The 140,178-nt window shown below is 41.1% G+C and overlaps 16 protein-coding genes, 2 long non-coding RNA genes and 1 pseudogene across 28 annotated transcripts in view; 4 read left to right on the top strand and 15 right to left on the bottom strand.

The window, feature by feature from the left end:
• Window positions 1-5,376: 5,376 nt before the first annotated feature.
• Window positions 5,377-6,856, top strand: LOC4335720 (ethylene-responsive transcription factor LEP). The gene has a single exon (XM_015779799.3). It carries the CDS (start codon window positions 5,492-5,494, stop codon window positions 6,368-6,370), a length of 879 nt encoding a protein of 292 aa, XP_015635285.1. The 5' UTR covers window positions 5,377-5,491; the 3' UTR covers window positions 6,371-6,856.
• A 4,492-nt stretch (window positions 6,857-11,348) lies between these two features.
• On the bottom strand, window positions 11,349-13,556 carry LOC4335721 (protein PYRICULARIA ORYZAE RESISTANCE 21). Its single transcript, XM_015779564.3, has 3 exons — window positions 13,423-13,556; window positions 12,826-12,913; window positions 11,349-12,259 (listed from the first exon to the last, which is right to left on the bottom strand). The coding sequence occupies exons 2-3, from the start codon at window positions 12,911-12,913 to the stop codon at window positions 11,700-11,702; spliced, it is 648 nt and encodes a 215-aa protein (XP_015635050.1). The 5' UTR covers window positions 13,423-13,556; the 3' UTR covers window positions 11,349-11,699.
• A 5,775-nt stretch (window positions 13,557-19,331) lies between these two features.
• LOC136356317 (uncharacterized) lies at window positions 19,332-20,429 on the bottom strand. The gene is made up of 2 exons (XR_010741032.1): window positions 19,867-20,429; window positions 19,332-19,541 (listed from the first exon to the last, which is right to left on the bottom strand). It is a non-coding gene; the product is annotated as an uncharacterized lncRNA (long non-coding RNA).
• Window positions 20,430-26,784: 6,355 nt separating this feature from the next.
• LOC4335722 (protein PYRICULARIA ORYZAE RESISTANCE 21-like) lies at window positions 26,785-29,380 on the bottom strand. The gene is made up of 3 exons (XM_015779859.3): window positions 29,314-29,380; window positions 28,580-28,667; window positions 26,785-27,525 (listed from the first exon to the last, which is right to left on the bottom strand). The coding sequence occupies exons 2-3, from the start codon at window positions 28,665-28,667 to the stop codon at window positions 26,990-26,992; spliced, it is 624 nt and encodes a 207-aa protein (XP_015635345.1). The 5' UTR covers window positions 29,314-29,380; the 3' UTR covers window positions 26,785-26,989.
• A 4,677-nt stretch (window positions 29,381-34,057) lies between these two features.
• On the bottom strand, window positions 34,058-35,194 carry LOC4335723 (protein PYRICULARIA ORYZAE RESISTANCE 21). The gene is made up of 2 exons (XM_015779342.3): window positions 35,017-35,194; window positions 34,058-34,874 (listed from the first exon to the last, which is right to left on the bottom strand). Exons 1-2 carry the CDS (start codon window positions 35,096-35,098, stop codon window positions 34,279-34,281), a joined length of 678 nt encoding a protein of 225 aa, XP_015634828.1. The 5' UTR covers window positions 35,099-35,194; the 3' UTR covers window positions 34,058-34,278.
• Window positions 35,195-36,022: 828 nt separating this feature from the next.
• On the bottom strand, window positions 36,023-37,824 carry LOC107278200 (protein PYRICULARIA ORYZAE RESISTANCE 21). 2 transcript variants are annotated; one of them, XM_066310133.1, is made up of 3 exons: window positions 37,768-37,824; window positions 37,532-37,652; window positions 36,023-37,381 (listed from the first exon to the last, which is right to left on the bottom strand). In XM_066310133.1, the coding sequence occupies exons 2-3, from the start codon at window positions 37,611-37,613 to the stop codon at window positions 36,753-36,755; spliced, it is 711 nt and encodes a 236-aa protein (XP_066166230.1). In that variant the 5' UTR covers window positions 37,614-37,652; window positions 37,768-37,824; the 3' UTR covers window positions 36,023-36,752. The 2 variants fall into 2 exon arrangements, with proteins under 2 accessions (XP_066166230.1, XP_025880409.2); XM_026024624.2 differs by lacking the exon at window positions 37,768-37,824 and having other exon boundaries at window positions 37,532-37,739.
• A 3,234-nt stretch (window positions 37,825-41,058) lies between these two features.
• Window positions 41,059-42,601, bottom strand: LOC4335724 (protein PYRICULARIA ORYZAE RESISTANCE 21). Its single transcript, XM_015779578.3, has 2 exons — window positions 42,443-42,601; window positions 41,059-42,156 (listed from the first exon to the last, which is right to left on the bottom strand). The coding sequence occupies exons 1-2, from the start codon at window positions 42,522-42,524 to the stop codon at window positions 41,390-41,392; spliced, it is 849 nt and encodes a 282-aa protein (XP_015635064.1). The 5' UTR covers window positions 42,525-42,601; the 3' UTR covers window positions 41,059-41,389.
• A 7,193-nt stretch (window positions 42,602-49,794) lies between these two features.
• LOC4335725 (protein PYRICULARIA ORYZAE RESISTANCE 21-like) lies at window positions 49,795-51,556 on the bottom strand. Its single transcript, NM_001402363.1, has 3 exons — window positions 51,470-51,556; window positions 51,020-51,101; window positions 49,795-50,883 (listed from the first exon to the last, which is right to left on the bottom strand). The coding sequence occupies exons 2-3, from the start codon at window positions 51,099-51,101 to the stop codon at window positions 50,165-50,167; spliced, it is 801 nt and encodes a 266-aa protein (NP_001389292.1). The 5' UTR covers window positions 51,470-51,556; the 3' UTR covers window positions 49,795-50,164.
• Window positions 51,557-56,225: 4,669 nt separating this feature from the next.
• On the bottom strand, window positions 56,226-58,939 carry LOC4335726 (protein PYRICULARIA ORYZAE RESISTANCE 21). 2 transcript variants are annotated; one of them, XM_015779823.3, is made up of 4 exons: window positions 58,787-58,923; window positions 58,509-58,575; window positions 57,252-57,333; window positions 56,226-56,923 (listed from the first exon to the last, which is right to left on the bottom strand). In XM_015779823.3, the coding sequence occupies exons 3-4, from the start codon at window positions 57,331-57,333 to the stop codon at window positions 56,460-56,462; spliced, it is 546 nt and encodes a 181-aa protein (XP_015635309.1). In that variant the 5' UTR covers window positions 58,509-58,575; window positions 58,787-58,923; the 3' UTR covers window positions 56,226-56,459. The 2 variants fall into 2 exon arrangements, with proteins under 2 accessions (XP_015635309.1, XP_025880466.1); XM_026024681.2 differs by lacking the exon at window positions 58,509-58,575 and having other exon boundaries at window positions 58,787-58,939.
• A 4,841-nt stretch (window positions 58,940-63,780) lies between these two features.
• LOC107276698 (pentatricopeptide repeat-containing protein At5g61800) lies at window positions 63,781-65,241 on the top strand. Its single transcript, XM_015779344.2, has one exon. It carries the CDS (start codon window positions 63,781-63,783, stop codon window positions 65,239-65,241), a length of 1,461 nt encoding a protein of 486 aa, XP_015634830.2.
• Window positions 65,242-65,633: 392 nt separating this feature from the next.
• On the bottom strand, window positions 65,634-73,616 carry LOC4335727 (sucrose nonfermenting 4-like protein). Of its 7 annotated transcripts, none has more exons than XM_066309870.1 (14): window positions 73,262-73,616; window positions 73,015-73,090; window positions 70,547-70,717; window positions 70,333-70,449; window positions 70,199-70,258; window positions 69,722-69,811; window positions 69,519-69,650; window positions 68,911-69,052; window positions 68,637-68,810; window positions 67,450-67,513; window positions 67,207-67,276; window positions 66,354-66,453; window positions 66,112-66,238; window positions 65,634-65,995 (listed from the first exon to the last, which is right to left on the bottom strand). In XM_066309870.1, the coding sequence occupies exons 1-13, from the start codon at window positions 73,327-73,329 to the stop codon at window positions 66,147-66,149; spliced, it is 1,356 nt and encodes a 451-aa protein (XP_066165967.1). In that variant the 5' UTR covers window positions 73,330-73,616; the 3' UTR covers window positions 65,634-65,995; window positions 66,112-66,146. The 7 variants fall into 7 exon arrangements, with proteins under 7 accessions (XP_066165967.1, XP_015636727.1, XP_066165968.1 ...); XM_015781241.2 differs by having other exon boundaries at window positions 70,333-70,452; XM_015781244.2 differs by lacking the exon at window positions 65,634-65,995 and having other exon boundaries at window positions 66,062-66,238; window positions 70,580-70,717.
• A 5,038-nt stretch (window positions 73,617-78,654) lies between these two features.
• LOC107280801 (uncharacterized) lies at window positions 78,655-79,686 on the bottom strand. The gene is made up of 2 exons (XM_026024708.2): window positions 79,348-79,686; window positions 78,655-79,268 (listed from the first exon to the last, which is right to left on the bottom strand). The coding sequence occupies exons 1-2, from the start codon at window positions 79,681-79,683 to the stop codon at window positions 78,759-78,761; spliced, it is 846 nt and encodes a 281-aa protein (XP_025880493.1). The 5' UTR covers window positions 79,684-79,686; the 3' UTR covers window positions 78,655-78,758.
• A 400-nt stretch (window positions 79,687-80,086) lies between these two features.
• LOC4335728 (protein ALP1-like) lies at window positions 80,087-81,554 on the bottom strand (annotated as a pseudogene).
• Window positions 81,555-101,339: 19,785 nt separating this feature from the next.
• LOC4335729 (potassium transporter 1-like) lies at window positions 101,340-107,138 on the top strand. Of its 2 annotated transcripts, none has more exons than NM_001402364.1 (9): window positions 101,340-101,567; window positions 102,857-103,279; window positions 103,374-103,622; window positions 103,959-104,009; window positions 104,116-104,376; window positions 104,536-104,588; window positions 104,855-104,969; window positions 105,081-105,335; window positions 105,725-107,138. In NM_001402364.1, the coding sequence occupies exons 2-9, from the start codon at window positions 102,910-102,912 to the stop codon at window positions 106,747-106,749; spliced, it is 2,379 nt and encodes a 792-aa protein (NP_001389293.1). In that variant the 5' UTR covers window positions 101,340-101,567; window positions 102,857-102,909; the 3' UTR covers window positions 106,750-107,138. The 2 variants fall into 2 exon arrangements, with proteins under 2 accessions (NP_001389293.1, NP_001389294.1); NM_001402365.1 differs by having other exon boundaries at window positions 101,342-101,567; window positions 102,777-103,279.
• A 929-nt stretch (window positions 107,139-108,067) lies between these two features.
• Window positions 108,068-111,381, bottom strand: LOC4335730 (DNA cross-link repair protein SNM1). Of its 2 annotated transcripts, none has more exons than XM_015778709.3 (10): window positions 110,897-111,381; window positions 110,422-110,602; window positions 110,097-110,336; window positions 109,882-110,026; window positions 109,561-109,695; window positions 109,418-109,475; window positions 109,258-109,335; window positions 108,732-108,784; window positions 108,493-108,649; window positions 108,068-108,394 (listed from the first exon to the last, which is right to left on the bottom strand). In XM_015778709.3, exons 1-9 carry the CDS (start codon window positions 111,339-111,341, stop codon window positions 108,548-108,550), a joined length of 1,437 nt encoding a protein of 478 aa, XP_015634195.3. In that variant the 5' UTR covers window positions 111,342-111,381; the 3' UTR covers window positions 108,068-108,394; window positions 108,493-108,547. The 2 variants fall into 2 exon arrangements, with proteins under 2 accessions (XP_015634195.3, XP_015634194.3); XM_015778708.3 differs by having other exon boundaries at window positions 109,418-109,484.
• A 3,158-nt stretch (window positions 111,382-114,539) lies between these two features.
• Window positions 114,540-124,257, bottom strand: LOC4335731 (putative disease resistance protein At4g19050). The gene is made up of 3 exons (XM_015778810.3): window positions 124,115-124,257; window positions 122,452-122,551; window positions 114,540-118,552 (listed from the first exon to the last, which is right to left on the bottom strand). Exons 2-3 carry the CDS (start codon window positions 122,505-122,507, stop codon window positions 115,237-115,239), a joined length of 3,372 nt encoding a protein of 1,123 aa, XP_015634296.1. The 5' UTR covers window positions 122,508-122,551; window positions 124,115-124,257; the 3' UTR covers window positions 114,540-115,236.
• Window positions 122,096-124,271, top strand: LOC107280549 (uncharacterized). Its single transcript, XR_001545100.3, has 3 exons — window positions 122,096-122,214; window positions 122,988-123,167; window positions 124,137-124,271. It is a non-coding gene; the product is annotated as an uncharacterized lncRNA (long non-coding RNA).
• Window positions 124,272-127,976: 3,705 nt separating this feature from the next.
• On the bottom strand, window positions 127,977-131,327 carry LOC4335732 (calnexin homolog). Its single transcript, XM_015779952.3, has 6 exons — window positions 131,234-131,327; window positions 131,048-131,117; window positions 128,973-130,102; window positions 128,790-128,861; window positions 128,557-128,673; window positions 127,977-128,466 (listed from the first exon to the last, which is right to left on the bottom strand). Exons 1-6 carry the CDS (start codon window positions 131,306-131,308, stop codon window positions 128,317-128,319), a joined length of 1,614 nt encoding a protein of 537 aa, XP_015635438.1. The 5' UTR covers window positions 131,309-131,327; the 3' UTR covers window positions 127,977-128,316.
• A 4,129-nt stretch (window positions 131,328-135,456) lies between these two features.
• Window positions 135,457-140,178, bottom strand: part of LOC9269825 (ribonuclease TUDOR 1) — a 9,160-nt gene continuing 4,438 nt past the window's right edge. Inside the window, exons 10-16 of the mRNA XM_015779951.3 lie at window positions 139,764-140,129; window positions 138,871-139,098; window positions 137,403-137,588; window positions 137,229-137,297; window positions 136,795-137,148; window positions 136,318-136,689; window positions 135,457-135,907 (exon numbers count right to left, since the gene is read on the bottom strand). Of these exons, the coding sequence (XP_015635437.1) occupies window positions 135,671-135,907; window positions 136,318-136,689; window positions 136,795-137,148; window positions 137,229-137,297; window positions 137,403-137,588; window positions 138,871-139,098; window positions 139,764-140,129 (1,812 nt within the window). The 3' untranslated portion in view covers window positions 135,457-135,670. The remainder of the gene's footprint in view (window positions 135,908-136,317; window positions 136,690-136,794; window positions 137,149-137,228; window positions 137,298-137,402; window positions 137,589-138,870; window positions 139,099-139,763; window positions 140,130-140,178) is intronic.

Below are 140,178 nucleotides of genomic sequence, written 5' to 3' on the forward strand. Positions count from 1 at the left end.
ATTATTTTATTCAAAAGAAAAACAAAAACAATGCAAAAATATATATGAACAGTCAGCCACAAAAACATGTCGTTCTGAACATTGGCATGATTTCTCGAGTACAATCTATCACCACAATATTTCTAATGCCATTTATTTTTCAGAATTGAATAAAACTATAGAATTATTTTAATTCTCAATATAAATATACAAAATCGATTTTCATGTATCCAATATTTTTCTTTTAAAAAAAAAGACATGGATGCTTCAATTTTAAAAGCATGATCAAATGTGAAGCCCTGTTTGTTTTTGGAGAGTGGAATGGCAGCATGCTTCCCAAACTCTTAAGGGGTCTTAAACAGTATCTATACATAAATATCTTATTAATATATTGTTTTAACTTTGTAATAGTTAATTCATTCGCCTGTAACATCGAATAATTATCGCAAAATCATTTGTCTATTCAGTATTTCATTTCATTCGGCACGACAACTTTTCGTGGTAGGATAAACATACATGTGGAAAAAGAAACCTGAGCCGATTTGACCAGCTAAAACAAAAGGAGCGAGAAGAAAATATGCTTGATTTTTCATCAGGTCGATCGTAGAGAAGAAATCTGATTCTTTTAAGTATCAGATCATAACAGTGCCATTGCAACTGCATTTGTCGGACAAACAATTATTTTATACAAAATAAAAATAAATATATTAGTTATGTGTATATATATGATCAATCGGTCAAGAAAACATGTCGTTTTGTCCATCGGCACGATTTATCGAGTACAACCTATGACCACATTGTTTCTAATATATGTGATTTATTTTCAAAACTGATTAAACTATATAGCTATTTTAATTTTAAATATAAAATATACCAATTTGATTGTCATGACATTGATACTTCAAATTTTCCATTTAACTATATCCATATTCCATACTCGTTTTGATTGCAACTTTTACAATAATAATCGACGTACTCTAGCTTCTTCGAAGCAAAAACCAGAACGATTCCTTTATTATTATTACAAAAACTTCAAATTAAAACACCATTGTTCAATACGATCGACAACTTTTCGTGAGGGGGAGAAGACATACATGTGGAGGAGATCACCAGACACAAGGACAAGGGAAGAAGCAGCAGAATTAAGGGACGGAGAGGGCGATCGAGAGGATCACTGACAAGGCGACATGGCATTTGTACTGCAAATTTTTATTAATCAATCAATAAATACAGTGGGCGCCTGGGCAAGCAAAGCATGATGGCTGTTGCTCCATCCATGATCGATCCATCGATCCATCCATCGATCGATCGATCTTGCTGAAGAACCTGATGATATGCAACCAGAAAAATTAAAAGCCATATGCATGCGTAGGGTAGGGAGAGGCAGCCCAGGCCAGGCTCCATGTACCGGAAAAAACGATATGGATCGCATCGCACCTGCTTCGTAACGAGAATTAATGGCGGCAGTTGCAACGGTTGGACCAAGCTGCTGCTGCTGCTGCTGTATTGGCAGAAGGAGATGGGGAAAGCACACATGGACAAGTCCTCTCTCTCCCATCTCCTCCTGATTGAGCCCCACTTGGATAATCGATGGAGATGATGGATGGATCAATGGCCCTACCTGCGCTCGCTGCATTAACCCTTTCTGTCTCTCGCAGCGAAATTGTTAGTAGTAGTATGGAGTATATAACAGTAATTTGACTCTGGTTTTAATGTTGTGAGTGTTTCCAGCAGTAGCAGGTAGCAAATATTTGGAGTTAAGATTAATAACTCGCTAACTCGCTAGATTTTTGAAATGGATATTTGGAGTTAAGGTTCTTTACAGCTAACTCGCTAGATTTTTGAAATGGATTATTTGCTCCATGCTTCGAAAAATAAGAGGCTCATAGGTTACCCATATTCCCTAATAAATTAAAACGGCTTATTAGGGATAAAAAATAATTTATAGATAAAATTTTTATTTATTTGTTCGTAACGTTTTAAAAATCCATGCTAAAAAAATACGTTAAAAATATCTTAAAATCAAATTCAAAATCAAGTTAGAACATTCAAATTTTGGCTTTTGCTTTAGCTTATTAGGCCAACCAATGAGGCTCTAAGCTTAGATAAATTATACGGAGCAATTTGTTAAATTTATTTAATTATTAAAATATGTAATTCATCCATATAAATATATATAATCGACTGCAAAAAAAAATCTGTACAATAGTCCTAATGAAAAGGGGCCTAAATGTGGGGATTGCTACCAAACGTAGTGTGCCGTACCTGGCTTAATTATCCCCCTGATAGTACATAAATGTGCATGTATAGCAGTAAAGTATATAGTACTGAGTGTGGTGTAGTAATGCATGTTCGATTGTAGTATACTGTTTGGGAAAATAATTGGATGTACCGTAGAGGCGATCGATCGAATTAAACCCGAGCTAACTCACATGTACACTGCAGACGTTGATCGACCGGCCACGTGCTCGTATACTATACGTACGGGGAGAGAACGGGCGGTTAATTAATTTTCAGGTCGGTTCCTGCCTACTCCCTCCGTCATCCAACAGTGTATCATGTCTCGTGCTATATTTATTTATTCTGAGACGAAGAGAGCAGTCACTGTTTAAGAAAACTACCGTAATTAAGTTATTCTAATGAAATATACTTTCAAATCTTGCAATAATATAAGTTGTAATATAATTCTACAATAGCTATATACTATAAGTATAATATGTATAACTTATATCTAAGTATTAATTTAAAAATATACACTTTCATATCTAAGTTATATATTTATATAGAGATTGTAACGTACTCCTCTATTTCAAAATTATAATTAGTTTTGACTTTGGTCAAAGTCAAACCACGTACTTTAAATTTGACTAAATTTGTAAATAAATATAGTAATATTTGTAACACCAAATTAGTTTCATTAAATTTATAATTGAATATATTTTCATAATATATTTGTCTTTAGTTGAAAATACTACTCTGAAACGGATCGGATGGAGTAGTTATACTATAACTTACAACTCAACATAATTACATTACAAACTATACTATAATCATATCCGAAAGTTTTTTATTGAAAAAAAACTTGGACAGTTTTTAAACGAATCCCTAGATTTTATCCCCACGGAGAGAGACGAATATTTCACGTGTGTACGTACGTACTGCCGGCCCTAGCTTTGATACATACTGCTCAGCAACAACGACCGAGCCTATAGTTTGTCCTGTCGACGTCGCGCCCACGCACGTTCTTCTCGCTCGCGGTCGGTTTCGCTGGACATGGAGGCCGGGCCCCGCCGGCGATCGGCCGGCGGCCGCCCTCGATCGGCGAGCGAATTGAAGCGAAACGATCCCGTTGGCTGCGGCGGCGGCCATGCATGCATGCGTCCACACAGAGCTCGCCGGCCAGGCGCTGCATGCACGCGCGCGTACGTACGTCGTGTTGCTGTGGTTGGTCGGTGAAGCGCGTTAACGCGCACTACTGGTACTACGTGCCTCCTGCCTGCTTCGCGCCTTCGCGCCCCCTGTCTGTCTCTCGATCATGCATGCATGCGCGCGACCGACACACTACCTGCCTGCCGTCGTGGGCTGCCTGCCCGGGCAACGGTCGCCGCCCGGCGGGGGTACGTGGTCCACGTACGCGCGCACGGCGGCGTGGACGCCATGCACCGCCGCCGTCAAGGAGCTAGGAGGAGTACACTGTACTGGGCAACTTGGCCGGCCGGCCGGCCTGCCTGCCTGCCTGCCTTGCCGGGGAAGGAGGAAGTTTCCGGCATGCATGTAATGCAAGGATCGCTGAAAGGATTAATTTTGGAACTTTTGTTGTAATTTCAGTAGTTTTTATACTAGGGCTATTTTGGTTATCTGGAAAAAAAATTCTACAGTCCTAATGGAGGTTAATCGGGATTCGGACGGCAATAATAAATCGTATAAATTAAGTAAAAAAATCGATGGTATATTGTAAAACGTGACAAAGTCATTGGCAAATTATAAATCGATTGTAATTTCAGTGAAATATAATGGATTCTCTCTTAATTGTTTGTCTAGTTGAGCTATGGCATAAATGTGTTATGTCACTTGGATGTGGGGTCAGCATCTAGGCCATGTTCTTTTCTTATTAAAATAGAGATTTTATCTCGGTCTTCGTTAGTACGTTTTTCAAACTGTTAAATTTTTCTACATGAAAGTTGTTTTAGAATATTAAATTAAATCTATTTTTTAGTTTGTAACAGCTAAAACTCAATTAATAACATATGCTAATGGCTTTATTACGTGCGCTGACTTCGTCTTCGTCTTCATCTTCATATATCTCAAACAATCCCATGTGGTATACTCGCATGCATCTGGTGTTTGTTGTTTGCGTGGGAGTAACTTGATGTGTTTATTTCAGTGTGTGGAAATTTAGCTAGGATGTTTCAGTGACAGAGTGTGTGTCCTACATGATGTGCAAACGAACTACATCGAGGGTAACACATATCTTATCATGTTCTTCGCCGAGGCGACAATGCCATTTATAGCTAGACGAGTAGGTAAAGCAACTCAGTGATGCGAGCGTCCCTATCCTAATCTCTGTGTTTCACTATAGCATTGACAAACACACCCATTCATGATCACTCTCTTCTCCTGAGAACCAAAAACAGAGGAGCATAGATCAAATTGACATGTTTGTGGTAATAAGATCGACATGTAAATTGAGAATTTGCAGAGTGACAGATACCAGTGTACTCTGCATGATCAAAAGTTTCTAGAATTTTTCATAACTATTTATATTTTTTTTACTTTTTTTCATAACTATTAGCATTGATTTTTTTAAAAAAAACAGAGAAGACATTTCCTCGAGAGATTATAACCCACTTCCACCCAAATAACATGTTGTGGTAATAATAAGAAGGCATGTAATTGAGGTGTTTATTTTACTCAAACTTCCTAATATTTAACCTGTTAGTAGTACATATTATTGACAACATTAATCCCATATGGCCATATACAATCATGCACCCTCCTTCCATCCACCAGTCCAAATCATTGGGTTGACCACCCCCTCTCCCTTTGGTTACCTCTGTCCCCACACAGAATCGAAACCCAAACCCAAAGTGCCATCCATGCATGCATCATCCTATCTACTTAGCTACACATCACTTCACTGCTAATTCACTTCACATACATTGCATGGATCGAATTAATCATCATCATCATCATGCATGGCACAAAGTTATATATCCCCCATATAGGGATTAAGTTAATAATAGGTGTATTAGCACATAATCTCCCCCTTCTCTTTGCTGCTTTTGGCCAACCTCCTCCCCACTATAACTAAAATTAAATTAAAACTCTCCCTCTTCTTCCCTCCACTTTTCGCTTTTCCCGCGCTTATATATACTCCCATGCAGCCTCCCCCATGCAGCATCAGCATCGCTCGCCATCGCCGTCGATCCCAACCACCATTGCTACAGCTTCTCTCTCTTCTCTCTCTCCTCTCGTCAACGACCAATAGATTCTCTCTCTCTCTCTCTCCGAGATGATGAACTTCTCCTCGTACTTCTACTCGTCGTCGGCGGCGGCGGCGGGTGGTGGTGGTGGTGGTGGGGAGAAGAAGTCGTCGTCGTCGTCGGCGTCGAAGAAGAAGCAGCAGCAGGCGGCGGCGGCGGAGGGAGGGAATAACCAGACGAGGTACCTTGGGGTGAGGAGGAGGCCGTGGGGGAGGTACGCGGCGGAGATCAGGGACCCGGCGACGAAGGAGAGGCACTGGCTGGGGACGTTCGACACGGCGGAGGAGGCCGCCGTCGCCTACGACCGCGCCGCGAGGTCGCTCCGCGGCGCCCGCGCGCGCACCAACTTCGCCTACCCGGACCTCCCCCCGGGCTCCTCCGTCACCCCCTACCTCTCCCCCGACCTCTCCGCCGACGCCTCCGATCAGCTGCTCCAGCCGTTCTACGCCAATCCCTCCGCCGCCGCCGCGCTGCCCACTCCGGCGGCGGTGATGGCCGGAGGAGGAGGAGTCGAATTCGGCGGCGAGTACATGTACGGCGGCGGCGTCGACATGTCGTCGCTGATGGACGACATTGCGGCCATGCCCGACGACCTCCCGCCCAGCGTGACGGGCGGCGGCGGCGGCTTCGCCAGCAGCGACGAATACTCCAGCGGCGGCGGCGGGATGGTCGACGACGTCTCCATGTACTGCGGCGGCAATGGCGGAGGGTCGTCGTGGTGCGACGCCTCCGACTTCGCCTCGTACTCGTCCTCCTCGCCGGCGGCGGCGGCGGCGGCAGGCTCGCACGGGATGTACTTCGAGGAGGGGTACGTGCACAGCCCGCTCTTCTCGCCGATGCCGGCCGTCGACGACGCCGGCGCCGACGGGTTCCAGCTCGGCGGCTCGTCGTCGTCCTACTACTACTGAAACCGATCGAAACGGGGTCGTCATCACCGACCATGGCGTTGTCCGTGTCGCCGCCGCCGCCGGCGACCGACCGCCGTGATCGACCTCCTGCGCCCGCCGCCGGTGGGGGACAGCGGCGTGGTGAGTTGCTGGGGTGCACTTAGCAGTTTACTACTCACTTTGATTATTATTATTACTTCGCATGTGTTTGTGAGATATAATAATGCGTATTTCGATTATTATTATTTTTTATTAATCTCCTATTTCTTAGTTGGGCCTGAATCCTCAGCGATGGGGGTTTATGGGCCCTGTTTAGTTTGGGCCTTGAGCCCTCGAGATGCATTCCGTTTTTATCATTTTTTTAGTGATATTCTTTTGGGGTTTGATGGAGTATGTATGTATGTATAAATATGATCAGTCGGCATGCACTCGTCACTCGTGTGTTGCTGGCGCTTCAGTGTAATATTTTCCCAGTTCTTACTCATATATATGATATATATTTATGTATCTACCTTTGTTTGATCGTTTATTTATTTATTACCTGTGACTACTGCAACACTGGATGTGTCATTGATGGTTTAATTAATTCCAATGTTTAATATATGAGAGGGCCTAATTAAATATAGAAATATAGTTGGACAAGTGGGCTAACACCTGCAAGCCTGTGACTGATCTCAGTAGGGTACATGCATGGAGTGTGCATAGAAAAAGGCCCACGTTTTCATGGGCCGATGTTCCCTCCATATATAAGGCCCATGTGTTTTTGGCCCACCACACACCCAAACCCAAAAAATATAGAAGCTTATTATGGGCACATTTCATTTTCTACATCACCTTTTTCATTCTCTTCGATCACTTGGCATATTATTAACTGAATGAATTACAAAATTATTAGGTATCACTGTCCTAAAAGCTTTATGAATAGTATTGTCGGTTATAAAAGTAATTCTTGTGGTGTTTCGAGGCAGTTTTGTCGATGTTATCCTATCGATTGATCGACGAAATGGACACGTACGTGTCGAATTGCTCCTTTAATTTCCTCACTGGGTCCACGTGTCAACATGTAATCTGTTCCTCATTTCTTGTCGGCTCGTTTTACCCTTGCGGATAATTGTTTTCTTTTCATTGCATCCAATATATGCAAACATTAATTATTGCACAGGTACACGTACGTACACCTGAGCCCTCGTTAAATAGATGGAGGCAAGTGACAAGTCATATATGCTCCCTATGTGCTAAAATATAAGGGTTTTTTATTTGATGTTACATATTATACTGTCTAGATTTGTATTATTAAAATGTGAATCCATTATATTTTGGAACAGAGGGTGTATATCTCTTCAACATACATGGCTTGCATTTCTCATCCAATTAAATAATTTCTCGTGTAATGTTAATACACAATCTTTTCTGTGTTACAAATAAACATTTTAAGTTATGTTGAGTAAAACTTATGTAAATTTGGTCGACCAAGTTTAGAAAAACATAGCATATCTATAGAACATTTTGGGTTTGTTTTAATAACACTAAATTAATTAGTTTCATTAAATTCATGATTGAATATATTTTTATAGTGTATTTGTTTTATTCTAAAATGTTGCTACTCGGAGGAAGAAGCTATATTTATAGCACCATATTTTAAAAAAAATCAAATCGTTTTATGTTGCAAATTAACTATACTTACATTGTAATTACTTTAAATTTCGAAATCAATTACATTATGAGTTTCAATATACATTGTCATTTTTCATAAGGCAATACTGAAGAATACCATCGCAAAGATTTCAAAGATGAAAAGTACTATTTCATATGTCAATGACTCATAGTGATTAAAAAAGTAAATTAGAAGGGTGGAGCGAGGTTCTCGGTTCGCTCCATATATACATAGCTCCACTGCTGACTACATTTTTCGAGGAATACTTAGAGCCCAACCAAACATGCCCATATTTCATACCGGAGCATATCCTAGTTAAAAGAAAAAGTGAGCCACAAAGTCACTATCACATAGCTTTCACAAGTGAACAAACTTCCACCCTAGAGCACACGCAAAAGTACAACACCCACCCTAGATCACACGCATGTAGAAGTTCTCTACTAGGGTCCATTGAGCTTATCAGTAGAAGCCAAAAATTTAAATTTCAAATCTTAGTTTTATAGTTGATTTGATTTTTTTTATTATAGTTTATTTTTTATCATTGACTTTTAAGTAGCTAACAACATACACATAATAGTCTTATTAGTAAATAATTCTTTTATCGTTAAGAAACATTACGATTATAATCAGCTGTATAGGTGAAACGGTTAGACTGGCACGCACGATAACACAACAATCGTTGGTCACTCCCCTGTATTATACGTCCTCCGTTTTATAATGTAAGTCTTTCTAGTATTGTCCACATTCATATAAATGTTAATGAATCTAGACATATATGTGTATCTAGATTCATTAACATCTATATGAATATGAGCAATGCTAGAAAGTCTTACATTATGAAACGGAGGGAGTATGTCAGAGAGAACGAAATGTTTGGCAAATTGCGGCCGGCCGAGGAGGTTGACTGCCAATAATGTGGGAGCTAGTACGAATTATTCGTTATTTCAACCTGCAGAAGACAAGATAATACAGAGAGTAGATATAGAAGTTTACGAAGACAAGATATAGAGAGGACATATTAGATATAGAAGTTTACGCAGGGATGGACAAGAACATCAACAGCCACCATATAGGAATCATTGGTCGTTCCTTCGCTGTCGGTTGTAGAGACCTGTCACAGCGTTCGACGGCGATCGATCGATCGACAATCGTCCTGAGTTTGGTGGTGAGTCCACATCGGGTTGAAGGTAACCAAAGCGAGAAACTGACTAGTTTTGCAAAACGTGGGATGTATAGATATATAGTATATGTACTGCTCCATTCGTTCTAAAATATATACTGCCTCTATCCTATAATATAAGACACGGTCAAAGTTGACATGTCTCTAAAACTAATCTTTAACTTATAACTTCTCATATACTATAAGATTTGTAGCAATAATATTATAACCATATCATATGAAAGTAAATTTAAATGTCAGTCTAATGATATAATTTTTAACAAATAAAATTCATTTCATATATATTATACTAAGTGTTGGTCAAATGTTGAAAAGTTGAATCTTGACATACGTGCACGCCTTATATTATGGGACAAAGGGAGTAAGATATTTTGCACATACTTACTCCGTTTTATAATATATGACGCCATCAACTTTTTAAGGTATGTTTGACTATTCGTCTTATTAAAAAATATATGTAATTATTATTTATTTTATTATGACTTGATTTATTGTCAAATGTTTTTTTAAGCATGATTTATTTTTTTATTTATATAAAAATTTTGAATAAGACGAATGGTCAAACGTTTGTCAAAAAATTAACGGAGTCATATATTAAAAAAGGGAGGTAGTATATTATATGGGTGAAATCACTTATATATTTTAGAACGGATGTAGTAGATGATACTCATTGCTCACTGTCAAATGGGAGACTGTCAGGATTACTGTAGGAAGAAAAGATGAATAATTAAAGCCAGGACATGATTGCTCGCTCTCTTACTAACTACTCCATCCACTACTACAAAATTGGGCTATCTATGTGAGACCCACTTTAAATTGCAGGCGAAGTATAACTTCTCCCACATACAAAAATCAATCCCCGAACACAGTTCGATAATCACGTACGAAAATAAGGGAGAGGTCCGTAGGTGAGCCTCTTAACAAGCCAGCATGTGCGGACGTCTTAAGAAACCTGCGTACGAATATACCCCTCTCGTTTTTTCCCACTAAGTCCTCACGTCCCCCATCCCCCCACTCCCACTCCTCCCTCCCCCTGCACTCTCACTCCTCTCTATCCTCGCACTTCCACTCCTCTCCCGCCACTCCTCCCCTCTCCTCTACTCCCGACGAGAGAATGGCGGGCGAGGGTGAGGACGTTAGTGGGCAATGGGAAGGGCAGATCCGGCGGCCCCTCCCCCTCCCGCGCGAATGGCGCCACTTCTACACACCCCACGCGCGCGGGTCCACTAGTGGCGGTGACGGGAGGGGCGGATCCGACTCCAACGCCCCCTCCTCATCGTCACAGGTATAGCAAATCAAAACGTCATGATTAATCATTCTGAACCGCGTGAAGAAAAATTTTTTTGTCATTATGATGCTTCTACACAATGTCTTGATGTCATATCAAGAGATTGGTAGAAAGTTTTTGGTATGCTTCAGTTCTCGTGCATGGGATTAGGTAAAAAAAAAGGTGATGTGGCTACATCTAGCTCCTAGAAAGAAACTAATTGTTCAGATTTGTTGAAATCCACCCGGTGGATTTGGCACCAACTGCGGGGGATCTGCATCCGTGCAAGGGGGTGTCTTAGATTCAAATCCCACCGTGACAATCGGATAAAACCTCATCAATCATAGTTTTGAAACCGGCATTAATGATGACCTCCCATCAGTGCCGGAATATTAGTACCGAAGAATGTGTCTTGCGTACAGTGGCATCGATGATTTGAATGGGGAAAACATAAAAGATCTTTGATATCCCCATGCAAATGCAAATCTAATGGCCAAATATTAATTCTAGGTAACATGCGCTTCTTGTGGTAACAAAGAATTATCGCTAATATTAATTATTAGTTAGTGTGGATCAATTATATTTTTGGGTATATAGGATTTGTGTGCATAAGCAATACAGTACATTTATAGTTATGGTTTAAGAATGAAAATGATCAAACGGTCTTTTTTTTTTAGAATTACGCAGTACAACACAGACACTCACAACGCACGCGCACTCACCCCTATAAACACACGCACACAAACCTTTTTTTTCTTTAATGACGTGGCTCGATCCAAGTTAATTCAGTAATTCGGAGATGAGGAAGTATATGTTTGGTCTTCTATATCAAAGTGCACATAATCAAAACCACATGCAACAACAGATATGCAGATATATTACTTACGTAAAAGCAGTATAAGCAATAGGTGCATTATTTATTGGTTCAAAGCAAAAGGAAAAATTACATATATACACAAACTAATAACCATATATTCGAAATAACACGGTCACTTATAGACATGACCATATTGGAAATCGTTCTTGTTTTGTACTATATATAGTGTATATATATATGTATAGTAGGGACTTTTTTTTAGAACTGTATATAGCAGGGACTAGTACTGAATTTTACATACATAACAACAATTACAGGTACAGCAATACGTACGTACTACGTATATACACAGATGACGTCATTATCCCGACTTCCGAGGCAAAGAACGAAGCACCGTCGACGTCAAATTAAGCAACAGCTTAATTAATTTGGTCACATGATGACGCACACGTCGGAGTTCTCCTCGCAGGCGAACTTGTAGCCCCCACACGGCGGCGGCGGGTAGTAGTAGAAGCTAGGCTGCGGCGGCCAGATCGCCGCCGGCGGCGGCGGCGGCTTGCAGCTGGCGCCACAGGCGCCGCCGTCGCTGATCGAACACCCGCCGCCGCACGGCGAGACTGCAGGTTTATTGCAGCCGCCGCCATGGCCGCCGCAGTGGTGGGTGCACTCGCACGGCTTCGGCTTCGGCTTCGGCGGCGCGGGGCAGCAGTGGTAGCACTGATGGGTACTGGGCGGGCAGCACGCCGGCGGCGGCGGCGGCGCTGGGTACGGCACCGGGAACGGCACCAGCTTGCACACCGGTTTCTCGTCCTTCTTCTTCTTCTCCGGCTCCTTGGGCGGCGGCCAAGCGTCGACGGTCTTGATGTCCTTGACGACCTTGCCGCCGGCCTTGCAGCAGATCTTGTTGCGGAGGCTGCCGGCGTCGAACTTGCCGCGCACGATCACCTTGTCGTCCTTCTCCTCGAACTCCGTCTTCTCGATGCAGTACTCCTCTGCATCGATCGCACACGTTTTCAGAAATGATCGAGGGTCATTTTATCATCCTAAGTTATCTATATTTTAGGAAATACTATAGGACGGTATTTCGTTTGAACGGTGCATGATACCTTATCTGATAGGTATCAGTTAATACCCTGTTCGAACGGGATGATACCTCTAAGGTTTGCCTGATACTTGGTAGGTATTGGTTGATACCCAGTAAGTATCATCCCGTACGATTGTCCTGTATTCCTCTCCTTTTTTTATTGTAAAATTTGATACCTTTAAATACTTAAGTATCACAAGGTAAAAAAATTTAGTGTAAAATTTACATACCTTAATATACTTTTTCAAGTATTGTAAAATTTCTCATTGAGAATTTTTTTCCCCTCAAAATTACTGATTAGTTCGTAATATAATTTCATGTACGATGAGAAACAATCAAATGAATTAAACCACTAATCAACCTGGCCGGTATGCTATTATATTTTGGAACCTGAAAATATTCGCAATATTCTTGGGTTTCAACTTATATTAAGGTCGATCGGTTTCATGCAGAAATTAGCTAGTTTATATATACCTTTGAGGCAGTCCAGGACCTTGGTGATTTTCGCCCTGCAGCGGCAGCATTTCAGGTCTACCGTGATGACCAGTATAGAAGCCCCCATCTGCAGATTATTAACACACATGTACAACATCAGAATTAAGATCATTAGATAAGTAGACAACATATATACTCCATATGCTAATATGCAGATAGACAAATTAAGCTGACAAATCTTACCTGGTTTTACTCGAGCCTTGCTATATTAAGCACGTCTAGAACACGCGAGTTTTGCAGGATTAATTAACTTTACAACAAGAAGTTCATTTCTTTTTTTCAGAAAATTCAAAAAACAAATCACTTCTAGATCGATGGAAATTAAATTTATGCGCTGATCATGCATGCATGAAATTCTTAGTTATTTTTCGTCTAATATATCGATGCGCAAGCCTGTTGGAAAACAAAAATCTAAGCTATTGGATTGCAAAATAGTGCGTGCCTATACAATTCTAGCTAGGAAAACTTGATCAGTGTCAGCGCACAAGGATTAATTACCATATATACCAAGTACTATATATGGCAACTATAGTATTATAAGTTAAATGAAAAGTCTGGGACTTGTGTTAATCTCACCTTAATTATTTGAATGCTGAAACGGAAGATGAGTATGGGGAGATCGAAATGGATCGAGGAGATGAAGCAGAAGAGAGGTGAACACTAGGGGTACTTATACGCTGAATCCTTCCGAATTAATGGTGATGCAGAGAGTTTTGTCCGTCAGCATCTCTAGGGTTTATGACTTCCTGACTTCCTGTTTCAACGATGGGTATTGAAAGGTACACGTAAGAGACAGAAAACGATTGTTTACTGTGTAGAGGATAGCTTGGTCTTCATCGTATCTTCTTGTCCCTTGGTCTTCCTCGTATCTTCCTGTCCTCTATAATAAGTTTCTTTGATGTTATACTATTTCATATATTACTACCTTCATCCCAAAAAGACCGTGGTTTTACACGGTTTACGTTCAACGTTTGATCATCTGTCTTATTAAAAAAAATATATGATTACTATTTTTGTTGTTATTAGATGATAAAACATGGATAGTACTTTATGTGTGACTATTTTTTTAATTTTTTTTCATAAAATTTTTAAATAAGATGAATAGTTAAACGTTAGACATGGAAACATACAACTGTAGTTAAAGTGGGACAGAGGTAGTATGATTTTTCTTTCATGAACATTGTCGTATGTACATGCTGCAAAACTTAATTAAGATTTAATTCCTCAGGAAAAAGAAAGGGTCGTTTTGGATATATTTAAGTTAAACTTTATGAAATTCTAGCATGCGATTTTCAGATAATTATTCAGCTCGAAACGTGCATCTCGAACGGTTTTACTACAAATTTGTCAAAAATCCATTCAAATTTAGCAAAAAGGGAAAAAATCAATGTCTTCTAGGGCTTGAAATCCGCTAGCCAATCGAGATTGTAAACCATGAAGGTTGGTGACGTAAAACATTTCTATTATAAATAAAAAGTTAATTTCACTTTTAGCCGTATTTTACTACTAAAGTTTTACTTTGGACCACCATATATCCAATCTTTTCACTTTAATTTAGATTAATAAAATTACCTTTATGGCACAATAGACTACCCCAAACCACATCTTCAGCACTGCAATGACTTTGAGCAAATCGTTAACGATACGCCGGTGAATTTTCATACCTATACGCATACCATACTTTTGTCGAAGGAGACGTTAGACATAGCTAGGGAAAAGTTAGGGTGATCCATTATGCAACAAAGGTAAGGTTACCTAATCCAAAATAGAAAAAAATTAGGTATAGCATGATTCAAAGTAAAACTTTAGTAATAAAACATGACCCAAATTGTAATTCATTCTAAAATTAAAACACAACATTAGGACCGGCTACAACAAGCTCACCACTCTAATAGAAACAAAGGGATAAATAATGACTTGTGAAAGTTGCTACACTTTGCTTCTGTGAAATAACTGGGCTCCACCCCCTAAAACTGTCGCCACCGGCGACGACGCTGGATAAGAGCTCGACATCCCACCGGGCTCTCTCTCCCAGCTGGGCTTCTTTTGAGACGTACAGATCCGAGTCCACGATGTAGCAGCAGGCTTACTCAGACCAGTTAATGCAGCTGTTCAAAGGCCATCGAGCATTCTGAGTTATGGGCTGAAACAAATATCGATAGGAATAAGTTCATCTGCCATACCTCAACTTTACACCGAGTTTGTTTCACATCCTTATCCTCAATACCATAAATCTCACCCCCTAAACTATACAAAACTGTGCATTTTAGGTCCCATAGCATTACGGATATATTGTTTCGCTGACATGGCATCCTAGTCAGCAAAAAAAAAAAAGTATGTGGAGCCCACATGTAAGTGAGAGAAAATGTGGGGCCCACCTTTCTTTTTTCTTCTCTTTTTTTTTTACTTTCTTCTCTTCTGATAGCGGTGGCAGATGGGAGAGCCAGCCGCCGATGCCTCCACGCCGCTCGGCCTCGTCGGTGGCAGTGGCGTCGTTGCCCTCCACCATCGGTGCCCTCCTCACGATCTCGGCGCGGCGCGCATGGAGACAAAGCTCGTCGTAAGTGAGGGAGTTGCTCATCGGGGAAGTCCTTGGAGAGGTGCCGCCGCACATCGACGCACGCACCACGCCTGCTCTCAGAGGCGCCGCCGCTCGCCCCTCATGTCCCCCGCCCCTGCTCTGCATGCGCCCAGAGCCGCCACCGCCAATGCCACCGCGCTCGCCTGCCGCTCGACCTCCGTGCCCCCCACCTGCGCATCCCACGCCCCTCCGCTTTGCCCATGCCAGGAGCCGCCACTCGCCTGCGCTCGCTCCCCGCGTCGCCCACTTTGCCCGCTCCCCGGGGCCGCCACTCGCCCACCGCCGCCTCCACCGTTCTGCCGCCGCTCTCGCCCGCCGTTGTCATCGCCGCGCCTCCCGCGCCCGGAGCCACCCCTCCACCTCCACCTCCCGCGGAGGGTGAGGTCACCTCCGCCTCTGCGCTATCCAAGATGACGCGCTTCCTCACACGGAGGCGAGCGAGCTCGAGCTTGGACAGGATCGACGGCCTCTCCTGTCTCTGCCTTCGTTGATAGGAGGTCGGGCGCCCGAGCGGGGTCGGTGGCTGCCTCCCTCGCCGCCACTCGACGAACGTGTGCTTGGTTAGGGAAAAAAGAGACAGAATGAAGTGGGGCTGACATGTGGGCCCAATGTTTTTATTTACTTTTTTTTTGCTGACTAGGATGTCACGCCAGCAAAAACCAGTGCTCCATACTGTCTGGGACCTAAATTAGACGGTTTTGTTAAGATATGGGGTAAAGATTTCTGTCTTTTCTGGTATTATGGTTTAGGGATGCCAATTAAACTCGATGTAAAGATGAGGGGCGGCGAGTGTACTTATTCCATATCGATATATCTGGCCTGATCCTGTAATGGGCCGGGACTATGACGGCACTGAATGGGAATAAGAGTATATTTTGCCTCCCTTACCTTTTGCCCTTGATCTAACTGTGTCCCTTAACCATAAAACCGGAACTGTACAGCTTATTACTGTGTGTTTGAGATAACCATAATAAGGATCGTTTTGCAGGTACATTTTCCGAACCAACAAATGCTTTTATAAAAGAAATTATATAAAAAGTTGTTTAAAAGATCATATTAATTCATATTTAAGTTTGAAATAATTAATACTTAATTAATTATACATATATACACTAATGGCTCGTTTCCTTTTGGGTATATTTTCAATATTGTCCATTCCAATCTAACACATCAGATCCTAGGGTAGATGGGAACACGAGGTTGTATTATACAAAATTTAATTACTAGGGATACTTTAATTTACGAGTTGTTTGTTTTATATGATACTAACAGTACAGCTATATCAAAATAGTTTTCATGATTAAAATTTACCAATGCCATTTTTACATATGTAATATTCATATACATTTTTCACATAATTGCGAGTTAAGATTTTTGTAGTTTTTGTGCTTAATTGCTTTCTGAGACATCGTCTATTTGAGAAACCGGGAGTACTATTCGTATTTGAAACATCAATTAGTATAGATGATATATTTTTTTTGGTACGTGGTACCCAAAGTTAGTAGTTTGGACCATTAGTTACACCTTTTGTGTTGGCAAGACAAGATATCCAACAATTAGTTACACCTTTTGTGTTGGCAAGACAAGATATCCAACAAAAAACAAGACACTTTGTGTGGTTGCTGGTTTGTAACTTGGAAAGTTGGAAGTGTTAAGGCTAGTAGTCCCTTAAGATTAAAGAATTTTTAATTACTGAGTGCAGTTGTGGTGGCAATGTTTATTTATCTCTAAACTATTTAATTACTTGATATTTTTTTTTGGTTCTCACATTAAACATATCATTTGATTTTAAATGTAAAGGTAGATGTTTTTCTTTGCTATCCTACTTGTCAGTTGCTGCTGCGCAACCATAGTCGCAGGCACAGTGCTCATCGATCGCTCCACCAAGCTCTCTCTCCGTTCGTATATATATCTTGAAGAAATGTGCAAAATCTGTAACTAACATAGCTTAGTAGCTAAGATTTATTATGCTAGTGTTTTGGTTGACTGGATCCATAACTCCGATTGATCGAGATGATTTTGTTAAGACATGAAGATATACTTTTTTTTTAAAAAAAAAAACTGTAACCTTCAGGCACTAACCTGTTGCATGTGAAATAATGTTCTTTGTCCGAGGTTGTCCACAGATGCTGTGTTAATTAACCTTAACGCAAGTGCAACGTCACCCACTTGAACATAAGTATAGGTAATATTAATTAGTATATATATATAGTCGAATCCCTGTCACCATTCTATCTTTAGTTAGAGAAAAAAAGGCTGTATAACCACTAGCTACCAGAAAAACAAATTTTCATTTCATGGTGTCACACTATAATTTTCACTGGCGGTTATATGCTAAAGCCGCCAGCAAAAACATAAGGAGGGTGGGGGTACATGACCGCCAGTTTTCGCTGGTGGCCATGTTAAGACGCCCGCCATAAAAAATACTCTATTTTTCGAGGCAGATCTCTTAAATGTCCGCCAGCGAAAATCAACGAATGTCCGCCAGCGAAAATCAGCGTTTAAAATTTTTGAAAACAAAATAGAGCCGCCAGTGAAAAGACAGAGCAACGCTAAAAATTTTTGACAGCATTTAAAATCACGCGCACGAGATATTTTCCTTTCACCCACCCACCCACCTACCCACTGCCTCTCTCCTTCTCCTCTCCACCCACCCAGCCACCGCCTGTCACGCCCGGAAATTCACTAGTAATTTCCGAACTAATTTGTGCATAAAATCCTCGTCCAGGAATCAGCCGAGGTACACAAACTGACAATTTAATATACAAATCCATCTTAATAATAACGTTACATACTTACAAAGAAAAGAAAACAGCAGCGGAATTAACGGTCTAGCGATGGCTTCAGCTCCACTCCCACAGGCAGCTCAACTGGGGTATAAGCCAAACGTCTTCTCCTTCTGGATCCTTTATCTTCAACTGAGGTTTGATGATTATTGCAAGAATGAGCATATGACATACTTAACAAGCCACACAGCAAATATGCAAGTACACAAGGATTCCAAAGGATGGCATAATATAGGCTCATTTGCAAAAGCAGCATTTAGCAAAACATTTAAGAGAAGTAAAACAGTGAAGTAATTAATCAGAAATTTTAATCAACACTGAACAGCACACCCATGCTGCACAGGCCCAACCATCCTGAACAACCATACCCGGCTGTACAGATCTAACTCCAAACCAGGAGCTAAGCAAATTATTACCAGTTATAGCATCCATAATTATTGTGAGAGGTGTGAGACTAATCACGAAAAACATTGCTCAACTCGCCCATAACCGCGGGCACGGCTATTGGAATAGTTTTACTCTGGCCAGAGGTGTACCACTGTACCCCCACAAGACACGATTCCACACATGTTGCCATGCCCCGAAATACCACCACGGCATTGCAAAGGGGGAAATCGTGACAATATCCTTTGCACAACACAACTCAAAACAGTGCACCGTTCCTGGATCATAATCACCCCCTTATAAAACAAGGCATGGACTCCCCAGCGACCCCCACGGACTTCTCGCCGCTTCTCAGTCTGGCACACTATAATGAACCATGCTATACAAAAGGTAAAGCCGTTGCCCATGCTGGCTTGTGGTTGGCACGGTAAATGTCTCACAACAGTAGCTCGCGAACCGGTCCTTAATTGCCATGAGCACAACCATCAAAACCATATGCTCACAACCCACCTTAACCAGATTTTAATTATCAATTAATTAACATCACACGATTAATCATCGTGAGCTACCATTAAATATAACCATAATTAATAAGAATAATATAATATAATTTATATTTAATCCCCTTTAATTAGCTAATGTTTCTAAGCATGGCTAAGCAAACATACATATAACATTTAGCTGAACCAAACCAATATATAAGGTTCATGCTAATCAAATTATAATCCATAGGAAAATAAGATCATCTTCGGCCATTAATTAACGGGGAAAGGTTCACCACCCGATGACATTCGAAAACAATGCATAGTTGAAATAAAATAATAGCTTTAAATGGGTTCAACATGCTCAAATGGTTGTTTGGGATCTGTGTGACTTGCCTTGGACTTCAGCAAACGCTTCGGAACCTTCCTCAACGGAAACACTCTCCTCCGGAACGTCGGAAACTAAAGCAAAGGAATAAAAATCAACAAAACAATACAAAAACAAGCATAAACAGTATATGTGGATATTTTTAACATGTAGATCTTGATTTTAGAAAAATTTAGCAACTTGAACCACTCGAATCGGAGCTACGATTATTTAGTTATGATTTTCCGAAGATTTAATCTATTAGAAAAAAGGGAAAAAGAAAGGATGATGATGTCACGATGACGTCATCGACGGCAGCCACGACATGGGTGGCGACCTCGCCGGAGCTAGAGAGGTCGGCCGGGCTATCTAAGGGCATCTACACGTAGAGGACGACGACGCGATCTCAACGATACTCACCAACGCGACGAACGACGACGGATGACGGCCGGCGGCGAGCTTGTGCGGCGGTGGCGACTCGGTCGTCAGCGGCGGCGACTCTCCGGTGACCGGCGACGGCGGGGAGGGGACGGCCGAGCTTTCCCTCTTCCACGCGCACCCGACGGCGGCGAGAGGAGGCAGCGGCGACGGCCAAAACGACGGCGCGAGGCGGCTGTTCGTCGGCCGGCGACGGCGGCGGCTAAGACGACGTGGCGGCGGCTCTACGGTTGACGAGAGAGCTCGGGAGATGGGGCAAAAGAAAGAGCAGAACTAGGGGATTCTTTATATAGGCTTGGACTAGAGAGATCGGACTCCAAACGAGAGGAATCGAAGCCGGAAAATCTTCGGGTTAGTTTGGAGAGATAAACTCAAAACGAATTTTATTTGGATAAAATACAAGGAATTAGGTTCCGATTCTTGGGGGAAACGAAAGAGGAAGATAAAGGAAATATTTCCCCTCAACTAATTTTAGAAAAACACAAGAGAAAAGGTCGGATTTGGAGGGGAAAAACCGAGCCCACTCGGTCTCAGTTCGGCTGCTAGAGGTAGAAGATGAACAGTGCCGAGGGAGGCAAATTAGACTTTTTCGGTTGGCTGAGAACAGAACAGAGCACTTGACTTGGGCCGGCTTGGGCTGCACAGCACGCGCGCGAGGGAGAGAGAAGAGGAAGGAATGGGCCGAAAAGGGCCCAAGCTGAGGAGGAGGATTTAAAAACTTTTTTCCAATTAAAATAATCACTTAAATGATCTTTCAATTGTTAAAAATACTTCCAATGCTCAAATAATTCCAAGAAAAATCTTGAACATACTTGGACACTCAAAGTATTTAATATAATAATATCCAGATCATTTAATGATTAATTTATTATTTAAATAATTGCTAAACTGTTCTTTGTATTATTAACATTAGGAATTGAGCTCCGAAAATTCCGAGAATATTCCAGAGAGTATAATTAACCATGGAGAATTTAATAAATAATTAAATCCATCCATGCTTTATATTTAGGAAATTTTATTTCCCACAATTAACTTCACTTGTAAATTATTGAACATTTCATATAAATTCTATTAATAATTTATTAAATAATTTATAAATCCTAAGACGAAAATCAGGGTGTGACACCGCCTCCCTTACCTCCTCCTCCCCCACCTCTCTCCCCTCCTTCCCTGCGCCTCCAGCCTCCTCATCTAGTTACGACCAGGATCTGGGAGGGGCGTGGCCCCGACGACGGCGACCACGATAGGCGGGAGGGGCGCGACGTGGATGTGCATGGCAACGACAACGACAGCGACTAGCGACTGCGACGACGGCGACCACGATGGGCGGGAGGGGCGCGGTGCGGCCGGAGGGCCATGGGCGGCGGATGTGCACGCCGCCGACGGCGGTGACGGTGACCACGACGGGCGGGATGGACGACGACCGGGTTCGGTGGCGGGGATGGTGCAAGCGACGCTAGAGGAGGCCGGTGGCGGCGGCGTGAGTCAGCAGAGGAAGGAAGAGGTGGGGCTGCGCCCTCCCATCCCCTCCTCTCCCTTCTCCCAGATCTATTCGAGGGGAGGAGGCCGCCGGCGGTGGCGCAACTGAGGCGGCGGCGGGGACGGGTGCGCCGCGGGGAGCATGGATCCGCCCGACGGAGGTGCGGGGAGCTCGACCGCAGGGCCTCGGGCGGTGGAGTGCGACCATCGGCCTCGGCCTCGTCACGACCGTCGCTGCCGGGCCGTGGGCTGTGGTGCTCGGTTGACGTCGGCGACAACGAGCGGTAGATTTTTTTTTCTTAAAATTTATGTGGATTTGTGTAGATTTCTGTGGATTGTGAATGTAAAATTGTGACTGTGAATGGAAATTTTTTATTGTAAATTGTTGATGTCAATTTCTATGAATTTGTGAATCGAGGAGTGGATTTGGGAATAATTTGAACTGATGTTGATGGAGGCGAATGGAGCGGTGTCGCTCCGTCATTTTTTTTTAACCTGGGCCACTATTTTCACAGGCGCTGGTATAACACAACCGCGAGCGAAAATCATTTATCGCTGGTGGCCGACATAACACAACCACCAGCGAAAATCGATTATCGCTAACGGCCAATAACCGCTAGCGAAGTTCTTGATCTTCACTGGCCTTTATTTTGTGGCGGTACCAAATACCGCCAGCGAAAACCTAAAATGGCCGCCACGAAAGATGGTTTTCATAGTAGTGACTGATCTCCTGATGTAATGGTTAATGCATGCAAGCATCACAGACTACAGCACTCCTAATTAGCTACCCTTCATATTATAAGTTGTTTGATATTTTCTCTAGTCAAATTTTATTAAGTTTGGCTAAGTTTGTAGAAAAATTTAACCATTATCTAAAATATGAAATTTGTTTCATTAAATCTAACATTGAATATATAGTTTGATAATATGTTTGTTTTGTGTTGAAAATAATACTATATTTTTCTATAAATTTGGTCAAACATAAAAATATTTAACTATGAAAAAAAATCAAACGACTTATAATATAGAACGAAGAGAGTACTAATAATGGTTAATTAGTGGTAGCATGCATGATGGGAGGCATGCATGTCCTTCCTTTCCAAAGTTCATTTATTCCCTAAAAAAGGTAACAACATGCTGTGTCTTGGTTGATATGATCCCCAGCCAAGAAATCAGACAAGAGGCAAGGACGATAGATAGCCTCAAAAAGTACTAGCTAACACACTAACCTAATTCATTCATCCTTCATGAACAGAATGATTCTAATCGACTGTAATGAGTCAATATACATTGTCATTTTTCATAAGGCAATACTGAAGAATACCATCGCAAAGATTTCAAAGATGAAAAGTACTATTTCATATGTCAATGACTCATAGTGATTAAAAAAGTAAATTAGAAGGGTGGAGCGAGGTTCTCGGTTCGCTCCATATATACATAGCTCCACTGCTGACTACATTTTTCGAGGAATACTTAGAGCCCAACCAAACATGCCCATATTTCATACCGGAGCATATCCTAGTTAAAAGAAAAAGTGAGCCACAAAGTCACTATCACATAGCTTTCACAAGTGAACAAACTTCCACCCTAGAGCACACGCAAAAGTACAACACCCACCCTAGATCACACGCATGTAGAAGTTCTCTACTAGGGTCCATTGAGCTTATCAGTAGAAGCCAAAAATTTAAATTTCAAATCTTAGTTTTATAGTTGATTTGATTTTTTTTTATTATAGTTTATTTTTTATCATTGACTTTTAAGTAGCTAACAACATACACATAATAGTCTTATTAGTAAATAATTCTTTTATCGTTAAGAAACATTACGATTATAATCAGCTGTATAGGTGAAACGGTTAGACTGGCACGCACGATAACACAACAATCGTTGGTCACTCCCCTGTATTATACGTCCTCCGTTTTATAATGTAAGTCTTTCTAGTATTGTCCACATTCATATAAATGTTAATGAATCTAGACATATATGTGTATCTAGATTCATTAACATCTATATGAATATGAGCAATGCTAGAAAGTCTTACATTATGAAACGGAGGGAGTATGTCAGAGAGAACGAAATGTTTGGCAAATTGCGGCCGGCCGAGGAGGTTGACTGCCAATAATGTGGGAGCTAGTACGAATTATTCGTTATTTCAACCTGCAGAAGACAAGATAATACAGAGAGTAGATATAGAAGTTTACGAAGACAAGATATAGAGAGGACATATTAGATATAGAAGTTTACGCAGGGACGGACAAGAACATCAACAGCCACCATATAGGAATCATTGGTCGTTCCTTCGCTGTCGGTTGTAGATCGAGACCTGTCGCAACGTTCGACGGCGATCGATCGATCGACAATCGTCCTGAGTTTGGTGGTGAATCCACATCGGGTTTGAAGGTAACCAAAGTGAGAAAATGACTAGTTTTGCAAAACGTGGGATGTACAGATTTACCGTGTATACTACTCCCTCCATTTCAGGTTATTTTAGGTTATAAGACGTTCTGACTCTGGTCAAAATCAAACTCTGTTTTAAGTTTAACTAAGTTTATAGACAAATATAGTAATATTTATAATACCAAATTAGTTTCATAAAATCAATAATTGAATATATTTTCATAATAAATTTTTCTTGGGGTTAATAATGTTACTACTTTTTTCTATAAATTTGGTCAAACTTAAAGCAGTTTGACTTTGACTAAAGTCAAAACATCTTATAACTTGAAACGGGGGTACTCTTTTTGCTCTGAAATATATATAAGATATGTTACACATACTCTCTCTCCGGTTTTAATATATAACGTCGTTGACTTTTTAAGATATATTTGACCATTCGTCTTATTAAAAAAATATATGTAATTATTATTTATTTTATTATGACTTGATTTATTGTTAAATGTTCTTTAAGCATGACTTAATTTTTTTTATATTTTGAATAAGACGAATGATCAAACGTTTATTAAAAAAGTTAACGAAGTTAAATATTAAAAAACAGAGGTAGTATATTATATAGGTAAAATCTATTATATATTTTAGAACACACGTAGTAGATGATACTCAATACTCACTGTCAAATGGGTACTAGGATTACTGTAGGAAGAAAGATGAATAATTAAAGCCAGGACATGATTGCTCGCTCTCTTACTAATTACTCCATCCACTGCTACAGAATTGATTTATCTAAGTGAGACCCCTTTTAAATTACAGGTGGACTATAACTGATCCCGTATGCAAAAATCAATCCCCTGAACACAGTTCAATAACCACATAAGAAAATCAGGGAGAGGTCCCCAGGTGAGCCTTTTAACAAGCCAGCATGCAAAAATAGATGCGGACCTAGATCTCTTAAGAAACCAGCGTGTGAATATACCCCTCTCCTTGGTTTTTTCTCCACTAAGTCCTCACGTCCCCCCTCCTCACTTCTACTCCTCCCTCTCCTCGCACTCCTCTCCCAGTACTCCTCCCCTCTCCTCCACTCCCAATGAGAGAATGGTGGGCGAGAGCGAGGACATTAGTGGGCAATGGTAGCGACAATGGGAAGGGCAGATCCGGCGGCCGCTCCCCCTCCCGCACAGATCCTGCCACTTCTACGCCCTAGTGTAAAAATCCGGACCGGACCGGCGATTCAACCGGAAAAAACCGGAACCAGAGATTGGCACGGTTCGGTTGAATAGAAAGAAAAAATTAGAACAAGAGGTTGGCACGGTTCGGTTGAATAGAAAGACTCTCGCGGACATGCAATTGAACCGCTTCAGACCGCTTGAACCGGCCGGTTTTGCGATGAACCGGTCAATAAACCGCCTTCGGTCGGACCAAACTAAAACAAGTCAGTGAATGAATGGGCCACACGACGGCCTAGGTAGCGTGGCCTAGGTAGTGTGTTTTGGGCCATACTTGTCCGCGGGCTTGATTTTTTCAGCAAAAATTGATGGAAATGCGCGCGCTTGTGGGGAGTCGACCCATCCTACCATCCAGATCTATGTGATTTTATTGAAACATATATGCTACATGTAGTTAGTGAACCGCGGTTCGACCGGCCGGTTCACAGTTAGACCGTTAAACCGGTGAACCAGCAGGGTGACCGGGTCGTCTAGCGGTCCGGTTTTTTCCACTATGTTCTACGCACCACACGAACGCGGAACTGCCGGTGGCAGTGACGGGAGGGGCGGATCCTACGCTCCCTCCTCCTCCCGTGCAGATTCTGCCGCCTCTCCGCCCCCACCCACATGCGCGAAGATCTGCCGGTGCCGGTGCCGGGAGGGACGGATCCGACGCCCCCTCCCCTTCCTGCAAGATCCAACTGCCTCTCTGCCCCTCCCCTCCCCCCGCGCATGCGACTATCCGTTGATGGCTTCATGCGATGACAACAATGATGGCGGAGGCGGCGGCAGCAGCTTTGAGTGAGGATGAGGACGATGATGACGAGGATCCACCGGTGGCTTCGAGCGACGACAATGATGATGGTGATGGAGGCCTCGAACGACGATGACAACAGCATTAACTTCTGGATTCTTGGGTTGTTTTGATTTTTGGACTTTTTTTTGTGATTTTTTCTTTTCACAATTGGATGACTTAAACACCCGTAAGCAAAAAATCGGATTTTCGCATGTGGTTGCTCCAACTATATGTGAAAATCTGATTTTCGCATACACCTGGATACATGCGGTCCACCCACCCGAATGCAAAAATTGGTTTTGATCATAAGGAAAAAAAAGTCTTTCCTCCTTCCATTTATATATTAGATTGACTGAACTAACATACCAACGTTATACATACTAGATTGACTGAACGTCATCGATCAGCTCGATGGTATATTTTTGGAAGCTGTGTGCATGGCTCACTGCAAATAGCGTGTAATTGATTGGTGAAAGCAAAATGGATTATAGATTGCAGTAAGCTAGGCATTCAGAAGGGCTCGACTTGGCATACAGACCGACGACGCCATCGCTTCACTATCCTTATACTTTTTGATACTACTTATTTGTAACAAAATTAATTTATACTGTATGTTAGATATTCGGTTTTCTACATCAAAGTGCACATAATAAAAAACACAACCACAGATATGCAAGAGATACATTACGTACGTAAAAGTAGTATAAGCACTAGGTGCATCATTTATTGGTTCAAAGCAAAAGGAAAATTACATATATATATATATATACACAAACTAATAACACAATCACACGGTCACTTGTAGACATGACCATATTGGAAATCGTTCTTGTTTTGTACATATACTCCCTCCGTTTCACAATATAAGTCATTCTAGCATTTCCCACATTTATATTGATGTTAACGAATCTAGATCTCTATATTCATTAACATCAATATAAATATTTATCTAGATTCATTAACATCAATATAAATATGGAAAATGCTAAAATGACTTACATTGTGAAACGAAGGAAGTAGCATATATATGTATAGTACGTAGGGTCTTTCTTTTTAGAACTGTATATAGCATATGGACTAGTACTGAATTTTACATAACAACAATTATAGGTATAGCAATACGCACGTAAGTATATACACAGATGACGTCATTATTATCCCGACTTCCGAGGCAAAGAGCGAAGCACCGTACGTCGACGTCAAACCAAACAGCAGCTCAATTAATTTCGTCTCACATGATGGCGCACACGTCGGAGTTCTCCTCGCAGGCGAACTTGTAGCCCCCACACGGCGGCGGCGGGTAGTAGTAGAAGCTAGGCTGCGGCGGCCAGATCGCCGGCGGCGGCGGCGGCGGCGGTTTGCAGCTGGCGCCACAGGCGCCGCCATCGCTGATCGAACACCCGCCGGCGCACGGCGGGACTGCAGGTTTGTTGCAGCCGCCGCCGTGGCCGCCGCAGTAGGTGCATTCGCACGGCTTCGGCTTCGGCGGCGGCGGCGGCGGCTCGGGGCAGCAGTGGTAGCACTGCTGGGTACTGGGCGGGCAGCACGACGGCGGTGGCGGCGCTGGGTACGGCACCGGGAACGGCACCAGCTTGCACACCTGCTCCTTGGGCGGCGGCCAAGCGTCGACGGTCTTGATGTCCTTGACGACCTTGCCGCCGGCCTTGCAGCAGATCTTGTTGCGGAGGCAGCCGGCGTCGAACTTGCCGCGCACGATCACCTTGTCGTCCTTTTCCTCGAACTCCGTCTTCTCGATGCAGTACTCCGCTGCATCGATCGCACACATTTTCAAAAATAAATACTCCCTTGCTATTTTAATGTATAACGCATACACTTTTACGATCAATGTTTGATTATTCGTCTTATTTATTTTTTTTTCAAATGTAAAAATATTTATATCATGCTTAAATAACATTTGATGATAAATCAAAGTCACAATAAAATAAATGATAATTGCATATTTTTTAATAAGATAAATGGTTAAACGTTGATCAAAAAATTAACGGCGTTATACATTAAAATGTGTAGGAAGTTTAATGATTAAGGATCATTTTATTATTCTTAAGAATCTATACCTAGAAGTATGGGCGGAAGCATGGGCGGAAGTAGAACAAAATGAAGGGGGTTATACTCGCTTGCTTTACTCAGGTTTGGATCGAATTTAGCTTGATAGGGGTGTCTAGGTTTGGATTGATGGGATAGATATATGATGAAAATAGATAAATTGTAGCTACAAAAATTTCTGATCCGGGTCCTGGTACCCCTAAATATATGTAGCTATGCCCCTTACCTTGAGGTATTTTATTTTCTAGTGTAAAATTTAGGTACATCAAAGTGCTATCTCGAGAACTGTAAAATTTAACATTGATCGACTCCCCTCAGAATTATTGATCAGTTCGTAATACAATTTCATGCACGATGAGAAACAATCAAATGAATTAAACCACTCGTCCACGCCACAAAATCAACCTGGCTGGTATATACTCCCTCCGTTTCAAAATGTTTGACGCCGTTGACTGTTTTAAACATATTTTATCGTTCGTCTTATTCAAAAAATTTAAGTAATTATTAATTATTTTCCTATCATTTGATTCATTATTAAATATATTTTTATGTAGGCATGTAATTTTACATATTTCATAAAAGTTTTTGAATAAAACGAACGGTCAAATATGTGCTAAAAAGTCAACGGTGTCAAACATTTCGAAACGGAGGGAGTATGCTATTATAGTTTGGAACCTGAAAATATTCTCAATATTGGTTTCGACTTATATTAAGGTCAGTTTCACTTTCATGCAGAAATTAGCTAGTTTATATATACCTTTGAGGCAGTCCAGGACCTTGGTGATCTTCGCCCTGCAGCGGCAGCATTTCAGGTCTACCGTGATGACCAGTATAGACGCCCCCATCTGCAGATTACACACGTACAACATGCAGAATTAAGATCTTTAGATAATAGACAACATATATGCTAGTAATATTTGCTTCAAAAAAATATATGCTAGTAATATATGCAGGTTTTACTCCAGCCGAGTTATTAAGCACGTCTAGAACACGCGAGTTTTGCAGGATTAATTAACTTTACAACAAGAAGATCACTTTTTTTTTCAGAAAATTCAAGAAACAAATCACTTCTAGATTCATGGAAACAGGGGTGGAGGTAGAGTATGGGAGAGGGTGCCCAGAAACCCGGTTAAGAAAAAATTTTAGCTATACCTCATCGATTTTCACCATGTATGCAAATACAAACTTAGACACCCGTATCAGTTTAAACTTGATCTAAAATAGAGTAAATTAAGCAAGAGGCACGTTGATCATGCACGCATGAAATTAATTCTTAGTTATTTTTCGTCTAATATATCGAAAACAAAATTCTAATTAAGTTATTGGATTGCAAACTAGTGCATGCCTATACAGTTCTAGGAAAACTTGATCAGTGTCGACGTTGATCAGGTCAGCACAAGGATTAATTACTATATATACCATGTACTATGGCAACTATAGTAGTATTACTACAAGTTAAAAAAAAGTCTGGGACTATGTTAATAATCTCACCTTAATTTGAATGCTGAAACGGAAGATGAGTATGGGGAGATCGAGATGAAGCAGAAGAGAGGTGAACACTTGGGGTACTTATATTATGTTTGGATACGCTGAATCCTTCCGAATTATTGGTGATGCAGAGAGTTTTGTCAGTCAGCAGCTCTAGGGTTCATGACTTCCTGACTTCCTGTTTCAACGATGGGTAGGTACACGTAAGAGACAGAAAACGATTGTTTACTGTGCCCTTGTTTTAGTCCTAAACATTTTATTCAAACTACCAATTTTTCTATCACATCAAAACTTTCCTACACACAAAAACTTTTAACTTTTACATCACACCGTTCCAATTTCAACAAAACTGCTAATTTTGGTGTGACCTAAATATAGCTTGGTCTTCCTCGTATCTTCTTGTCCTCTGTAATAAGTTTCTTTGATGTATGTTATACTCTGTTTTACTTTTGTCATTTCATATATTACTACCTTCGTCCTAAAAAGATCATAGTTTTACACTGTTTATGTTGAACGTTTTAACGTCCGTCTTATTTAAAAAAAATTATAATTACTACTTTTGTTGTTATTAGATGATAAAACATGGATAGTACTTTATGCGTGACTATTTTTTAAAAAAAATTCATATTTTTTAAAAATAAGACGGATAGTTAAACGACGTTAGACATGGAAACATATAACAGTTAAAGTGGGACAAAGGTAGTATGATTTTCTTTCATGAACATTGTCGTATGGACATGCTGCAACTTAATTTAGATTTAATTCCTCAGGAAAAAGAAAGGGTCGTTTTGGATATATTTAAGTTAAACTTTATGAAATTTTAGCATGCGATTTTCAGATAATTATTCAGCTCGAAACGTGCATCTCGAACAGTTTTACTAGAATTTTGTCAAAAACCCATTCGAATTTAGCAAAAAGGAAAAAAAACAATGTCTTCTAGGGCTCGAAATCCGCTAGCCAATCGAGATTGTAAACTATGAAGGTTGGTGATGTAAAAATATTTCTATTATAGATAAAAAGTTAATTTCACTTTGGGCCATATTAATTTTATTACTAAAGTTTTACTTTGGACCACCATATATCCAATCTTTTCACTTTAATATGGATTATATTGAGCTAATCCATATGCTCCGTGTATTTTGGAACTGACATGGAGAGAGAAAAAGAAGGAAACAATAGTAATAAGTAAAATAGTAATTTTTAGGTTAATGATGAGAGTCCTTGTCGTCTTAATTACCTAATGTAGGAGAATAGTCTCTAAATAAAAAAATGTATTATTTAAGAGTTCATATCATCGGACTCTACATCTGAAGATGAGGTAACGTATATACAACTATACAAAATAACTAACTCATATAAAACTATACAAATTATATGTTATAGATGAACATATATAGGTTTCAAAGTTTCGGACAAAATTTCCAAAATTTTAGAAATTTCGGGTCCATCGGACCCTTGATATGAAATTATTTTGCCCTAATTTTTTATTTTTGCAAGTTTTTGTGATATTGGCCAAATTTTGTTAAAAATTCAAATGATTTTAGACCAAAATAACCAAAAAAAAATTCCAAAATTTCGGTCGTATGGTACCCCAAAATAATTATCAAAACTGAAAAATTGAACCCTAGATGAATAGCATGGACTATAAACAAAAGCGCGCCAACTGGCGTGTTTAGATCCATGTAAAGTTTTGGCGTGTCACATCGAATATTATATAGGATGAATCCGTCAGTAAACTACGAGACGAATTTATTAAGCCTAATTAATTCGACATTAGCCAACGTTTACTGTAGCACTACATTGTCAAATCATGTAGCAATTAGGCTTAAAAGATTCGTCTCGCAAATTGGTCGTAATCTGTGCAATTAATTATTTTTTAACCTATATTTAATACTTTATATAGGTGATAAACGCTTGATGTAACGGGATGAAAAATTTTGGGTGATCTAAATAGGGCCTGAATCAATATTGTTAGCACACGTTCCTATAATTTTTATTAATGACAAGCTGTGGCAAAGCTTTGGAGGTTGAGCCCTTGACCACGCCATGTTTTTGGGTTACAACGCTTTGTATATTGTCGTGTGCGACGTGTGTATGGGCCTCGATTCATGCGTTACATGTTCTAAAAAAAAGAGACTCGTGCGTTAGAACAGTGTAAGTGGAAAATAACGTGACAACTTGTTCAAAATTACGGACTTGTACGAAATAACGTGACAATGTGTACCAAAAATAACTTGTACAAAACTGACATATTTATGAATGTCAATCTGATACAATTTATAAATCGAACGTGACAACTTATACAAGATGGCAGGACATTAGGTGTGAGATCCAACATGTGTGAAACCTCAGGTGTGAAACCCGATGTGTCAGCCATATGACTTGAACTCGTGTGACACCGTACCCGATCGATGTGTCAACCGTATGACTTGAACTCATTCTATGGGTACAACCTTAGGTGTGATACCCGACGTGTTAACCATATGACTTGAATTCGTTTGATGGGTACAACTTTTGGTTCACATTGAATATATATTATTTGATTTCAAATGTAAAGGTAGATGTTTTTTTTTTGGCTATCCTACTTGTCATTTGCTGCCACAACCATATACGAAGTATATCGCAGGCACATGCTCATTGCTTCACCAAGCTCTCTCTCCGTTCGTATATATCTTGAAGAAATGTGCAAAATTTGCAACATTGCTTACTTCAGTAGCTAAGATTTTCTTATGGTAGTGTTTTGGGTGCACTGGATCCATAACTCCGATCGACCGAGCTGATTTTTGTTAAGACATCAAAATACTTTTTTTAAAAAAAAAATCTGTAACCTTCAGAGGCACTAACCCGTTGCATGTGAGTAAAATGTTCTTTAATTTGTCCGAGGTTGCTCACAGATGCTGTGTTGATTAACCTTAACGCAAGTGCAACGTCACCCACTTGAACACGTACGGTATAGGTATATTAATTAGTACTATATATAATCGCATCCCTGTCACCATTGCATATTTATTAGAGAAAAAGACTGAATAGCTGATCACCAACTATAATGGTTAATGTGGCGTAGCTAGCTATAGGTGGCACTGTGGGTCATGAACCACCTAAAATTTTAATCAAGATTAAAACTAAGTATATATGCTAGTTAATATAATAAAAATTATATAATGTATCATCCTTTTAATTGACCTATTATATATAGATGTGCCACCTTTATTATAAATCCTAGCTAAGCAACTGATTAACGCATGCAAGCATCACATACCATACAGGACTCCTAATCAGCTACTACTAATAATGATTAGTGCTAGCATGATTGGCGGCAGGCGTCCTTCCTTTTTTTTCACAGTTTATAAATTCCCTAAAAAAGGTGACAAGTGACAACATGCGCTGTGTGTTGGTTGATATGTTCCCCAGCCAAGAAGTCAGACAAGAGGCAAGGACGAGACAGCCTCCTATACTAGCTACCGACCTAATTCATCCATCCTTCATGAACAGAATGTTTCTAATTGACTGTAAAATGAGTCATGGAAGTCATAATTTAATCTAGCTAGCTAGGCTCAACAAAAAGGTAGGTGGTTTTGATCACTGACAATTGGCTAGCCTGGTATGTAATCCATTTCTTGTTTCAGGGATCGATGGCCTTTCTAAATCCGCCCCTGGTTTATTCATGTCAATAGTGCATGTGAGGTTAACAACAACACTATGCCGGCCACTGCCAGCCTTCCCCTATAGTTAAATGAAATGGCTATATATATGTTGAGTGGAAATTGAGTGGAGTTTGGAGCGTGTACGTGTTGGCTCTCTGTACGTATAGCCAAACCTCTTCAGTTTGAAAATATATAAGAGTTGGGGGAAATTAATTAAACACGTTTAACGAGTGGGTTCAGTTCAAAATTGCTCCAAATACAATTATAAATCAAAATAATGAGAAGTCCTAGTTAGGAAGTAGTAGATATTATTATTATTATTATTATTATTATTATTATTATTATTATTATTATTATTATTATTATTATTATTATTATTATTATTATTATTATTATTATTATTATTATTATTATTATTATTATTATTATTATTATTATTATTATTATTATTATTATTATTGGGATGAGTAGTGGAGTAGGGAAAACACTAGAGTCGGGATTGAATTCTCGGTTGCAGCACAAGCAACATCGCAACTGACCAATCGAGCGGGTTCACTGTAGACCCCTATCGGTAGATATGACGTAGTCCAATATAATGGGTGTAATTGTATTAAAACACAATTCATACTGACATATATACATTAAAAATGAATGCTATATACTGGGCGTGTTCGGCTGCCATTCTTGCGGCAGCGCTGCGGCTGCAGCGCTTGGTTGTGCGGCTGCAGCTGTGCTGCTTGCTGCTGCAGTTAGCTGCCATGCAGCTGCGAAAAATGACAGCCGAACAGGCCGACTAACATGAAAAACAATTTTCAAAGACCCCCATCCTAAACTATACAGGCTGGTGATTCTTTTAGGTCGAAACCCCTTCTATAGAATTGTAAACCTTCGAAACCCTTATAAAAAGTGGCGGTGGGAGAGCCTGGGGAGGTGATCGAGCATAAGCTTGCCCTCCCCTGATTTTATTTCTATTGCAACTATTGTAGTTTGAGTAAAATTTAAGTAAATTTAGCACTGTTTCCCGCTTTAGCAAATAAATTTTAGGGTTGTTGGCTTCAAAATAACCCCCATGCAGTAGTTGCACTCATCAGCACTCTTGCCTCTTAGCTGGAACTGGTTGAGCAAAATATATATACATGTCAAATATATAGACAACAAATTACATACATGTATATACTGTATACACACAACAAATTACATGTGTAGTAATATAGACAATTAATAAAATTACATGATTTAATTAAGAAAAAAATACCACACCAGACATAAGTAATTAACGCGTTTAATTATTCCGATTTCCGAGGCACGTACGGCAGCTGTTCGATCACATGACAGAGCATCCCTCCGGCTGCTCATAGACGACGTAGCCGCCGCCGCCGCACGGCGGCGGCGGGCAGACGGGCTGCCACGGGCACGGCGGCGGCGAACAGCAGGGCTTCTTGCAGCCGCCGCCGCCGCCCCCGCATTCCCCGCCGTGTCCTCCTGAACAGCCGCCGCCGCAGCCGTCGACGCCGCACTTGCACCGCGGCGGCGGAGGCACGCAGCCGCCGCAGCACGGCTTAGGCTTGTCCGTCGCCGTCTTGTTGCACGGCACCGGGTAGGGCACCGGGTACGGGAACGGCACCATCTTGCACGCCGGCGGCTGCTTGTTGCAGTGCTCCCTCTCCACCATGATGAAGGCCTCCGCGGTGGCCTTCGCCGCCGCCTCCGCCGCGGCGACGGCCGTGGCGGTGACGTCGGCCTTGACATTGACGGTGACCGCCGGCGGCGGCGGCGGCCACACCTCGACGATGACGATGCTGACGATGATCTTGCAGCCGGCCTTGCGCCAGATGCACGTGCGGAGCTCCTCCGCGCAGAAGCTTCCCCGGACGATCACCTTCTCGCCCTCGTACTCGATCTTCTCGATGCAATGCTTGCCTGCATCGATCAGACAGACAGACAAATCAACACAGGTACATTCAGAAAAAGAATTCAGAAACTCTTGATCTTAGTTTGCAGAGATGCAGTTTCAGAAACAGAAATTAAAAGGAGATCGAATCAAGTTGGGTGTGTAGTATACATCTGAGGCAGTTGAGGATCTTGTCGATCTTCTCCTTGCAGCGGCAGCATTGCATGTTCACCGTGATCACAAGTATAGCCATCGTTGCTTGATCGAGATGGTGGTTAGAATTATGGAGGAGATATGATGGAGCAGCAGAGCTGAACCCTATCGAGTTACTTATTGAGGCTGAAGGCCTCGCGTTTGGTCCGTCCGATCGATCGTGCCTCTACGGTGCCGACAGCAAAGAGAGATGGAAAAGGGACTGCAGTTGGTACATAGGACAGTTTGATCCTTTTCACGCCCTGTCCTCTTTAATTTCTTATATCTCCATTCTCATAGTTGGCTGATGGTTTTCTTTATTATTGCATATATTTTATTCACAATTGATCCTTTTTGTTGAGAACTTTCTTTTAGTGCAAATCATGCAAGATAGCTTTCACTGTAAAAAAAATAAATCATGAAATCGACCTCCCAGGTATGTTGTTACGTATATCGGCCTACGTAATCAGAGTATGTAATCAACCGTGAAACTCACACAATCGTGAAAATTGATCTCCCAGATATATGTACAGTTACATATATCGGCCTATGCAATCAAAAGCAAGTGGAACTCACATGATCGTGAAATTGACCTCCCAGATATATATGTAGTTACATATCACCTACGTAATCTGCCAATGTAATCAGCAGTGGAACTCATGCAATGTTGAATCGGGCATGTTATTGTCTAATCGTACTCTTTATTTTCTTTAATTTTCTTAAGGATTGTAATCCTTCGAAATTCTTTTAAACAATGGCGAAGGGAAGGGGAGGAGAGCATATATAGGCTTGCCTGATTTTGTGGATTTTCAATGTGATTATTGTAGCACGAGTAAAATTCAAGTAAATTAGCACTGTTGACAACTTAACAAATAAATTTTATGGTTTTTGACTTCCAAATAATCCCCATGGCATGAGGAAGTTAAAGTACTCTTGCCTCTTATTGATGCATTGGTTGATAATTCATCACATTGGACAAAATACATGTCAAATTTACACAGCCAATTGCATGCATATGTAATATATATAGACAAGAAATTACAAGATTTAACACAAAGATTCTTGTACACAGTTTTGGCTAGCTGGCACTGTATGATTTTGTGACCATATTCCACGCAGTATACAGAGCACACCACCAGTCCACACAAACAATGCCAGAATAAACATGGTAAAATTTACTACAGTACATGCATCATAGATTTGTGGCCATTTACCTTAGGACACTCCAGAAACATTGTCTTTTGCCATTGGACACTCCGGTTTGGTGATAATTTGCTAAAAACACTATAACCATTATTTTATCATTTTTGGCTTCAACTGCTAGAGAATTTAATTTCAAAAAAGGATGCTTTTACACTCATTTCAAATTGCAAAAAGGATGCTTTTACACTCATTTCAAATTGCATGCTCAATCCAGCTTTATTGAAGATTTTTTTTTAGACGATTGAGATAGAATGGAAATTTCAATAAAAAAACTGGAAAAAAAAGCTGAATTCAAACAAATTTGTTGAGTTCAAACTGGCTTATTTTTTAGAAAATTACCACCAAATCCAGAATGTGCTATGGCAAAACCACATTTCTAAAGCGCCCTACATCAGATACCACAAATCAATCTAGGATGCATGTCTCGTACCAAATTTCGCCAAATATAAACATCGGCGTGTGGCGTTTATTCCGATTTCAATTCAGACTGTACTGTCCGATCGATCGATCGATCACATGACGGAGCATGGACCAACCTCCTGCTCGCACACCATGACGTTCACGTTGCAGTTGCAGCTGCCGCCCCACTGCGACGAGCAGTGCCGCTGCTGGCAGAAATGCTGCGGCGGCGGCGGGCACGGCGGCCGCGGACACGGCGGCGGCGAGCAGGGCCGCGGGCACGGCGGCGGCGAGCAGGACCGCTGCGGGCATGGAGGCGGCGGCCGGGGGCACGGCGGCGGCGAGCAGGGCCGCTGCGGGCATGGCGGCGGCGGCGGTGGCGGGCAGCACTTGCAGGGCACGGGGTATGGCACCGGGTACGGGAACGGCACCATCTTGCACCCCGGCGGCTTGCCGCCGCAGTGCTGCTGCAGCCCCCTCTCCTTGATGACGACGGCGACGGCGGCCCTGGCGGCCGCCTCGGCGGCGGCCTTGGCCTCCGCGGTGACCTCGGTCTTGACGCTGACGTTGACCTCCACCGGCTTCGGCTTCGGCGGCGGCCACAACTCGACGATGACGATGCTGACGATGACCTTGCATCCGGCCTTGCGCCAGATGCACTTGCGGAGCTCCTCCGCGCAGAAGCCTCCCCGGACGATCACCTTCTCGCCCTCGTACTCGATCTTCTCGATGCAATGCTTACCTGCATCGAATCATCCATCGATCAGACAGACAAATCAACACATGTACGTACATTCAGAAAAAGAATTCAGAAACTCTTGCTCTTAGTTTGCAGAGTTGCAGTTTCAGAAACCGAAATTAAAAAGAAGAATCAAGTTAGGTGCATATATACATCTCAGGCAGTTGAGGATCTTGTCGATCTTCTCTTTGCAGCGGCAGCATTGCATGTTAACCGTGATCACGAGTATAGCCATTGTGATCAGTCACTGCCAGTGATCGAGCAGGGGAGCAAGCTAGGAAGAGAGAAAGCTGGTTAGTTAGAAATGGAGGAGATGGAGCAGCAGAACTGAACCCTATTGCCGTTACTTATGCTGTTTTTGGGGGTAATATTCGTATGAGGGCTCTCACAAGGCTGAAGTCGTGTTTCTCTCGACCGTCCGATCGCGTCTCTGCGGTGCCGACAGCAAAGAGATGGAAAAGGGACTGCAGGTTGCTATATAGGACAGTTTGGTCCTTGTCACGCCTTGTCCTCTTTGGGTTCTTAATCTTCTAGTTGGCTAATGGTTTTCTTGTAGTTATATGTATTTTTCTCAAGATTGATTTTTTCTTGATAACTTTGTTTGGTGCGAATCATGCAAGATAGCTTTTCGCTGCGAGAAATCGTAAAATCGACCTTCCCAGATATCTAGCTACGTATATCGGCTTACGCAGTCGATTTACGTTATCAGTAGTGGAACTCACACAACATTGAACGTGGCATGTTATTGGCTATCATGAATTCGCTAATAAAATAAGTGTTTCTATGAAAATAGTTAGCAATCATGCATTCAACTATTCTTTTTCATAATATATTTGCTAACTACTGTATTTTTCTTGAACGTAAACCACTTTTCGATAGCTTGGGTTGCTCTAATTAATGGTCATGTAGCTCTATAGACTCTAACCCTACACTAGCCTTCCCACTCTCCTCCATGACCCTTCAGCCATCGTTGTCCAAGGCTCCCATGCACCACCTCCCTCTACCGCGCATTGGCACTATGAATCGCCCACTTACTTTTTTTTTTGTTATCTTCCTTCCCTTTTCCCTTGTTTAGATTCCCTAGTCTCTAGTTAGCTCATGCCACCGAGTATACGTCCTTTGTATTAATTGCTTCATACTTGGTGGAACTCATTAGGTGTTTTAGGGCACCACATATATCGGAATAGCGATAGATTGGAGTTAGAGGTGGTGATGGTGGTACTAATTAACAACCAAGCACAAGCTTGGAGGAGGGCAGAACAATGACAAGGATAAAATGGTTAGCTTATTGACACACTAGGAATGTGTAGTAAGGCAAGCCACCCTGGCTTTAGAATGTGATAATATGATTATCGAAGGTTGCAATATTGACATAAATATTAACTATTTTTGTTGAATTTTGTGAATGGCTAATGTTTTCGAGCTTCGATGCATAGTGTAGTCTTTCCTAGATCATTTTCCTCTTTTCAAAAAGCTCTGGGTATGTCATGTTGAAAGAGAGCATCGACCATTAAGGCGCAGACTAGCAGCCAACCCTTCAAGGAGATGTCCCTTCGTGTACTTTTTTTTAATTCAACGCAAATAGTTATAAATTATTTTGAAAAACATTGACAATATAGAGTGCAGCGATATCTATCACTCCACCGAAAATCGTGTTCAATTTTGACCTATATATTGAGAGAAAAAAAGATAAATTCAGGTATAATAGTATCACTACTATTCATATGCTAAATTTATCATTTTTTATATATCTTAATGTGTAAGTTGAATTTGCACCTATAATTTTATACATTGCTATATAGATATGTTGTCAATTTTTTAAATGTTGTTTCTAACTATTTGAATGGTTTTTAAACAAACAAGGAGACATTTTCTCGAGAGATCAAAACAGTTTCCCAGCCAAAGGCATTTCGGACTTGGCGAGGATTGCATCACTATAAAAACAATTTTCTCTTGTAGCTAGGCCTCCCCTTCTTTCTATATAGCTCATGCAGCTTCCTTTCTTCCTGCAGTCCATGTGCTCAATATAGTTGGATCAAATTAATAGCCTTCATCAGTTAGTTAGCAAAGTTGAAATAAAATTCGGTTCGACTTTGTTGCTTAGGTCTCACAAATTGCAGCATGCGCGTTAGTATCTTAGATCTCTGTTGTTGGTAGTGCTTCTGGTGCACCCAATCCATACATATATAACTCAAACATGAATTAATTTGTTAAGACATCAAGATAGATGTGCTTTCGAAAATTTCTAACCCAGACGCCAACCTGTAGCATGTCAGAAAGTTGTTTGTCCTAGGTTGTTTCATAGATGCTATGCACTAACCCTTCCATTGGACCATCACCCACTCGGACTTTCCTACATATATATAGTTGCATCCCGGTCAGTATTCCATCTGTACAGTTAGAGAAAGACTGAATAATATAATTAGTCTAAAAAATATAATTGTCAATCCAAGCATGCATCACACCGAAGAACTCTTACTTACCTACTAATCATTCATACATATAGTGCTCGCATGATTGGAGTTGAGGCATATATCAGCAACTAAAAGTAGTGTGGATCCAAAATAAACACTAGTTACCCTCAAAATGACGACACTATGCAGTGTGTTTAATTTGGTTTGATCTTAGCTTGCCCGCTACTGATCGACCTGGCCACCACTAACCTACACAATGTAGAGATTATCTGTCCATCGGTCCTAGCATAATTAGGCATTTTCTAATTGATCCTCATGACTGATGATCAGTCCTAATCTAGGTTTAAACATAAAGTAGGATGGACAACCATTTGGTGATCCACTTGTTGTTTCAGACTGATCTTTTCTCTGAATCTGCCCTTGTTTTGTTCAGATCAATGTGACATTGTGATGTTATCAACCACTCTATGCATGCCTTACCTACTGTTAAACAAAGCTGCTATCTGTTAGTGGAGATTGGGTGGAGTTTGGAGAGTATGCATTGCTGTACGGCTAAATTAAATCTCTGTAGTTTTTGATAAGGGATATATAAAGCTCATTTAGTGGGAGCAGTTCAAAATTGCTCGGAATGCGCCAGTTGTTTTTACTCAAAATGAATTCATATCTAGCAAGTTGATTTTTGTACAATTCGTTAGCCTTTTCTAGAATCGATTTTATTATAATTTAATTAAAATAAAAAGGACACACAGATATAGTATATATGTAGTTGCACTGGTAAATATATGTGCCAATGAGAAATGGTTGACCAGTAGTAAGGCGATGTTTAAGAGACTGTAGCAACTACAACTTCTACAATTTTGGGCTCTCCAAAGAATTTAGATTCTTAGGTTTATTTGATAAGGCTGCAATTCTTAAATTTAACTCCAAGAACAAAGTCTAGAGTGAAATTATGAAGAGACCCGAACACAGCTCCACTCTTCTAGTTCGTTTTTTCAGATCATTTTACCCAGCTTCATTCTCATTTTAGGTCGAGCTGAAAGTGTTTGATTCAGCTCTGGAATTAAGAAATATGGTATTGAAAGCTAGAGCCCTGCCAAACAGATCCAAATTATAAGAATATATAGTGACGTAAGAAAAAAACAGAATATAGGAAACACAACCTTTTCATATTCCAAATAGTTGCTTTTTAAGATCTCAAGCTCCTCAAAGTCTAAATATAACGTAGCATAAGGGCTGATGTTTAGAGTCCAAAAGAAGAAATAGAGAAAAGAGATAATTATATTCGACTTTAATTACATATGAAATATGTCAATTATAGACAAAACAAATTACATATACGTGCCAAACATACACAACAAACTAATTACACATGTCAAATATAGACAAGAAACTACATGGTTTTAATTTTTAAGCACAAACATTATTCTTGTAGGCAGTTGGCTGCCACAATACTAATAATGAATGTGTTGTAATGATATTCAACTCACTTAGATTTACACACCACAGAGCGCCACGGACACAACGCCGGATTAACATCAACGTCGTGCGTTAATTTATTCATTCCGATTTCCGAGGCAAATTAATTACCGCTCAAAAATCACATGACGGAGCACGCGTTCTCGTCGTACTGACAGCCTCCGCCCCACGGCTGCTGCTGGCAGCACGGCGGCGGCGGCGCCGGGCAGTTGATCGGCGGCCTGTGGCCGCCGCACCAGCCGCCACAGTCGCCGTGGCCACAGCCGCCGCACCGGCTCGGCGGCGGCGGCGGCGGGCAGTTGATCGGCGGCTGGCCGCCGCACCAGCCGCCACAGTCCGCGTGGTCACAGCCGCCGCATCGGCTCGGCGGCGGCGGCGGCGGGGTGATCTTGCAGCCGCCGTGGCAGTGGTCGCGCGAGCAGTACTCGCACGCCTTCGTCTTCGTCTCCGGCGGCGGCGGCTTGGGGCAGCAGTGGCACTGCGTCGGGCAGCTCCCCGTCCACGTAGTGGAGGAGGTCTGGCAATGCTGCATCGGGGGGTAGTAGCACGGCGGCCACGGGTACGGCAGCGGCACCGGCGGCGGCGGCGGTGGCGTCGTCGTCTTCGGCTGCTTCTCCCCCTTATTACCGGCGCCATCAACTTTGGGCGGCGTAGCGGCGACCGTTGCGGCGGGCGGAGGATTCGCAACGGCGGGAGCAGGAGTAGTGCCACCAGCTGTCTCCGGCTTCTTCGGCGGCGGCCATACGTCAACGACGGCGATGTCCCGGATGAGCTTGCGGCCGGCCTTGCACCAGATGACGCTGCGGAGCTTGTCGGTGGGGAAGTTGCCGCGGACGATCACCCTGTCGTCCTTGTCCTCGTACTCCGTCTTCTCGATGCCATACTTGTCTGCACGCGCAACAGATCACACATCAAACAAAACAAGAAAACAACATTATTTACATCATAATTTTACAATACTTAAAAAAAGTATAATGAGCTATCATGTTTTCTATGTAAAACTTTATACCTATACTCTTTCGCTCTTTCGAGTACCACAAAATTTCTCTTATTTACAATGCATTGGGGGAGACAGAAAACATAATTAAGCTAGCAAGCTAGCTATGGATCATAGTCCATATATATTTGCAGTTGAATTCGGAAATAAAAGCAGAATTTATAAATTTGCACTTACCTCTCAGGCTACAGAGGATTTTGGAGAGCTTCTCCTTGCAGCGGCAGCATTTCAGGTCGGCCGAGATGACCAGTATACCCATCGTCGATCTGCCACCGGAGGCGAAAGAGAATGGGGGCGCGATGGGGAGCAGCGGATGTGAGTAAAGCTTTATGTATTGGGTCCGCGCGTGCGGAGACGAAGAGGAAAGGTAAAAAATGCTGAGGTGTCATGCTCTGTTCATGATATTCGTTGTCGGAGGACCATTGTTAGACTTTACTAGGCAGAGTGTGAGTATGTGGTGTTCTGTTGGGCCGGTTGTGGGGCCATGTATATATTTGAAAAATAATGTGGAAAGAAGTCTGGTTGGACTCCCTCGATTATATGTCCAATCTGATTCCTATCACTCGATCGCAATACTGAATATATTGACTGCTTTAACTATGAAAACTGGTAGTACTGCCTCCATCTCTAAATATTTGACGCCGTTGACTTTTCAAATATGTTTAACCGTTTGTCTTATTAAAAAAATTAAGTAATTATTAATTTCTTTTCTATCATTTGATTCATTGTTAAATATACTTTTATGTATATATATAGTTTTACATATTTCACAAAAATTTTCGAATAAGATGAATGATCAAACATATTTAAAAAAGTCAACAGTGTCAAACGGAAGGAGGGAGTATAATTTAACTCCCGAGAACTACAAAGATCCCCATAACCCTCTGCTTCTCTCTGTTCTTCCCCAATCTTAAGCGATTCTACCCCTAATCCTCTCAAATTGTTCCGAACCAAACTGGCGCAAGCTGTCACAGCCGTGACCTGAGGTCGTAGCTTTTCTTCCGTCAGTACGCGTATCTATGGCCGCGACAGCAAGACGTAAAAGGCATTCTTGCATGTCAAATATATTATCAAAATATATACTCCCTCCCCATTTCGTATTATAAGTCATTTGATTTTTTTCCTAATCGAACTTTATTTAAATTTGACCAAATTTTTTAAAAAAAATACTAACATTTCCAATAAAAAATCATATTGAAAATATATTCGATGAAACTAATTTAGTGTTTTAAATGCTGCTATTTTTTTTATAAATTTAGTCAAATCTAAAGGAATTTAACTAAGAAAAAAATCAAACGTCTTATAATATAAATCGGAGTGAGTACGATGCATGGCAGAGCAAGCAAGTTGGCAACATGATAGGCGAAAGGACTTATAGCCTAATGGTTACAAGAGTCTCAGTAGCACTATATATCCTGGGTTTAACTCCCCATGTGAGCGAATTTTTCAGGATTTAATGGCTATGTGCTTTCAGTGGTAGGCGACGTACCTGTCGATAGCGATGCGTCTATGGTGACTTCGTCAATCTCCAGAATGGCCGGCCCAATCTTCATAAGGGTAGAGTTCGCGTGCGTGCGTGCCTTCATATAGGGGTGAGTGTACATGCCAGGATGGCCGGCCCAGTCTTCATAGGGGTAGGGTTCGCATGCGTGTCTTCATAGAGATAAGTGTACATACGTTGTGAGTGTCTACGTTGTAATGTGTAATTAAAAAAAAATGGCAACATGATAGCATTCCTAGCTCGCACGAAATCGCTTGAGGGGGAAAGCGAACTCTCGCGCAGTCGCGAGTTCGCTGTCTCGTTTGGTGACGAATTTTTTGTTAGTTCTTTTTTCAAAGTTGGATGACATTCGGCTTCATCTCCGGTGTCTTCTCCACGAAGTACAACAATCTCAAGTGGTTGAATCGTTGTATTTGCACTACAAGTTCCAAAATAATTACATTAATTATATTGTACTTATATTTGATTTTTTTTAAAAAAAATCTGTAGCAAAATCGTTGGTGACATAAACATCATACATGCGTTTTTGTTTAGTTCGGGTCTAGTGTTTTATAGCCCAATTCTAACTTTTGCTAACTGACAATCTATATTGGGCCTAATTGACTGTGGCCCACCCAATCTAGCATCGTCATCGCAGACCGCGAGCTGAGCTGCTGCATGCTCGCTTTGGGCTGATGCGCCAAGGTTCGGCCCATCTCGGGTTTTCTGTTCCTTGGGCCTCTGTAAAAGAAAACAAGGCGAAGTAAATTACTCCCTCCGTTCTAAAATAATCGCAGTCATGAGTTTCCGTGTCCAACTTTAATCGTTCGTCTTATTTAATATTTTTTTAAAAAAATGCAAAAACATATGTATTCATGTTTTATAATCTAATAACAATAAAAATACTAATCATAAAAAAATTTCAAATAAGACGGAAGATAAAAATTGGACACGGAAACTCATGGTTGCGCTTATTTTGGGACTGAGAGAGTACTAATAACCCAGTAAAAAACAAAATTCCGTGAATGACTGAGAATAATAACAGTTATTAAAATCTGTCGAGTGTTGCAAACGCAAGCGTTCAGTTCTGGTGTTTGAAGCCCTAGGCGCCACGCTAGTGCAAGACTTTACCTGATTGATCCTCCAAAATAGAGTTTGGACTTTGGATAGATTAGCAATCAGAGGCTAGCCGAACGGCACGAAATTGCATGTTGGACGGCCTGCGACCATCTAAGGCCTTCACTTAATTTGGAAACCAGCCTCGATGATATATGAGTGGTGCGAGGCTACAGTAAACATGAGAGGAGTGTCAGGCACTGCGCCCTCTAACCTTACTGGTGGCCTGGGAAATATTAAATGGGAGAAACAGGAGGAATTTCCAACACAAGGAGGTGACGGCCTTAAATTTACTCTCTAAGATAAAGGAGAAAGTAAAAATGTGAAGCCTAGCGGGCGTGAGGCATCTTGCTGCCTGGCTGACAGTGCAATTGTTATTTGGTTGCTAGGGCCGTGGCCTCAAAACTTATAAATGCTTACTTTTTTTCATGGTTTACCTCTTCTCTATTCAATGAAAATTGGCGACTTACCGATTGTATTAAAAAAATAAAATCTTATATTCGGATCCAGACAATCAAGCAGCTGTCGTAGCCTCTTTGGGCTCGTGGCCGTGGCAGCTACTGATCCGATCATCTCCATTCGTGGACAAGAAAAAAAAACTTTCATTTTTTCATAGTCAAATTTAAACTAAATTATAGAAAAATTCAGCAATATCTATAAAATCAAATTAATTTATTAAATTTAACATTGAATATATTTTCATAATATATTTGTTTTGTATTGAAATTATTATTATATTTTTTTTCTATAAATCTGATCAAACCTGAAAATATTTGACTAGAGAAAAATATCTAAGCGACTGAGGAGGGAGTAGAAGAAAATTTTAGGGATGCAAGTGGATAGTCCCGCTACTCGCATAAAAACCCGATTGCTAGTTCATTTCTCATTTTTTTTAGAGAAGGGTATTTTTTACTTGGCCTCTACATCCAACCGGATATATACAGCCATTGAAATAGGGAACACTGGTGGAGAAGTGCTTTTTAGTCCCGGTTCGTAACCCCCTTTAGTCCCGGTTGTTCAACCGGGACTACGAATCCGGGACTAAAGATCGCTATCTTTAGTCCCGGGTGAAATAACCGGGACTAAAGATCGATCTTTAGTCCTGGTTGGTAACACCAACCAGGACTAAATATAGGGATCTTTAGTCCCGGTTGGAGTTACCAACCGGGACTAAAGACGGAGTAACAGCAGTACAGATGGTCCTCTTTCTTTTTTTTTCTCCTGAATCAAGTGGCATGCATATCCCCAAATCCCAAATCAAAGTAACATCCAAATCTTTAAGTTACTTATACACATAAATCAAATACATCGCAAATCCTAAAAAAAATTACACAAATCAAATTACATCACAAGTTCTACAAAATTCATCGCAAATACATCACAAGTTCACATCGCACACAAATCAAATACATCACAGGATCATGCAATAAATCACAAATTCTTAAAGAAAAAAAAAGAAACCACAGAGGCGCCGCTCGGCTGGCCGCTGCTGCCTCCTCTCCGCGCCAGCCGGCCCGCCGTCGCGCGGCCCTGCGCGCCGCCACCCGCTGCCATGCAGGCCGCCGCCCCACGGCCCTCCGCGCCGGCCGCCGCCCCGCCGCGCGGCCCTGCGCGCCGCCGCCGTGCGGCCGCACCGCCCGGCCGGCCCGCTCGATCCAAAAAGAAGAGAGGAAGGAAGGGTGCGGCGGCCGGCCCGCTCGATCAAAAAGAAGAGAGGAAGGAAGAGTAGTCCTGGTCGACCGATCAAAGATGGTAAGGAGATCAAAGATGATTTCTCCACCAGTGGAACTTAGCCCCGCAAATAACCAAATCTGAAATTCGCTCCATAGGAGATTTGAACTCAAGACTTTGGGGTACTACTCAGGTCACTATAACCACTAGGCTACATGCCCTTTCGTACAAAATTTAAAAATTTAAAAGAGAAAAATAAACTAGAAGTAAGATAAGCCGGTAAAAAACCCACTTGTCCGTCCCGCTTGCATCCCTAGAAAATTTCAGCACGATCGATCGAATCGTGCTAAAAAGTTTCAGCACGGAGAGCTCGCGAGAGATTCCCAGACAAATTAATCGAGTAGGCATGCCTATCAAATAGCTGTCCTCTTGTGCATTTGCCAAGCTAGCTAGAGAGATGCAATAACATGCAAAATCCAAAAAACCAGCAGGTTCCCATCGATGCAGAGGGCGAGTTGCATTGGTCCTCTCGCGTCCCTGTGCGCTCGACGTCAACCCCAGATAGCCGCGCCTTCTCCTCCGGCGGATGCATCCATCTTGATCGCCGGAGTACTGCTGCTCGAGTTGGTAGCGAGTCGAGATCGGATTGGGCGAGGGCTGAAAACGAGGTGACAGAAGGAGCAAAGGAAGGAAAGCTCAGCGAATACTGACTGTCAGCGATGTTGGTCCAGCTAGCCCATGTGTGTGTACTGTGCTGCAGCATACATGTATGCTAGCTAGAGCAATATCAACAATTAGTAGTTATACTTTTCTTTTTTTTTTAAAAAAAAGTTATTCTGTAAGAGAAAAGAAATACTCCTTTTGTCTTCTCGCTACAATCCCGACACATTTTATGAATATAAAAACCGACGCTTCTCTTTCTACTGGTGTGGCTGTTTTTTTTAAGTCAACATGGTTAACCGTTAAAGTTGGTTGTTTTTCTTGTGTGACATCTCGGGTGTCATGTGATGTTTACGTGATTTTCAGTCCCATCAAGAATGCAGTGGATGTACCGATGCAGGTAGTTTCTAACTCAAGGAAGGTAAAGCTAAGATAGGGACTGTCCGTGCCGCTCTAGAAAATCTAATATACTTATGTTACTATCATGTATTTCCTCTGTTATAAAAAATATAGCTACTTTTCCAGTTAGTCTGAACTAAAAAGTTAGCTATTTTTGTTAGAAATTTCTTGCCGGGCTAATTGAATCCTTCAATATTCCTTCATTTCTCATTTTGTAAACTCCAAATCAGCCGGTGCTCTTTAGCCAACCAAAGAAAAGCATTCCTTCATTTTTCTCTTTAAATTAGGTGTTTTCTAGCTTCTAACTACCAACTGAAGTACTCGTGCAATCGCAAAAGGGAGTAGAGTTATTGTACATCCCTGTACGGAAATTGCGAGAGCTACCTACTCCACAGATAGGATTAGTTAGGATGTAGCTGTTATTCAGCCAACTGTGCTTCGGTTATGACACAATTAGATCGTTCATTGCAATTTCCAAGCAAGAACCGCACAAGATGACGATAAAGATGATAGGGCTCAGGATCCTTGTATAGTACTAGTACATGGTGGATTGGTTTGTGCCTCAACTCAACAGTGTCCAAATTAAAATCCAACACCACTTGTCAAACTGACCATACATACCATCATTGGCTTGATATATATGCACATGGATTAAATGGATACATATGATGGAAATATTGTGTATGGTCCTGAATAAGTTCAGGATATTGTCTTAGGACCACATCACCACACTGATCTGAAGTCTGAAACATAGCAAGCTCTTCTCTTCCATCTCTCTCTCTCTCTCTCAGCCTGCTTGCCAACCACAACCACTAGCCTACATAGCCTATCCATCCATACATCGATCCTTAATAAATCAATAATTGTGCTCTCATCGAGCATGATGATTTTTCATGAGTCATGATCATGAACCTGGGCATGTTTTTGTTAAGGATGGACACAGATTGGTAATCACTTGCTTTCTTTTTATATATATAATATTGCTCTTTCGAACCTACCCATAGATAGGTAACCTACGTTATGACTGTCTACTGCTAAGAGAAAAAAAAACAGGGTATCTTTGAACCACAGTAGTGTTGGAGGTAGAGAATTTATTTATTTTATTTATTTCGAAAATAGGTCTAGAAGAAACATTGCACTCATGTGGGAAATGGTATTTCACGAATAGGGAAAAGTGCGAAATGCATGAATGAGAGAAAACACAATATATATATGCCCCTTAGATTTTTTTTAGATAATGATAGAAAAACAGTCTCCGTATCAACCATATGTCCCTAAGGATGAAAGAAATCAGTAGTGTGCAATGAAGATGAGAGATAAAGGTGGTTCCTTGAATTCGTTAATGGAAATTAAAAAATCACAAAGTTTGATTATTAAGTTTGTGAACTCCAAAAACAATAAAGGAAGAATATTTATAGCAAATATAAAAGCAAATACTAGGACACTATCTAAATGGTCCATAGGATGGTTTTCTATTGGTTGTAGGAATGTGACTCTCAAACCAAATAACTCTGCTAATCCGGAATCTCGACATTGTCGACCACCTTATGTTCGAATGCCTGGTTTCGAAGTAAATCTGGTTTGGAGTTCTCAATTGGCTTATTCTGAAATGGAATGACAGTAGAAACCTCTTGCATTGGTGGACACAAGGAACAAGCGACTTGGAAGTAACTAAACAAAAAGGGCTCAGATCTCTTTTCTTGCTCATCGCCTAGGAAATTTGGAAGGAATGGAACGTAAGAATCTTCAGAGGGAAAAGGAGGCGACAATACACCAAATGACCAGTCACATCCAAGACGAGGTTGGTGGGGTATTTTCGATGCTAAACACATTGGGAGAATGTTGCCATGAGGAGTGAGGAGAGCTTCGTGCAATCTTGTTTGCACGTAGGCATGTACAGTTTTTTTTCTCTTTTCTCGGCCTGTTGGATATTTGTACTTTGTATTTTTTTTCCCTCCTATTAATATAACGCTAGTCAAATGACTCAAATCTATCTGGTCGTTCGAAAAAAAAACATATGCAAGGGTGCCCCTAGGTAGTCCTAGTTAGTAGTAATTAAGACAAATATACCACGGTAATCATGTTTGATGGTGTTAGCAGACATCCATAAGAGCAGTTACAATAAAACTAGGTCAGCGCGCTATAATTTGATCTAGGTCAGCACACAATTAATCTCATAAAGAAGGGGAGAAACGAAGAGAAAAGACGGCCAAAAACTATTTGTAGCCAATGCTAACACAAGAAAAAGATAAATTGCCACACTTTTACAGCCAAGATACTCTACAGTTTATGAGTTTAGTGAGCCTCTCCACGATTAATTATTGTACATAATTATACATATCGAACAACATAAACAAACAAACAAACAAATTTACATGAACATACTGTAATTAATTATTATACAGCCCACACAGCACACAACACAAACACCATGGATTAATTACAAACACATCGATCAGCCTCGTGTTTAATTTATTCCGATTTCCGAGGCAAGGAAAGGAGCAGAGGTAGTAGCAAGCAAGGAAATTAAGCAGCAGAGATGATCGTGATCGACGCCGACCGCCGGCCGGCCATCACATGATGGAGCAGGCGTTGGCGTTGTCCTCGGTGTAGCACCACGGCGGCGGCGGGCAGACGGGCGGCGGCGGCCACACCTGCGGCGGCCACGGCCTGATGCCGCAGCCGCAGTTCCCGTGGCCCCCCGAGCACCCGCACGGCGGCGGCGGCGGCGGCGCCGGCTTGCAGACGCACACGAAGGCGTGCGAGCACCCGCACGGCTTCGGCGGCTCCGGCTCCTTCGGTGGCTCCGGCGGCGGCTTCGGCGGCTCAGGCTTTGGGCAGCACCACTGCCCGGCGTACGGGTACGGCACCGGGTAAGGGTACGGCACCAGCTTGCACTCCGGCTTCGGCGGCGGCTTCTCCGGCGGCGGCTTCGGCGGCTCCTCCGGCTTGCACGGCGGCGGCTTCTCGCATGGCTTGGGCTTCTCGCAGTGACAGGGCTTGGGCTTCTCGCAGTGGCAGGGCTTGGGCTTGGGCTTGGGCTTCTCGCAGCTGCAGCAATGGCAGGGCTTGGGCTTGCAGTCCTCCGGAGGCTTCTCGCACGGCGGCGGCTTGCACGGCGGCGGCGGCTGCGGCAGCGGCGGCGGCCAGACGTCGACGATGAGGATCTCCTTGATGATCTTGCCGGCCTTGCACCAGATCTTCTTGCACAGCTTCTCCGGGTCGAACTTCCCGCGCACGATCACCCTGTTGTTCTTCACGTCGTACTCCACCTTCTCGATGCAGTACTCCTCTGCGTTCATATTCAATTATATTCATTCAAACACACCCTTTTTAACAGAGGTTTTGCTCCCAATTGAGCAGGAACACTGCTGATTAGCCTTGAAAATTCAATCAAACATGGACGATTCGGGCAGAATTTATTATACCTTCAAGGCAGCCCAGGACCTTCCTGATCTTGGCATCGCAGCGGCAGCATTGCAGGTCCACCAAGATGACCAATATACCCATCTGCACACAAGAAAAACAAAAAACAAAAAAAAATGCAGATAGACAGGCTTTGGTCAGTTAACAGAAAAAAAAAAAGAGGTGCTTATTGAGCATCTTATATAGTTCTCTTTTCTCATAACAGAGTTAGGGGCCCCTTGCAATTAACAGGCATGCTCTTTACAAATTTCTCAGGAAAAAGTGCAATTCCCGTGGAATTCAGAAAGAAGATATATATCATGCCTTAATTATAAAAAAAAGTATTATGGAAGTTGAAGTCCTGTAACGAAAATTCTCTTTTCAAAATAGCAAAGAAACCAGAATTCTCTTTTGAACAGAGCAAAGATTAGCACACCAAAGTACTACATTAAGATTTAAAATACTGAGCTCACCTGTCAAATTTGCCGAATGTTACCAATGAGCAGTAGAGGAAAGCATGGAGAATCGAAGCATGAATAATGGAGGCGATGCATGGATGGAGCAGAGCTGAACCTTATGTTACTTATTTATGTTTGGATATGCCAGAGCCTGAAATATTCTGCCATTGGTTTTTTTCGTCCGTCGGATCGCATCTGGACGGTCCATGTTTCAGGAGGGGTCTTGATAACCTATTGCAAGAGATGGAAAATGACCACATGTATATAGGACAGTTTGGTCCTTCTCACGCCTTGTCATCTCTCAATTAGCTTTCAGAATGGTACCACTGTACATTTTCCTCTGAAAAATAAGAATACCTTTCAGAATTCGATTTCAGGCACACCTTGTGCTTCAATAAAAAAAAATATCATTGTTATCTTAAGAAAAGCTAATTTCAGATATCAATTTCTGTTTGGACCCTTGTAGTAGTACGCAATGCGACTCATTTAGCACTCATTTAGCTTTCTCTGTGGAAAATTCCTGAAATTAACTAATCTGCCCAAATATAGGTGAGCATTTATATATAGCACATTTCTCGCGGCACCGTCGAATCAATTACTGTATTTGGTAATTCCTCTTTAATGAAAAGTGTGTTTAACGAGATGATTGTGACCGTATAAACCTATCATCCAATCAGTCTCCCAGTATTCCTGATTTTACAGAGATATTTTACACACAGCATCCGTCAGTATCAGTTCGTCCTCTCCTATAGTTGTATATCATCACTGCACTGTACAGTTCCTTGCTTCGTGATTACACGAGAACTCTGATGTGTCGGCAATATCCTAGTCTGAAATGATTTCTGAGCTAACAATCTTCTGAATTATGCCACAAACTGTTTTGGGGATCTTCGGGCACATTTGCCAAAAGTACTAGCTTCTACAATACTCAGTGTTGGTCTTTTCCATTTTTGTTGTGATATAAGTTTTTTTTTTTGCGGGGAAATAGGGAATATATTACTCATGAGAAGCTTCCTCACACACCATATGTGAGATAAAGTTACAAGAATTTTCAGGCCAGAGCTCAGACACAGAATCGCATTGAGCCTTATTCGCTAAAATATGGCTAATACAGTTTTGGCTCATATGGCTACATGTTGTGATATAAGTATTAAATGAAAGGAGCAATTATATTTTTATTAGGAAAAATATAAGAACATTCAGTTATCTAGTTTCAATTTTAGCCTCTTACCTCCATAGAGGTAAGTTGGAGTAGTATAGAAGGGAATTAAAAATGTATATATATTCTGAACATGTGCTCGGAATTTTAGAGCTCTGGTTTGTGGTCCTGAAACCATGTTAGGGCATGTCTATTGCAGGTAATATTAAGTTTGCAACATTACGGTAATAAATATGGGTTTAGCTTTCGCTTTCTTGTCTAGCGCTATAGATTGGGTAGGACTGTTGGAAAAAAAAAACTCTTTCAGAAACCATCTCTTTCCTTACGCTAGTAACATGTCCGTACGTTGTAACGGGTCAAACCCATATAATTGGGAATAGACTAGAAGGACGATTGAGAATAAAGTATTGAATCCGGTGGCTACTTAGGATTACTTAGGAGTATACCACAACTGTTTGTTTCGGTTACTTTTTCATCCATGCTAGCAAGCACATTTCGTGGAGTAGATAGGTAACGGAGCAAACTTTGGATGGTGTTAAAGTACACCACAAACGCTGATGGTATAAAGCAAAACACAGGAACTTTTGATGGTATGAAACAAATTTTCCATATTCTTTTTTGTTGGCATCTCCTCTTCTACTGTATTGCATCCATGCTAACTCCTAAAATATTAATGTGCTTGCTTTTTATTTTAAGATGCTAAAATGTGCTTGCTAGCATCATACTTACACTAGACATATGGCCTTACATGTCTTATAAAAGCTCATCTCAATTTTACATTTTTTTTTTCTAAAAGAGAAGCAGTCCCTCCCCATTTCGATCCATTACGTACTAGAAATGGGACTTCACTACGATGTTTAAAAAATACATTATATTACACTTAATTATCATTTATTGCCTTCACATAAAGCATCATCTAGAAACCGAGATTTAATTATAATTTCATTTATAGATGGCCATAAGGCCCGAGGCCCGATGGCCCGGCCCAAGTACGGCACGAGTTGGGCACAGTGGGCCGGCCTGGCACAGCACGGTCGGAAAAAAATAGTTGAGGGACCCAAAATAGACTTAATCAACCATATAGGACAAGGCCCAAAGAGAAGAGGAATACAAAATAGACTTACTTCCAGCTATATAAGACACAGCACAAAGAATTGAGGGGGGAAAATAGACTTATTCTTTGGGATAGTCATCAATGGTGCAGAACAATAGACTCATCAATGGTACAAAACAATAGAACTTGTAGTTTGAAATTCTCCTGACCATGCGCATCCCAACTTTCTACACCTTCTTTCAAGAGAATCTCAAGATCATCGATAACAGGCTCCAAGCTAGAATACATCAATATCATTGCCAGGTTGTTTTGATTCTTGGATTACCAAGCACATCAAAATATGTGTGTGTATATATCATCTAATCAGTCCCTAAATATTCTCATGAGCATGATTTTAACACAAGACATAGGAGTTTACACACAGCATCCATCAATAACACCTGGTTGTCCTATCCTGCGGATATAATGGATATATATAGTATCATCATTGTACTACGAAACAGTTCTTAGCTGCTTTATTGCAAGAGAATACTTATGCGGTCGGCGGTATCCTAACTGAAAATTTTCGACCTAACAATCTTGTGAGTTATCCCTCGAACTGTTTTTGACATTGACACTTGATAGGCACAGTTGCCAAGTACTTGTAATATGTACTCTTCCTGTCAACAAACACTATTAGTATTTCTAGATATTAATATTTATTTACAAACATAAGTGTTTCTAGAGTATTACCTTAATTTACTATCCAAAATCATCACTTATATATCCATGCATTTATTGTAAGGGCATGAGCAAATGGACCGGGGACTCAGGTCGCATGGTCCAAAGAAAGGTTGGGCCAACTATGACCAAGTCTGCCACACAAAGGCCGAGCGGTCTAAAATGTGGGGGAAGAGAAAATTGTGGGCGAGTCGTCAAGCAACAAGTGCTGCATATCACGGTTACTCGAAGCATGACTTTAATTTGTTGTTGCGCTTAAAATTGCGCCAGGGTCATTGTGACCCGTGGGAGCTACCCGCGGCTTGCTCAAATCCCTACGCGAGGCTGCGCTGGGGACCCCGCTCAGATACATGTTGGTGCATTGGGCATGCTATTATGTCAATAGGCGTGATATTTCCAATAAAGTAAACCTTTAGTAGGGGTAGATATATTGAGCTGGCTCGGCTCAGCTCGATCTGGCTCGTTAGGATAACGAGCTTTATCCTAACGAGCTAGAAACCAAGCTCAGCTCAGCTCGTCTGTAAGCTCGAGCTAGCTCGTTTAATTAGCTCGTGAGCTTTGGAGAGAGAAAGGGAACATTAGCTCGTGAGCTTTAGAGACAAGAGAGAAAGGGAACAAGGGGAGGAGCCGAGGAGGGGCGCCGGGAGGAGCGGCGCGGCCGGTGGCTTCCACGGCCGCGTGGCCGCCAGGGAGGAGCGGCACGGGCGGCGGCGTCCACGGCCGCGTGGGCACCGGGGAGGAGCGGCGCGGGCGGCGGCGTCCACAGCTGGCCGCGTCGGCGCCGGGAGGAGAGGCGCGGGCGGCGGTGTCCACGGCAGCGGCCTCCACGGCCGCGTGGGCGCCGGGGAGGAGCGGCGTCCACGGCCGGCCGCATCGGCGTCGGGGAGGAGAGGCGCAAGCGGCGGCGGCGACGCTGGGGAGGAGAGGCGCGAGCGTTAAGGGCTGGCGGCGGCTTGGGTGGGGATTGGGGATAGGGAGTAGAGCTAGGGTTTTGGGAGTAGAGCTAGGGTCACAAATGGGCCTTCAAGCCACATATGGGCCTTCAAACACATATGGGCCACAAATCCACAACAGCTTGTGCTAGCTACCCCAGCTCGTTAAGGCTCGCGAGCCAGCTCGAGCTGGCTCGTTATCTCTAACAAGCTAAAATGCCATCTCGGCTCGTTAGGAAAATGAAATGAGCTGAGCCGAGCCGAGCGAGCTAACGAGCCACGAGTTTTCCATCCAGCCCTAACCTTTAGGGACATCAAAATAACTTTACCTCAAATTTAATTGCTGCAAAAACTCTTAAAAATGCTTATTTATATTTGGGGAGTGGATTCTAATCCCTCAAGGGGATATCCCCTCGTATACCTTTTTCTTTCAAATTTGATGCAAATAGCTGTGAAAAATTCTGAAAAAATTGACAATATAGAGTATAATGATACCTACAAGTCCACCAAAATTCATGTTCAAATTCGATCTACACATCGAGAAACAAAAAAGACAAATTTAGATATAAACAGTATACTATTTATACGCTGAATTTGTCTTTTTTATATCTCGACGTGTGAGTTGAGTTTGGACTTAAGATTTTGTGGAGTTGCATATATGTGTTGTATGGATGTTGTCAAATTTTTCCAAAATTTTTTTATAACTGTTTAGATGGTTTTTAAGCAAACGAAAGAACATCCCTCAAGGGATTAGAATAGTTTCCCTTATACTTGTGGACGGAAAGAGTATATACTCAACATGAGCGGTAAATTTTAGGCCTCCAGCTCTATACCTGAGGTATGTTTCACAGTTCAGTACTTCAGGATAATACTACACCCAATTATTTATTGCCTTCACATAAAGCATTGTCTTAATACTACTAAGCTCAATTATTTATTTCCTTAACATTATCACATAAAAGCATTCTCTAAATACATGGAGTAATATTAATTTCCATCATCTTAAAAAACATAAGCAATCCTCCCACACCCAATCAAAGCCCAAAGTGATGAACTTCATAATAACAAACGTCCGGTGAGACTTTCAAGAACACATTCATGGACGGATATATGAACGGGGAAGGAGATGACCAGCGCTGGCTACATGACGGCGCAGGCGCCGTACTGCGGGCCCTCGTCGCAGACGAGCACCGGCGGGTACGGCGGCATGGCCGGCGGCGGGTAGCAGTGGCACGGCGACGACCAAGCCGGGCAGCCGCACGCTGGCTTCGCTGGCGCCGGCGCCGGCGGAGGTGGCTTGGGGTGGCAGTCGCAGCAGTGCGGGGTGGCGCAGCCGCCGCACGGCGGCGGCGGCGGGTACACGTAAGGGTACGGGAATGGTATGAGCTTGCATGGGTCGGGCTTGGGCTTGGGATCGGGCTTCTTCTCATCGGGCTTGGGTTCGGGCTTCTTCTTCTCTTCCGGCGGCTTGATCTTGATGTCCTTGATGATCTTGCCGGCCTTGCACCACAGCTTGCAGGAGAGCTTCTCGGCGTCGAAGGGGCCGGACACCACCACCGTGTCCTTCTCGTACACGATCTTCTCGATCTCCAACTCGCCTCGCTCTGCGCAATTATAATTTCAGCTGGGTACATGATAGCCATAGCTATGAGAGAAATGATATATGATCGATCGGAGACAGGGTTGCAAATTTCGGACCGAAATTTCCGAAAACGTTCATATCGGACCCTCCAATACGATATTATTTCGGTCAAAAAAATTTAATTTTTTTTGTGAATTTAGCAATATTTGTTTAACTTTGACTTATATTTTGTTCAAAATTTCGGAACCAAATTTTCTAAATTTCGAAAATATCGTCGTATCAGCACCCTCCAATACAAATACCGAAAACAAAAGGTTGAACCCTGATCGATCGGAGAAGAAGAGGGTGACCTTGCATGCAGCAGAGGACTTTCTGGATCTTGATGTTGCAGCGGCAGCACTGCAGGTCCACGGTGATGATCAGCGTTGGCATCTGAGAAGATGAAGCATGCGAATATAAACTATACCTTACAAATTAAAAAATTCGAATTCACCAAAGCCATCAAATCTATGTGTATGTAATTAATTAATTATTAAGCTGTGTTTGAGAGGAGAGGAAATAACAAGACTGAAAAGATACGCAACGTATGATCAATGAGTATCAATTATTTTAAACTTAAAAAATATATTAATATTATTTTTAAGCAACTTTTCAATATATATTTTTTAAAAAAAAATTATTTAGTAGTACGAAAAACTTGCGCGTGAAACACTATATATTTTCTCATCCTATCTTTTTCAAAGGAACACACTCTTACTCTCTAACCTCAATCAATGCATCTCTCCCTCATTATCACTATGTTTCATATTGTAAGCTGTTCTATGTTTGTTATATGTTAAATTTATTCTAAGTTTAAATATTTAAATTTATAAAAAAAATTATAGCAGCATTTCTAAAAAAAAGTATAAAGTAATTTAGTGTTGTACTTAATTGTTGATATGTTTTTTCTTACAAACTCGATGAAAAGTTTAGTGAAATAAGATAGCAAAATGAGTATATGTATAACTCTAAGCTTCTAGTTAATTGGTATCACATTTTTTTGTCTAAAATTGTAGTTGGTGACATATTAATTTAACAAAAGGGCTGTCTATTTATTACCATGTGAACAAAATCTTTTCAGCCACCTTTTCTTATCATTTGAATGAAAATCTAACTGCTCATGTGAAAATGTCTGTCTACATTAGATAAATTAACTTAAAAGAATTGTGCTAACATAGACAAAAAAAATATTTGATGATACTTCAGAAGACAGGAAAATATTCAAACTTAGGGATGAATGGAATTTTGGCAAAAAAAAAGCACATATCTACATACTAGAGGTGAAATTTTCTGGTTAGCATTTTGCATGTCATTTAGATGACTAGATAAGAAAATTTTAGACTACTGATGAATGAAAAGTAGAAAAAATCTCTAAGGGTAAAAAAAAAAGATCGATGTTTTTTTGCAAGAAATGAATTTCTGCTTTCTCAGGAAAAAGGCGAAGTCTCGGAAATGCAGATCATAGTTTGTGAAACTCGAACCGACTCCTCTATCTCTATTTTCTTTTGAGAATACCTCTATTTCTATTAGTCTACATTTTATAGCTAGCCTGTTCGAAATTAACTTACTTTTCTTCATATCATATTCTTTACCGTCTGGATACCAATTAGCTAGAGACGATCAGAGCCGAGAGAGCTACAGCAAAATAAAACTCCATTCAAAAATCAAAGATCCGCCAAGCTATTTTTTGAAGAAAAACACGAGTACAATATATCAAAAAAAAAAGCGACATTAACCGAGCCAGGTAACTAAACAAAGATATGATGGTGATATATATTGATGATCTATATATATAATCCGATCGAAAGCTAGCTAGCTAGCATCAAGGGAAACAGTAGAAATTAACCTTTGTATATATATGCAGCTTTCTGAAGTGAAGCTAGTCAGGATGAACTGCGACACGGCGATCGAGTGAGGAGCGAGCTCGCCTTGGAGAGAAATGGAGATAGATAGTCCCGGAGAGATCGAATTAATTAAAGATGATGATGAAGTAGTGCATACGTTTATAACGTTTTGACGTGCTGATTAAGGTGGGATTAATTTGGTGCAGGGATCACGTCTGCACGGTTCGGGATCGTCGACTTAATTCAATGCCCCGTTTGAAAGATGAAACCCGGCGCCATGACAGCCTTTCTCTCTCTCTCTCTCGGCTTTCGTCGTCGTCCCTGGCATGGTTCGTTGCCGGATCACATCCTCACGGTTCAGAGTCACGGCGCTCGTTTTGAATGCTGAGGGGGAAAAAACAGAGAATTTGAAAAGTGCATGCTATTCGATTTGTAGGAAACTATGAATATTAGTGTAGAAAAACCAATGGAACTTTTCCTTTCCTATAAGCTGTTAGAAAAAAAAAAGAGAAAATTTTCTGTCCACTCAAATCTCTTGGAATATTTTAAAATATGTAAGCATTCCTAGTTTTTCTATTCCTATATGTTAAAATTTCTCCAAAATAAGCCCTAAGAACTGAGTTTGAACTAAAAAACTTTCTATATAAAAATTCCTTTTTAAAATTGAATAAATTTGTTTTAAAATTTATGTAATTAATACTCAATTAACTATACACTAATATATTTTCTCGATTTATAGAATGCCCAATCAAACAAAGACTAAGACCATATTTTTTGTCTAGCTACTCTCTCTGTTCTTAGATGTAAATATTCTTACTCCCTCCGTCCCAAAATATAACAACTTTTAACACTTAGTATTTGTTCCAAAATATAACTTCTCCACCAACATTCTCTTCCGAACAAATTACAACCCTCCACCATTTACTTTTTCCATCTACCTCCACTACTCATTCAATTACAATCCTCCACCACTCATTTCTATCTACTTTCTTAATAACCATGTCCAATTCTAAAAAGGGAGTAATTAGGATTCAAACTCTATACATAACACACGAGAATCAGAACATTTCCAAACAATCAGCTCCTTAGGACAAGAAACCAAGCCAATGAAGCGACTGGAAAAGAGACTATTTCCCCTTATCCTTGATGTTCACTAAATAACAGAGGGAGCATGAGTAGATTATCGTAGGTACATTTCTTAAGCGGCGCGTTAAATGATGCAATTTTTTTTGCAAAAACTTTCTTTCTATAATATTTTTCTACAAAAATCAAATAAACCCGATCGATCCATGCGATAATTATTATTGAGTATCGTCTTCTCCTATAAGCCCAAGCGGCTAAGGGCGTCCATAATGTGCTCCCAAACTAGGTAATAGATAATATTTTAATCTTCATACCAGATAGTAACTACAACCCAGTAGTAAAGAGTAAAAAAAAACATTGATTCTTTTGGCATGTATTGATCCTCATCTCTCTCTTCATGCTATTGGCTTGGGACCCACCTTATTACTAGTTATATATTGTGGAACTTTTAACAACAAATACCTACTTTTAGTAGGTCCCACCTTATTTACTAGTTGTAAATATGCATTGGTGATGCCCTAAACGTCAAAAAAGCAAAAAAAAAACAAGAAACTAGAAGCGAATATAAGTATAAGTTCACTATTTAGGGCCCCTTTGAATCACAGGAATAAAAAAACGGAGGAATAGGAAAAACATAGAATTCTGACAGGAATGTAAGTGTAAAACAGAGGATTGCAAAACACAGAAAAAATATTGGAATGACTGTTTGATTGGACCACAGGAAAAACACAAAAATTTGAGAAGAGATAAAGACTCAAAGGATTTTTTCCATGAGGTTCTACCTCTTGTTAAAATTCCTCCAAAACTTATATCGGAAGAGGCATTCTATAGGAATTTCATATGATTCCATAGGGTTCATTTCTTTGATTCAAAGGGTTTTGTAGGAAAAATTTCTATAGGAATAAAATCCTCTAAAATTCCTATATATTTCATTTGAATCAAAGGGGCCTTAGATCGCAAGGACGAACGGAATGGTCGAGTCACGCGCAGTGTCACGTCGTTATCTCCCGTGTCCGTCCCTGTGCGTACGAAAATATGTACGATGCATATATGCTATCTCTCTTCTACGGCAAGACACATTGAGTTTCGGTTTAATCCTGCTACAGGATGTGTACATGTACATCTTTTGATTGGACATATGTACATTTGCACGCCTGGTGTTGGTGCGAATTAAAAACCGTGCTGATCAGTGCTTCCTTCCGTTCTAAAATAAGTTTATTTTTCACTCATCTCTTACATATATTAAAAGCACTAAAATATCTCAGCTTTATCAAATCTTAATGCAATTATTAATTTATCTACCCCTAATATATTTATCTTCTGCTTTTTACAAACTTTTGATATAGCGATTACTAAAAATGTATTTATTTTAGGGTAATATAAGGAGAAAAATTGAATCTATTTTGAGAGGAAGGAATTAGTAATTTGGTACTAGGAGGGCATTTGTTGGTTGCTTTTGTTGAAGTTGTTGGATGATTGATTCCGTCTCTGTCATTGTTGATGGATCCTGGTCGTACGATATGCGTGGTGCCACACTTCCATAGGGCATCCGTAAAGTGGGAATAAAAGAGGTTTGTCTAAAGCTCAGCTCCTTTATATTGTAATCCGGAGTGATTTAAAATTTTGAAATAATTTTAGGAAGATTTCTTAATTTGTCAAAGATAACTTTTTCGGTGAGATTTCACCGATATTTCACTAATTTTTTTTATCTCAGATCCTCGCGAGATAGTTTTATACCGTCCAAAAATTTGGGATTCAATCATATTTCGTTACATTTGGATCAAAATTGGGTTAGAATTAAATAAAATCTGTTAAAATTTCAATTTCTCTTGGCGAGATTTCACGTGAGATCACGCTATCTTAATTCCGACAAAGCTTGCCTCGTATGTATTGATACAATAGAGTCTGACGATATTGATGCTTGCTCGGCTGCTCCTTAGCAATCATATACTTCCTCCATTCCAAAATATTGCTATCTAGGATGGGATTTGACCAATCCTATGATAACGAATCTGAACAAAGGCATGTCGAGATTTGTTGTCATAGGATGGGTCAAATCCTATCCTAAATAGCAACATTTTAGGACAGAGGAAAGAAGTCGGGCAACAAAATTGACAAAAAAAATCCATAAAACTAATCCTAAATTTAAAGTCTAAAATTCAACATCAGCTTTGAATTAGAATTTTAAATGAGTGCCAAGTACGCCGTTAGGTTCTTTGAATTGGCCTCTGACAAAGCTTGGATCGACCAAGCTTTAGGCCATCTCCACTGTAGTTCATTATTCGAATCAAGAGAAGAGAGAGAATAGATTACTAAAAGGTTCATTTGTTCGAACTAACTTTTTTCATAAACTCAGCAATGCGTACCTGCAACCATAAATTAGCTAAAAGTCCTATGCTCTATGCATGGAATCGATCCTAGTGAAGAAAGAAGAGGAACGGATACTCAATATAAATGAGTAAATTGAATTCCATGCTTGATCTCACATATCTCAAATTCCCAATAGAACTCTATTGAAAGTTGTAATATATAAAAATAACTGCAAAATATAATCTATTTTTCACAATCGAATAATTATTAATATGGCGGTTTACCGTATTACGAAGGTTCGTCAAACTCAAAGCTTTTTTTTTCTTGTTTTTTCAATTGTGCTAGTCCCTGCGCAAATGGTTTCTCCAGACAGCACAACACATACTGAACCGAACCAAATTGATCCATACTGCAAAACACTGACTGAACTGAACCCAAATTAATCCATATGCTGGACTGTGGCCCAGTACATCTGTTGCATTGATTTAGGATTGGACATGCCCTTAGCTTGGCCAAACCACTCCCAAGTCATAGAAGCAAGAAAATCACAGGAATAGGATATCATGTTATAACCAATCTTACAGGAAATAAATCCACAAAATTTTACAAATAGTATTTTTTTTCTAGCACCAAACAAACAAAGGAACTTTGTGTTACAAGGAAGAGAAAACATGAATATTCTAGCTTGATGTCAGTTTTTCTCAAATATTCCTATAAAAAAATTCCAAGGGATTTCAATCCCTCCAAAATTCCTCTACATTTTTCTTTGTTCCAAATGTGCCCTTAAACTTGATGCTTTACCACCACACGAAAAGAGAGAGGAAGATGTAAACGAAAGAGAGAGGAAGATGTAAGGCTAACCTCTTATCTACTTCATCTGTCCTAAAATATAATCATTTTTAGCATAGTGATAAATCAAACATTTTCAACTTTAACTATTAATAGAAAAAAGTTAAAAAAGATCAATCATGTAAAATTGATGTTACTAGATTTATCATTAAACAAACTATCATAATATGTAACTTTTTATTTAAAACATCCTACTTTTATAAATATTATTGATCAAAATAGCATCTCGAATACCATGTCAGAGTTCAAAAATACTTATCTTTTAGTACGGATGGAGTAGTTGACTGAGTCGCGGAAGTTTTTTCACACTTTCATCTAAATAAGACCCAAATAAAATGCGAGTTACACGGCCAACAAACCCCCATTCGATGACCGCTTCCATTAAAATGCTAGAAAACAATCATTACCTTCTGGCTGTAAATTCGCGTTCTGATCGTTGTCGCCTCATAAATTCGTATGATGGAAAAAAAATATTACATATCATAGAGGAGGAGATTGATATTGATGTATTAGGAAAAGAAAAAGGTAAATGCATCGGGACATCACTCCTCTATGCAGGCTATGTCAGGTGTACTTTTTTTTTTTACTTCGACCATCCCTTTCTCAACCGTTGATATCTGAAAATCTGACATAAACTATTCTATTCGATTAGTTCAAAAAAATCAAATGAATCTTGATAATAACCCATTTTGGGCGACAACCACATTCAAACGCTCATCATCACCTCTTCCCTCCAAAAAAAAAAAAACGAAAAATGGCGCCAACTCCCAACCCACCCCTCCCCCTCCCTCCGCCGTACGACTCCCTCCCCCGCCTCCTCCTCCACCACCACCGCCGCCTCCCTCGCCGCCGCCTCGTCCTCGCCGCGCACGCGCTCGCCGCCGTCGCCGGCCACCTCACCGTCCCCGCCCCGCCGCACCACCCGCACGCCCTCCTCATCCTCGCCTACGCCCGCCACCTCGCGTCGTGGCCGCGCGCGCCCATCCACCTCCTCCTCCTCTTCCGCTCCTCCCTCCGCCTCTCCGTGCCGCCCACCCGCCACACCCTCCCCCTCGCCGTCTCCGCCGCCGCCGCCGCGTCAGCCGGACGCCACCTCCCGCTCGCGCTCTCGCTGCACGCCGTCGCCGTCACCCGCAACCTCCTCCCGTTCCCGCACGTCTCCAACGCGCTCATCTCCCTCTACGCCAGGAGCGCGCTCCCGGACTCCGCGCGCAGGGTGTTCGACGGAATGCGCGCCCCCGACGTCGTCTCGCACAACGCGCTGGTGCACGGGTACGTCAAGGCCGGGCGGCTGGGGCTCGCCGTGAGGGTGTTCGAGGGGATGCCCGAGCGGGACGCCGTGTCGTGGGGCACGGTGGTCGCCGGGTGCGCCAAGGCCGGGCGGCTGGAGAAGGCGGTGCGGCTGTTCGACAGGATGAGGCGGGAAGGGTACCGGCCCGACGACGTCGCGCTCGCCGCCGTGCTCTCGTGCTGCGCGCAGCTCGGCGCGCTGGACAAGGGCCAGGAGGTGCACGAGTACGTGAGGCGGACCAGGCCCCGCCCCAACGTGTACCTGTGCACAGGGATCGTCGATCTCTACGCCAAGTGCGGGCGCGTCGAGGTTGCGCGCGAGGTGTTCGACGCGTGCCCGGAGAAGAACGTGTTCACCTGGAACGCGCTCATCGTCGGGCTGGCGATGCACGGCCATGGCACGGTGGCGCTGGACTACTTCGACCGGATGCTCGTCGAAGGGTTCCGGCCAGACGGGACCACGTTCCTCGGCGTGCTGATCGGCTGCAGCCACGCCGGCCTCGTGGACACGGCGAGGAGGATCTTCTACGAGATGCAGCACAACCATGGCGTTCCTCGAGAGCTGAAGCACTACGGATGCATGGCTGACCTCCTTGGCCGAGCCGGGCTGATCGACGAGGCAATGGAGATGATCTCGAGCATGCCAATGGAGGCGGACACGTATGTCTGGGGAGGCATACTCGCTGGCTGCAGAATGCACGGGAACAACGTGGAGTTCGCCGAGGTTGCTGCCCGGCGTTTGCTGGAGCTGAACCCTGACGACGGTGGGGTGTACTCCGCCATGGCTGGCATCTACGCTGATGCTGGTAGATGGGAGGATGTCGCGAGGGTTCGGAGATCGATGGATGAAATGGTTGGCATGAGGAATGTTGGTCGGAGTTCGATTGCAATGGAGCTCAAAGATGGTATCAAGATGCTGAGCTGATTGTCTCTGAAGATTGGCAGGATTGCAATGGCAAGCCTACCGAGGTATCAACCAACCTCTCACTTTGACAATTTCAATCAACCAAAGTTGCTGCTGCCCATATAGCTTGATCTCATTGAGAATAGTAATGGCAAATTCTCGCTCTGTTCTGCTGGGCACAGCATTTGTGCATGCTGAAAGCATGGGGATATGAGCAGCAAGACAGCAACTGATGGTAGCAGAGTCGCTGTAGTTCCAGGCAAAATCTGATGACTGTTTATCCGTAGCCAGTCTATCAATCTCTAAACAAGCATCCTGGCCTAGACATACTTTTCTGAAAGTCCTGCAGCTCTTAGATAAGACAGAGAGCCAGAAGTTACATCCTCCATCCCAAAATGCATGACACCACTAACTTTTTACATAATATTTGATCAATTATTTTATTATGACTTGTTTTATCATAAAAAACTATAACCTTAACTTATATTTTTACATATTTATACTAGATTTTTGAATAAAACGAATTTTTGAATAAAACGAATGGTGAAACATTATGCTATTTTTACATATTTATACTAGATTTTTGAATAAAACGAACGGTGGAACATTATGCGAAAAGCCATCGGCATCATACATTTTAAAACGGAGGAAGTAATACTTTCAGGCAATATCTAATCACTTTGAGCTTTGAACACTGAGGCACCCTTGGAGAGAAGGTAGTGGATTCAGACCTGGTCCAGCTTTCTTTTTCCTCCTGAGGCACTGTCTGTTGTTTCTGTAAAGATAATTCAATTTCGCATAGTTCATGGCATTTTAAATTGCAACCTACTCACACACATGCTGAAATAACTTTTTTTTTCCTTTTATTTTGTTCCAATCAAATACAACTACCTTTTTCATGTATGGAATGGCTGGCTACACAAATGTTATCCAATGAGAAATGTAAATGCGTCCCTCAATGAGATTATTCCTTGCACAAATCTGCTCCTTGGTTCAATAACGACGACTCGCCGCACCCCTGCAAAGACACAAAGATTGTCACAACTCAAATTCAAATTAGATTACAAATATATGATTTATCAGTTTCCTGTAATGATGCACAGCGGATTCACATGTATTGCATAAAGAAGTACCTGGAGCTGACAATTGCTCCAAAACCTCCAGGAAGGTACTAGTGCTCAAGCAGGTATGACAGTGTCTTCGGCCATTCACCTGGTATTGCAGCTCCAAGGCCTAAAGTGTGAAAGATTGGGTGGAATTATAGTATCTAAAAAAGGATCCAAATAAGTTATGTCTAAATGCAAACACTAAATGCATGTCATACAGAAATGAAAACATACAAAGTGAATTGGAATGGACACAAAATTGGAAAGCGCTAAAGAGAATTGGAATATTGTAGCTTGCTTGTTTTGTTTTTCCTTCAGATTTGATAAACAGCACATCTCTAAACAGAAAAGCCTTTTGCTAGCTATTTATCTAACACACAGCCAGGGTCAGAGCACCAGCAACCAGATAGAAAGACTGAAACTGGTCAGGTTTCCAAACCTCAGAATTTGGATTATAAGACTGTTTGACTTTTTGAAAGTCAAACTTCTATAAGTATGATCAAGTTATAGAAAAATGTAGCAACTCTTACAACACCAAATTAGTTTCATTAAATATAACACTGAATATATTTTGATAGTATGTTTGTTTGGAGTCGAAAATTTTGCTATATTTTTTCTGTAAACTTGGTTAAACTTGAAGAAGCTTGACTTAGAAAAAAGTCAAAGTGTCTTACAATATGAAATGGAGGGAGTACCTATTTGGGGCAAAAACAGACCCGCTTCCGCCTGAAGCACAGTTACATTTTTCGCCCCAAAAAGGTTTCCACTTTCCAAAACTCTCCACACATTTTTATGATCATCAAAATTAATATGCAGGTCTCCTTATTTACATACATGTTAGATAAGGTAGTGAGTACAATTGAAAAGAGTAGGGACTTACATGCTCCACCGTCACCTGTTCAAGCTCAATACGAGTGTAGACATCATTCTTGCCTAGAGCCATGATATCACTGTGGAAACAAATAGACTCGAAATTCAATTCCAGTGAGCAACCAAAAATGATAGTTCAAACTAATGGCATCATGTGAACCGCACCACTGAACAAAAGGTAAATTGGTTCTATCGATTTGAAAGAATAAAACAGCATACCAGCATGGCAAAAGAAAATGGTTATGTATCAAACCTGAGCGAGTAGACATCAAGGAGAGCGCCATTATCGTCAACTATAGGAATTGAGCTTACTCTATCTGCAGGTGGGAAAATAAGCAAGTCAAGCAACACAATAGTTAAAATGGTGTAAAACATTATTTCTAAATATTACTGGACCAAGTTAAGCAATAGCATATGCAGTTCAAAACAAAACAAGGTTAAAGCCTTAAACGGGCATTAACAAACTAGGAACAAAGTGTTAATGCACATTCTCGTGTGCGTATGCTTAGTAAGAGTTTATCTCAAATCAAAGCTTAATATTAGTCAATAACTTTTGAGTTACAAGTCCTTTCAACGGCCTTCAAATGTAAAGTAATGTTGCCACCGCAAGCACTAAATTATCCAACTTAACTGTGCCATTTTCTAAATTAGGCAGTGAAGTAACAATGATAGAACTAATCATATCAGAACAGGAATATTATTTGCGTAGAATTAGGTTGTCCCATAATCTTATATTCCTTCAAAATGCAGACTTCAGTGTGCAAATGCCAAATAAGTCAGCTGCTATACTGCTGCCACATTAAATATGACGACAAACATCTCTGACATGACATTTGGTATATCAGACAGTATAGAGGTAGTACAGTTTAAGCTACTAAGTAGTACAACAAGAATTTCAGACTCTGGAGGTGTAGGTTTACTCCAAATTCTTTGTAGTATGTTATCAATGAAGGAAGCATAGATATTTCAAGGGGATATAATTTAGAGATAATCTGTAGAAAAAATAGGCATTCAAGAAAGTGTTCTTGCTCATCACAACAAAAGGTTCTCTTGTGTGTGTATCAAGCATTCCTAATTCCATATGCATCAGTTTTCTATCTTTATGATATGCTGACTTTAGAAATCTGATTATTACAAGCAAAGCTTCAAGATTTCTCGGTTTGGATTGTAAAAGATGAAAACTAATGGTACTGCCATAGGGCAGTCCATAACTGATAACCTTACCTAGCATTTGCATGTCAAGTAAGATAATTTATTTCATGTCTTTAATGTGGAATTAAAAAATGTAATCCTAGAAAGAACTAACTGATTGATTGTGGCCAACAATTACAATGTCACTGATATGTTCTTAAAAATCGGTAGGGAGAATAGTATAATTCTATGCATTTTAAATATTATTCAAGAAAAAACAATGCATTTTAAATATCAATTACATGTTACCTTCAAGCAGCAAATCCAGGCATGAATTTAGAGGAGTGCTTGGTCGCGAAGTTCTAAGCTGTCTATTGCTTGCCTTGCCAGTATGTGGTGACCATGTACCAATAGGCATACTGACAATCTGGTTTTGCAGAAATGAGTACCCTTCAGGCTGTTCTTGCAGCTTTGAGCAAATAACTAAATACAGCATCAAGATAAAAGTGAGCTTAATTTGAGGCTCGGATCAATTTAGCTGTCAGAATGAACAGTTGTAGTATTATTAAAAATGATTCCGTACATTTCACAATCCCTGGAAGGGTTGCAAGACCAAGCAAAGGCATCCCTGATGAATCCGTTGAGGGCTTAAAGATAGGAACTGAAGATATTTCATTTCTAATTATAGCCAATGCCACATCCCTTAAATTATCTGAATCCTTAACCTGAAGAAACATAAGAGGAAAATAATGGATCAATTACTAGAAAATAGAAATGTTCAAATAAATGAAATGAATAGGTAATCCCATCAATGTTGAACTTATATCAATACAGAAGATTAAAACACACTGCTATGGTCTTATTAGACATAGGGATTTGATCTTGAATAACCAAAGGCTCAACCCCTCATATCCAAAGTGGCCTTTATTTTAGCTGAATGAATCTCAACAATGAAATGTACAATCACATATCATACGTAAAACACAGGAGTTATCCGTATGTCAGCCTTGATGCACAACAGCATATCACTATCACTATGACATACAATTTGAGGAAATGATGAAGGAAATATTTATTAAGGTCATTGTAAACCTGATTTTATAATATCCACCGTTTTTTCTGTAATATCCATGAGTAATATTTAGACAGCAAATCAAATGAACGATATCTGGGAAATAGATGCAGATATACATGAATTAATGGCCTTCTCTGAATGGCAGCAACATCAGGTCCCCCATAAAACTGCAATTTTGCTTCTTTCCAAGCAGACACTGAATGCATTTCAAGTTCCTCATGGCCAAGAGTTCGAATGTTTCTCTGCAGCTGCAGACCCAAGAATTGATAAACAATGTAAAAGTGCTTATCGAAGGAGAAACACAACAATTTAGTCTCACCTTTCTCAAAATTAATACAAAATCGGATGCGGTTAGCATGCCTGTTACGGTTTGCTGCTGATCATCCCAAAGAGGAACCAAAGAAAGACCCTAAAACAAGAGAAGTGAAATTACGATGAATTCTTACAGTATTTGATCACACAAGGAGCAATCAAAATTTTTGGACTACCTACATACATGAATATGCAAGGACAAATGATAATTTACCAGAAAATTTTGCTTATTTAGCAGTGTTTTTCTTTGATGGAAACAATGGTGTTAGTTATTAGTCAACAAAAAATAAATTTGTTCTGCTAGAAATTCTTGTTTGATTGTAAAATGAAGAAACAAATCGATCGCTCCTAACATATAAATAAACAAATATTGCAATTATTCAATAACATGATAAACAAACATAGGAAATTTTAATGAATATGCAAACAGCAGGAAGTAAAAAAAGAAGAAAGAAAATAAATGCATAGTCCTGCAAAGACATACCTCATCATGCATGATTTTAAAGGCTTGCTTGACAGGAAGACGAGCATCCAAAACTGCTATCTGAAATGCATATACCAAATGTTATAATTGATATGGCCTAAACGAAAGTGCTAACTACAAAAGAATAATCTAACCTTGCTAGAAACAGGAACAACATCATATATGGTATTATGTAATAATATCTCAGAGACTCGATGGCGGAAAATTGCTATCTGCACGCCTGAGTTTTGAGATAACTGATCTGGGGGCATCTGCTTGAGATAATTGGAAATAATGCATAACAGACTATAAGTTATTAGGTAGCATAAATAAAATACACAAAATTACAAATGAAACTTTGATACATACTGTTGTCAGTATAGTACCCTCATCCATACTCACTACTCTGATGGAAGTTTCTGGCTGTACAACCGGATGTGTATTATCCACAAGAACTTCATTGCTAATCAACCCATATTCATCCCGTACACAAGGTTTCGTCTCATCACATCGCCAGACACCATCAACCAAAAACCGGTACTATGTGACACCAAAAGAACACATCAATGTATTGAAAGCAAAACACTAAGCACAAGAAAGTTGTATACAAATAGCAGGGCACTGGTATAGAAATCGACTATCTTCACATAATTTGATACTAGAAGTGTACAAGTTGTTTGCTAAAGCTAACATAACAACAGAAACAAGCAATCACACAGTGGCCATAAGCAATAGAGTGTCCAATAAAGAGTGAGTGGATTCTCTATAGAAGTGCATGGTGTAACACCAAATACTTGGAAAGTGCATTATACTCTAGCAGTAATATATCAGGCACGTCATGCTTGGCTACATTTCCAGAATTAAATGACGTCTACAAACATCCAAAATACAAAATCCAACATGATTATGAAAATTTCTGATATCTATCGCTATTGATTTTTTTTTAGACGAAAAGAACACTGTATTGATTGCTACTCCCTCGGTTCCATAATATAAGTGATACAAGGATTCAAATTTTGTCCCTAAATACAAGGGCTTTCAAGTGCTCCTTGTCCCATCAATCATCCTTCATTCAATTTTCTTCACATTTTATGCCAACCACCTTCTCACTTCCCACAAACCCCTCATTTAATAAAGAGCATCAAAGTCTTTTTCCTTCCCCCTTAACCACTTCAAGGAAACCTAGTACCCCTTATATCATGGGACAGATGTAGTAGATAAGAATTCGGAAGATATCGAAAAAATATAACAAAATGAAGGAGTCCTAATTAAGAAAGTAGATAAAAGGAAGATAAACAATATGGGGAAACTGGCATAAATGCAGCAAATCATATGTTTTGAGGAAAAAAATATAATAAATCAATCTTTTGAAATACGAATAACTGGAGATGTGGGAACCTAAAACAGATCTATTTGTATTCATGTGCCTTCACGACTCATTATGATGGCATTAGAGGACAATTTTGATGCCGCAACTGTATGGACAATCAAATGTGCAGCAGCCATCATGTAACGCCTACAAGTTATTGTCTGGAACTATGGAAACAGGGGAGGGCAACCTGGTCCCCACATACTAGGCATGTTCCTACTGTACAAGAATGTTGTAAGACTTAACGACTAGTTTTCCTACGGACTAAATTGAAAAGAATGCTGTAAGACTTAACGACTAGTTTTCCTATGGACTAAATTGAAAACATAGAGTTCTGCTTATCAAATAGGACAAACTCTATCATGCAAAAGCTATGCTATTTGAATTCTTGCGGTTATCATTTAAGTCAAACTGTAAAGCCACATGTGTGAAAGCTAATTTAACGGTTATCATATAAGTCAAACTGCAAAGCTACATGTGTGAAAGCTAATTAACGGTACAGCCAAGACAAGCAGTCAAACCAAGCCTCTATTTTTCTCTTTTTCAGGTGGTCAACATTTCAATATTCATAGGGGGGAGGGCTTCCTTCCCCTCAAAGTCCCAGATAATGTCCTTTGCTTGCATAGAGCTCTGTAATGAGTTCAATTTCAGTCAAAAGAAAAAAAGACCATAGCTAGTCATGGAAGTACCAAAGTAAAAATGTGGCATACATCCATTTATTTGACTTCCTTGTACTACCTCGTAGGAGTACATGGTTTTCTAAAGCACTATTCAATCTGTTGGTGCACAGGGCATAGAATGATGAAAAAATGAGTACATATTTTACCGAATAAGACATCAATCATGTCAACACATATGTACATCACTGAATCTAACGAGAGGATTTCATACGGCGGTCATGAGGTAATACATTTAATGGAAATAGTCAGTAAGGGGATAAGGTCCACATAAACCCTAGTCATCAACACTCAACGGCACTTGATACCGCGCACAATTCAGGGTTTAACCATTAAGCGTATTACCCAAGGTCGATTAGTACAGCTGCTATGCATAAAATAGGTCACTCCAAGAACCCAACCACACTACCTCCTATCTGTGGAAGGGACACCAGTCCCCGCCACGCATTATAAGCTCCAATGCATTGCGTGAGCACACCTCGGCGGCCATCGACGGCAACTACCAACTAACATTTGGATGCATTGCCGCCCAAACGCGCTTCCGACAAAACAGTCACACATCAAAGATATCAAAACAGAATCGGCGCACTAATCTATCGCGAATTAGCGTAATTCGATCCCAACCCCAAGCAATCTACACACTCATCAGGCACAAACACACAATCAAGAGCTAGCAAGCCTAGCACACCCATACCACAACCGGTGTAAAGAAAACATGGCATAAACAAAAACGCATAATCGAAACGAAGGAGTAGCCCGAATCCGGGGAATTCGGCTGGAAGGGCGCGCACCTGATAAACCCCGGGGGGCAGATCGAACACCACCTGGAACTCGGCCCCGACGAGCCCCATGGGGCACTCCCTCCACCTGCGCCCAAACACAAAAAAAACCACGCAGCACAAGCGCAGAAAACAAAGAAATTCAGCATTTCCCGCAGCAAAACATCAACCCGAAAAAATAGAAAAAGGAAAGATCCCGCCTTTCCCTCAACCCCCCCTGCCCAAGATCGATCCTTTTTCCCCTCAATCCCAAACCCACCCGGTGAAGCTGCCGCAGAAGGAGGCCCGCTGGCCGCCGTACGGCCACGCGAAGCGCCGCAGCACCATGTTTGGAGAAGCCCCGGGCCACCACCCCCCCCCCCCCTCAAGAACCCTAGCAAAAGCAAAGCAAAGCAAAACACCTAGGCGTCGACCATCCCAGCAAAGCAAGAACCCCGAACACCCCCCCCCCCCCCCACGCCCACGGGATTGGGGGACCTGCAGGAGCAGCAGCGAGAGCGAGAGCGAGAAGGACGGTGGTGGTGAATTGAGATTATAAGGAGGCGGAGAATGAGGAAAAGAGGGAAATTTTTTGGCGTGCGTGAGGAGGGAGGCGGAGGCGGAGGCGGAGAAGCAAAGGGGAGGGGGGGCGTCGGGGTGCGTGTCACCGTGTGTGTGTGGGCGTTTGTTTTGTTCGCTTTCGAGAGAGCTTTGGGTTGGTGTTGGAGCCTAGTGTGTGTGAGCGTTAGTGTAGTGTTGTAGTATTGTGTTGTGGTAGGAGTGGGGTTTTTTTTTTTTTTGGGTTTTTTGGGTGCTTTGCTTTCACTTTCCTTTGCTTTTTGGTGTGGTTTGTTTTGGTTTTGTTTTTTTTTGTTCGCAATATTTGTGGGGGGGTTTTGAGAGGAGGGTGGTTTGTTGGTGGTTGAAGGGACGGCCGGCAGGTAACCATTAGACGTTTGTGCTGCTAGGGTCTAGGGGGTTTTTTGGTGGTTTTTTTCTACCATATCTTGGAGTCCTCTGACGTAAAATTAGAGGGACATGGGTCGCTGATAGGTGGGGCTCACTTTCATTGGGTCCACACGTCAGTGACGACATGCATTCTCCTTTTTTAAAAAAAAATTTCTTACTAGCTTTGTTTGTGTTTAGTTTTGCATGCAAAAGACTAGGTGGATATGCGTTTGCCAAGGAAATGAGTTTTAGAAAGAGCATTTTTTTTCCTGTTTTTACGTCATCACATGACTACATCGATAGACAGTGGGGGATCCAGAAAATTGATTCGCTGGTGTCATAACGTGTCTATAGATGTCATAGTATGCTAATCATACTTAGATCATGGTGTTATAATACATGGATAAGCAGTTTTACTGTAAGTTTTGCCAAAAGTCATCGGTGTTACCGGACACCGGCACTTGTACTGTAGATCTACCCCTGTCGGTAGAAAATATTAGATAAGATATTTACTTTGGGATATTTTATATAGTAGTAAACAATATGATGAGCTAGTAGTATATGCACAATGTACTAATATGTAGCTATGTTAGTTGTGGTCTTGTGGATATGTCAAAAGACTACGTGTAAATAGGCTGGTGGTTGTATCGACAATAGAAACAACACCGAACAGTAGCAATATTGACATTATTATGGATAGAAATAATACATCTGATACCAAGTGTATTCTGGGAGAAACGTGGGAATTTTTTTACTACTTATCCAAATTAAAATGCCCTTGCATGTAGTACTAACTGCAAGCATCATCTCCCATATGCAGAAAAAAAAATATGCATCTTCGTAGAGAGAAATAACAATAAGAAATACATGTATGAGGTAATGATCTTGAGCTAGTTGCATAAAGTTACATATAGCAAAACTAGTTGACGCGAAATTTTCTCACCTATAGTTTTAATCGTCGGCCAATATCTTTTGCCGTATGAATGAAAAACAAACCCTTACCATCATGAGAGGGTAACATGCAGGGGAGGAGGGTAAATATGGTCATCATTTATATCTCTAAACCTCAAATATAGGAAACCCTAATGATATTAGTGTAAGAAAGGAAAGAGATAATTGGAGAGGAGTGAAGGAAACAAACAAATATAAATTTTGGGTGTTAATGAGGAAATCATTAATATCGTGAGATATTTTTGAGCTGATTGCATAAAACTGGGTGTACCAACTATTTTGATAATGAAGGAGACACGTTACCAGTGGTAAACTGGTCGCCGGTTGAATTTTAGCACAACACAAAGCCTCCATCTGTTGGGACTATTTAATCACGCTAGTATTAATTATTACAAATCTTTTGTTTTTTACCAATTTAGTCACCAGTGTGTATATGTAGATATATATAGCTTTTTTTAAAGATAATGAAATAGAATATCCCAACAGATATAGTTAGGGGTGGATATCAATCTGCTGTGTGTTTTTCAAAGTTTTTTTTTTGAACTGAATAATTGTAAATATATTTTTTGGGACTAATACTATAGGTAGATGAATAAAGACAAGACGGTTTAAAGAAAAATCAACTTTCATTCAAATATATAGAACTGGCAGGTTTCCCCGCAATTTTATATGGAGCCAAATTTTAAAAGTTGATGATTTTATTGAACGAAAAAAAAACTAGCATACAGTGAGATAAATTTAGGACCAAGCCAAACAAGCTAGTTTTTTTTCCATGTACTGTTTCTTCCATTTTCTTAAGGCTGTCGCACCTATCTGATTCATCCTATTCAAATCAATCTGATTTCACAATTTCCCAGGATAACTACAAAAGTCCCATTTCTTTTCAACATTTCCTTGGACCTTATCCCAGAAGATGACACATCAATTTAAATGCGGTAATTAACTTGAAACAGAAGGCGAATAAAGCCGTTTTGAAACTTCGAAAGCCAGAGCTTAATTATATTTTTTTTCTCTCGATCACCCAAATTACTTCGGCGATAACATAAAAAATGAGGAACAAAGAATCTGCCACCTTTCTTCAATTTGGGCAGTTTATTAATCCGGCAAAACATGGGCTTTCTCTCAGGTGACTTGCCTTGTTTCTGATGTGACGTAATGTTAGTTTAATTAGTGGAGAAATATATATAATTATGGCACAAAGTCGCAAGCAACCAACCCACTGCTACCGGATTCTGCAACAACGACGTCAGCCAAGCAGTCATGATGTACGAGTAGCACATTACCCATGACTTTTGCGATTATTTCTCAGCCGTTCATCCAGAGAGAGAGAGAGAGAGCGCTTAATAGTAGATACAATAGCAGGCTATAAGCCAGCTGTAAACATATTTTAAGAAGATAAATCAGGAGAGAGAAGAGCAGCGGACTACAGATTTGTAGCCAGCTGTAGCACGGACTCCAAGACGCAGTGTGTCTGTGACAGGTGGGACTAGGTATTAATAGTGTAGTATGTAACTGTTGTATGAATGAACTATTACATTGGTAGATGAATTGCAGCTAGTAGTTGGCTATACTATTAAACTTGCTCTAATTTAAAGTCGAGTGATAACAGCGCAACATAATGTGTAGTATGAGTGTCAGTACTGTGATGACGTGCTACAGTGATTCTTAATGACTTCAAGGTAAGGAATGTGAATAGTGATTCCAAGTTACACATTATATATATACACTGTACAAATGAGTGTATAGTACTCCCTCCGTTCTATTTTAAACGTAGCTGTAAGTTGTTTGTGTCCAACTTTAATCATCCCTCTTATTTGAAATTTTGTATGATTAGCATTTTTATTAATCATCCCTCTTATTTAAAATTTTGTATGATTAGCATTTTTATTGTTATTAGGTGATAAAACATGAATAGTACTTTATACGTGAGAGCGTGACTTATGCTTTTTAATTTGGTAAAAAAAATCAAATAGGACAGACAATTAAAATTGGACACGGAAACTCATCGCTGCGTTTAAAATTGGACGGAGGGAGTAGTATCTTTAGATAGCCGGAGCGATTTGTAATAGTTCACAATGTAGTTTGTGCAAATATATTTCTTTAAATAAAATCCTATTTTGAGAATGTTTCAAAGAATTATTGATTGATAGCCAAAAGAATGAAGTGAGTTCAGTGCATCAGAACATCATTGCTGTTTTTTAATCACTCATTACGGACAATGGGGACAGAATGCTTGATTTATTACTGCGATTAATTTGACTTGTAGAAAACTACAAGGCCCAGCTGATTGGCATCTTCTGTTTAAGAAAGTGCTTGACATGGTCCAAGAACAAATGTATTTGAGTACTGTAACTGAATACTACTGATTAATACTACTAGTAAGTGACAAGTATTAATCAGTACTCCATCAATTTTAAAATACAGGATCGATCTATTCGGTAAAATCAGATGCGACTGCAAAGTAGCCAATACCTATAATGCCAAACTCACAATTCCTATGGCAGGCAATAGCGGCTGCGGCAGCTAGGGCAACCGAACAAGCACATAAACACTTTTGACATCTAAATTTTGTACCAAAACACAAACTGAATCCTGCTAGTGCATCTATCTCATCAACCGCTCCTCATCCAAGTATGTCCTGAAATTAGCATATATTGTAATGATTCTGAGTTCTGCCTGTGAAGTTTCACTAAATAAATATAGTTTTAATCCATAAGAATTTGTAACTAAAAGAGTATAGTTTTAAAGTGATCCACTATACTCTTTAATACTATCTTCTCTTTCTTCTCATTTTTAGTCACTAAACCTTCATTCTCCTTGTTTTCTCTCCATATTAATATAATAAACGGTATAATAGTATTTTTAATCTCTTTTTAAATATGACTAGCTAAAGCTACATTTATTTAGGAACAAAACCAAACTTATTTAGAGACAAAAAAGAGTATTGTACTGCTCACTATGCTTAGTACCAGTACAAGATATGGTTTTGGATTAACAGAATCGAGGCTGGCATAGTGATTCTAAGGGAACGAGAGAAACGTCTACAAGAAACGAAGAGGGGTTGGCGATAAAACCTATATACTACTACTTACTACTCGTGTTGCAGCGATACGATCTTTGGGGATTGACCATAATTTGAACGAGAGGAATTGAAATACAAAGGGCTTATAAATTTGGTTTACGCCTTTTGGAAATGTTTTTTTTTTGACAGGGCTTCCAACCAAACCAACTCTAAGGTAGTGTTTGGTTTGAGGACAAAGTGGGATGGGTTAGGTCTATTCCTATTTTTTGGAATGGGATGATCCTGTTTTTTTGTTTGGTTACAGGGATGGAACGAACCCTGTTTTTTTGTTTGGTTTGAGGGATATAATGGGATAGAATGATCCTGTACATTGTTTGGATGGAGGGATGAAGGTGGGATACTTGATAGGGTTACCTATTGATATTAATTGGTGAGGTTACCCCCAAGAACACTATACAGTGCAAAATAATACTTGTCAACACCACACTATTTGAAAATGACCACTGTGAATTCCGTTTGTTCACAAACAATATAGCTCCATAAGTAATTAATTTTTTTTTATAAAACTTCATGTATGTCCATACTAATTGCTGCAGCAGCAGAAGGTTCACAGTGCACATATAATACAAGCCACACATAATAAGGATCATATTTTAGTCTTACATATATTAGCAACTGAAGGTCTTACACATAATAGCACATTTAATTCTTGTACATGATAGCAATTTGAAGTCTTACTCGTACTAGTAAGTTCTTTGCCTCCAACATATTGGCAGTTTAAAGTCTTACATAATAGGTAAATAAGCCAATCAACAACACATAATACCAAAAGAACTATCCAACTCATCCAAGAAGCCTATGTTGATCCAGGGAACTTTTCACTAATGAACATTGCAAACCAATGCATCTTGTTTTCAAATGGAAGTCCATCGAAAGCTCTAGCAATGTGAGGGTTGGCAACCAAATGAGCATAGTAAAATGATCTATGGACCTCCTCAAAACCAGGAAGGGTTTTCAATGTGTCAAATAAACTTTCTGGAAGCTTATTGTCCGGCTCGGCGACCTTTAGTATAGCAGAGGCAAGCTTGTCACCAACACTAGTGAATGCACCAATCAGCCCGTCATCTTCATTCTCTTGTGTTTTTACTTTCTTTGGCTTATTTGCAGATGATGCCTCCGCACGATCATCAGTAGTGGCAGGACCATCATTTTCTTCATCATTGTCATCTTGGACTTCCTCTGTTCCTAGGACTGAACTTGAGTCCTTTGCATACTTTCCTGTAGCCATGGTGCTACCAAATATTATAAGCATCTCACCATAGTGTGCAAGAGGTTTGTTAAAATAATCCGCATCAGCCTTGTGATCCTTCAGAAACAACAGTTATTGCATAAGCAAATGCAATAAAAAGTTACAAAAATGAAACAAAGAACCCACAAGGTAAGACATATACTTCAATATAACCATTGTAGTGCTCATCATCAAGAGTAATAATAAAATTTTTCTCATCCCAACCAGCAGCACCCACTTTCCTAAGCCTATTTATCTTTGAAAACTTTCTTTGCCATGTCTTCAAATGGTTCTTAATTTGCTCACCCGTGAGAGTACTATTGAACCTTTCATTGACCGCCCTAGCATATGCATTGAGATGGACAGCCTTGAAGCCAGATGAGGTCCTTGTGCCACCGGCAACAACATTAGCTAGGTGAGAAAGCATGAAATAGGACATAGCTGAGGTCCATGAAGCATAGGTGCTTCCTCCCTTGCCACTGTTGTTGTCCATTTCCTACCTATCATAAAATGAAACAAAAATGTCCATTCAGTAATATATATATCAATAAAATATGCATGCAACAATATATCAATTCAGAAAATAACCTCTCAGTTATATATGTGATAAAAAAACTCAGAATTCAGCAACATATCAACCCAGAAATTCAGAATTCAGCAACATATCAACCCAGAAATTTAGTATTCAACAACATATCAACCCAGAAAATGCCCATTCAGCAAAATATCAACCCAAAAAATTACCATTCACCAACACATCAAACCAGAATATGAGCATTCAGCAATATGTCAACCCAAAAAATTACCATTCACCAACATATCAACCCAGAAATTAAACATTCATCAATTCATCAATGCAGTAATTCAGCATACAACAATACATTTATCCATACAACTGACATTTGGCAAATGGATTACAACAAGCTGTCCACACGAATTAAATAAATAAAAGAAGTTCATAATACAAATGAAATGTAGCAAATAAGGTAGAAATACAAGTTGCATGGCTACATATTACACTCCATGATGGTTATTACGGTCAGCCCACATCTGATCAGCTAAACCCTGCCTAAACTAAACCATCAATGCATGGTCATTCGCTTGGCCGGTTGACGATTCATCAATGTCCTCACTTGTCCAATCAGATGGAGCTATAAGCTCATCAATTCCGTCATTTATGACCCAGTTATGAATAATACAACAAGTTACAACAATATCTACTTGAGTTCGAAATGGGAAGAATGGAGTGGCATCATCTAGAACTTTGAACCTCCTCTTTAGTGACCCAAATGCACGTTCAACCGTATACGGAGGGATGAGTGTCTAAGGTTGAACAACTCCTTCTCATTTTGCACCGGATTATTCCCCCACTCTTTCAAGTGGTACCGGACAGCACGAAAAGGAGGCAAGAATCCTTGTTTGGCTCCATATCCAGCATCAACTAGATAGAATTTTCCTATCATATGATCGATAAGTTGGTCACATTCCTAAATATCAACATTTGTCATGGAGAATTTGATAAACTATAGTAATTTATTACCTTGTGGGACATGAAGGCCATTTTCACGTTCCAAAGCATCTCTTAAAACTACAGCATCATGTGTTGTCCCCTCCCAACCAGCCAGGACATAAGTAAACCGAAGATCAAAATCTACGGCCGCCATTACATTTTGTGTGGCATGGGACTTCCTACCACGAAAAGAAGACTCCACATTCTTACGAATAGAGGCTCTAATATGTGTGCCATCAATAGCTCCAATACAATCCTATTTTTTGTTCAACAACATTAAAGATTAGGGACAATATATCGATGCTCACATAAATATAAAATGAGATAGGGATGAATCTCACACCTTAAAGTAAGGATCCCATCTAGGATTTCCTGCTATTTTAGTTGGAGTGTCCAATGAGGGGGGTCTGATAAGTTCATCTCGTAGCTCACCAATTGCATGAAGGACTTTGTTGAAATAACGACTTACTGTTTCTCCAGACCTATCATAATTAGTGCGGACTAACCTATTTCTAAGGTTATGCCCCACCGTATGCAGAAACATAGCAACTTGTTCCTCAATACACATGTGGATGGTATCTTCAAGTAAACCACAATCCCTAAACAGCTTACAAAAACGAAAAAAACTTCCTCTTCTAAGTCTAAGCATATCAATACAAGTTGTATCATTCCTCCAAATTTTCGTTTCTAGATACTCAATTCTTATCCTATCCCTTTCAACCATTGGGCCATATCTAATACCTTCTCTCCTTGAACCTCTCGTTCTTTTTTCTAGACCGAATAATCATGGCCATCATTGATAACAATAAATTTGTAGCAGCAATACAAACTAAAAGCTTGGTCCTCTTATCCATCTACAATACAACAACAAAAATAACACATGACCATCATCTACTGTCAATAAGTTTACCTAAAAAAATAACATTATTGAACTAATTATACTACAACATTCTTGAACAACAGACATGCACAGATCTGTAAACAAAATCCCCATTCAGTGTAGGGATGGAGAGGATGAGGATTTTTTTACCTTGAACAATGGAAACCGAGCTCTGCAGTTTGTGGGTAGGGATGGAGAGGATGAGGCCTTCTCGTGCCGCCGCTTTGCCCAGCTCGCGCCGCCGGCTAGCCCCAGCTCGCGCAGCCGCCTCGCCCTCCTCGCGCCGCCGCGTCGCCTTGGCCACGCCGCTGCGTCGCCCTGGTAGCGCGCCGCCTCAGGCCACGCCGCCGCCTCGCCCTGCTCGTGAGGCGCCGCCTTGCCCCCAGCTCGCGCCGCCGCCTTGTGCGCTTCCGCCGCCGCCACTAACCCTAACCCTAGAGGTTATCGTGAGGAGGAGAAAACAGCGAACGGAAAAAAAAGGGGAGCGGTGAAAATAGGTGGTGGGACGCGAGTCATTACCACGCGAGCACGGGCGAGGAAGTGGGATGGCGCGGTTCGCCAAATTTTCCCGGATGGAGCGGTACCAAATATTGAAGGAATATTCCCTTTTGGAACCATCCTATCCCTTCTAGCCTCTCAACCAAACACATCTAAAAATAGGATGATTCCATCCCATCTCGGGATATCCCTCCAATCAAACACAACCTAAAATTGCAGAATCCGGTTTCTCGAGGGGAAACTGTAGCGAGAAAAGCAGCCGCAGCAGCAGGAGCGAAGGCGGTTGAGGGCTTGACGAGGCCCATTTTTACCTGCACTAAGGCCTTCCTCCCCCGCCCCACGTTTTTCCATGGGCCGTCGAAATCGGGCCTCCCAACCTGTTCAGCACTCGTCATCGCCATCGAAAACGGGCGCGCTCGGGCGCAGCCGCGCGCGGGGGGGGGGGGGGGGGGGGGGGGGGGGAACGCTTGTACTCCATTTTCAACGGCGCGCGTGCGCGTCGTGCGTGCGGGCGGACGACGTACGAGAGGAGTGGAAGAAGTGGACACGCGGGCGGAGGCAACGAGACCGGAAGATTCTTCCCGGCCGGCCCGGCGCCCGCACGCACGCACGCAGCTCAATTATTGTTGCGACTTGCGACGATGACGGCGTCGGCGCCCGTGCGCTGACCGGGTTGGCTGGCTGGCTTGGCTTGGCTAGTTGGCTCGGCGCAACAATCCCATCGTCCCAGCGCGGCGTGTAGCGTCCCACGGGCCGGTGCGGCCGCGCGGACTAAAATTCGAAAATATACAATTCATATTTTTTTTCTTAGAAATAGTCTTGATATAAACTTTTTTGCACAAATATACTACCGATATCACTAAACCGTTACGTAAAACTGACGTGGGCTGACGACACGGACGGTCTCGCACGAGGAGGACGCGAGACCGCACGATGTTGCGCGATAGAGGCGCGAGACCGAGCGGTCTCGCACGCGGAAGGCGCGAGACCGAGCGGTCTCGCATAGTGAGTGTGCGAGAGCGTTTTAAAAATTAAATGATTAACGATTAATTAATAATAATTAGTGATTAATTATATTGATTAACGATAATTAATAATTAATCAATCGCTAATTAAGATAATTAATCACTAATTAATCATTGATTAGCGGCAAAGGGTCGGTATCTCTACTTGACCGCTCGCTCTCGCGAATTTGCCGCGCGACACCGAGCGGTCTCGCGTTTTCATTATACGAGATCGTAATATCAACAGTATATTTGTACAAACAAAATTACAATCCGAATATTTCTGAAAGAAAAAAAAATAAACGGCATATTTTCAAAAAAATTTCCGGCCGCGCGCGCCTCGGATCGGATGCCGCGGATCGAAGAAACTGACTCGCAACGCAACGCTAGCTACTGGTTTGCACCGGTTCGAACGAACAACATGGATATGTCGCGGTCGCGGTCTATGACCGGCGACGTGATTTGATGATCGGAGGAGGCTTTCACTCCAGTTTTGGTTGGTCTGCCGAAATAATTGGCTACACCTATATGGTATTTTCGGTCAGAGAAAAATTAGGGTCACTTTGGATTGCTGGCAATTTTTGCCCTACAAAATTTGGTATTAATTTAGGGAAAAATGATATTAGACTGAATATTCCTGTGTATATGTTACTGTTAAAGCTGAAAAAGAAAATGATACTCGAGATTTGGCTCCAATTAATTCAAATTAGCCTTTAGATACTCATATATATTATCTCAAATCTTATGAGATACAAATATAAGGGCATCACTATAACAAATGTCATATATTTGGCTTCTAATTAATCCCAAATAAATGTCCTGATAGGCTTCTAATCCCAAAATAGAGTCAACTTTTCAGGAAAAAAACATTTATTTGTGTTAAATCTAACATAAAGAAACATTAAGACAAAATAGACTCAGACATGATTAGATCGAAATGTTGCATTTCTTTATGTTGGATCGAAATGTTGCACTGCGGTATTTTAATGGTGTTTTCACATTTTCATATTCAATTCTTAAGGATCTATTTGATGTTTCATGTGTGACAGAAAAATGTTTCAATCTTTGATTCCGTTGTGTTTCATACTTAGGTCATGTTATAAATGCTCTGGCTAAATCTATTGATGGTGGGACAGGCCAAATTATAGCTTTGGAATCTCACTTAATTGAATCTCCTGTTACAGGTATAATTTCCAGGTGTTCTGTATATTAACCCCTTCAAACGGGGCTTATTGCTATCGATTGATTGATCCTATATGATGCGGTCAGCAAGAGTTAATTATTAGGGACAGACAAATCGGCAAAACGACAGTAGCTACATGTACTAATGTGTGTTTATGTAGCTATCGATTAAATAGCATCCTTCATAGCTCAAGTAGTAATTAACTATTTTCCATGAAGAGGAGGCCATGAAATACATGAAACTTTTTTTACGAGCAGTGAAACAACACCTGATTTTTAGGAAAAAGAATCGGATGCCTTATTTGTAGTTGTCTTGCCATTCTTCTTGCTTTTTCACTAGTGGAGAGCGCGCCGCGCCGACTCCCAATAGCACAAGTGGGATGCGAAGGGAACGACGTGTGGGAGAGGGACATAGCCGATTTTGTTCTTTTTCTGTTTGATAGTTTAGTGTGGACCTATTTTTTATTACTAGAAATTAAATTTTAGATATCTCTTGGAGAGATAAATCTATTCATACTTTAAAAATCTTATTAGAAATCATTAAAACAAAATTTTAGGATGGAATTTTGGCATCTATTGGTGATGCTCCAAGTGTACCTCAGAATAGAACATATGCATATAGGGAGGGCTTCATATTATATTGGGGTGTTTTTTTTAGTAAATATATTTTAGGGATAAAATGGACTTTGCAGTTTCAAATTCAAGAACTTCGTAAAGAGCATCTCGGAGGAGGTGAGTGCAGTTAACAAAGGCTAATGGTTACAAGATTAAAAAAAAGCATGCTTATGATACGGTATTTTACAGCTTGTCGATATCAGTTTGTATAGAATCTTTGACAAAACACAGTCTCTTTTTACTGAAATAGATCCATCCATCGATCCAATATCGATCCCTAGATAGTTCCCTACTAACCGATCCTGAGAACCCAGTGTCTCCTCGTTCCAGGACCGTCCAATAATATAATCTCGTCCAACAAATCTAAAAAACTTCCTGAAAACTACACCACCTGAGAGCTACAGTACTACTGCCAGTTGCAAGAGATGATATTTAGCTTGGGCACCATTTTTCTTTCTCGGAGAGCGATTTGGTGGTGTACGTATATGCATCGTCGTCAATATGGCGATTCTCTCTCGTACATGCATGGTTCATGGCACTATGGCAGCATGGCACTGTAGGTGCTTTAATTAATTTGGGATTTGGATATATACACCTCGATCGTATAAATAATACTCCTACTAGTGATTACTACTAGTAATTTGCATGCATATAGCTTGGATAGGAACAGTGCCGGCACCGGCCGGCTGTTTTGCTTGCGTGCGCACGAGAAGTCGCCGCGGTGTGTGTCCGGCTGGCGAGAGAAACGTACTTAGTACTAAATTGTTCTCTACTACTAATACTACTACCTACTCCATCCGTTAAAAAAAACGAATCTAGAATTATATATGATATATTCTAATACAATGAATCTGAACAGAGATATGTCCAGATTCACAGTACTATAATGTGTCACATCCAGTACTAGTTGAACTTTTATGGGACAAAAGGAGTACTTACGGCTCCCTCCGTCCCTAAATATTTAATGGAGTTGATTTTTTTAAACATATTTGACCGTTCGTCTTATTAAAAACTTTTGTAAAATATGTAAAACTATATGAATACATAAAAGTTGTATATTTAACAATAAATCAAATGATAGGAAAAGAATTAATAATTGCTTAAATTTTTTGAATAAGACGAACGGTTAAACATGTTTAAAAAAAATTAATGACGTCAAATATTTAGAGACGGGGGAGTACTACGTTAATTATTTGTCTAGCTCGTTAATTTCTAAAGTAAGCACCTAAATCCTGATAGTGCGTCTAACAGCTTCAAATAGAAGTTCCCCCCTCCCAAAAAAAAAAAAATCTTCCAATACAACTATACAAGTTAACCTAGCGTGTTAAGGCCAACCCAACCCTCCATACCATCTAGTGTTCATAGCATTTAATACATTTGTCACATAAACAAAAATCTGATGTGCCATGGTGAGAGGTAAAAAGATGAAACTATTTCTCATAAAGAAACCATTTCTACACAAGAGCAAAAAAATAAAAATAAGGGAATAAGTGGATAAAAGGAGAGAGAAATGAGTTGATTGGATGATAATTTAATTTGAAGACACCTAATTAGATATATAGTTTCTATACCTAGTGTTTTGTATGACATAGCAAATATAGAAACTATTTGATAGTTTCTTAGTTGGGGCCGGATTGTCAAGATCGATCAACAGGTAGGTTTTTAAAATTAAGATAATGGATAACTGACCGAGAGATCAATGAATAGGGGAAGATGGCTAATCCTACACTATAATGGAAAATGGATATAATAATTAATATTGTAAATCGTTCTAGAGACACCCTAGTCAGACCAGACTTTGTACTTGGACATCAAGATCTACAATAAGATCTGTTCAGATTGGTGCCAAAACAAATCTTATCGAAATTTGGTAATGCCAACATTTAGGTAAATTGGCAACATTGTCAATATTTTGATAGGATTGACTTGATATTTGGTAACAAACTAAACGTCCTTTTACTTTGTAAATTTGTCTCGTAGAAAATATCTTTTAACTGTGAGATTCAGATCTCTTAATACCACTTATCTTTTTCTTCTCGTTTTAGTAATCCAATCATTAGTACTCTCTTTTCCTCCTCCTTATTTTCTCTCTACATTAATAGAGGGCATCTTTTGGTCCATTGCTTAAGATGTCTCTAACAATTAAAACACCAATTTTTTTAAGGGAGGGAGTACTAATTAAATACTTTATCGGGCTTTAATTTCTGAATACATATTTAATCATTCATTTTATTTAAAAGTTTTTTTAAAATATAAAAAAATAAGTCATGATTAAAACACTTTTCATAAAACAAATCATAACAAAAATTAATAATAATTACACATATTTTTTGATACTTTCTTCTTTCCAAAATATATAAGGCACGACCAACTTTTTTCCATGTCTTATAATATAAAATGTGTATGCATGAATACATTAACAAACACCTCATTCTCCTTCAAATTTGCTTTGTTTTAAATCCTCTACTATTAAACCCCAATCATATTACTTGCATATATAGAGTTGATACAACCGAGAAGGTGATTAAATTTCTTTTTCTTGATCTTTCTGTTAATTGTAGTTGTGTGACAGATGAAGTAAGAAAAACAGTCAAATGCTTCCATCATGGTAATGTAAATGCAGCCCAAAATAGGCAGGATGCATGTCATGGCTGTGTCTACCTCTGAGCAGTACACATCGATCGTGATCTCTGTTCTAAAGTAGACAGCCATGGTTATCCATAGGCCAGAAGCGGGTATATTTATGTACATGCAAAAGTCCAAATTAATGACCGTGGACATATAAGTCCAATAATTGTTAGACATGAATATTAGAGGTCAGGATACTCATCTGACCATAGAACACTTCACATTTTGGGCACGCCTTAATTAGGCCGAAATGCAAAAGGTTTGAGCATCAACATTGTTTTAAATATTTGGATTGGGAATAAAATAAATCTCCTCTTGAATTTAACTACCATAAAAAACAATTTTGTTGGGTTCACCAATATATTATAATACAAGTAGTGGTAAAGCTAATTGTGTTATGGAGATCATGTTGATCGACATATAAAATAATGTCCTTCTGATGAAAGATAAAATTAAAATTTGTTGGCTTCCATAAAGTAATTAACCATAAGGTCTCTCACTATTTTTTACTGGATGACTACTGGATTATTAAGCATATTATTTTTTAATTATCTAGTTGATTATAAGGATAAATAATAGCTCAAAATAGTGGTTTAAGTAATATAGTAGAAATTTTTAAAATACATATTTTTAAAAATATGAAGCAAATAATCTGTTTTAATAATAATAAGCTGAAAAGAACCAACATCACAACTAGAGTATATAAATGGTACCACCCGACTAAAAAACATTCTCCATCTCCTATAAAAATCAAACCTAGTATAATTGAGATGTGACATCCTAGTATAAAGAATTTACTCCCAATGTTCCAAAAAAAACATAATTAAGAATTGGATGTGACATAACATAATATAATGAATATGAGTATCTAGATTCATCATACTAAATTATATCACATCTAAACCTACATTGAAATTTTTTTTTGTACGGAGTAAGCAATTAAATTCATAATATTAGAACGTGTCACATTCTATATTAAGTTTGGGATGATGCAGGGAGTAGCTATACATTTTTTATTTTTTTGAAACAATGGAGTATGCTGTAGCGCCCGTTCCGTCGTTGCGCCTAGCGGGAAAATTTTCTCTTAAAAACCCTAATTGTGAAATTGTTTCTTTGCTTGTTGTCTAGTGTCCGTGCCATCTCAGATCTCAAATCCCCGATCTATCGTCGAGTTCAATCCCGAATCCACATCCTTCCAAATCAAATCCCCCCCCGCAAAAGTCTATTTTGCCTCCCCCGGGGTCGATGGGCCGAATTTCTCTCGGCCCATCTCCCCCTCCCTCCCCCGGCGCTCTCCCTCTCTCTCTCTCCCCCTCCCTTCCCCGGCGCTCTCCCTCTCTTTCTCCCCCCCTCGCTCTGCCCGCGCGTGCGCGAGAGCCGCGCCGAGCGCCCCCTCCCCCTCGCTTTCCTTCTCCCCGCCTCCATCCTTGGCGAGCTCCCCGCCCTCGAAGCCGGCCCCCGCGCGCCGTTGTTCGCGCGTGCGCCCGCGTGGTTGCCGCCGTGCCGCGCCGTCTGCGCCGTCCGCGTCACCCGGTCCCGCTGCCCTGCCGCCTGCAGCCGCGCAGCCGCTCGGCCCCGCAGCCAGCGCGCGTGCCCGAGCCGCGCCACTCAAACCGCCGCGCCTCCCGTTGCATCCCGCGCGCGCGTGCCGTGGTGGCCGACCGCCTGGTCACCGCCGCCGTCACCCTCTGCCGCGCCTGCCCACGCCTGTCGCCCGTGTCGCCGCTCCGCTCCAAACCGCCCCGCCGTCATCGCCGTCGTCATCGCCTCGGCCCCGCCACTCCGCGCGCAAGCCGCCAAGGGACGGAGGCAGAGCCCCTCCTCCCTCTGCCGCGTCGCCCCCGCTCCCCTCCTCCTTTTCCCAAAGAAGCAAGGGGCGAGCCCCCTTTCTCTCCCTTCTTTTCCCCTTTTCCTCCCGCCGGCGTCATCCTCCCTCCGCCCTGTCGCCGATTTGGCCACGAGCGCCGAGCGCCAGCTCGCGCCTTGACCGCCCAAAGTCGGTTTCCAAACCGACATTGCCGCCCTTAAAGCCCCGGGCACCCTCCCTCTCTTCTCCTCCCATCGCCTCCACTCCATTGTTGCCGCCGCCTCCCGTTCTCTGTCTCGCCTCCGCCGTTCATCGCCAAGCACCGGGAGAGCCGGTGCGTTCATGAACGCGGAAGGGGACTCCGGGCGCTCGTCTTCCTCCTCTTCCCCGGCCTGAGGCCGGAGAGATCACTCCCGCGCCGTCGGCCTCTCGTCACAGCGCCCCTCCTCATCTCGGTAGTGCCTCCCTCCGTTCTTCCTCCTCGTTCCATCTCCTCCCCTTAGACTCGGGTAGTAGCACGAGTAGCCTCCCCGTAGCTAGCCGGCGCCGCCCCGACCGTTGCCGCCGCTCGCCATGTGCTCGCCGCCGTCGCCGCCCGAGCTCGGAAGCGCCTCTCGTCGCCGGCCTCCCTCGATGCGTTTCCTCCTAATCCAACGCTAGCGTCGGATTCCCATAGCCGCGTAGATGCCCTCGCCGCCGGGAATTGGCCCCTCGTGACCTCGTTGCCGTTTCCCCCTTTTCTCTCCGCCGGTTGCCGCCGCCGACGGACTCCCTCCGGCGAATCCAAGCCGTTGGCTCGCTCCCTCTCATTCTCCCTTGTCATCCCGGTGTACGCCCCGTCGCCGCCCGCCGTCCATTCGCGGCCGGCGCCTTCGTCTTCCTCCCGCCAGCCCACGTGGCAGCCACGTAGGCGCCACGTCGGCGCCAGCTCGGCCGAGAACGGGTCGGGCCGACCCCGGTCAGCTCCTCCCGTGCGCGCGTTCCACCGCGAGCCGTGAGGCTGCGCGTGGGCCCGCCGCATCCGTTCCACCGCGAACCACGCGCGTGCACCGCATCCCTCCCCCGCCCGCGCGCGTGCGCCGCGTGCTCACTCCGCACGGTGAACCGTGTCACCGACAAGCGGGTCCCACCCGGGACCACGCGTGGTGAGCCCGGTCCACCGGCTCTCTCTCCTCCCCTCCCGCACGCGCGCGCCTTGGGCCGCCTTGGGCCGGCCGGCCCATTTAGCTCGGCCGGACCGCTCCATTTCTCTCGGGCCGCGCCCTAGCCGCCCGAGAAAAGTCTATATTCCCTCCCTCTTTTCTTTTCTTTTCTTTTCTTTTCCAAAAATCCAAAAATCTTAGAAATTCAATATCTTCCCAACCATAAATCCGTTTGACTCCGTTCAACTTCCAAAATTCCTCAAATCTCGAGATCTATCTAATGGCACGCTTAAAGGTCATTAATAGGGCTTTATTTTCGCCGTTTGTTGAGTTGTCCCGTTTCGCGTGTAGTTTCGGAGCCCGAAGACCCGCAGTGCGAGGATTTCGAGTATCAAGCTCCAGATCTCGAGCAAGGCAAGCCACCTTTGAACATCTTGAGCCTATATTTGAAATTTAATTATGTTGCTTGAAAAATATTATGCATTGATAGGATCGCACTTAATCTGTTTGTCCCATCTGCAAGGCAGATTGGTGGACCTACCTAGTTTGTTGCATTTGATCCTTCCCTTGTTAATTGTTATACCATATTCCCTTGTAACCACCCAGTTGCGCCTCGGAAATCGTGCACTCCGCACGAGTATCGACGGCCGCCTTCAAACTTAAAATCTGATTAACAACTTGGGTAAAACTTGGATTTTACAAAAGACTTGGAAAACCCGACACCTGGGTCGGAGCTTGTGAACTAAATGGATTTTCCAAAACCGCGGACCAGGGAACGTACCGGGTGTACGGTTTTCCGCTCTTGCACTTAAGGACCGTTCCCTTGGAATTTCATCTGAACATAAGACAAGTACGACCACATGGGTGGAATGGGACACCCCTGGCTGAGTAACTAGCTTATCAGGGGAGCCTTGATGCCGAGAGACATGTGGATTCGCCGGGGTGGTGTCGGGGAGGACCCCTGGGCTTCCTGGCACAGTATGGTCTGGGACCTAACCTGTTGTTGGTCTGGGACCCCTCTTGTCGGCATATGGTAAACCTGTGTCGGCTTTGGAAATGCCTTGTCATGAAAGCTTGGAGGTCTCCTGACATGGCTGATCCCCACGGGCTGGGTGATCCGGGTTAGTAATGTCGTGTGGGTAAAGTGTACCCCCTCTGCAGAGGTTAACAAACTGTTCGAACAGCCGTGCCCACGGTCATGGGCGGATGTGAGGTGATTCCTAGCGTAGTTTTGTTTGACTACTGCTTGTGAAATTGCTGTTGCGGAAAGGGGTTCGATGTTTGAAAAATCTACAGCTGATGGGATCAACTAGGCCCGGGTGGCCGTTTGAAAGTTGTTGGCCCGGGTGGCCGTTTGAAAAGTTGTTGGCCGGGTGCCAACCTTGATTCAATCCTAAAGACTGATACATTGCACATACTCCGACCGGACGAGACGCACTGTCTCATCCGTGTCGTTTGAGAAGCACTCACTTAGTTGTTTCCAGAAAAGAGTTCAAATAAAATCAATTGCAGAAACAACAGCCTTGCCTTGAAGCCTGCATTAAACACTTATTTCCCATGGCTTGCTGAGTACTCCCGTACTCACCCTTGCTCTATATAAATAATTCCCCCTCCCAGTTGCTGAAGAAGATGAAGTGGAACCTGCTGATGAGGAGTTCTTTCAGGAGCAAGCCGGCTACGATGAGTTTTAGGGTTTTGGCCTAGTTCCCAAGTCGCGCCTGTGTTGTTTGGTCCTAGTCCTGGCTTCCGTTTCCCTTTTGTAATGCAGTTGTGAGCTCGAGATCTATCCGCAGCCCAACATGACTGTACCTCTACTCTATAATAAAGAGACCTCTGTTGCTGTGATAATCCGTCTTCCTGTGATACCAGCACTGTTTCCTGGGACTGGTATCGATTAACAGGTTAATTTGGAGCGTCACGGGCCAGTTCCGGTCGGTACTATGCTATACGTGATTAATGATCAGTTGCAAAACTAGCCAATTTGCCGTTCGTCCATTGGACGTACTTTAGCCGTACGATGCATTATTGTTCCGTCTCCAACTAAAGTCTTCCAACATGGAGATCCCATTTATTAGTAATTGACTTGATGGATATGATTTTGCAGCCTGCCAATCCAACCAATTACAGTAATTAACTCAATAATGGATATTTCTTTACATGTTCTGCCGACCAAGTGGGTTTTTGATATGTACATATATATGAACACGCATGGATGGATGACATCAATCGACGATCATAGGGTAGTAGTATAAGTGAACTGTCATCATTTTGTCAATTTCGGATGGAGATTCTTGAATAGAATTCAGTAATTCAGCTTCTTTTATTTTCTGTTGGTATCTTTTTGTTTGTGTTTTCTTTATATTATATCAGTGTGTGTTGTGTTTGTTTATGTGTGGACTTTGTAATAATTGGTTGTAGCTTATTAAGCAAAGGCCACAATGCTATTCCATTACTTGTCATCTTTTTCCATCCTCTTAAGTTTTTGGATTAAATTGATCGATGAATGCAACTCAACATAGCATTAAAGCTAAAGTATCGAATTCGAATTACGGCGGGCACATAATTAAATTAAAAATTATAACCAACTTCTATTTCACAATTTAGAGTTAAGTAGGCCTTGCATGAGAGAAAACTATTATCTTAAATTTCTGGGTTAAACTAATCTAGTGGCGGACGTAGCTTTAAAATACAGATGGAGCGAAGAACAGAAATGTTCACACGATAAGAGCAATCGAACATAACACATATCGTATTGATAGTTTTATTTGCATAACTGCCTGAATCTATTGGGTGTTCACACCTTGTTTTTTGATGACCCATAACTACTATAAGAGGGTAAGAGGGTCTTGAGGGTGTGGGGCGACACGAGTCGTAGCTGAGTCGATCGACCCACCCTGTCTAATGGGTAGATCCACCCCTGAACTAATCGGTACAGACGAAGACAAGTCGAAATGAAAAGGAGTTAAAACAAAAGGAGATCAATTGCATGCTAAGCTGGTCAGAGCTAGCTAGCAACGTGAGCTTAACCGCGGTATGAGGTCGCTATAGCGACTGTGATTTGATGCTGCTCTAAAGAGACGTGAACGCTACTTGTACAGTTGTAACACTGTTCTAGTCTGCTCTTTCCTCTCAGAAGCTTACACCAATTATTGCAGTAAACAATCGAAAAAAAAAACCGTATCTGTAGAAATTTTTATGCGCATCCATCGATCTAAGTTGAACGGTATCAGTTTTCCATTGGTGCACAGTTGCACATATGGTCAAAGCTTTCGCCGGAGCAGATGGAGACAATGGCTAAGATTGAGAGATTGGTCCCTCTCATGATTTCAGTCTTTCAGAGAAAGTAGGGGCATGCTAGTTGGCTATAGTCACCATCCCCGTACATGTATTTGCACGAGACGGTTTAATTGGTTCATTTTATGGGGAAATTGATTTTAATTTTCACCGCATATATTTTTCTTCCAGATCCAATACTGTAAAAAATTAAAAAAAAACAATGTATAGTATAGCGACATATATTAGTACACAACAATCAAGCTCAAATTTGACCCCAAGGTAAGAGAAAAAAAGATAAATTCAGGTGTTAATAGTACCACTACTATTTGTACGCTGAATTTGTTTTTTATTTATATCCTAATGCATGAGCTGAGCTTGGAGTTAAAATTTTGTAGAGTAGTATATATGTGTTGTATTTGTGTTGTCAAAATTTTCAAGAATTTTTCATAATATTTGGATGATTTTTAAATAAACGAGGGGACATTCCCTCGAGGGATCAAAATAGTTTGTCCATTTCATATAGCTACCAATTTTTTTTATCTTAGATTAATGATAATTTCTTTTTCGGCAAATTTCATTTGCATTACTTGTATTTCAACCTCTTGTAATCAAATATAGTAACATTGTACATCTTGTTTTATTCACCACATCATAAATTTCCGGGTTCGCCTCTTGGTTCCAACTTTATGCGGACAATTCATAAGGGGGAACCATGTGCAACCTTGTGGATCATCGTTTCGCGTCGCGTTCAATGGGCTTCTTTGCAACAAGAATTACAGCGAGACGCGATGTGATCACTGGAACCAACCGGCATGGAGGAAGAGCCGGGGTTCAGTGGATATGTGCATCAGTTGTGGTAGAGTTGACAAATCCATTTTATAACTCATGGTGAACAAACCATGCAACTTGGGGAAAGCTCTGCACATGGGCATAGCCTGATCATTTCTGTGGAAGCTATTGCTCTGCATGGGCAAGGAGATTCAGAGATGAACACCCCACATGCAGAAAGGCGTGTGTGATCTCCTAATACTTCCATTTACCAGTACTAATTTACCTCCTGTTGTGAATTTAATTTTACAGGTGAAAATTCTTGATCAATGTGAGCCATTTTCGCTGTTACTCCCAAGCCTGAAGGTGACTGAAACTTGACAAGAAAGATGATATTGTTGTACAGGAACTAGGCAGGCAGAGAGTATCTCAAATTCAGGTTACATGTGACCTAAAGAGCAGGAGGAGATGATGATCAGAAAGAGTGGGACAACCAGACAGACGATGGAATCTGTGGATTTACATATAATGGTAACAAAGGGAGGTTATGGTAGTTGTGTCTCATGTGCTGATGCTGCCATCAATCAGATCATATTCCCCAGCAAGCAGAATCTCTCCCTACCAACTATGGAGCTCATGACACCTGTTTACTGATGGGACTAAACTAAAGAGTAAATTCCACAAAACCTAAATTAAAACTGTAAATGCTGAGCTAGGACTTGTTCTAGAACAGAACAACAGAAAGAAACAAGCCACTTCGACAGCACACATTGAAACATTTAGCTGTATGCTTGCATGGGAGCTGTGCTGAGCAGTGAAAGCTGGACTACTGTAGCAGCAAGAAAAGGCAGAAACAAACATCAGACCATCTTGCTCTCGCAAAAGAACATCGGACCTTCTTGTCGTTACCCACTTGTTTTGTTGCTCTGAATTTTTTTTTTCAGTAGTCAGCTTTGGTATGCTAGCTAGCTAGTTTTCTGAACTTGCCTTTCGGTTTCAGAGAGCCGTGCATGAATTTTTATTGGCATAATACAAATAAAACTTGGATGCCTCAAATGTTGATATCACTCTGAAGGGTGGAGTTTCAGTTACAATCTTGAAAATCGAAAGGAAGTTAACTTCAGATTCAACCAAAAAAGTAGACAGACAACTGCAAGTTGTGCAGCGACAAAATACAATAGCTTGACTACGTGTAGTGCTTGTGACAATAACGTTACAGACTACAGTGTTCCAAATAATCTTTTCGACTGGCTTTAATTTCGTCTTTGAAATTGGAACGACAATTATTTTCCATGGAATTAAAATTACAATCATTTGATCTGACCTTGAATTAAATAAAGGATGATAAATATGGATATGGTTTTCTTGTCACTGTATGATAAAATAGTATCAATCATTGCGTTTACTTCTTCTGACAAGGTGCGTCGTAGTTAAGATATCAAGGTCAGAGCTAAAGTTCCAATGTCAACTCTTAGTAGCACCATTAGTGTTCTTTTCTTTGCGAGGAGTGTTTTCTTTTGTTTTTAAAACGCAAGGCAGGAGAAGTGCTGATACAAGGAGCTCAAATGACATATTACTGAGAAGAGCAAAGCAAAGCCATTCTTACTATTGCTTATAATAACATTTATGCAGAGATCCCCTAATAAAATAAAATAAAATCATGCTAAGGTATATTCTGCTCTACGAACCGAATCAAGATAACTTTAGGGTGTGTTTGGTTCGTGTTCAAGGTTGGATAGGATATAGCCGTCCATATTTTTAGGAATATAGTAATCCAATTTTTTGTTTGATTGAATTGATAAGGTCATCCAGTTTCTTATTTGGTTAGATAAATAAGGAGGGATAGAATGAAAACAATAATTAACAGTTATTAATTAATAATAGCATGTGTTAATTATTAATTCTAGCCTAAACTATACTATTAACAACAAAATAGACTAATTATATGTAATCAACATTAACTTTGACAAGATAATTATTAATTAACAATGATCGCTAATCAATTACTAATGATCAAGATTAACAAATGTGGATATCCTCATCCAGCATCTTTGTGAAATATTGCCTCTTCCAGCCGCCCCATCCACACATGCCCACAAACCAAACACATTCAAAAGTTAAATCGCCATATGTCGTTTAGAAATATCGCTCCAACCAACTACACCCTTTGGCAGGAATTGCTGAATTGATATGTTCTTTATGCACATTTGACATGTATATCATGATGAAATCAATTACCTCGCACAAACTTTCATATGCACAAATATATATGTCATTTTCGTCTAAATGATCTCATCATATGTTTGTAAGAGTTCTGAAGTCTGTAAAATTCCCATTCCTAAGATTAACAATATCTTACTTTCAGATCTAGGGGGAGTGGATCTAACAGCCTAGGCAAGCCTCATTCAGAAGTCAATGCTGAAATTTACCACAGATTCACGTGGATAAATTCACATCGTAAAATAACATTTGGTCGCAACACACAGCTTTATATCAACATGTATTCGCTTGAAACTGCCTGATCAGAGAAATCAATGGATGTGATGCATCGAAGGATAAATATAAGCATGGTATTGCGCAAATGGATTCTTATAAAGATCAGCTGGAAAATTTAAACCTGATGAGGGTAAATGAGACTAAAAAACTTTTAGCTGACTAAACGACTCCAACACTCACCGACCTGTTGTCAACTGCTCAGGAGCAGGTTGAGACCTGAACGAATAATATATTTACAGAAGCAAGCATGAGCTGGGGAAGTTAAATTAATTAACAATTATATGTAGTATTTATGTCTAACCTTTCATGAAGCCAAGAGACAACAGTAAGATTTTGGATACCCTGAAGATATCGAGAGAATATACTTAATCGCTCCCAAAAGAATGATTTTATAAAATTGAGATGGAAATTGACTATCGAACATGACAAACACTTCAGAAATGAGTATCTTTATTACGCGCTAGATTTAGTATCGACCAATAGTGAGTTGGATTCGTCAAACATAATACAAAATGTTGGATATATGATGCACTAAATTGCAAAGAACGAATCATAAATAATCAATATATAACATTGAGAGTAACAGGGAGAGTTGGCTATTATAAGCATGCAACAAAGAGTGGCACACGAGACCAAATACTCAAAATAATGTTAGGAAACGATAAGCGAACAAACGATAAATAACAATAGATCAATCACAGAAGACACGAGATTTAACGTGGAAAACCCTCCCAAAACAAGAGAGAAAAAACCACGGGCGCCAGCCAGCAAAATATCTTCACTATATCTGAGGTGAGGTTACATCGCCGCACGACGGCTTACAAGAGGTATATATATGGTGAACCCTATAAGGGATGACGATCCATACCGCGGGGGCTCCGCCCCCGCACCCCCGGGCGTCCCTAGGCGCACCGCGAAGGTTGAAGCTGGCCTTTATTAAGTGCAAATGAATTTGGATCACAATTCAACAAACTCCACCTTGAGACAAATTCCTTCTTGTAGCATGAATCAATCCTTCACCCTGAACACAACAAAGACAAAAACACTTTCGGCGCCAAATAGCCTCTTGGGCTAAACCACTATACCAACTAAGCTTGAACAAAGCTCAAACTTAGCAACAGGAACAGACTTTGTCAACATATTAGCAGGATTATCATGAGTACTTATCTTGCATACCTTTAGCTTACCTTGCGCGACTACATCGCAAACATAATGGTACTTGATATCAATGTGCTTTGTCCTCTCATGAAACATCTGATCTTTAGTAAGGCAGATAGCACTTTGACTGTCACAAAACAAGTTAATGCAAGAATCAACTCCACAAAGCTCAGCAAACAATCCTTTCAACCAAACTGATTCTTTACATGCTTCAGCAATAGCCATGTATTCTGCTTCAGTGGTAGACTGGGCAACAACAGGCTGCAATGTTGCCTTCCAACTCATAGCACAACTACCAATGGTAAACACATAATCTGTGAGTGACCTTCTCTTATCTAAATCTGCAGCAAAATCAGAATCCACATATCCAACAAGCCCCTTATCAGTCCTGCCAAACTTCAAGCAAGCATCAGCTGTGCCTCTGAGGTACCTGAAAATCCACTGAACAGCTTTCCAGTGTTCTTTACCAGGATTCGCCATGTATCTACTAACCAAACTCATAGCATGAGATAAATCTGGACGGGAACAAACCATGGCATACATCAAAGAACCAACATCACTAGAATATGGAACTCTAGACATGTATTCTACATCCTCATCAGTACTAGCACATTGTAAAGCTGATAATTTAAAATGAGATACAATAGGAGTACTAACAGGCTTTGCATCATGCATGTTAAAACGCTGAAGAACCTTCTTAATGTAGCTTTGCTGACTAAGAAATAACAAACCAGAATTTCTGTCTCTAGTGATTTCCATACCTAGAATTTTCTTAGCAGCACCAAGATTCTTCATATCAAACTCACTACTTAACTGTTTCTTCAATGTAGTGATTTGTTCCTTGCTCTTGGCAGCAATCAGCATATCATCAACATATAACAGCAAGTATATAGGTGATCCATTAACAAATTTAATATATACACAGCTATCAAATTCAGACCTCTTAAAGCCATGTGACAACATAAATGAATCAAACCTTTTATACCATTGACGAGGAGACTGTTTCAAACCATACAAAGATCTTTTCAACTTGCAAACATAATCCTCCTTACCAGGTACTACGAACCCTTCTGGCTGGTCCATGTATATCTCCTCCTCTTTGTTCTGCGATGTGCAATAGGTTCATCTTGTGACTGCAAAACAGGAGGTGAGTGCTGAACAGTATCATTAACATCATTACCAACAATTTTAGTTTCCTGATCATCCACGTGCTCCACCTGCACGCTAACATATTGCTGCTCCTCATCAGAACCACCTGGTATGACATCTGTGGGCAAGCTGTCATTAAACATAACAGATTCATTGAAAACAACACTCCTGCTCATGAAGGTCTTATTAGTTTCAGGATTTCATAACTTAGGTGTAAATGAATTTGGATCACAACTCAACAAATAAGTGACCTGGCAACTATTGGCCTGCAGGTATCTTCACAATTTTTAACTCATCTAATTCCATTTTGTTATCATTTTCTCAAGACTTCTCCTGTGAATATGTGATGATGTAATCAATATGTACTCCCTCAGGCAATTGACACACACACACTCTCTCTCCTATGATATACATACTTGATTATTTTTCTAGACATATATTTATATAGATTACTAAAATATAACTAAAAAAATAATTCCTTAATGAAAAATCTAATAATTTCATTTTCACATATTTAATACTTGTGTGTACATGTATATTTGCGATGAATATATGTAGGAAATTAAAATTACAGTCCTAGCGTTATGCGCAGTCATGCTTCTTATTATGTGGTACTACTTATATTAATGAGTTAAGATTTTAAAGATTTGACTGTATGTTCTAAACAACATATGTTTGAGAACGATGGGCCGATGGGGAAACATTTAATTAGAAGGGTTTGGTTACCTTACCTGTTGGTTCAGCACCCACGTTTTGCCACCTTAAAAAAATGACATATATTTTTTTTCCTAAAGTAAAAGTAGGGGTTTAATTGTGTCTGCACTTTTGTGACTGAACAATTAACGGAGAGAGAGATTTTTATAACTTAATGGGCAGGCTCTCATTTTATAAGGTCATCGAAATAGTTTTAAAAAATCCTGAAAAAAGTTGACAACCTAACTATATGCACGACTTATTATTTCACAAACATCGAAGGCTAAATTTGATCCATACTTGGAATGAAAAAAAAACTGACATCTCACCAATCCTGTAGTACTCAGAGGCATTGTATTTGTTCTTTTTTCCTCCATGTACTAGATCAAATTTAGGCCTCGCATGTTTTTTTTGGACATGAGACAGTATGATCCATGATACCTTTTCCCCCAGTATTGTTTAGAATTATATTAATAGCATGCAAGAAGACAAAATTATAAGCGTAGGGTGTAAACACGTCTTTAGTTGTATACTTGTATGACAATGACTGCAGTGAAGTGGTAACTGGTAAATACTCCCTTTTGTTTGAATTCACACTGCACCATCTGATTACCCTTTCTCACTAGACACGTGCCAAAACTAGCCAATATTTGTCCATAATATAAGCATAAAACCAATCCTAGCTTCTTTTCCTAAACCCAACATAACAGGTTACATCATGACTCCAATCCCCGTTAATATTAATTTTACAAACGGTAGTCCACTACCAGCATTTTCAATAGCAGAAACAATCCGAGTTGTCGATTAATAAATTCTACTGTCAGTAAAAGTTCCCTCTAAATTTCACTGCTAGTTGAATTGAAGTAGTTCTTCAAATAGACATGGTCCACTCAATGCGAAGAAATTAAAAGTTTAGGTCGATTCTTTCTATCAGTAATTAAAGATCATCGTAAAAACCATCAAATTTTACGATAGACACACCACTCCGAGAGAGAGCCTTTAGCTGTAGGCAAAATTCCACAATTTGCGTCAAAACTAATTATTCCATATGGATGACGCAATAGAAATCGAAAGTGAAACAAAAATAAGGTCTCTGGCGGGCGATGACTAGGAAGCCCTTCCAGGTCTTTTCCATCCCCAACCCCCTCGACACACAGTGCCTAGCAGCTACTACTACACTCTCAATAATACAATGAACCCACACTGAATAATAACCCACGTTTTGTTTATTTGCTTCTTCAGAGAGTTGGGCTCTGCACCTGCACTGCGGCTTCTCTCTTGCTTCTTTTGGCCGTTTGCAAAGCCTCTCTATTTAAAGAAGCCCTCCTCCTTAGCTTCTCCCTCCAGCCGGCGAGAGAGAGCCAGCCAGCCAGCCAGCCAGACAGCTTCTTCTTCCTCGTCCCTGTGTTGCTGCTTCTGCTGCTGCTGCCGCCTTGTGTATAGCCTTGTGTATCTCCTTTGGCTTCTTCTGGGTACCTGCCGGCCGGCTAAGCTAGCTGATCGCCGGCCGCCGGCTCTCGTTGAGCTCTTCTTGGTGCCGGCCGCGGCGTTGTTAGTGTCGTCTTTGCTGGGTACGTAAGTGCTCACCCTTTGTATTTTGCTCTCCGTCGCAAAATGATTCATGAGCTGTAGTTCTGCTGGCATTTTCTCTCTCTTTCTGTCTTTCTCTCTTTCTCATTTGATACAGTGTATGGCAAATTGCATAACAATCAAAGTTATTGGTGTTGGGAGAGGCAAATCCGCAATAATTTATAAAATCCGAATCAAACCAAAAGATTTTGCCTGTGATCTTATATGCAAACATATGAAGAAACGTTTCATATGTACAAGCAGTATAATACTTTCTTCATGCCACGGTACTTGTCTTTCTAGATTGTTTAGTACAAATTAAGATTTGAGAAGTAGTACTCTCAAATGATAAGTACCGTGGGGTAAAATTTGAACTCCAAAGAAATAACTATTTTGGGACAGAAGAATGCTACCACTATGTAGAAATTAATGGTTCTGACGTCATAGGGAGTGGTGTCTAAGGTTGGAAGTGAAGTTACATCCAGAGAAGTTGGTTTGTGATTTCTGTATCCAGTTTATTATTATCCCATTTGGAACTGAGTGAGGTAGGGTGTAACATGACCCAAGGGGATCTGAGGAGTGATGTGACTGCTATTGGACTAATTCTTTTTGTCCATGAGCAACAGCAATCTCAGGGTTGGTGTATGTGACTTGAAGGTCAAATACAGAGTGGATATTATACTAGTATTAGAACAGAGTATTTCTCTGCTCCTTTATCTTTTTTTAAAAAATAGGTCATGTCTTTTAAGTAGTATATATCTGAGGTAGTAAATGCCCATTTGGACTTTTTGTGAAGAGTGAGTTGGTCCACTCTAATTTTGTAACTCCATTATTAAAGATTAATAAAATTACCATTACTAAAACAATCAGGGCTTATTATGCATACCAGTGACAGTTCAGAGCACCCTTGAAAATATGTTGTTTTGACACATACACATCATAATAGCATAGTAATACCTACTACTTGTACACCATGAGCTGGCTCTCCTCTAAGTTGTTGGCATCTTCCATATGAACCAAAATCTGAGTAATAAATCACCATATTATGCATGCATCAATTGCAAGCACCAAGAACCAAGAATCGATAGCATTTATGCTGCTGATTTACTAGGCAGCAAAGGAGGCCAAGGAAATCAATACAATCCTTTCTTGAGCATTTTAATCACTCCTCTCCCTTTGCTTAGCAACAAAGGATCCCATCTTCTTTGTAGACGTCAACAAAGATGCAGAGGATTTTGCTTGGTTTTTCACACCATCGCCGACCTCAGAATCAAAGCCATTGACCGTGCAGGCTGCAGGAAGATCAGCAGCAAGCTAAGCTAGTAGCCTCCAAGGTGCCCGGAGATGTCGTCGGCGCTGGAGGTGGAGGGCTCGGGCTCGCCGGGCGTCGAGCCGGCGGCGACGGCGACGGCGAGCAGGCTGAAGCGGCACGACTCGCTGTTCGGAGACGCGGAGAAGGTGAGCGGCGGGAAGCACCACGGGGGGTCGGCGGTGAGCTGGGCGGTGACGCTGCACCTGGCGTTCCAGAGCGTGGGCATCATCTACGGCGACATCGGCACGTCGCCGCTGTACGTCTACTCCAGCACGTTCCCGGACGGCATCGGCCACCGCGACGACCTCGTCGGCGTCCTCTCCCTCATCCTCTACACCCTCATCATCATCCCCATGCTCAAGTACGTCTTCATCGTCCTCTACGCCAACGACAATGGCGACGGTAAGAATCGATCAAGAAAACCTCCTTCTTCTTCCTCCTCCTCCATCATCGATCGTCTCAGCATCTCTGAATTGAATCTCTGATGACGTTGCAGGTGGCACGTTCGCGCTCTACTCGCTGATCTCCCGGTACGCCAAGATCAGGATGATCCCGAACCAGCAGGCGGAGGACGCCATGGTGTCCAACTACAGCATCGAGGCGCCCAGCTCGCAGCTGAGGAGGGCGCAGTGGGTGAAGCACAAGCTCGAGAGCAGCCGTGCCGCCAAGATGGCGCTCTTCTTCCTCACCATCCTCGGCACCTCCATGGTCATGGGCGACGGCACCTTGACCCCCGCCATCTCCGGTAAAAAAAGAAATAAAATCAAACGCATCAATCGATCGATTATTAGTCAACATTTATCACATTATGTCAGTGGTAAGAGTTGGGTTTCGGGCGATCTTGGCTGTGTTCCGTTGTTGGTTTAGCGGCAATCGGTCACGCTTAGTGGTGGCCGGTTCGGTGCTAGCCTTCTTCTGGGGCTGTGTGTTGGTGCTGTCGGTGTGTGGGTGGTGGTATACTTTTTTTTCCTAGTTACGATCTTCCGAGGTTATAATCTTGCAATTTTTTCCTACTCTATCTCGTTAAAAAAAACATTTATCACATTATGTGTATACCTTGTGTTGTGTGCTTTGCCTGCAGTGCTCTCTGCGGTGAGCGGGATCAGGGAGAAAGCTCCAAACTTGACTCAGAGTATGTGTGACAGAATTTTATCCAGAATTTGTCACTGAATGATTCAGAAAATGTTTTGAACCAAAGAAACCTGACATTTAAATTTTCTTGGTGGTGTTTTTTGCAGCGCAAGTCGTGCTGATCTCGGTGGCCATCCTGTTCATGCTCTTCTCCGTCCAGCGGTTCGGCACCGACAAGGTCGGCTACACCTTCGCCCCGATCATCTCGGTGTGGTTCCTCCTCATCGCCGGCATCGGGCTGTACAACCTCGTCGTCCACGAGATCACCATCCTCAAGGCCTTCAATCCGTGGTACATCGTGCAGTACTTCAGGAGGAACGGCAAGAAGGGTTGGGTGTCTCTCGGTGGCGTCGTCCTCTGTGTCACAGGTAATTAATTATACTTAATTACCTTCCATTTTCTGACAAATGTTACACAAATGTAACTGCAGATGAATCCATTCCTAATTCTGTTGTAGCCTGTAGTAAATTTTTACTGATTCTGACTAGCTGTAAGTAATAACCTTAATATGATTCCATCTGCAACAGGCACAGAGGGAATGTTTGCCGACCTGGGCCATTTCAACATCAGGGCCGTGCAGGTATGTATATATGGACACACACCTGACACCCATGCTTTGTCTGAGAAATAGCAGTAGCCAGGGTTTGAATATCGCGCAGCACGGTTATCGTACTAACCACGTGCGGTAACCTTTTCAGTTTTTTTAAACCCTCGGTTTTTCACGGTAACCGTGATATCGCTGGGTAGCAGTAACCCTCACCAAAACGCGAGGAAGGGGAACCCCTTGTAGTAACAACCTGGATGTCTGAACTCTGAAACGGCTCTGGTTTTTTCTTTCTGTCGCAGATCAGCTTCAACTGCATCCTGTTCCCATCGGTGGCGCTCTGCTACATCGGGCAGGCAGCGTACCTGAGGAAATTCCCTGAGAATGTCAGTGACACCTTCTACAAATCCATCCCAGGCAAGTACAGAGATCGACTGAATTTTGGTAGAACAGAGTATATTCATCACTGACGCTTACTCTGCTCTGCTAACTCTGTCTTCTTCATGTGCTGCTGCTGCTGCATCGCAGGGCCGCTGTTCTGGCCGACGTTCATCGTCGCGATCCTCGCCGCCATCATCGCCAGCCAGGCCATGCTCTCCGGCGCGTTTGCCATCCTCTCCAAGGCGCTGTCCCTCGGGTGCTTGCCCAGGGTCCGGGTGATCCACACCTCTAAGAAGTACGAGGGGCAGGTGTACATCCCCGAGGTGAACTTCATGATGGGTCTCGCCAGCATCATCGTCACCATCGCCTTCAGGACCACCACCAGCATCGGCAACGCCTACGGTAACATCTCTTTTTCTCATCATCAGTTTAAACTTTTAGGTTGAACTGGTTGATCGACTGATATGATCTATTGAGTTGAAATATGGTTTTCAATTTTGAAATTTAGTAAATTTCGATATTTTTGACCGAAATTATTTAAAAATTTGATTAATTTTGAATAAATTTGAATAAAATTCGACCAAGTTCACATAAATTTGCAAAAAAAAGAGAAAATTTCGGATGAGCTATGTGCTTGGCGGTGGGGGGCGAAATTTCTGAAATTTCAATCCCTGAGTTGAACTGGTTGACTAACTGGTTTGAGCTTTTGAGTTGAACTGGTTGACTGATTGATATGAGCTTTTGTGTTGAACTGATCGGTAACTGATCTGAACGTTTATGGGTGTATATAGGGATCTGTGTGGTGACGACGTTCATGGTGACGACGCACCTGATGACGGTGGTGATGCTGCTGATATGGAAGAAGCACCTGGTGTTCATCCTGCTCTTCTACTGCGTGTTCGGGTTCACGGAGGTGGTGTACCTGTCGTCGATCCTGTCCAAGTTCGTGGACGGCGGGTACCTCCCCTTCTGCTTCGCCATGGTGCTGATGACGATGATGGCGACGTGGCACTACGTCCACGTGCGGCGCTACTGGTACGAGCTGGACCACATCGTCCCCACGGCGGAGCTGGCGTCGCTGCTGGAGGAGAACGGCGGCGTGCGGCGGGTCCCCGGCGTGGGCCTCCTCTACACGGAGCTCGTCCAGGGCATCCCGCCGCTGTTCCCGCGCCTCGTCCGCAAGATCCCCTCGGTCCACGCCGTCTTCGTCTTCATCTCCATCAAGCACCTCCCCATCCCGCACGTCGCCGCCGCCGAGCGCTTCCTGTTCCGCCAGGTCGGCCCCCGCGCCCGCCGCGTCTTCCGCTGCGTCGCCCGCTACGGCTACACCGACGCCCTCGAGGAGCCCCGGGAGTTCGCCGCCTTCCTCGTCGACGGCCTCAAGATGTTCATCCAGGAGGAGTCCGCCTTCGCTCCTCATCAAGAGATGATCGATGCCGCCGCCGACGACGACGACGAGGCGGCGGCGAGGCCGAGGCGGTCGACGAGCTCGGCCGTGCACAGCGAGGAGGCGATCCAGGCGGCGTCGTCGGGGAGGACGACGGCCAGCAGCGTCCAGCTCCAGGCGGGCGGCGAGCCGCCGGCGGCGATGGACGTGGAGGAGGAGAAGCGGCTGATCGACAGGGAGGTGGGCCGCGGCGTGGTGTACCTGATGGGCGAGGCCAACGTGTCGGCGGGGCCCAACTCGTCCATCCTCAAGAGGATCGCGGTGAACTACATCTACACCTTCCTGAGGAAGAACCTGACAGAAGGGCACAGGGCACTGGCGATTCCAAACGATCAGCTGCTCAAGGTTGGGATCACGTATGAAATCTAGGCATTTGATACATCTGATCTGATATCAAAGTATACATATATATGTGGGAAAAAAAATGAGCCTAGTATAAACCATGGGTTTTGTTGATGATGCTGATGTTGGAAGAGAGGGCAAAGTGCCTTTTTTGTTTGTTGAATAAGTAGTTTCAGCTGAAAGTGTTGGCAGGCAGGGAGGGTTTGGTTTTTCTTTCGCCTCTGTACAGTGTGGTTTGTGTAAACGGCGTGTGCCAACTTGAGTAGAAGGTTTCTCACTGGTGGTGTGTTGTCCATGCTAATCCGAGATGTCCCCTGTGTTTATGGCCATCACTCATCACACACCCTCCGGTGAACTCCCATGCACGCGCTTGAAATGCGATGCAAATGGCGATGAAAAGTTATAAAGTACTCCAATATGTTATGGTTTGATGTAATCGAGCATCCTACAAGGATTGAATTGGGAAAAAAAAATGTCGTAGGTTAGAAGAAAATAAGTGAAGGCAAACTTCGGCCGGCAGTAGATTTATCATTTCCTCTGTTCTTCTACCTTATATTTCTCTGCGTGTAGAATTAGATCCGAATGAAATTTTGCGCAATGATGAATTGATGTTGTTGTGTGCAATTGCGGTCAAACTAATTTACCGTTATGAAGTGAGCGTAGCTCAACTGGTTAGGTTCCTTTAGTGGTAAGCAAATTGTTCTTTCAGTGGCAGGCGACGTACCCATCGACAACAAGGCACCCGTGGTGACTTCGTCAATCTCAAAATATATCGGCTCGGTCTTCCGAATATGCTCATAAGAGTAGGGTGTGCGTGTATTCGTTCATAGGGGTGAGTGTACGCGCGTTGTGAGCGTCTGCGTTTGTGTGTGTGTGTAGTTCAACTTAAATTCTAAACACTTCTCCAGTATGTAAAAAACATAAATGGTTAACATTTATATCAGTACTTAATATTTAGAATGATAATCATGATTATAAATTAAACGGAACATGTTTTATAACTTCACTAGCAATATGCCCGTGGGTAGCAATGGATATTCATTCATAGGTTCAGGGACCATATAATTGGGAATGGGCTCAGTGTTTTTGGACAGAGCAGAAGGATAACCCTCTAGTTTACTGATAACCATAGGGTGTGTTTAGTTCACGCTAAAATTGGAAGTTTGGTTGAAATTGGAACGATGTGACGAAAAAGTTAGAAGTTTATGTGTGTAGGAAAGTTTTGATGTAATGGAAAAGTTGGAATTTTGAAAAAAAAGTTTGGAGCTAAACTCGGTCATAATCAAGGTAAACACATAAAAAGCAAGAAAGGAAAGTAGATAGTGAAGGTACAGAAACCAAAACAGGGTCCATAAGCACACATGTGCATGAAATTTTGAAGGCACTGTTAAATCTCAACTACATCTAAGAAACCTTAGTGCTGTACCCAGTGTGGCTACATGCTTTGCAATGACGCCTGTTGAAATAGTATCAGAGCAATGTATTTGGTTGAACAATAACTGGAGTCTGTAATGTTACTATTTCACTGAATATACAACAGAGTTTTAACAACCAGTACAACTTTGGAAATTCCTAACTTACAGCATCAGAACAGAGTATACCGATCTTCACCTTCACTGAAGATCTTGGCTGCTCCTCAGACTTCGGGACTGGAGGCACAATCGTCGTGTCACTGGCATTTGTTATAATAGAAAAAAATAAGTGAAGAATGAAGACAAGCATTTTAGTGAAATGTGCATTTATGATGCCAGGAAGGTTATATAACCGTACCACTGAATATCCAACAGCTAAGGTTGACATGGATAAAGTGATTAGGCTTCATCTCTCACAAGCCCTTCAGCCATTCCCGAAAATGTGCTTGCATTTTGTCTCGACTTGCCGCGTTCCCAACATTAACAGTGGGAATTACCTTTTGGGGTCTCAGAAACTAGCAAACAAATATAGACCTATAATTATAAGGTATCAAAGTAAAAGATTACAAAAATGCATGATCATATCTGGCAATTTACCATCACAAATTCTCTAAGCTCACTGAAACTTGAGTGCTCGCTATAAGGAACACCTACAAGGATAACAAATTAGTTTAATGAAACATGGAATCAGAGCAAATTACTTTATAAATTTGAAATTGCTGAAAGATAATGTTTGTCTAGCACATATGATACAAAACTAACTAGGTTGCAGCTAGAATATGCATCTGAAACAACATGCCCAGTATGAGGAAGTTCTAATGCAGGACACACTTGTGGGTTTCAGCTTTGGCTGCAATCCACAAGCTCTAGTAGGGTACACAGATCATATTACAAAGACATTAATTATTATCCAAGTAGAAAAGGAAAACCTGCATACGCATGAATAATAAGATTTTGAATTCAGCAAATAAATAATTGAAGTTTGCAATTGCCAGAAACTAAATCCATGGTGAGCAGAAAGAAATATTTTTACTGAACAACTTAGGTAGCCATCAGCCTTTCATTAAGAAAGTAATAAAAGAAAAGAATTATCTGCACAATGCCACAATCTAACAAATCCTACCATAGATAGTAATTTTGCCCCTGGAGCTAGGTTTAATTAGGTCAAGCTGATTTCCAGTTTCCTCAGAGAAAGTCCAACCTGATAAACAATTGAATGGAAACTAAGAATGATGTAATCAAGAATTCGGTAGCACGAATTTTATCTTCCCAAGATTATAAACCTGTTGGTCGAAAAGCCAGCACAGCTAGAAATCTTTGTTTAAGAGTCTCCAAATACTTCTGCAAGTTCTAATAGGAAACAGCTTTCTGGTAAGAGAGGTTACTAGACAAATTCCATGGGTTCATTTGAAAATCATTTCCAAACCTCATGTCGTAAAGAAGAAAGGGGCAGAACATGAAGTGATGAACTTTGACTGTCTGAACATATCATTTTGGATAAATCCGACCAGCCAAATGCGTGAAGAATGCGCCTTCTTGATGCATCAGTGTAGATAGGAACCTTTCAAGAATAAACATAAGTGAGTTATCTGCGAATGGAAATTAGAAGACCAACATGGCCACATTGCATAGCACAACATTAGGTGAAACATTGTTAAGAAAGAGCCTACTAGGATTTTTTTTTTCTTTTAAGAACTCGTAAGACTTCATTCCAAAAATTCATACTGAAGTCTCAGATCTGTAGTACCTGTAAAGCTTTCGAAATCGCTAGATATACATTTTCTTTCCCAATGCTATATGCTCCAACAACAATGAGTGTTTTTGGTTCCTTCTGTAGATATCTTTTAGCTGTCCTCACAGCAAAATCAATAACATCTTCCTTGGGAGGGAACCTAAAGAATATGAGGTTTAGCAACACAACCATTAATGAGAAAATGCTTAAACTTAAGGCTGCATACTCACTTGTATTTTGGATTACAATAAGTTGTGTCCAGGTAAAGCAAATTTATCTGGCCTCTTTGGAGAAGTGGATACAACTGCATTGATTTTGATGCTCTAAAATCCCCAGTATGGAGATATTTCTTCCCATCACCAAGACGGAAGTGAATTAGTGCTGCACCAGGACAATGGTTGGCCTCTAACAAGGTCACTGAAACTCCCTCTATAACATACTCCTTATCAAGCTCCAACGGACAAATATACCTGCAAACATCAATCTATCAGTTTGAACACATTATACTAGCACTAACAGATCAGAGGATGGTTGTACACCCCAAAAAGGACTTACTCGGGATTTACTGACAAGCACATCTTAACCAAGCGAGCAGTTAGGGCAGTACAGTAGATAGGACCATGGCACCATTTCTTGGTTAATCCACCATAATGATCATGGTGAAAATGGCTGAGGAAATAGGCATTGCAACCCTCAACCGCTCCATACCGAAATGCATCCACCGTGAATGGAGTTCCTATGTTCGTTAATTTCAGTTTTAAGACAACTGAAGGCCGCGAGGAATTTAAATATAGTACTATAACAACTACATTCAGATTCCAATTTTCTTTTGCGATAATTCAGATTCTTATTCAACATGTAACAACCTCATTTGCACCAAGAAACGAATAATGATATCAAATTCACAAATGCAGGCTCCCACAAACTAGTTGCTAGAACATCGGTACAGAAATTGCTTGACAGAATTCAGGAACATTTATAGATAGACACGCCAATTAAAACAACAGGATTGGAAAAGACCAGCATTTACCGGGAATCTTCTTGTAGAAGGGGCAGGCGAGAGGCTTCCTGTCCGCCGCGGCCTCCACCTCGCCTCCTCGCCGCCGCTTCCTCCCGGGCCATGAGCCAGAAGGAGCGGACGAAGCCCCAGCCCCAGCCCCGCCCGCGACCCCCGCGACCTCCTCCTCCCGCCGCGGCCGCCTGTCGATTCCCCACGCCTGGAAGAGGCTCCTCTGGACGAGGGAGTCGCCGGACTTGTTCTTCCCGGACTCCTCGGACGACGGCGGCGGCGAGGGGGCGGCGAGCAGGGAGGACCAGTCGGTGCCGCTACGGTAGAAGTCGTCGGCGAAGCTGGTGGCGGCGGTGGCGGCAGTGGGAGAGGAGGGGAGGGGGAAGCCGTTGTCGTCCAGCCCGTCCGGGACGGGCAGGGGCGGGGGCGAGCTGGGTTCGCCGTCGCCGGCGATGTCGGTGCCCATCGGAGGGTTCGAAATGGGCGGCGGCGGGAGGATGCAGGAGGAGGGGACTGAGAAGAGAACCGTAGGACACATAAGCTCAGGTGTGAACACGGCACGTCGATCGCCAGCCGTCCGATCGGCCTGGCCTGACGGATCGGACGGCTCGTGGTTTCCACTCCCTCACCTTCTCCCCCCCCCCCCCCCTCTTCTCCGTCTTCCCGCCACCGTGCTCCCGGCTCCCGCTCCGTGAGGGGGCCCTTGGTTGATTCGTAACGATTTCTTTTTTATTTTTTTTCAACCTTTTTTACTTTTCAATTTTAAAAATATATACTCTCAAAACTTATTTTCAAAATCTGAACTTTTTTACCACGCCAGCCTAACTAGCGTGGCAAAACAATACTATCATATTGGTCTGACTGACGTGACGGTGTTATTTGGTCACTGCCACCCTGATTGACGTGGCAGGATACAATTGTCACGCCCACTCTGTGTGATGTGTGGCCAAAAGATTCAGATTCCGCAAATAAGTTTTGCAAATGTTTGTTTTTAAAATTAAAAATTTAAAAAGTTCAAAAAAATTAAAAAAATCGTGACCCACAAGGGAAAAAATTACTAAAATGGTTACACTTATAATGTATCTGTTTCATATTAATAAGAAGTTGGACATTTTTTCTGGTCAAACTTTTATAATTTTGATCAAGTTCAATTAGTAGTATTTTTAACGCAAAACAAATATATTACCAAAATATATTCAACGCTAGATTTAAAATAAGTAATTTTGTATTTTAGATATTGCTAATTTTTTTATAAACTTGTTTAAAGATAATAAAGTTTGACTAATAAAAGGTCAAAATGACTTATAATATAAAGCGGAAATGGAAGGAGTAAGTTCTTAAATATGTCCCTGCCAGCGCTGTCGCCGTCACCGGGGATGTCGGTGCCCATCGGAGGGTTTGAAATGGGTGGCGGCGGGAGGACGCAGGAGGAGGGGATGGAGTGGAGAAGAGAACCGAACATAAGCTCAAGTGTGAACACAGCACGTCGATCGCCGGCCGTCTGATCGGCCTGGCCTGACGGATCGGACGGCTCGTTGTTTCCACTCAGTCACCTTCTTCCCCCTTCCTCTTCTCCGTCTTCCCGCCACTGTGCTCCCGGCTCCCGCTCCGTGAGGGCTGGATATGCCCTTGGTTTGGTAGATTTGTGACGATTTTTTATATTTTCTAAACCTTTTTAATTTTTAATTTTAAAAATAAACCTTCTCAAAACTACATATTTTGACCACGCGAAGCTAACTAGTATGGTAAAATAATACTGCCACGCCGGTCTAACCGGCATGACAACGTTATTTAGTCACGCTGGTCTGACTGACGTGTAGAATAAAACTGTCATGCTCACTATAAGTAGTGTGTCAGTGTTATGCATGATCGTGATCAAAAGGCTCAGATTCTGCAAATAGTTTGGAAGTGTTCGTTTTTAAAATTAAAAATAAAAGAAGTTAAAGAAAATAGAAAAGTTTGTAACCCACTAGGAAAGAAAATATATTACTACAGAAAATCACTCTTATAGTTTCACAATTTCATATTATAAATAACTTTGATATATTTTTCTAGTCAAACTTTTCAAATTTTGATCACGTTTAGAGGAAAAAATATAGTAACATTTTACAATGAAACAAACATATTATCAAAATATATTCAATGCTAGATTTAATAAAACTATTTGATATTTTAGATATTGCTATTTTTTAAAAAAAATTGATTAACATAACAAAGTTTAGTTGGTAAAAAAATCAAAGCAACTTATACTGTAAAAAAAATGAAACGAGTAATGTCCAGGAGGGGTACGGGACAAACACGGCGGCGCTGTTTAACAACGGCCTCAGCTGTGGCGCGTGCTTCGAGGTAGGGGCGTACCTATGTATAGGTTACAGGTGTCCAAGGACACCGGGTAGATTATTTAATTCTAGCTAATTTATATCATACTAATTAGTATAATCGGTCAATAATTAAATAATTAGTATGTTTAGGACCTCCGGTAAATTTTGTTATGGGTTTGCCACTGCTTCGAGGTGTGGTGCGCATATTGCTCGATGAAATGCCGCTGTAAGCTTGTCCAAGTTTGTGCTTCCCATAATCCCACTCCCCTTATCATCGCCATGTTGCTTACCATGGCTAGGTAATCTTCACATGACATTCCATATTGCGATGGACACATAACATAATAAAGCTGTTAATTATCTGTGATTAGGAGATGTCCGCATGACAGATTGACAATCTTGGTGGTTGTAGCAAGCAAAGCACAATCATGTTACTAGAAGAATTTCCATGCTCTTTTCACTGGACCTTATAGTCTCCTATTTTGCCTCGGGCACTTGAAATGGTGACCATGAGGGAAGAAAATATTACTAGAGGGAATGATTATTCTTCTAAGGACAAATATGTGTGGGCTAGTGTGCTTTCCGCTTAAGGACAAATGTTGCAATTTTCCTTGCAGAAAATGTGTACTTCTCTTATAAAATCAAGCCATCCCTGATAGTTGATTCTGGGTGAGTTGCAAAGCTACCACTGCCAAGTTAGCAATGAGCAGCTTTGAACAATGCATGTTGGTACATGTCTCTCTATTTGTACAAGAAACAGAGTACTAAGCTTATTCTAAATAGGAGTAATTTGCGTAACGAATGTGAGTTTCAAGATCTTAAGTATCATGAATGAAATTTTTGATAAAAATGGATTTGTAGCTGAGGAATACACATTAGCAATGCAGACTAAAAAAATAAAATAGATTTAAATGTGATGTGTATATATAAACTAAGAGCAGAAGATAAAACATGAAAATTGCTTACGACTAAGCTTGGCAATTCAATTGATTAAGACCAATTACCACCATAGAAAATGTTTGTACCAACTTGGCTTTGATTAAGATTTCAGAACTATCAATTGATGCCATCGTTCCCTGATTTTTTTTTTATAAAACTGAAGCCCTGCCAGAGTGTCACTTTTCAGGGAATATATAGTTAATTGCATGATCTACAGAATTCAGAATGGTATAGCCGTTGTTATTACAGATTTCATATGCTCTCCACACTAGAAAGAAGTTCACTATGTAATGATGGTACAATAGTTACAGTATAGATTTACTAACTCCACTGTGTGCTATGAGCTTTGGAAACAGAACGTGCAATAGATATGCATTTTTATCACCACAATCAAAAGTGCATACAAATTAATAATTACACACCACTCTTTATAATTAAATACGGGTTCTCATATTAGGCCCCATACAAACATTACATTGTTTACACACAACAAAGCACACATTAAAGTAGTAGTGTTCTACAGAAAACAGATACTCCAATCATATCTGGAAGCAAACTTAATTTCACACATGACAAACTGGTTTAGCTATCACTAGATGGCTGGCCAACAGACTGGTCTCCATAATCAAGGAAGCTAACCTTTTATTTAAACATTCTATGTGTGTGTGTGTGTGTGTGTGTGTGTGTGTGTGTGTGTGTGTGTGTGTGTGTGTGTGTGTATAAGCAGATCAACACTGACGAAAGAACTCATATATTAGTACTAATATGCAGAAAAGTTTTCTTATTTTCTTTTTTTTTTCAATATACATGGATGGAAGCAGTGGATGGGCATTGTGAAATATGTATGGATTGATGGGCGGTATAATATAATGGTATGTGGCATATGTATGGTACTAGAATGGGTGTAGGTGGAATACTGTCAAGTAAGGTAAGTTTTTTTTGTTGTTGTAGTGAATCAAGGTAGGTGTTTAGCTAGCACATGGTGAATATATGGCAGATGAGCTAGCTAGCAGAGGGCATTGCCAAAATGGCAAGAGAAGTCACGTGGCATGTCATGGATGCATGGAAAGCTGAGAATGGATTGATGAGCTCGGCCATGATTCACCTGAGGTAGCTCATCACCGTGGCGCGCTCGTTGAAGGAGGCAAACGGCAGGGGAAGCTTGGATTTATAGCTGGCGCTGTGCATGGTGGAGTCGTCGTCCCAGATGAGCTTCCGCCACCATGCCCTCTCCCCGCTCACCTCCACCGCCTGGCTTGAATGTTCTTGGCGGAGGAGCGGGAGACGGCGTAGGCTCCAGCACCCGCGGACATGGAGCTCCTTCCACGCCGGTGCGGATATGGCGGCGTTGACATCATCGCGGAGGTGCTGCAGTAGTGGCAACTCCTGGAGGCGCATCCTTTGGAGGATAGGGAGCTGATAGTTGATGGGTTGCTCACAAGGATGTTGGTAGAAGATTGTCTTGAGGTTGTAGCAGAATAGGATGTCGAGTGTCGTGAGGCTTGGTAGTGCAGACTCACGTGGCACGATGCGCTCTAGTCTTGGGCAGTACTCCAGGTGCAGGTGCTTCAGGGAATCGAAGTTCGAAGTATCATTGTACTCCAAAGGTTTGTAGAAATGAATTAGACTTTGGAGCTGAGACACTCGAACATTTTGTAGAGATTGCCCCATGGAATATGCATATTCTAAAACATGCTTCATGTGATGGCATGAGCGAAGCTTGCAGTCCTCCAACTTGTCAAAGGAGCTCAGTTTAGTAAGGCAGGAGACATAAATATCATCTATCAAAGAAATCGATTTGGCAACTTGTAGAAGAGAATATAAACCATGGGGATACCGATTCGTTGCAGACATCTCCACATGACGCTTGGTTTGGCGAATGGGAGGCGCAATGGCAACCACTGAAAATTCCTTCGCCATATAACGACGGTACACATCACCATATGGTGATTTCTTATTTGCTAGTTCTGTCAACTTGTCGGCCATCATGTCTTGTTCATCCTCCAACCTCCTAATATTGGTCTTGCATTGGGCAATTTGAACATAGAAATCTTGGAAAAACTCTCCATATTCTACTAGCCTTCTGGTGTTTATGTTGAAACTGTAAAACAATCTAGAATCTTCTATGCAAACATGAGCAATATTTTTTTTGATATTTGCAACTTGATCATCATAATTATTACCATTTCCTTGTGCACAACAATCCAAGCAAAACATATCAGGGAATCTTTGTAGCTTATGCCAAGGAAACCGACTCAAGGATGAAACACCCATGAGAAGCAATCGCCTAAGCTGAGGTAGATTAGGGATCTCAGCTGGGAGTTCCTTGATAGCTGTAGCTGATAGGTCCAGTTCCTCCAAAGCATCAAGGTCCCTCAACTCCACATGCTCCAGCTTTCTACATCCTTGCAGTGACAAGTGCCTTATGTGAGGTGCATTGATAAGCAAGAATGACTTTATGGTAGGATGTCCATCCAATTTGATTTCTTTTTGCATGCTTGAATCCCATCCTTCAATATGTAGCTCCTCAAGACACCCGTGTGATGCATCTTTCATAAGTGATTTTGGTAAATTCCAATGTTGCGTGCTGCCCGAAAGGATGACGCTCTTAAGTCCTATTCCCCCAAACACCTCAATTTCATCCAACTCGTCACAGCCTAGGATATGTAACTTATTGAGACAACTGGCTTTCGAAATTGACCTTGGAACTGAAACCAACAGTTTATTTTCAATGAGCTTGAGTAACTGAAGCTGTTGCATTTCTATAAACATCCAATCTGGAAGTGATGTCAATTTTGTCCCTGAGATTTCAAGGGTTAGCAAGCTAGATAAAGCAGATATGGAACGAGGCAATTCCTCAAGGTTGGAGCACATGGAAAGCAAGAGCTCTTCCAGTTTTATCATATCTTGGAAAAGATCACAGGGAAAAATGTTTATGTTGAGCTGAGTGAGATCAAGATAGAGCAAGTTGTTCACATGGCATTTGTCATTTGGTGACAGAGTGTTGCCACGATTGGAGAAATTGCATAGGCTTTTGAGGTTAGTACATCCTCTGAGAGAAAGCAACCTGAGATTAAATAGATGCCAAACTGAAGGAGGGAGTGATTCTAGTGGTGTATAAGAAAGGTCAAGAATAGAAAGACAAGAGAGTTTAGGCAAGATGTTGTCAATTAGGTTAAGCAAGCTTGGTTTGTGTGAGAAATGACTTAGAAGAAGTGCGGTTGTGCCACTAGATACTTCCTTGTTGGTTATGCATTTTCCACTTATGTGCCATTTCTGATCCTCCGTTGTCTGCTCACAAACCAACTTGATCCATCCCATGTTCTGCAAACACTGCTCCTCATGAAACATTTCGTCTTCAGTGAGATGGTTTATAACGAGACCGTGATATGCTAAGAAGTGTGCAGCAGTGTCAGTAGGCTCATCAACTTTAGTTGCTGGAGCAAATGGTAGCTTTAGTAATGAATACTCCAGAAACGTTTGGAGGATGATGTTCCCAACTTGATATACATCATCATGGTGCCTGATGCCCACATTGTGGATGTTGTCTTGAACTGCTCTTGGTGGTTTGCTAGCAGTAAGGAAGCCTTGGGCAGCCCAGTGACGAATAAGCTCTTCTTTGGTAACATTAATACCATTGTTGTTATCTGCATTAGGTGGCGCATGACATTGTGGAAAGAGAAGCAGGGCATAGTGAAAACACCGGAGGGCAACGCGGTGCCAGTGCTCCACGTCATCCTCCTGCCCCACTGCCTTGGAGATGTCCTTGGCTGATTGGTGCAGCGCAAAGAGGATAAGAACCATGATATCAGCACCAGAGAATGACTCATACACGTCATCACCTTCGGACTTGCTCTTGCTACAGACTTCTCGGGAGGTGGCGGATACCACCCATTCAGAGCCCGACCATGCATTAGCAGGAGGAAGCCGCAACTCGGTTGTGAAAGCACTGGTCGTGATGGGCTTGTACAGGTTCTCAACCACCAGCAGGTACCTCTTACTGTCCAGTGTGGCGTTGATCCGAGGAGCCATTTCCCAAAACAAGTACTCACGCATTTCATTATCCCCCGACACACCCCAGGAGAAATAGTTTGTCTCCTCCATCCTTTGCTTGAGCCTGTGGTATTCTTGGTCGAGCAGCCCCAGCTCCTGTGCCACCGCGGCGACCAGCTGCGCCTCCAATCTCATGACGAAGCTGCTTCCTCCTCCCACTCGTTTTTCCTCTGGATTGATCGGCGACACCTTGATTACTTGATCAAACTGTATGTTACGGGGAAACACATCCAGAGCGAGCCTTGATATGGCCCGCGTGAAGGAAGCTGCCGGCCCAACCCCAACATTCCAATGCACGTTATTATCCCGGTAAATTTTATACGCAAGTTTTGAATATTCGTCAGTGTCACGGTAGCCACCTAGCCTGGTGAGATAGAGGCGAGTTAATTAATTAGTACTGTGCAATTTAGTATAGTTGATTTATTAGTGCTGAACGATATTTACTGTTTTCTATCCACATATATGCATGCGTGCGGCCGGCTGCAGGCCAGATATGATTCAGCAATATATATATCCAGTGCATGCATATATATATATATATATATATGCAAAGCACCGTACGTCCGTTGGCCCGTTTCGTGCATGTGTGCTCGCTTAGCAGCCTTGTCTACGTAAACAAAATAATAATAACTAGGTAACCCGCGCATATTTGCACAACTAGCATTATTATATTTTTTTTCTCATATAATAGCTTAAAGAATTTCATATTTTATTATAGAACATATTAAAATGGCAATATAATTTTAAATTATGTACTAACTTGACTCTACACTTTTTTTTCCAATACTCCTCATTTTTTTAATTCCTAATTTCAGTTATTTATAAATTGTATTCCTATATAGACTCTAGACTCTTCTCCCAATCTTGTTTTTTCAAAAAAAAATAAATTTTAGTTATTTATAAATTATATTTCTATATGGACTCTAAACTCTACTTATAATTTTTATTATTCTTTAACTCCAACTTTCAATTAATTGTAAATTCCTATATGGACTCTACTCTTCCAATTTTTCTTATTTTTAATTCTAAATTCTATTATTTCTAATTGTATTTTTATATGGATGCTAAACTCATCTTCAATATTCCTTATTTTTAGTTCCGAACTTTAGTTATTTATAAATTATATTCTATATGGAGTATAGACTTATCTGTCAACATTCTTTTTTTTAATTTCCAATTGTAATTATTTCTAAATTGTATGGACTCTAATCTTCTCTTCGAATATTTCTTTTTTTAATTCCGAATTTTTTCTATTTTAAATTGTATTTCTATATTGACTCTATTTTTCCCTTTTTCTTCGATTAATGTGAGAATTTTTAGGCCGTAAGAGCGAACATGGTGACTTCTTTTTCTAATAATAATAATAATAATAATAATAATAATAATAATAATAATAATAATAATAATAGTGGTAGTAGTAGTAGTAGTAGTAATAAGGAGCCAGCTACTCAAATTCTACATTCTACAAATATACAGTAGAACCTCTCATAGCATTTTTTATGCCCAAAATAATTATGATGAGTCCAAGATAAACTGTAATATGTGTTTTACGTGCATATATAAAAAAACTAACTCGCGCGCTTATACGGCCAAAAGACAACACTATGTACAAGCTCGGATTTTCACTAGCGTTGATTTTGGGACAACCAACGAAAAATAATCCATCCGATCTTGTTCTGCATCGGCATATTTGCAAACGAAAAATAATTTATGAATAAAACTTTTATATACGTATTCTTAGAGGCTAAAAAATAAACTTCGATAAAAAAAAACCCTAAAACCAACTCCAAATTTAATGTCGAAAATTTAAATTTTGACTGATAAGCATAAATATAAGCGAAAAGATGAGGCCCTTTGACAAGGTATACTTATTTGAATTTGAAACAAGAACATATATACTCCCTTCGTCCCAAATCGCGTCCCCTTTTATGAAAATCAAACTCAGTAGCTTTTGATTAATAATCATACTAACTATATTCATGCTAAGTATTATACATGTTATATTATTATATTTATATTTTGAAGTACTTTAATGTGATACTAATTTCATATTAGTTAAAAACATAACATAGAATAAATTATATATTGATCAAAGTATGTTATTGAAAATCGTATAAAAAATTATAATTTAGGACGGAGGGAGTGTACTTAATGATGAGCCTATATGTATAAATATCGGTGGGTAGATTTCAAGCATTGAATCAAAAGATCTTTGCACTCGGGCGCATCTCACATGAATACATTATAGTTTTGCCCATTTGCCGTCCAATTGCAGTGAGCAGGGGCGGATTCAGGAAAAAAAAATAGGGGCTCAGTTACACAGTTTCTTCAATCTACAACTATTTAAGGACCTTTAGTTTATCATTCATGGTGAAAAATCGAAGGGGTTGTTCCGGGGGTATCCATGGGTCTTGTGGGTGTAGAGGGGACTTGAGTTCCCCTGCACCCACATTGGATCCGCCCCTGGTAGTGAGTATTATTTATTACAAACTTATAATAAAGAAAGCTTGTGAGGCTAATTAGTTGTGCCTACTGCCTGCCTAATATAAAAATCCTCTAAAATTTTACCATCAGTTCAAAATACTACCGAGATATGTTAGATAAACTATATGAAGATTCATATTATTAGATTCACAATTGATTGTAGTTCTATAATATTTATTGTAGTTTTTTTACATTATAGTTGTCAATGTTATATATAGGAGTATAATAACTTGATTCCTAAAAATGAATGTAGGACACTGAAATGACAAATCGCTGAAATGGTGACGATTTTTTTTCTTAAAATCAAGGTACGGGAATTGGGAAGCTTTGTTTAGTCACTCAAGTTTCAACCGGGTCAATTTGGTCCCTAATGTTATTATATTTAACACGAAAAGCTTTTTTTTTAAAAAAAAAACATCATGTGAACCCACGGGGCCTCGCTTGGCTATTGGCTATATATTAAGTTCGGGCCTGTTTACTTTGATACCATTTTCAATCTTACCAAATTTTGGTAAAGTTGCTAAAAAAATAGCTATATTTAGTTTGCTACTAAATTAAAGTGTACATGCCCTTTATTTTGGCCCAGTCAGGCGGTCATAAATGACAATATGTTTCTTGTGATTTAGGAAAGATCTTTGAACTAAAATCATCTATGTAAAAATTAATCTTTGACTTGCGACAAGTTTTTACAAAAAAAAAATGGCAATATGAAGATCAATTTTTCTGTACAGTTTGATTTGCATAATCTAATTAACTCCCATGAACTTACCTTCTGTGTCCGCATTGTAGTAGGAAAAATAGTTGCATTAGGCCCTTCACAGTGCTCCTATGTGGAGGGGGTGCTATGTCTACGTGGAGGGAAAACAAGGTGGGACCCATAGCTACGGTGGGTTCTTCGCTTCTCAACAAAGGAACGAGGTGCTCGGCCAAAAAGCCAGGCGCAGGGCCCACTCGACGACGAAAAAAGAACGACGCAGCTCATGCGTCGACGGATGCCGCCGCGAGCAGATCAGCCGCTGCCACCACCATCGCTCGGAACCCGACGCCGTCGGGGAGCTCGTAGCTGCGCCGCCAGGGAGAGCCGGAGGCTGCCGCCGGGGAGCTCTCGGCCGCGCCGCCGGGGAAGCCTGAGGGCGCCGTTGCCGCTCCACGTCGCGACGACCCTGCCGCTGCTCCCGTCTTCGTCCGACATCGGTGGTCGAGGGCGCCGCCGCACGGCCGTCTTCCCGGCGCCGCCGCACAGCCGTCTTCCCGCCACCGCCGTCTTCCAGATCCGCGCCGCGCCGCCGTCTTCAAGGGCGCCGCCGCACGGCCCGGAGGACGCCGCCGCCGCCGCCCGGCCCGGAGGAGAGGAGAGCCGGCGCTGGCAGAGGGAGGAGGGGAGCCGGCGTCGGCGAAGGGAGGAGGGGATTTGGGGGAGGAGAAATTTGGGGATTTGCCGGTTTGGGGGTAGTTGGGGATTTGTGGGTCCCACTAGCAGATATTTGTGGGTCCCACTCAGTGCTTGCACTGTGAAGAGAGGGTCTTCATCCTAGCTGTCAGGTGGGTGCTTGCACTGAGAAAGGCCTTTTAGAATTAACCAGTAATAGCTTTGAAAATGCAGTTTAGGCTAGCAGAGTAAAAAACAAGAAGATATCATAATAGCTCATCACATTATAAAATATTAACGTTTCGCCGCTTGATTCATACTCATTCGATGCTTCTCTAAAATAGAGAAGGAGAGAATTTAATGATAACATCTCGAGAAGGTATATATGTACATACAAGAAAGTTACATACCAGAATTTTTCATGCTTCAAACGCTCACACCATTTGTGGAAGAAAGGTGTTCCCATTAGATACAATTATTTATGGTAGAAAACCACGGTATCCACAAGACCTGTATGCACCAAAAGTTATTTGAATTAGTCGCGGGAAGTGATTACAACATATTTTTGCATTGGAAGATATAGACACTTTTCTTATATGTAGAACCCTCTTTCATTTTGTAAACCTTAAAATTATGCATAATAATCTATTGAAGAGGATCACTCCATTCAACATGCATGTTTATCTTAATTTAACTAATTAGATGCTCGTATAGAATTCTACTTGTTAATCCTAGATGGGTAAAATAACTAGAAATTCCTATATATTCCAACATTAGTCGAGAAAACAAATATTGCAAGTAGAGGGTTTTTTTTTTTTTTGCAAAATTTCTACACCTTGAACGGTACTAGAGTAGGCATGTCTTTTTTTTTTCTTTGGCCTTTTTTTCTGTACTAGTTACTATGCACAAGGTTTTAAATGAAATGTAAGAGAAGAACGATGTGCAGGTTGCAGAGAAATGAATGATTGAATAGTTAGCTGGAGTATGTGGGAATGGAAGTGCAAGGGAGCCTGCCATTGCACCAGTATCTCATAATTGTAGAGGAGCAGGGAATGAACAGAATTTCTATAGATGGCACAAGAAAGCAAAGAATGATATTCTCTACAGAAGTAAAGCTAAAGACCAGGTACGTCGGAAGCAAAGAACCGTACTCTGCATGCTTAAGGAAATAAAGAAAAGAAACAAAGGGGAAAACTTGCTGTAAGGATTAAAAGCCCAATTAATGATTAGCCGGGCCATGTCTTGTAGCAATCTTTCCCAACAATATGACTATGACTAAGATAATTGTGATAGTTAACCGGTGTAGCAAGAGTTATATATTTTTTGCCTCACCTAGACACATAGTGTTAACCAACCTGTAGTTACCTGAATTCTTTCGTATTTAATTAGACACTCCTTGCCAAAACATAATTTAATGCAGCTTCTAAAAATTCTACCACCTGAGTTCTTTCGTATTTTATATCATGAAATAATCTCCTAGAATAATTCAATGATGTTGTATTGATGTAGTCTATCTATATACTTTTCCACGTATTATTTGGTTGAGGTATAGAAGAACTGAGAAAGCATATTTAGTGTGCATTGGAATATGCATGAGTGTACAAATACTCGTAAGGTTGACATTTTTTTCTTTTTAAGCTAAACATTTAAGAAACTTTTAATGGTCAAAAGTTTCAAAAACCTAAAAATCAAATACTTTTTGACCGGAGGGAGTAACCAAGTCAGCGCATGCCACGTCTACCTACCTGAAAGTTCATAATTACACCCTATGGGTTCTAGATTAAATATACAAGAACAGAAAAAATGCAAGATTTGCGTCCATTTTAGCATATAGGTTTGTGTTTCCTACCTTTGGTTATTCTCAATAAATGCAAGGTTTTCTTCATATTTTGCCACATTTTCTTGTTTAAATTTCCTACACCATTCATCTTAGTTTTTTCATCCTACATAGCCAATCAACACCTTGGGGCTCAACACCTTGGGGCTTCATGCATGTAAAAGTAACTTTGATAGTTTACAGCCCCTACTACTGCATCATTTTTTCCTTTTGCTGAATGATATAGTGTTTATTACCTCTTCTTTGTTTGTTCCTTAGGGTGAAACGTCGAACGGTGAACAATTGGGGAAAAAAATATAGTAATTGCTTCTTTCACCAAGACAACAGTAATAGCAGCCCTCAATCTGATAATGGCTTGTTCGTATAATTCGTCTCTGCTTGAAAAGCTCCTGCTAGATGCTCCTGAGAAAATGGAGAAAAGAAAAGAAATGAAGCTATAAATCCTTTGGTACACATAGTTTTCAAACTGGCAGAATGTGGAACAAGAAAAGAGATACTTACTTACCTGGCAAAGTTGATTTGGCAATGTAATTTACACTTCGAGAAGAGTACAAACAACGAACAGTTTGAAAGATATCAAAACAGAATTGGAAACCAATTTTTTAAAACTTTTTTTTGTTTTTTTCATCAATAACAACAGATAGAAACTAATATGGATGGAATGGAACTAGTAGACGAGTTGTTTTTCTTTTTTTTTTGGAGTGGTTGCTATAGACAACGGTCTAAATGACAAACAACGAACAGTTTGAAAGAACAGTTTGAAAGATATCAAAACAGGACCGAGAAACCAATTTTTTAAAAAACTTTTTTTGTTTTTTTCATCAATAACAACAGATAGAAACTAATGTGGATGGAATGGAACTAGTAGACGAGTTCCTTTTTTTTTTTTGGAGTGGTTGCTATAGACGAGGGTCTAAATGACAAATAACGAACAGTTTGAAAGATATCAAAACAAAACCAGAAAACCAATTTTTTAAAACTTTTTTTGGGGTTTTTTCATCAATAACTACAGAAAGAAACTAATGTGGATGTAATGGAACTAAACTAATGTGGATGGAATGGAACTAATAGATGAGTTTTTTTTTCTTTTTTTTGTGGAGTGGTTGCTATAGACAAGGGTCTAAATGAAGGCTTAAGAGAAGAACGATGGGTTGCTTGCAGTGAAAATGAATGGCTAGCTAGGAAGGAATGGAATTGCAAAGGGAGCCTACCATTGTAGTAGTCTCTCATATTTGTAGATGAGCAGGGCATCAACAGAACAGGACATTGTCTAGGTGACACAAGCAAGGAATGATATTCTAAAGCTAAAAAGCCAGATAATATGTCGGAAGCAACGAACCTATGGCCTATAATGCTAAAAGAGATAAAGAAAAAGAAAAGGAGAAAAGAAACAGAAGGGGTAACTTGTCATGTGTATCTAAAGCCCGTTTAATGTGATTAGGCAGGGCCATGTCTCTATAGACTACATCAATCTTTGTAAGTGATCATAAGCAGAATAACAGCAACGGTTAATCGGGAGGCAAGAGTTTTTTTTTCCAGCTACCTGAGTTTTGTCATACACCTTCCGTTTCTTAATATTTAACCAGTTTTAATTTTTCCATTTAAACTATGACACTATTAGTTACCTTTATATCGTTAAACCAAAGTGAACAAAAGTTTTTATTTATATTAGTACATACCTTACTTTAATAACATAACATCATTTTTAGTACTTGTGTGTGTGTAATATCAAAGTTCGAAAATAAATAATGCACTGTGCACAGGGTGATCAATTCTTACGAAACAGAGATAAGAGTAGTATTTAATTTGACACTCCTTACCAAAATGCGCTTAAGTGTAAAAAGTACAATCTCAAGTGCAAGGCTTCGGCTATAACTGAAATTATATATCATGAAAGAATTTTCAAAACTGTTAATAATGTTATATTGTAGTATCTACATAAATTTTTACCTGTAAATTTGTCGTGTTTTTTCAGAAAACATTAGTTGTGTTATTATAGATGAAGCGTTACATATTTCAGTTTTGCCATTGCTAAATTACCCTCGGTATATTTCAATAGTAGAATTAGTTTTGACATTTCGGTAGTGATGATAATATAAACTAGGTGATTCTTCGCGTTTTGTTGCTGAAATTACTAAATAATTTTTAATATTTTTTAATAATCGAGCTAAGAGTAAAAAGAAAAAATTAATGAAAAAAGAAAAAATAATGAAATAACAATCGAGTAGCAGTAAAAAGAAAAAAATAATGAAATAACAATCGAGCTAGGAGTAAAAAAATAATGAAATCTAGGATTTATCAGTACTTTTCATGAAACATAGTGAATGATGATGTGATATCCTTCTTTCTTACGCCAGCCAAGTAGCAATCAGAAAACCAATCAATTTTCCTTACACTACGACAATTCACTTGAACTACCAACATCACGAGTGACTCATGCCAGTCGTATATGCGTCATTTCTTCTCATCCTTGTCTCTAATTGTTAATTACTCGCTACCCGTAGTAGGCCTTGAGTAGGATTTAAGCATGAGTTCCGAACCATCTACTTCTCCTTATCCTTAGGGTGAGTACAATAGAGCGATAGCAGCAGGCTATACAAATGCCACGTCAGTTTTGATGCTGAGCTGGCGAAGTGAAAGTTGGAGAGAGAGCGTACGCGAGCGACTAATTAGTCGCCGGCATCTCGCGCGTTCCAGGACACATCCACATTAATATTAGGGTGTGTTTGGATCCCAGCCATTGAATACCATAGCTACAGTATTTTCGTCACGCTACAGTGTTTTCTGAGGCGGACGAAACGTCCGCCATACTCCTGTGGCGAGCCACGCCGTGGCGTGGCATTCCAAGCCGCCAACCAAGCAACCCCTTAGTCTTTTGCACTCTATACGGCTCACGCCGACGTCCTGATGCTGCTCTTGTGATCGACAGTGCTGGTATTTTAGATATGAGATTAGAAAAGGAGAAGAAACTTTTTAGGGAATTGTATGCTCACAATGCTATCTGTCGTTGTTGTACATATGCTATAGTTTGGCTGATTTGGCGAGTTTTGGAGCCAGTAGTTTATTCTTCTATTAAACTTGTTTTAACAACAAGTTTAATAGTATAGCCAGCTACTAGCTCTAAATTATTTATAGTCAATTTAATAGCTAATTCATATAATAATTAGCTACAAAATATACATACACGTTACTAATTGGTCCCACATATCATACACACACAACGTTTTAAAGTTCGTGCTGCAGCTGGCTACAAATCTGTAGCCTGCTTCTTTTCTCTCTCCTCTCTTATCTTCTCCGTATAAGTTTGTAGTCAACTTATAGCTTATTATTGTACCTGCTCTAATGGAAATTTAAGAGAGAGATCACTCCGCTAAGTAAACGAGACAGAAGATTCGGATAAATATGTCGTATCCTATTTAAAATAGAGGCAACGAACCGATTCAGGTATGTCATACCCTATTTAAAATAGAGGCAACGAACCACCAATCCATTAGAGCTTATTTAATATTTAATAGTATATTTAATAGTATATCCAACAACTCGCTCCAATTAATTTATAGCCACCAATCCATTTGAGCAAGTTTAATAGTATATCCAACAACTCGTTATCCAATCATTTATACAATAGTTATTTATAAGCATATATTACACCATTAATATATAGTCCTACTTTTTATATACACACAACATATTAACGTCCGTGCTGCAACATAAGTCGTTATTTATAAGCATATATTATATTATTTATGGTATTAATATATGATCCTACTTCTCATATATACACAACACATTAACGTCCGTGCTGTAGCTGGCTATAAATCTATATATATACACAACACATTAACGTCCGTGTTGTAGCTGACTATAAATCTATAGCCCGCTTTCATGATATTGAAGTCTGTTCTTAGCCCGCTTCCGCTTTCTAGTTGCCCGCTTTTCTCTCTATTCTGACGCTAGTCGAAAACCAACGCTTTAAGACGCTATCGGAGACTAGCGATTTCTATTGCTGCGATGCTTAATATGCCCGCAACTTCTATTGCTGCAATGATGATTGGAAATTGCAAGTGGTAGTAACTTACACAGCAAAAGAATAGGAAATGCAGCAAAGATAATAACTAGCTTGCACTGAACCTCACACTTCTGAAAGAGACTCTTGATGTTTCAACTATCTACGAGAAAATAATCACTAGGTGATCAAGAAAGTGATTATATGTCAGGCACAGCACACAAATAAACCCAACATGACTAACTTCTACTGTCCGTGAAGTTCTAACCATTTAAGCAGGGGTACCAAATCATCATCTGCAGGGAGCATAGGCGACATGAATCTCCTATTATACACTCAAAAAACATAAAAGCCCAAGTTCTCGAAAAAGGAAAAAAGCAGCCGCCAAAATGGCCGCGATAAGACGTCAAAATCAAAGGCTTATGTTGTGTCTCATGTCTCCCTTCGGGACCTCCGGCGTGGGGCAGCAGCTCCATCCTTCTCTTCCTCTTCCTTCTCGTCCTCCTTGCCACCGCTGCTTCCAGCTGCTTCGGACTCGGTAGACTTTGGTTTTTTGACCTCGGCTACGGGCTTCACAGGAGCCTAGGGAATGCAAATCTTACGATCAGCCATTGTTGTTTAACTACCAAACGAGGAGAGCGGAAGCATATGTATGTTGTGAGAGTAACTTACCGCTGGCTTCTTGCCGCCGAACAGGATCCTGAAGAGCACAGTCACAAAGACGACAACGATGGAGACCAGAATTCCAATGGTGATGTTGGGCTGCTTCTCTCCCTTCTCAATTACATCCTGTGAAGGGAAGACGAAGGTAAGATGTCACCTTCCAGAAGGATAAACCTAACAGCTAGTAATCCACCGTAAGAGCTTTGAACACAAAAGAAGTCACAGAGGATAGAAATTCTTACAATGATCTTAGTCTTGTAGGGTTCCAAGAATGGAATGTCAGCGAGTTTGTACAGAACGTCAAAGATCTTCTTCTGCAATGTGCATGGCAACTCAGTTACTCACAACATGAAGCCAGTATATTCTACATGTTGATGGATAAACTAACAAACATACAGCAGAGGAATATTGGAAGAATATATTACCTGGAACTCAGAAAGACCATCACCTGCTGCCGCTGCTGCCTCCTCAGCCTTCTCCTTCTCCTTCTCTACTTCGTACTTGGGCTTCCAAGACTTCTCCAGGATAGAAGTGGCAACCTTCTCATCATCAGCGATCAAAATGTTGTCAAACAGGATGCCATCTTGCATCGTCCAGATCTCAATCCCAATAGCGGCAATCGGATCAGAGTCAGGCTTGTCAAGCTCGAAGTACTCAGGGTTGGGGATCTCTTGGGGCTTCCAGATTCCTTTGTAGTTGGGGTTGTCGATAAGAGGCGCATGCCACTTGCCCTTGTAAGCAGGGTTCTGCTTCATCGGCCTCTTCCACTCACCACAACCAGGAGCCTCTTCACACTTGGGGTTGTCAATCTTTGGTGCTTCCCATTCTCCATCCTCCTCATCATCCCAGTCTTCAGGCTTGTTAGCCTCCGGATCATCAATTTCCTCTGGCTCATCATCCAGCCACCCCTCTGGCTTTGTGGCCTCTTCGTCCTCAATTTCCATGGGGGCATCCTCATCCCAGTCATCAGGCTTCACAGCATCTGGATCAGGGATTTTAGCTCTCTCATCCCAGTCTTCTGGCTTTTTGTCATCAGGATCAGGAATGGTCTTGGATGGGATAAGTGATGGCTCAAAATCATCAGCAGAAAGGAAGTTTGCCTTCTTCTTCTCTTCCCCATCAACCAAAATTCTCACCTCATTATCAGGCTTCAAGATAGCCGTGTAGACATGAGAGAGCTTATCATATGGGACAGAAGGTGGGAACTTGAGGTGGTGTTCAACATACTTGCCAGTCTTGGGGTTCTTGTGCTTAAGGATGAAATGCACCTTGTTAGTTGATCCACATTTGTCAGGACCAAACATAATAGTGTAAGGAGTCTCATTATCAAACTCCTTGGCATCCCATGCAGCATCCTGAGGACGAATGTACTTAAGATATGCACCTCCACACTCAAGGCCATTCTGAAGCCTCACTTCAAACTGCAGGACAACAGTCCCATCCTTCAAAGTAACAGGCTCATCAAGCTCCTTGATTATGGCATATTTCTTGGCCTTCTCACTAACAAGCAGGCCATAGTCTTCATGTCCATCACTCTTTTCGTGCTTCCATACACCTGCAAACCACAGTAAGTACATCACCATTTAAGCCATCTTATGTGCGCTATAAAGAACCGATTGAAAAAACATAAATTTTTAATTGAGGTAGAAAATTAGCGTAATCTTACACTGGCAGATAAAATGAAAAGTAGATATGTTTACTGCAAACTGTACAAGCTAGACATGCCTTTCAATTTCACGACTTAGCATATGGAGAATTTTTGAAGTAAAGATGAAAGAACAAAACGCCACAAGTGGCAACAGCATACATGACAGCTTTCTTCATTTCAAAATTCAAATAACCTCATGTACCATCAGGTCAATACAGAAGGAATTACACAAAATGCTGTCCAGGGGAGCACGCGGATGCCATTACGATATGTTCACACGAGGAACAGGTAGTGAGGCTACTCATATATAAATAAGCTGGCAACGTCCACAGGATCAACATATACTACAAACTTTAAATGCAATTTAGTTAAAGCATATTTACGATAATCCTATAAGAGCAGGAACAAAATTAAAGTAAGCCACATCGCAACGGCTAGTTGATTATTAGCGTTGTGTGTACTAGTACTACCTAAGGGAAAAAAAACAGACGCTCACAGGGTCCACGACACAGACCAGCATATCGTGACGCCGCAATCGCATGAGCCAATTCACGGAATCACAGTCCCCTACACTACAGATGTTACTACTACTGATTAGCTAGCTGGTTAGATCCGATCTACCAAAAGATGAAATGCATCTGCTGGATCTCGACCATGTGTGCATCTGTGGATCTCGATGCGAACTATGCGATTGACACACTATCATTCTCGCAAGGATGCGCACAAACCCAAACCGTCTCATGTTACAAGCAAGCAAAGCAGAGCAAGAATCCCATGAACAGATCAGCATCCCCTGCAACCCCCCAAGCACACCCGCTAAACCCACAGATCTCGATGCGGCGGTAAGCATACCTTTGTAGTCGTCCTTCCCGGAGAGAACCCACCTCCCCTCGAAGCTCTCGTCGAACGGCTCATAGAACAGCTGCAAGCACACACAGAAATCCAACACAAAAAAAAAGCATCACAAATCTCACCCCCCAAACCACCACTCCAAGCAAATTCTCCACCAAGGAAACCAAAAAAGAACTCGCCGCTTACCGGATCGGAGGCGCGGATCTGGACGAGCAGCGCGGAGAGCAGAAGCAGCGGCAGGAGCGCGCGCCCACCCACCATCGTCCTCCCGATCTCTCGCGAGATCCAGAAATTTCCAGAGAGGAGAAGAAGAACAGAGCTGCGTCTCTCTCTCTCTCTCTCTCTCTCTCTCTCTCTCCGCGGCTTGGGGGATGAAGAGAGGGGGGGAGAGGGTATAAGAAGAGGCGGAACTGGAGCGGATGGACGGCCAGGATGAGGGGGAGGGGGTAGCGGACGGCGGGGATCCGTCGATCGGGCCGTCGGGGCGGGGGGGCGACCGAGGAAACGGGCGTGGCGTGACTTGTTCCGGCCAATGAGAAGGTGCGCGACGTGGTGGCGGCCAATGGGGTGGCGCCACGTGGGACTGGTGACGCCTGGGCCAGAGGGGACGCCACGTCGGATGGGGGCTTCAACCGGCTGTGACTATGGAAGATCTCGGAAGGAAAAAAGAACTACTACTCCGATATAGGAGTGCCAGTACCACCACGCTGTGCTCACGACCCGAAAAAAGAACGCTAAAATCGTCGAATATGTATATAGGAGTATATAAAAAGAAAAAGGATTATTTCATTAGAAATATTTATTGGCTTTTTAATATTTCATTTTTAACGTTTTAAAAAATAAACCCTACAAATCTACAACAAGTTACAAAATTTCAAACTTTTTACCGCACCACGACATAGATTGTAATGGCACTAACTGTACTGTTATGCATAAATAAATTAAAAGAGGGTGAATTTTTATTTAAAAATTTCAAGAAAATAGAAAAGAAACATATGACCCAAGTCTCCACATCCATATAAGATAGAGGGATTAATTAGCCGAAGTTCAAAAAAATAAGCTAAACGGCATATTTGTAAACGAAAAATAATTTGTGAATAAGACTTTTATATACGTGTTCTTAGCGATCTAAAAGCAAAGGCTGGAAAATAAACTTCGATGAAAATTCCCCAAAATCAACTCAAATTTAAGGTTGAAAATTTAAATTTTGGCTGATAACCATAAGCTTAAGCCAAAAAATGAGGTTGTTACTATGTTTTTTTTCCTTTTGAGTTATTCTTTCAAGGAAAGATTAAATTTGCTCCGTTAACTTGGTTCAATTTTGGGCACTCAATTATAAAATTGTTCACTATTTGTTACAAATTTCTACATTTCATCCATGAGTACAAACTAATTTTCGATGACAATGCTTATGTGGAGTCCACGTTAGCTAATAGTGATAACATCAACATACTACAAAATGATGCTGGGGCGGTGAAACGTCATGTTTTTTGGGATGGAGGAAGTATTATAAAGAGATGCTATTCACCATGCTTCTCTCCTCTCGAGAGTTCTTCTGCATCCCCTCTATAGTGCTCTTTTCTTTCCTCCGGCCCCTCTCTCTCTCTCTTCTTCTCCGGTGTCTCACCGCCCTGGAAGGGATGGAGAGAGGTCCAACCCATCTACCCTACTATTAGTTGTAATTCTAGTCGGGTCTTCCCGTATGGGCGTATGGTCGTGGTTCCCATGTCGTTGTTTGTTGTCTTTTGGTTCCCGAAGTGGTTGTCGGCATTCAGTTTCCCTCGTCCTAGTATCACGGTGAGTTCCGCCGATTTCAGATCCGGTGACACTCGCCATTGGAGCTGGGTGTCTACTACGCGCCTTCACTGTGGGTTCATCCAATCCTCCGGAGTCAAAAGTAATACCGGTCTTACTTTCTTTCTCCGGTGTCCTCCTTCCAACGATGGCGGCCTTCTTCTCAACATGCGGCGAATCTCTCTCTCAAGACGTCTGAGGTTTTCAAGCTCCACCGAGATAGTTTCAACCTCCTTTGTGCGGAGGCCTCGTATAGGTTTGCCTCTTGGTTTCTGCTGCAGATTGCTATGTTTTCCTTTGTTTTTTCGCTGGTCTAGTGGATTCGTTTGTCATCTTTGGAAGAAATTCCTTTTAGCCGATTATCTTCTTGTGCTCTGTTGGAATTCATACCATGGTTTGCCACCATCCAAACCTGCATGTGTGTGAGGCCCCTTTTGGGATTACGTGGTAGCTTAATCATCTGCGGCTTATCTGGATCTACTCTCCACCAGAGTTGCGCTTTAGGATTTCATCGACAGCGAAGGCAAACAAAGGAAAAGGACTTGATTGATTTTCCAGTTTCTTGTTAGGTCCTCTTCTGCAAAATGTTGTCTTACAGTGTACTCCCTCCGTCCCACAAAAAATTCCCTTAATGACTAAAATGCCCTTAATAATTAAAAAAAGTAGTAAGAGAGAAGGTAGGTAAAGAATATTGAAGGGATAAAACTTCTCGTTTTACGTGCTGAGAGTAGGTAGGATGGTAAAAGTTGGTTTTTCGTGGGACAAATTTTAAACTCTAGAAGTTGAGTTTTTTTTGGACGGAGAGAGTATTTTGCCCAGTCTTGAGGGGCTTCTTTGAGCACTGTATCTACTCCTGTACCATGTTATCCGTTTGGCCTTTGAATAAATGCATGAGTTATCAAAAAAATACTACAAAATAATAATAAACAAAACCAAAATTAATAATAAAAAAAGAAAATACTGCAATCCACATGTCAACCTTGTCTCTTTTTCATATTTCTCTCCTATGCTCTACATATGATTTATTTTAAGGCCCTTATTTTAAATTACCAACTTATATGTATAAACTTTGTATTGCATAATATAAAGTTTATATGTATGTATACAAAGTATATACAGACATATATATACAACGTATATATATAAACTCTATGTATAAAAAAATTGACGTATAAAAAAGTACATGTGGATACAAAGCTGGTATATGTACATATAAAAAACTGAAAAAAAAACAAAGAGAAACAAAAAAAAAGAAACCTGCACTCTTCTCCTACGCCGTTCCACCTCCCTCTCTCCGCACGCGCGGGTAGGGGGAGCGTGTGCCTAGGCGCATATTAGGTCTTTCCATTGCCGCCACCCCACTGCACCACGCGATTGAGGCCCACCAGACCTCTTCAGGGATCCCCGCCACCAGAGACACCCCTACCTCCTAATCACTCAGTCTACATTACCCCCGCTACCAACACCAGCCCACCATGTGAGATGCCGATGTCACCTGCCTCTTCTGCCAGTCACCAGAAAGAGAAATATGCAAGATTTTAGTCCTAATTTTCTGCCGACTGTAATTTAGCAAATTCTTAATTTAAAACCAATTGGAGTGTTTATTGATGTTAAGGCTAAAAGTTGAACACACAGATGTTTTAGGCCAATACAAGTGTTTTTTTTTGGACAAAGCAACAGAACTGTTTTGGAGGAGCCAAAGAAACATGCATATTTTCTTGAGTGAGCATCCCGAGCTTCACAACATGAATCGGGAAAGTTACTGCACCCTCCGCCCTTAAATATAAGAGATTTTGATTGGATGTGACATATCCTAGTATAACGAATTTGGATAGATGAGTGATATGATGTAATTGTGCATTACATAATCATATATTTGTTACTCCATCCGTCCTTAAATATATGGGATTTTGGTTGGATGTAACATATCCTTACATCATATCACTATCATTTCTGGTTGTAGTGATTTTGTAGCTATTCACAGAGCAGAACGAAATTGATGACTCCATAGAAGTGAGTGGCTCATTGTTCGCACCTGGTTGCGCTGGCCAGCAGGTGCAAATTTAGAACATAACAATGAGTTTACCTCTAAAGAAAAATAGAGTGTAGATTGTTTACACATGATTGCGGTGGCCCAAAATCTGGAGTACAAGATGAGGTTGTAGATCTTGCATTTTCCCCTGCATAAACTTAATGGGCATAGTCCCGCTTGATAATTAAAGCATGCTACATTAAGCTCATTATTAATTTAGATGAAGGTCCTCATGGTCTATCATATACAAATGACATGCGTGAAAGGGCATGTAGCCTAGTGGTTGCAGTGACCTGAGTAGCACCCTATGGTCCTGAGATCAAATCTATATATGAGAGAATTTCAGATTAGGTTAGGCTAAGATCTCAATTTAAAAAGGCTGCATATATTCGGTTGGATGTAGTGGCCGGGTAAAAATACCCATCTCTAAAAAGAAAAAAATATACAAATGACATGCACAGCCAGCAGAGGATTTAATATCACTTTCTTTTTTTTCCTGTAGACATTTCATTTGTGCTATGAGTTTCAACTTGAAAGTGAGCTAACCAAACTGAAGTACAAATTACAAAAACAAACAAGCATATATGAACCACCAATAACTGAGAAGTCCATAGAAACAACATAGCTAGGTTATTTAGGTCCAATAGTGAGTTTTATTTACAAAGGTTGAAAGGTAGTATCTCAAAGTTTGACATCACAAGAGATGCACCAACAAAAACGAAATTGGATTTAAGGAAATTGTTCTGTCTCCATGCATGACATCTTCAACACAAACACACAAGGCTTTTTTTTTTTTCTTAGTCGGACCGGGACGCAATGAACTTGATCAGGTCATATCCCTTCTTTGGGGGAGGTGGTGCTCTGGCCAGGACAGGGTACTCGTTTTCATCCATGCCCTGCTTCCTTGCATTCTTTGGGCACCAGACGCCTAGCTGCTCCTTCCTTGCTACCTCCTGGAATTCCTCAAGCTTCTTGATGGCTGCCCTCCTCTCCCTCGAGTCCCATCTCCTCCTCTCAAGTTGACCATACCCTCTCTGCAAATGGAGAGATACACAATGGTTATCACATGATTTTTTTTTCAAAAGAAATCTAAAATAAGTCAGCAACACAAAATCTTAGACATGTATTTCAGGAGTTTGAGTATGTCAAGGAACAGATGTTAGTGAACACAACCTACAATCTTATATGCTAAAGTTAGTGAATTCCAAATGTAACGTAATTTAACAATATATACTTATTATAAGAGGTTATTCGTGATTGAAAAGAAAATATTGAAAAATAAATTGCAATGGAAAAACCCCAAATCAGGTCTACAATAAAGTTTTTTTTTTCTGTGTGCTTATAAGCTAAAGGTCGATAGGGGTGAAAACAACCACTAGAACTAATTAACTAACTTCAATATATAAATACCATTTAAGTGAAAACTCTGTCTAGAATTGCATACCTCTAGCATCTCAGCATTGATGCTATTGTCGGTCTCACTATCGAGTAGAGTCACGCCGAGGATTTCTCCGGTTCCCTGACCCTGCAATTTCCCTCCCGAAGCAGCATCTCGCTCTTCGACAATAGCCTCAAATTCTCTCCCATTGTCAAGCAAGATACTGTTCAGATACATAGCTGCCTCTTGCCCAAGATAGTCATTTAGACTGGGCACCTTCACAAAGGCAAGGCTGCACAGCTTTGCAAGGGGAGGAATAGAGGAAATGGATAGATTGATAGGTCTCAGGCAACTGTGAGGAACAAGTTCTTGGTTTCCATAGTCAATGTAAAATACTTCAAACTCAGGTCCTTCAACTCCCTGACACTCACCTATAATCTGTAAAAGAGTAGGTGTTCATATTATGTTATAATAATGCCATACTTACATGAATGGATGCAACATGATTTTATATATATGTAAGAAAAAAAAGTAAAAGATTACCATGGCTCTGTTCCATGAATTGTCGCAGCGGAACAATGCAAGCACCATTTCTCCCTTCATAGGAGTAAATGGAGCTGTGTTTGAATCATCTGGTAATGGGTCTATATCCTTAGAAGTTACTGATTCATCCTTAGCCACATCAGAAGATGGGTCTTCGGCATCCAAAGTTTCAGGTAAATCTTTTGTCAAAGTAGCAACCTCTTTTGAAGTTTCCAGCTCTTTCACTTCTAAAGCTTCAGCTGGATCATCCTTAATGTCTAAAGAAGCAAGCTGATGACGTACGAACTCCACATGTTCATCAGCAAGTGCTTGGACATAAAACATTCCAGCACCTAGCACTTCAGTGACAATAACCTTAAAGAAATAATAAGTCGAGTTAGCATAGTATTTTTGATACATTTAACTATATAGAACATTAAATTCAACAAACAAACCTTTAGAGTCTCTTTATTATCATAAAGAGAGACGTTGGAAACTTCAACTTCCTCGTAGTTCTCCCATACCTTTAAATTAATAAGTGATTTAACATATTTTTTTTATTTTAGAGATAATAAAGAGCCAGCATTAGAAGAAATTTATTTAACCTATTAAAAATAGATGTGTCTAACCTTCAATTTCTTTTGCTTTGCAATTTTTTCAGTCTTTAAGAGAACCTGAGCATCTGGCATCTTATCCACTGCAAATGAGCTGATCTTAGCAAGACCAGCCTCCAAAAGAACCGAAGCCACATTGATATTAGATTCCCATAAGGAACCTAAGAATGTTCCAGTTCTATCAACTGTGTTGATCTCAATCTGCAAAGTCATTCAAAATTCTTAGAAAATGAAAACAATTTTAATTATACTGATTGAAGGCTCTCCTAGGAGAGCCCAACATTAATCCTAATGGATGAAAAAAAACAGCTATAAAGAGCCCAACGGCCCAACATATTAGTGGGTAAAAGAAAGCTTAATTCCCACATAAATAGAAAATTCTATAAATTTTCAACTCTATTCTATAAATGTTCAACTCTACTGTATAGATTTAGTTTCTAGCCATAAAAGAAAGGGAAGAGTTCCTGTTGAACTACGGTATAGATTTAGTTTCTACACTATATATCATATACTAGTATATATCTACTGTTGAATTGTTATTAAGGTCATGACCATGTACCTGCAGTGCTGCATCCGAAAGTGTCCAAACCAAATTACAGAACAAAAGGATGGCAGCCCTAATTTAGTTGGTTGATTGTAAATTGTAAGTATGTACATATTGCGATGCTAGCTAGGTTGTGGGAATAAAAATTAGTTTTTGCAAGATAATATGGAACGATTTCTTTTAAGTTAAGCGACTAAAGTAGCCTAATTTAAATACTAGGTTTTTGTTCATTATCTAATTATATATAAATATACAATTATAGTTATGGATCCTGCATGGTAGACTTTAGGCAATATTATAAATATAAATTTAATGAACATAAAAAAGATTTGTTCCAAACAATAATTTTAGGGCTGAATTAAATTTGAATTATGGTAAATAAGAAATATAAAATATAAAAAATCAGAATATATAAATTAAAAAGGAATATGTGAGTTAAATTTCCAAAAAAAAATAGAGACATTATTGCGCTTCATTTCCATGTAGAAATTAAAACATACCTACTCTCTCCGTCCCAAAATATAAGCATTTTTAGAATAGTGACAAGTCAAACTTTTTAAATTAATTTTGACTATTAATAGCAAAGAAATAAAAAATATCAATACTACTCCCTCTGTCCCAAAATATAAGCATTTTTAAATAGTGACAAGTCAAACTTTTTAAATTAATTTTGACTATTAATAGCAAAAAAATAAAAAATATCAATCATGTAAATTTGATGTTACTAGATTTACCATTAAACGAACAATTATAATATGCAAATCTTTTTATTTAAACATCTTATTTTTATAGATATTATTGGTCAAAATAACATCTCGAAAACCATATCGAGATCCAAAAATAATTATATTTTGAGACAGAGGGAATATTATATAGCTTGTCAAACAAATGAACACAAAAGCTAAAAGCTAAAACACCGGACATAAAGAATTAATGTACCTCGACATTCCGTTGTAATATCCTTCTCCTCATCATTGTGATGGCCTCATCAGAGTAGGGCTCATCTCTACCGGGGCACCGAACACCAGAAAGCGCGAATGCAATGGTGCAAGTCTCTTTAGGGATCGTCACTTTGAAACGATGGCCGCTGAAAACGTACTCAACAATTGCGGAATGCCTCCTGCTGCGTTGCAACAGGTGAAGGAATTCCTTCGCCTTTTTGGGTACCTGTCAAGACAGAATTGGAGGCCACTTAAAATGTTATATAAGCAAAGGTTCATAAATAACAAAGTTAAAAATTCTAAATGACAAGGTTGCTTTTAAAACGGCCTGCCTGCGTAAGTAATTAAAAGGGGGCCGTCTACGAAAATACTTTCCGTAGTACTTCCTCCGTTTCATATTATAAATCGTTTGACGTTTCATATTATAAACTTTGTTAAGTTTGATCAAGTTTATAAAAAATTTGTGCAGCATATAAAGTATCAAATTAGTTTCTTTAAATCTAACACTGAATATATTTGACAATATGTATGTTTTGTGTCGAAAATATACCACTATATTTTTCTATAAACTTAATTAAATTTTAAAAAATTTAACTAGAAAAAAAAAGTCAACCAACTTATAATATACTCCCTCCGTTTCAAAATGTTTGACACCGTTGACTTTTTAGCATGTGTTTGACTGTTCGTCTTATTCAAAAAATTTTGTGAAATATGTAAAACTATATGTGTACATGAAAGTATATTTAACAATAAATCAAATGATATGAAAATAATAAATAATTACTTAAATTTTTTGAATAAAACGAATGGTCAAACACGTACTAAAAAATCAACGGTGTCAAACATTTTGAAACGGAGGGAGTATTATAAAACGGAGTAGATAGTGTTTACCCTCGTCAAATCTGTCATATGAATAGGAGGGCACTCCTTCTTGGAGTGGTAGCCTTTCTTCGTCTTCTCAGCTCGCGCATGGGCAGCTATGAGAGCATCGTAGTGATGCGACCTGTCCTCGTAGTCACGGTGCCTGGTGATGTCGGCTAATCCGCGCGAGACCAGCAGCGCCGCAACGTTGATCCCGAGCTGATTATTGCTGCTGTCCGAGCTACTAGTAGCGGTTTCTCCATCAGCATGCGATGAGCTGGGAAGGAACACCGACCCGTACTCCAAAACTCTGGTTTCAGTCGAGTTAGTTCTCGGGCCAGCAATCTGTCCGTCTGCAATGTTGATCCTCCTCGAGTACTCCATTGAGACGTTGACCTGAAAAATTAGGGGTGAATTTTGAATAAGAGTGATGTTCATAACGCTG

Source organism: Oryza sativa, chromosome 4, assembly GCF_034140825.1.
Source record: "Oryza sativa Japonica Group chromosome 4, ASM3414082v1".
Taxonomy (NCBI): Eukaryota; Viridiplantae; Streptophyta; class Magnoliopsida; order Poales; family Poaceae; genus Oryza; species Oryza sativa.

Coding starts and splice junctions, on each gene's coding strand:
- LOC4335720 (XM_015779799.3), top strand. CDS start 5,492: ATGATGAACTTCTCCTCGTACTTCTACTCGTCGTCGGCGGCGGCGGCG.
- LOC4335721 (XM_015779564.3), bottom strand. CDS start 12,913: ATGGGGGCTTCTATACTGGTCATCACGGTAGACCTGAAATGCTGCCGC. Junction 12,260..12,825: donor GGTCCTGGACTGCCTCAAAG/GTATATATAAAC, acceptor CGATCGATGCAG/AGGAGTACTGCATCGAGAAG.
- LOC4335722 (XM_015779859.3), bottom strand. CDS start 28,667: ATGGGGGCGTCTATACTGGTCATCACGGTAGACCTGAAATGCTGCCGC. Junction 27,526..28,579: donor GGTCCTGGACTGCCTCAAAG/GTATATATAAAC, acceptor CGATCGATGCAG/CGGAGTACTGCATCGAGAAG.
- LOC4335723 (XM_015779342.3), bottom strand. CDS start 35,098: ATGGCTATACTTGTGATCACGGTGAACATGCAATGCTGCCGCTGCAAG. Junction 34,875..35,016: donor GATCCTCAACTGCCTCAGAT/GTATACTACACA, acceptor TGATCGATGCAG/GCAAGCATTGCATCGAGAAG.
- LOC107278200 (XM_066310133.1), bottom strand. CDS start 37,613: ATGGCTATACTCGTGATCACGGTTAACATGCAATGCTGCCGCTGCAAA. Junction 37,382..37,531: donor GATCCTCAACTGCCTGAGAT/GTATATATGCAC, acceptor GATTCGATGCAG/GTAAGCATTGCATCGAGAAG.
- LOC4335724 (XM_015779578.3), bottom strand. CDS start 42,524: ATGGGTATACTGGTCATCTCGGCCGACCTGAAATGCTGCCGCTGCAAG. Junction 42,157..42,442: donor AATCCTCTGTAGCCTGAGAG/GTAAGTGCAAAT, acceptor TTGCGCGTGCAG/ACAAGTATGGCATCGAGAAG.
- LOC4335725 (NM_001402363.1), bottom strand. CDS start 51,101: ATGGGTATATTGGTCATCTTGGTGGACCTGCAATGCTGCCGCTGCGAT. Junction 50,884..51,019: donor GGTCCTGGGCTGCCTTGAAG/GTATAATAAATT, acceptor ATATGAACGCAG/AGGAGTACTGCATCGAGAAG.
- LOC4335726 (XM_026024681.2), bottom strand. CDS start 57,333: ATGCCAACGCTGATCATCACCGTGGACCTGCAGTGCTGCCGCTGCAAC. Junction 56,924..57,251: donor AGTCCTCTGCTGCATGCAAG/GTCACCCTCTTC, acceptor ATAATTGCGCAG/AGCGAGGCGAGTTGGAGATC.
- LOC107276698 (XM_015779344.2), top strand. CDS start 63,781: ATGGCGCCAACTCCCAACCCACCCCTCCCCCTCCCTCCGCCGTACGAC.
- LOC4335727 (XM_015781241.2), bottom strand. CDS start 73,329: ATGGTGCTGCGGCGCTTCGCGTGGCCGTACGGCGGCCAGCGGGCCTCC. Junction 69,812..70,198: donor TTAAAATCATGCATGATGAG/GTATGTCTTTGC, acceptor CTCTTGTTTTAG/GGTCTTTCTTTGGTTCCTCT. Junction 66,454..67,206: donor AACAGGTGACGGTGGAGCAT/GTAAGTCCCTAC, acceptor TTCACACTTTAG/GCCTTGGAGCTGCAATACCA.
- LOC107280801 (XM_026024708.2), bottom strand. CDS start 79,683: ATGGACAACAACAGTGGCAAGGGAGGAAGCACCTATGCTTCATGGACC. Junction 79,269..79,347: donor ATGGTTATATTGAAGTATAT/GTCTTACCTTGT, acceptor TTGTTTCTGAAG/GATCACAAGGCTGATGCGGA.
- LOC4335729 (NM_001402364.1), top strand. CDS start 102,910: ATGTCGTCGGCGCTGGAGGTGGAGGGCTCGGGCTCGCCGGGCGTCGAG. Junction 104,589..104,854: donor TCAACATCAGGGCCGTGCAG/GTATGTATATAT, acceptor TTTCTGTCGCAG/ATCAGCTTCAACTGCATCCT. Junction 104,970..105,080: donor CTTCTACAAATCCATCCCAG/GCAAGTACAGAG, acceptor GCTGCATCGCAG/GGCCGCTGTTCTGGCCGACG.
- LOC4335730 (XM_015778708.3), bottom strand. CDS start 111,341: ATGGGCACCGACATCGCCGGCGACGGCGAACCCAGCTCGCCCCCGCCC. Junction 110,603..110,896: donor CTTCTACAAGAAGATTCCCG/GTAAATGCTGGT, acceptor TAACGAACATAG/GAACTCCATTCACGGTGGAT. Junction 109,336..109,417: donor GCTGGCTTTTCGACCAACAG/GTTTATAATCTT, acceptor ATTGTTTATCAG/GTTGGACTTTCTCTGAGGAA.
- LOC4335731 (XM_015778810.3), bottom strand. CDS start 122,507: ATGGGAACACCTTTCTTCCACAAATGGTGTGAGCGTTTGAAGCATGAA. Junction 118,553..122,451: donor TTGAAGCATGAAAAATTCTG/GTATGTAACTTT, acceptor CTATCTCACCAG/GCTAGGTGGCTACCGTGACA.
- LOC4335732 (XM_015779952.3), bottom strand. CDS start 131,308: ATGGTGGGTGGGCGCGCGCTCCTGCCGCTGCTTCTGCTCTCCGCGCTG. Junction 131,118..131,233: donor AGATCCGCGCCTCCGATCCG/GTAAGCGGCGAG, acceptor GTGTGCTTGCAG/CTGTTCTATGAGCCGTTCGA. Junction 128,674..128,789: donor CCTACAAGACTAAGATCATT/GTAAGAATTTCT, acceptor TTCCCTTCACAG/GATGTAATTGAGAAGGGAGA.